Source organism: Corvus cornix, chromosome 6, assembly GCF_000738735.6.
Source record: "Corvus cornix cornix isolate S_Up_H32 chromosome 6, ASM73873v5, whole genome shotgun sequence".
Classification (NCBI taxonomy): domain Eukaryota; kingdom Metazoa; phylum Chordata; class Aves; order Passeriformes; family Corvidae; genus Corvus; species Corvus cornix.
The window spans coordinates 30,597,711-30,741,531 of NC_046336.1; the positions used below are offsets into that span (position 1 = coordinate 30,597,711).

The 143,821-nt window shown below is 41.5% G+C and overlaps 2 protein-coding genes across 4 annotated transcripts; both read left to right on the plus strand.

Moving 5' to 3' along the window:
* The first annotated feature begins 291 nt into the window (after positions 1-291).
* Positions 292-40,389, plus strand: REEP3 (receptor accessory protein 3). Its single transcript, XM_010400761.4, has 8 exons — positions 292-386; positions 19,394-19,466; positions 23,627-23,703; positions 24,185-24,305; positions 25,639-25,752; positions 32,892-33,039; positions 35,481-35,632; positions 36,442-40,389. The coding sequence occupies exons 1-8, from the start codon at positions 355-357 to the stop codon at positions 36,496-36,498; spliced, it is 774 nt and encodes a 257-aa protein (XP_010399063.1). The 5' UTR covers positions 292-354; the 3' UTR covers positions 36,499-40,389.
* A 2,328-nt stretch (positions 40,390-42,717) lies between these two features.
* Positions 42,718-64,793, plus strand: LOC104690235 (solute carrier family 22 member 15-like). 3 transcript variants are annotated; one of them, XM_010400914.4, is made up of 12 exons: positions 42,718-42,826; positions 44,574-44,720; positions 47,102-47,234; positions 47,883-48,047; positions 49,629-49,758; positions 51,454-51,675; positions 52,196-52,336; positions 54,135-54,220; positions 58,289-58,397; positions 62,019-62,091; positions 62,593-62,756; positions 63,741-64,793. In XM_010400914.4, the coding sequence occupies exons 1-12, from the start codon at positions 42,737-42,739 to the stop codon at positions 63,751-63,753; spliced, it is 1,473 nt and encodes a 490-aa protein (XP_010399216.1). In that variant the 5' UTR covers positions 42,718-42,736; the 3' UTR covers positions 63,754-64,793. The 3 variants fall into 3 exon arrangements, with proteins under 3 accessions (XP_010399216.1, XP_019142230.1, XP_019142232.1); XM_019286685.3 differs by having other exon boundaries at positions 62,593-62,751; XM_019286687.1 differs by lacking the exons at positions 58,289-58,397; positions 62,019-62,091; positions 62,593-62,756; positions 63,741-64,793 and adding an exon at positions 57,239-58,265.
* The last annotated feature ends 79,028 nt before the right edge of the window (positions 64,794-143,821 follow it).

Consider the following 143,821-nt stretch of genomic DNA (forward strand, 5'->3'; position numbering starts at 1 on the left):
CTCTCTGCCGGGCGCTGTGCAAAGGCTGTCTCCGTGTGGGGGTCTAGGACCGACGCCACTGTTGCGCAGACAGGTCCTGGGTGAAGAAGCAGGAGGAGACAGTTCCCCCAGGCCTGCCCACGCCGCTCCCCTCACACACGCCGGGGTGCCCGCGCCCCGCCTCGCTCCCCTCGCGCCCCGCCGGGGTCCCCACAGAGCCCCCAGCCCGCTCCCGCCCCGCCGTGCGCGGCCCCTCCCGCGCGGCCCCACGGCGCAGGCGCGCAGCCCCCGAGCCAATGGGGCGGGCGGGGCGGGGCAGGGCCGCGGCCATTGCGGCCCGGCCGGCTGAGGGAAGGCGCCGCTGCCGCCGCCGCGATGGTGTCCTGGATGATCTCCCGAGCGGTCGTGTGAGTGCCGGGCTGGGGCTGCGGGAGGCGGCTTATTTCCCGGGGCGGGGGTGGTCCCGATGAGCGGCGGGAGGGAGGCGGCGCCCCTTTTCTCCTACCTCCAGCCTCCCGAGCTGGGTGTCTTGCGCTCTCCTTGGGGGTCTGCGTGCCTCAGAGAGTCCTTGTGCCCCCAAAAACTCCCCCAAAACCTGCACCGGGCTCGTGTGCCTCCTGCTCTAAGTGCATGTTTCCCGGGGCTGCGGAGCCAGCGAGCTCGGGCTGCTTGTGCCTGTCACGCACAAATTGCAACCGTTGCTTGTAAATTGATCCAAAGTAACCTACAAAATCTGGTAACTTTTCGTTTTTAACTTGTGGCAGACTTGAGGGGACTAGAAGAACGCTTGCTAGTGTGAGATGGGGGTCTGTGCTGAGTATAGTTTGTCAGCTGAAGAGGTAGACTGGCAGTTTTGTTGTGTACTGGGCTTCATAAACTTGAGTTTTTGAAAGCCAAGTAGGCGAACTTTCTCAGGTGAGAAGCATTATGTTACATGCTGTGTAAGTTCTGTTTGAGAAAGAGTAAGCTGCAGTGCAGCCTCTGATCTTTTTCGTGGGCATTGTACTGTTCCTTCCTGAAACTGATGGGTTATTTTGCTCATTTGAATAATATTCCATCATACAGGTTGAGTAATATTTGGGCAGCAGAGTCTTCCTCATGCTCCTTGCTGAGTAGCACTGTGACTCTGGGGCCCTCAGTGCTTATTGGGTCGCTTGAGCTGAGATTTGCTGTGTGTGAGTTTTTGCCAGGCAAATGAAGTGAATCTGCTCACAAAGCAGTCCAACAAACACCCGAATTAGCATAAAGTATGTAGCAGGAGTGTGTGATCCAAAGCAGGGCGTAGTAGGATGTTCCTGTTTTGCTGGTGACAGATATCCCCCTTAAGCTGTCTGGTGTAATTTCATCTGAAAACTTTGTCAGGAAGTTTTCTCATACTGCCACGTACGTTTTCCTGCTGCTGTCCAGTCACCTAGATAAGTAGCAGTCCTTCTCCCCCTCCCTGCCCTCCCTGCCCTCCCTGAGACTTGTCACATAATTGCAACTTGCAAAGTAGAACATCATGTTCCAGAGTTGGCAAAAGAGGACAGAGGTTTGAAGAGAGGCTGTGGGAGGAATTGCTGTTGGTGCATTTTGTCAGTGTGGTCTTCCCATGGGCAACACACGGCGCTAGAGGCAAGAGGCATACGTTTGCTTTCTGTACATCAGATGGAGTTGTTCAACCTGTTTCTGCTTTGTTATGTAAGAGCAGCAACCAAAGAATTCTTATTTTAACTACTTAGACTGTATTGGTTTCAAGGGAAATAGCAGCACCTTAATTTCTGATGACCAAATTCTTGTGAAGTTAGTTGGGTTTTTTCTGCCTGAATTGCTATGGGTTGTATTTGCATAAGAATAAGGTCTTCTATGAGCCTAACCCAAGAGGACAGGGAATGAAGAGAACAGCTACTGTTCTCTACAGATTTATTGCAAAAGGCAATAAAGGATAATGTACTATGTAGTTCTGTGTAGTTTGGTTTCCTGGTTGCCATTGGTCACTCATCTGTGTGCCCTAATTATTTTTGCTAAAAAGGGAGTCCTAAATATTATTTATAAATCCTTTCCACCTTCTTGTGTCCTTGTTTCCTAGCTGTGGGACTTAAAAGTTTGCTAGTGTTCAATTTCCCGGGAAGGTGAAAGTGTTCAATGAGAACTTGGACAGCTTTGAGACTATTGTTTAATTTCACTAATAAAGCAAAATTCATGTGGAAACGGAAGGTGAGAAGTAGCATGGAAGTAGATATGGTGTGACATGAGAGGTCTTAACTTCAATGGCCTTGAGAATGTCCTTCTCGTCCTGTTTTCTCAGAGACCATTGTCTTCCTTTTTTGATCTGTTTTCCTTCCTGGTCTCTTCTCAGATGTACCTATTTCAGTGACTTTGGGTCTCTGGATTGTGTGTTTGGAGTTTGGAAGGTGTATACTCTCTTTCCCTTAGATGCCCTAAGAAACATATTTTTAAACACCGTGTAGCTGTGAAGACCTGGGGCTCTTTCTTATGTAGCATTTTGGTTCTGGTATGGTGACCTCCTGGTGCATATGTCCACAGCAGGCCCCTGCAGCCCTGTTGTGTGTGGGCAGCCATCAAGAACACCTGTCATCTTGACTGGTGATGGGAAGGAGCAGCAGTTTTTCTGTCTATGGCAGGGTTGTCCACTCCTGACTGACCTCCTATGTTTCAGGGCCAAAAGAGCAGAAAAATACTAATTTGTAGGTGTGTCACAGTGCCCTCTGCTGACTTCTGACGTGGTGGACTTGTCCTGACACGTGGGTCCCAAGCAAACTGCCTTCTGATTCAGTTTGAGACTGCGATTTGGGATTCATTAACTCTGCTAAAATAGGTTGGTTAAAGCTTTAAAGAACTAGGGAATGGAGCTAATAGAGAATTTGAATTCTTAATTGCATGTGAATTGTCTTGAGGAGTCATGCACAGGAGGAAATGGGGAGTGGTTCAAATTCACTGTTCCACATAATAATCTTCAGCAAAACTTTGTTTTAATGAAATCTTTTCTCTTTGCTCTATCAATGCTATTATTCTTAAGCGTCTAAACTTGTGAAATACCTTGTACTAAATGCATGTTGTCCTTACGTCAAGAAGCAGAAGACTTGAAGTGCATAATTAAAAACATCTTTTCATTTTCAAGTTCGGTGTCAATTGGGTGCTGTTGTAGTAAGTATAGCTCGTTATTATTTCTAAAATACACTGGCTGTTGCAACAGTTTTTGGAATGTTTACTTCAGGGTTTTTCCTTTTTTTTTTTTTTTTTTTTCTTTTCAGTTACAAAACCAACAAGAAGATAAAACTTTCATTCAGAGTCTCAGAAACTTCTCAGAGTGGTACATATTGTCATTAGTCTTTAATGGTGGAAATAAAATTTTAAATTTGTGACTGCCCATCTTGTTAACTTCAAGTAGAGCTTGTGCCTGACTTAGTCTGCTTGGATTGCTCATTCTTCTCATTTGTAAGGTCTGAGCAATTGTGTACACATCAGTTGCTGAGACAGTATTTAATAGTAAACATGCTGAGTACTTGTCAGTCACAGCCTGGTATGGATGAGATCAGACCATCCTCTTGTGCCAAGCAAAGATGTGAAGCATCCTAAATACAAAGTAGATGGCCATTTTGTTCTTGCAATCTGTTAAAGCAGACTGTCTGCTGTAATCTGTTAACTTTTTTCCCTCCTCACTTAAAAATGAAAGTTCCCCCATCTGTGTTGCTTTGCAACACACTCTCTCCCTTCATGTTTGAGTACATGGTTTGTTTCCAGTTAAGTTGGTCAGCGTCCATGAATGTTGGAAGGGAGAGTTTCAGTGCTCCATGGGAGGATGTATTTTGTCTTGGGTACTAGTAGCTTTCTGTTTGCTTGTATTTATAATGTCTGTCTTCCCCACCCCCATTTTAGAGCCTTGCAAATACTCCTTGATTCTGATATTAGATTATAACTAAATATGTTAAGCTGGACAAAGACTGTCTGGGGACACAGGAGGTGACCTGAAGGTAGGTAGTAGTATTAATCTCTCTCAGCCTTTGCTGCTTTACAAATTGGAGCTGTTTCTTTAACAGTAGTTTCCAAGGCATTATCTTACTCTACTTTTAATGCTTCTGTTGTTGTTTGACATTTCCAGATGTCCAGCTGCCCCTAGAATTACTACATATCTGAGAATGGGTGGCTGAAGCCAGAGCTTCTGTGTTTATTGGATTGTTGTCAGGAATACCCTGGTTTAGCATGTAGGTGATGTTTTATGTAACTGTGTATGCTTTGACTGTAACCTAGATCGTGTCTTGTTTTTGGAATACAATTTTTTAAATTAAAAGCATAAAGTACAAAAATATTTACCCTCTTGTTTGCTAATCAACGTGCTGTCAAACATGTCTTAAAGCACTCACAGCTCCTCAGATGGAATTAAGTAACAATAATACCGTGTGTTGTGTGGAAGGAATAGCTAAAGCTTAATAGCCTAATCTTCAAGTTGGAAGGGCCATTTGTGGGAGAGTTTCTTTGACTGTTTGTAGCCTGCTCTCTGGCAGAATGGTTGCAGCTGAATTTCTGCCGGTATTCTTTCAGTTTAAAGGCCTATAAATTGCTGCCGCACCTGTGGGGAAAAGAGAGTTGCTGTCATTGTGTGAGTGAGATGTGCTGCAATGTCTGTCTCATCACAGGACTGGAATGAATCAGTGACCATGTATCAGTTATCCTTGGCATTTCATGCTATGCTTAAATAGATCTCACTGTCCTTCTGCTGGGAGCGGGGGGGCCATCCTGCCCATCACCCTCTCATCATTCACTTTCCACAGGATCCAAACGTTACTCTGTAACCACTGTGTAAGTCTGGTTGTTTTGTCAACTAGAATGAAAGTCAGCATTGATAGATGTTAATCTTTTGTTAGTTGCAATGAGCTGCACCAGCTCACACTGCTGTTGTGTAGTTGCTAGGTAAGTGCTATGTTGAGAATGAAAGGTTGCAGGACACAACCAGCATTATTTTAGGCTTTAGTGTATGACCACCCTGGTTATAGTGTACTCTGAAACTACATTCTTCGCTTTCACATTGCTGCTTATTCTTTCTTCTTGTGAATCTAGTTCCAGTAATAACAGTGCAGCTGTTCTAATTAAACAAGGTGTCAGATTTTTAAAAGTGTATTCAATTTTATGGGTTGAAATCTGTAAGCATATGCAAGTGTAGGGATTAAGTGTATTGTTCTGTCTGTACGAGAGTTTAAAATCATTTACATAATTGAGCAATGAAATCATCAGAACACTTCTCTCCAATAGCTCAGCTTCTCAGTGAGGCAATCCTAATATGTACAATGAGAAGTTTCTGCTCACTTATATGTGGCTTGTAACACCTCTTGAGTTAGTACAATGCAAAATGACTATCTATGACAGCTTGTAAGAAAGAAGTGTCCCTACTGCCTGCCTGGCACACCTTGCCTTAAGTCAACATTTGCTCTGTAGCTTAGCTGCTCTTTTCTCTCCCATGTTTACAGGATGGTGTAGGTGCAGAGCATGCGTGGTCAGTGTGCCCAGCCTATGGCAGGCGGGTGGACTGAACCTTGTTCAAAACAGATGGAGCACGGCTAGAGGCGTCCTGTGGAGTCTGACGTTCTTACTTAATGATCTTGGCATGTACTGGGTTACAAAACGTGCTGAAACTCACATCTGCGTCCCATGCATTATAGATAAAGAAATACCAAGAACTGCATGATCTGGCACAAAAGGATGTTTCTAATTAAAACAAACAACCTCCACTCTTGTGTGTTCCACAAACCGATGTCTGCTTTGAGCGAACACATTGTAGGCTATTGAGCGTTTCTGCAGCCTGGACGGAACAGCTTGTCTTTCCTGAGTTTGTATGTAGAGACAGCTCCTGATATGCTTGTGTAAGGCTGAGGAAGATCCTGAGCCAAATTTTGATGATAAAAAAAATGTTGCTTTGACTCAATAATTTTAATGTTTGATAAGAATTTATCTTAAAAATGTGTGTAAAAACATGTCTGGCAAAGTCCTCTGTTCCATTGTTCCATGTGTAAAGGAGGTTTCTCTAAGCTTTTTGGTCTTTTTTTATTCTGGTTTTGAAATTCCAAAATTTCAAAGCCTGTGAAAGTACTAGGATTTTACAGAAGAAAATATTATAGCTGCCAACAGTAGGATCCCTCTGTTGTCAATCTCACTTTTTTAAGACCTGCCAGACTAGATTGTAACAATTTACTACAGGACAGATGAGATGAGGTGTGGAGAGTCTAGGTAGGAAAGGTGATTGCAGGTTTTTTGCTGACCAGTATGGCTTCAAGCTTGACTGGCCTCAGTGGTACAGAATAGTCTGACAAGATACTTTTGGACGTGAGGGAAATAAAACACCCCACAGAGGCTATCTCTGCATTGAGCTTTTTGTCAGCCATTGCTGTTACTTTGCTGCTCAGTTTATCACTGGCAAAATAATAGGTGTTACTTCTGTTTCTGTTGTTTCATAGCAGTCTGCAAGAATCAACATGGAGGTGGGTTTAACTAGATGAATGTTTGCCCTGTGTTTATCATCTTTGGAGCATTGCTCATGCATCCCAAAGACAGTTGGAACTTGCATTTGATGTTGAAAACTAGGTGCAATTTATTTCAAAAGCCTGCAACCTGGCTTTAAGTGCAAGGATTTCCCAAGCAGAATTTTTCCTGATGCGAGAAGTCTGACATAATGCTGTACTTCTTTGTGTTAAAGCTGTTGGAACTTGCAGTGCTCAAAGGGGAAAATCAGAAAACAGTTTGTGCTTGTACCTTCCCACCACTGTCTGGTTTTGTTATTTCCTCCCCCCACCCTTCTTCTTTTGTAACTCATTGATCAAAACTGTAGAAAGGGGAGAGTAAGGAAGATGGTCACTAGCTTAAAGATATCCTGATTAGTTTTTACAATACAGTAATGTTACCTTAAACTAATATAAAAAACCCAAAAATTAATTATTTGGCTTTGTGCTGTTATTACTCACTTTCGTCTGCTAATATTTTTTTTCTCCTCTCCCCCATTAGGATTTTGTTCTAGAACACATAATTTCCTTTATGTCTAAAGGCATGTCTAGGATTACTCAGTTGCAGTGTATTTAGTATTAGGCTGCTTTAGAAGCTGACCTATTCAAAATTTTCAGCAGTGAACAGCTTATGGTTCGCTTGGAAGACAATATAATCACAGAAACATAAATGTGTTTTACATGACTGCTTTGGCAGTCATTACTTTGCTGTAGTTGCAATGTAAGCAGTGTTGGTTTTACTATTGTACTTACAGAACTTTGAGGGGTAGTTTTTCTTGCCTGAAAGTTACCCTTGAATGGTTGAGACAAAATGGAATTTACATTTGTATAAAGAGGATAATGTGAATTGGGCAAACTATCTTTCATTTGCATTTGGAAAATAAAATTTCTGAAAAGGCACACATGTTGTTTGTATCTCATGGTTTCTGAGCCCATTTACATAAAACCAGTCAAACATATTTGTGTTAACAGAGTTCTTAAAAAATTCTTTTTGGTTAATCAGCATAGTGTGCTTTATTTGTTTTTGGGAGGGAAACCTACCCCTCTAACTAATTAATTAATGCATGGGTCTCTAAAGAAAAACCCATAAATGATTTGGGTTCAAAAGGGAGGAAATCAGGGTATCTTTTAGCATTCTATTTTTGACAATAAGGTTTATTTACTAATAAAACTGCATGACTAAGGCTGGTAGAGATTCTGCTTGTCAGTCTTGACTCGGTGTCTAGCAGAATCTTCACAGAGTTCCCTAAGTATGAGGCATAATTGAGGAAACACATATACTTGGGAATGACAAGTCCAGATGCTACCTCAACAGCATCTGCCAAATACAAAGTTCACAGAAACCTTTTCCTGTGTACAATGGAGGGTTTTTTTTTTTTTTGAATGCTTTAAGGTGCTTCAGAAGTACATTTCGGGGTTATAAGATTAACAGAATTGTTTGAAAATCATGGACCTTAAGGCAAAAAATTAAAATGTCAGTGACTTTGGATGATTAAAAGCAAAACCACCAGCTGTCTGGAGTAGAGATAAGACATGATTACTTTTACTTCAAGAGTTGGCGTTACATGGTTCCACTTACCACTTTGCTCAGATTGTGGTATTTTTGTAGCATTTTTTTGGGAGAGGCAAGACATTGAGGCTGGTCTGTGATGACACTCTTGGGTTCAAGAATGTGTAATGATCAAGTAGGACCTTTCTGAGCCTTTGGGTTATGAACTTCACTTTTTTCTCTGGAGCCACCCAGACAGATTAATATGCCACACAGTGTGACATATAGAAATGTGGACACTTTTTTTTTTTTTAAATGCAACCCATATGAATGTGTGGTTACATGCAGTGTGGTTTGCCTTATACTAGCAGACAGCTCAAAAATAAAATATGGTTTCCCTTGGAATAAGCAGAAGCAATTTTTAGTTGGGACCGCCCCTATTTTAAGTGTTAGTTTCCTATAGCCAGTTATTTTGATGTTGATTAATACTCCAAAAATACAGAAGATACTCTTAGAGCAGCAAGCAATGACTGTGGATTTTAACCTGTGAAATTTGCTCAAGTCTCTAGTGGACTTGATGTAGGGTGAAAACCAAAGTTGGAAAGGTAAGAATCCAAGTGGAAATCCGTTTTTTGACTATGGCATTTGGAGGTGTTAGAGGGAATGAGCCTAGGCTGTAAGTGATGGCCAAGCCTGGAAGGGGAACTCCAGTGCAGTAGCTAGCTTTGAAGCCACTTGTCAAAGCTGAACAAGATTTGAAGAACACTTGAGAAAAGGCACGACTTCAGAGTCTTGAGAGAATATAAACTGGGTTTCCTCTAGTACTGAAAATAATATTAAAGTACTGGATTCCTGGACCTGCAGTTCAAGCGCTGGGTACATCAGGACACTTTCTCCTTAGGCAGCTGCTGAGACAATAGAGGAAATATGCTTGAACACTTTATTAGAAAGAAGTTCTCCCCATCTCCTGCAGTTGAGACTTGGATGTCTATAGTCTGTGTTTATACATGGGCTTCTCATTGTGACTTCTATAGTTTGATTGAAGGTAATATAACTCAGGGTAAATATGCCCAAATTAACTATAATAAATAAAAAGCTGGCCTTGTATCCTTTCAGACAACCTTTTTTTTTTTTTTCCCCTACAGCAGTGAAAGAGATTACTGCCACTTAAAACACTGAGTTATCTTGCCTTGGGATTTGCATACATTAAATGAGTGAGGCAGTTTTAAACATTAAGTACAGTTGCTGTAATGAGAATGTATCCTGTTGGGCTTTTTTGGCCTTTATTCTAGGGATGTGGTGTTCAGATATTTTTGGCAGAGTTTGTTTCAGTTTTCTATCACCTGCAGACCTTCTGTCACTTAATTAGTATTGCTGCTCTTCAGCTATGCTGCATTGCTGCTTCTGTTCCGATTTTGTACTGGATGAAATATCATCTTTGTATGCAAATCTGATTACCTGGTCATTTCACCAGGACTGTGATCTCTGAGACTTCCAGGAGCTAAAGCTTTAAGACTGTTAAATATGTTTAAAAATGTGCAGGACTTGTCAGTATGGAGATAAGTTTTTGCTTTGTTTTCTTTATGCTAGCTTTGGCTCTCCAAACATCCATTTAACTTTCCTTGTTTCAAAATTTACGGCGGCACAGAGCAGAGAAACCTTTGAGAAACCTGAGAAGGTTTCTTTGAGAAGGCTGCTGACTTGACACAAGTTAGCTGAAGTTACTGTAATGAACAATTTTTCACTATACCAGTTAGATTGCAATGGAAGGTGTTTTAAGGTGTCTTTTGGATTCTTCTTAAGTATCCTAGATATGAAGGACGTCATGTTCTTACACAGAAAGAAAGACTTAAAAATTTGTAGAAGCATCCAACATAATTTCAAAGACACTAGGCACAAAGCTCAGTAAGTAGTATAAATAAGAGAGCTGGTAGTTTTTTACTTTAATTTGTGGAAGCCAAGAAACTAACAAGTGCATATGTAACTTTAAACCTCATAACAAAATGAAACACCTCATTCTAGATCTGTAATGTTCCTGTTAATCTTGTTCAGCACATCATCTGCATTAAATTAGGCACGTCTTTTAGGAGCTCTCAGAAGTATCCTAAATGGAGAGGATCATGTTGCTTGTGAAAACTGCATGTGTAGGTTGTAGTAACTCCAAGAGTAGTAAGTGTAAAGAACTTTCTCCAAAGCAAGGAAGCTCATAAGTGGGTTTCTCTGTCATCTGTCAGTTACCTTTATTATGTAAACTCTTTGTGACAGTTTCTTTGAACACGCATGTAGGTATCAGCTTTCATCTTTAAACTTAAAAAAATTGTGGCCTTAATTGTGTTTTGCTTACCGCTTTATGAAATAAGCTTATTCATGCATATACTAAATGAAAATAGAAGATATCTACTGAAAACCAGGCTTGGTTTGATGTTTTTTTAGAAATGAAAAATAGCAAGTTAGTCAATTTGTTTCTTCTGACATCTTTAATCCAACTGTCAGTCCTTGCAGATCATTAGAAGAAAAGCACAGTTCAGTACAAGGACACATCTTTTTCTTTGAACAGAGTCATGTGCAAGGCTGTCTTAAGAGCTGTCTGAGAAGTACTTGCAGTTGTTCCTAGTTGTTGGCTAGTTCTCAATGTTCAGTTGTGCTCCTGCCTGATACCACAGCTGGCTAATGTGGGGCCACAAGTACTTTGCTTCCAGTGGTAAGCAGTCGTAGCACCAGAGAAATCAGAGATGATTTCAGGTATTTGAAGGAAAATAACTTACTTGAGATTTAAGTAAGTGTGAGCAGCTTTGAAAATGAATACTTCTCCAGCAGGGATGAAAATTTGCTATTAAGTTTGAGGTAGGAGCCAGGGGGAAGATTTAAGTTTTCTAATAAGTGCTGTTCTGCGTTGAAGGCATTCCATGTTTGCTCTTTATCATGCGGAAGTGTTACAGATGATCTGGTTTTGTTTCCTTGGTTTGAGTGCTTGTAAGGTGGGAGCTCACCTGACTGCCCTGCACATGTGGTGAGCTCTGTAAGACTGTAAACAGGAAGGAGTACAGGGATGGGCAGGACGCTATTACAGCAGGAGTCAAACACGTATCGTAAAAGCAAGAGGTGAATAGGTAGTCATGCAGAGAAGTGACTAAGAGTTTTATAACAATTTCTATTTGCCTTCCAGTACTAGCTTTTTGGAATTTTCTGTATAACTGCGTTTGTTGGGCCTTTTGACTATGTTTTGAACAGGATTTGTTGGCTGGTGGGGCTTTTGATTTTTTTGTTTTTGTTTTGTTTTGGTTTTTTTTAATGATATGGTGATGGTTTCTCCAGAATTCTGCCCTTCTGTTAAAGCCCTTATGCCTAGGCTATCCAGCAGCACAAGAAAAATTGCTCAGTTGTGGACACAAGTTTTGGGCACTGTCTCCAGGCACAGGCATAGATTCTTTGAGTTAGAATTATATGCAAATAGCTTTTCCCCAAGTACTTCTGCACTGTACTGGATCTATATGTGAGCAGGAGGTGAGTTGATTCACAGGTTTTGTGTACCAGTAATGCCCTGTCAACTCATGAGAAGAGTGACTGGGAGAAAACTGTGTTAGAGCCCTGATGCAGCTTGACCATGTGGAAGAATTTCCAGGCTGACTCATTAGAGGGTAGCCTGGATTTTGCTTCGGGAGTTGTTTTTTAGCAGTCTCTTTTTCCAGACTGCCACAGGCCCCTGAGAGAGGGCTGGTAGAGCCCGTAAGTACATCAGCACTTGGACATAGATTCCAGTGCAGAATATCCCTTATAGAAGAGAAGTTTTTGTAATTTTTTCTGTTGTGCTCTTTTTAGACTTCTTTCAAGGTTCAGGCAGGGATGTTTCCATATCAAGACAACTTGAAAAGTTATCTGGAAACAGGTTCCCTAATTTGGGGTAGATCAATAATTAGTCCATAAACACAAGTGGATAACAGAGCCTGGAGGTCTGCATTGGAAGAAAGGCTTAATTGTCTCCTATCAGGCTGCTTGCAATTATTATACTTGCAACCCATTAAATAAGTGTTCCTGGCATGGAAAAGTCCCACGCTTTAGAGGAATCAGTGGGGATGTCACTTTTCCTCTTAAAATTCTAAGGTGGTTTCTGACTGTTTAAGTAATTGCATTTTAGTATTGGTTATGCTGTGCTTTGGAAGAATCTGGCAGTTGCTTTGGAGAATTCCAGCTTTCTAAGCTGGAAAGTTAATAGTTGCCTTGCTCTGTTCAAGAATGTGCTTTATTCAGATGTGTCAGTGCTTCTGGGTATATTCTTTAACTGTTAAGACATTTTTTTCCTCTGGCTTTTGGGGATATTCTCGTCATAAGAATGCTATGAAGATTTTAACAGACCTGTTTCTGATTGCATTCCTGCATTTTGGTAACTGTAATCTGCTAAAGGAGTTGCTGAACTTTTAAGTTTGCTACTGTTAGCAGACATATTCTTTTAATAGGATTTACATTATTTTCCCAGTTCCTTGCCCAAGGCAGGGGGGTTGGAAGAAAAAGTAGGATACCATTTCGTGTGGGCTTCAGGAGCTGATCCTCATGCTCCCCTGTCCCTGTAACAGACTAGCATTTTGGTCAAAGTGTAGTTTTTGTGATTACTTGAATATGTAGTCTTTTACTGTAGGTTGTGTGGTTAGTATTGTGTATCTGAATAGCAAAATGGAACTAAATTCTGTCAGGTGCTGGATGGAAGGTCTTTGTTTAGTGTAGTGCTTTTCAAAAACATTCAGGACAAAAATGCTAGGGTGAGCTTTTTTTTGTCTGGACATGTGAAAACACAGCTGGTAGCTGGCTTAGTCTAGAAATTACTACCCAGCTGTAACACTCAGGGGTAGGGGTCAAGCATGACTTGAGGGTCTTGCTTTTTTGGCAGTGTATTGGGTTTGTGTGTCAAGATTTTAGTCTTCTCATTATCCTACTCTGGTTTGATTGGTAATAGATTACCAATCAAATTACCCAAGCCGAGTTGGTAATTGCCCTTGACAGTAAATGGTGAGTGATCTCTGTCCTTATCTCTCTCCACAGCCTTTGAGCTTTTTGTGGTATTTTCTCTCCCCTGCCCAGCTGAGGAGGGGAGTGATAGAGTGGCTTTGGTGGGCACCTGGTGTCCGGCCTGGGTCAACCCACCACATGCAGGGTTTTTGGCTTTTTTCCCCTGAACAGGATTCTTCCAGATATTCCTTATGCCTTATTTTGAGCTTGAGGGTACCACAGAGAGGCACAGCAGCTAGAACTTACTCTGTAACTGTAGCCTTAACACTTGGTAGCCAAAAAAAGAGGAAAAAATCCAAACTGCTGATCTTTGATGGGAGTGGCTTGGAAGTATATGGGCAGTAGATAGTCTAAACAAAAATGCTTCTGCTTTTGCAGTGTGTGCTGACTGAAATCCCATTGTTAAGGCATATGGCTCTATTTGCTTTTTTTACAGCCAGGAACAGCCAGCCAAAGATTCAAGCATTGTTCTTTAGATTTTATTCTGCTATTTAGTTTTCATTAGCAAACTTCCCTTCAAATGAAATCTTGCTTAGGCTAAACTTGCTAACCATATGTGGAATAGTAATTATAGTTCATCTAGAAGCAAAATGGTATTACCACCACCAGACCTAATTTCTGCATAGGTAGTATGGGGTTGCCTACGTTACTTCTGGTATTTCCATGTTGTCTGACCAGCTCTTAGAAAAAACTTGTGTTTGTTTATGACAGGGATGGAAGCTGCTCCTAACATAATTGGGAAAGACTTAGTATTGACAAGGGGATCTGGGTATGGTCAGCAAAGCAAGGCACCATATCAGGCCTTTATATTCAGTTCCATGTTATTGTGGAGGCATGGAGGATTCTTTTATTCTCCAGCCTGCCACTCAAGGGTGTAGGTACATATTCCTACTGCAGATGCACAGAGTGTGTGGCTCTGTATCAGTCTGTGGAGATCCTCAGCCTTTAAATGAGTGGACAAATGGGTGTCATCTCTGTTACAAAGTTTGTTAAGGGAAGGGAATATTTAGTGAATGGCGTTGTCTCCAAAGCATCTCATACTCAAAGAGCTTCCTGGATTGCTTTAACTGTTAGGTAAGGGACACAGAGCATTTCCTTTTTTGCGTTTCAGAGGAACAAAAGAAATAAGCACCGAACACTAGTCCATGCTTTGGGCAATACTTTGGCAATGTGAACAGACTGAACCCTTTAATGCACTGTTGTTAATGTTAATGCCTTAGTGTTTGCGGAGTCTGGATGCAAGTAGTACTTTTGAGTGACAAAGTTGCTTTTATTTGTGTCTTGGTTTCTTTCATTTTTAATATTTTTTTGAAACTGTGGCTTTAGAGTTGCTTACTATCCAGGTCAAATATGCTCAGTGCCAGAGCAATGTGTGTTCAGGTGACTGATCTTTCAGTTATCAGTCAGATGCAAACTCAGTTGCTTTGCTTCATAAATGAGCCTTTCAAACAACTATTCACTTTAAAGCTATTAAAATTGTAAAACCATAGATTATGGGATAATACATGCAGTAGGTTGGGGTTTTTTAAAATACAGCTATATGGATACAGAAATACGTTGTTTTATCCAGATTTAAAGGCTCTTTGATACTTTTTTCTTTGTGTTTTTATTTTAATCTCCTAATATATTTGAGAAACGTTTCTCTTTACATGAGCAAAATGTTTGTAGAGGAGGTGGCTGTACCAAAAATGGAATGCTACAGTGTTGAGTCCAGCTGAAAACCTGAAATAGCTGGGCTAACAACTGGCAGTGAAATTACATTGGTAAGCAGGATTATCCATATATCTACTAGTAATATCAAGTAAATGACTTCACACTTGGCTGAAATCTGTTTCCATCTGTGGGAGCTGCCTTTATTTTTGTCTGCTACACTCGTGCAGTGTGCTGATATCTACTGTGAAATACAAACTACACTTTTAAAAAAACACTCGAGCTTTTAAATTTGAAAAGCTATAGAATAATTGGGAACATCCTTAAAGTAGTTGTACAGTTATTGTAGACATACCAGAGGATGGATGTGCTCATAATGTGTAGCAGTAGGTGTTGCTGACAGCTTTGAGCTTTTTTGAGGTACAGATCCAAAGAGGAAAAGGACTGGAACATGTGGGGCTTTTGTAGCCATCTATCAGGCTCCCTGCTGCTCCTGTTCTAGGTGTTTCTGCCTCAGTCAGCTGCAGTGTTCTCTCTTTTGCCAGTATACTGATCTATCATGCATAGATTGAGGGTAAAAGTGTACTTGCTGGCCTTCAGCTACTCACTGTTGACAAGCTGGCTTTTGTACTGTAAAATTGTCTGGTAGCTTTAACTAAGGTTAGAGGACTTTGCCTGTGTGGAGAAGATAGTGGTGCCAGAGTTGGCAGCAGCATCATGCCACACTTTCAGTGTCAGCTCTGGCTGTAAGGAGATAAAAACTTCACAGTGCTAGTTCCTATTATTACTGACTAAATATGCTGATGTTTTGTTTTAATCCTATCTACCCACTTCTAGTGAACAAGCAAAAGTTTTTCTAACACTTCCATTTTACAGCAGTATTGAACACTAATAACTAATAATATATTGAAGTGTATATAATATAATAATAACAATATTATAGAATAAGATAATAATGATATATTGTGGTGTTAACCACTCTCCACTCTGTAGCTTTAAAGTGTTTTCTAGAAAAATTCTTTAAAAGAAAAAATGGTTACAAAAATAGGTATCTTTCTAACTCCTGATTTGACTAGTATTGAATAACTCAAAGATTTTTCTAAATGAGAAAAACTAGCTACCTTTGTGTTTGTCTTGTGCTAGTGTTCTCATTTAACTTGAGGTCATCTTTAGCTTTATGATTGCCTTACTGTTGCTGTAATAAGCTTTCTGGTTGAAGATTAGTTGTTTCTGAAGAAGTGTTCTCAAAATTCTGTTTTGTCCCAGTTCATGTTTATAGCAGTTTGAGGATGGTTCAGAGGATAAACTGCTGTTTAAATTTTAAAATGTTGGGGTTTTTTTCTTTATAGAAGTGATGCTACTTGACAGTAGAGTGGAAAAGTGTAGCTGAAAAATCTGTAAAGTGAAAGACTCAAACTGTTTTCCCTTTCATATGCTTAATTGCAAGACACTTACATGACCAGACTACTAATAGTTATTTAAATAACTTTGGAGTGGTATTTTTAGAATTAGGGAGAGGTGCATAGATGACCAGTAACTGGTGGCATATAATTTTGCATGTCAGACAGTTGGTGGTGGTTGTGGTGTTCAGGAACCTCTTCTGTATCTTCTCTTTGAACTGATAATTTCCACCCTTATAAAGTCTGTTTTATGGGTTAAAGGATTAACAAGGCTTTTCTTATCTCTGATACTTAATGGTTATAATTTCAGCCAGAACAAGGGAAGGTGAGAGACATTAGAGCTGGTGTGTTACTGAACAGGATTTTCCACAGGGACAAAAATCGAAGAAAGAGCTGTTGTCTATAGAATTTCAACAAAATGAAAGGTCTTTGGTCTCCTATTCCTTCTGTTTCTGGATCTCATGTTATTTGGGTGAAGTGAGATTTTTAGCTTGTGTTGCCGGGCTTTTCTCATAGCTGGGAGTAAAACCATTCAACGAGGCTTTTTTACTGTTGCTTTTCTTGGCCTTAGGATAAAAGGTCAGTGGATTGCAGCAGAGCTGTATCTGGATAGGCTTCTACAGATTAGTATGGTGAGCTGGAATTCAGGTAGTCTAGACTGTCAAAAGGCCTTTCAACATCGGAAGTGTAGGTAAGCTTTGCTCCAGTGGAGCAGCAGCTAGCCTATCCATATTAAAGAGCTCCAAGACCATCTCCTGTTACTTCCAGTGTAGCATGAACTGTGGAATCCTGAACACCTAGATCTAGCTGTGAAAGTGCCACTATGGTGCACCTGTTATGCTTTTCCATATCAATACTGGTTTGAGTGCTCTGCAGTGACCATCTCTTCCCACTCCAGAGGGATCTGATTTTGTGGAGACGTGCTTGAAGTGCCCTTTGGCTCCTCTGTACTATCAGCTGTTAACAACTCTGTTGGATGAGTGAGGGTCCAATGCAGGATTGCACATGAAGCCCAGAAGCTTTGTTCAAATCTTGCCTTGTTTGGTGAAACAGCTATACATGATTAACTAGCTTTGACTCTTAACTTATAATCAAGTAGTAACTTTTTAATTGTTCTGTATTAAAACCCATTATTTATCTTAGAGCTGCCTTTGCTGTTTAAAAAAAAAACAGGCATCAGTGTTTGAGGATTTTCTTTGAGTTTTGTAATTTTTAAATTAAGATGAAATTATGTATAAAAGAGGATGGCAATACAGATGTGAGATTTTCAAATAAATTAACATCTTTCTTGTACTAAGAAGCCCAAAGTTGGGCACAATCAAATATATAAAAGTTCAGCCCAGGCCATCAAGGTGATTACAGCACATGACTTGTGATGAGTGCCTGAATGAACTGGGCTCGTTCAGCCATAGAAGAGAAGACTTTGAGGAGAATTGGTAGCAATCTCATGTAACTTTTTGGTGGTTATGAGAGCCAGACCCCTTCTCTTGTTCTGCTACTCAGTCAAGAGAGATAAGTCATAAACTTTTGGTTCTGACTGAATATAAGTAAACCTTTGCACTAAGAGGTTCATTAATCATTGGAACAGATTGCCCAGAGAGGCTGTGGAATCTCTTTGGAAGCCTCCAGGACCTACCTGACTGGCTGAAACATTAAGAAATCTGGTCCAAATCTGATGTTGACTTTGATTTAAGCAGGAGGTTGGACTAGATGACTTCACAAGACCCTTCCAAACATGAAGGGTTCTGCAATTATGCTTCCATAATTTTATCAACCTCTTTCTGACTTGAAACATTTACAGCTTAACTTTTAGAACCTTTGCCAGTATCCCCCTGCAAGATGCTTCCTTCCAGGGCTAACTGTGGGCACTAAAGGTGGAGAAACGTTCTCTGTATGGTGTCTGATGTTGAAGAAAGTATTTAATTTTTGCTGTTAGAAATTCAATTTTCCCCCCACTTATGTACTGTACGTTAACTGTTGGGGATGACTTTAGTACTCTAAATTGGCTTCCTACCAAGCAGAAGACTTCTGCCCACATACCAGAGTGGTATGGAAGATGGTGTAATTCAACTGATTGAATCCAAACTTACACTGTTGTCTTGTATACTAGGAGAGTTCTGTGGTAGGATCATGCAGTCTTCTGCAGTGGCTGTGTAGGTAGAACTACTTACTTAAAGCTACTTGAGACAACAATAAAACATGAAATTTCAGTTATTTACTCTGGTAAATTCATTTGAATTAAAATCTTATATGCCAAGTCTGTCCCAGGTGGACTTTTTTTAAAAAAAGAAAAAACAAAACCAAAATATATGATGCATCTTCCTTTGCCTAACTATCAGATGTTAAATTACTTACAAGTTCTGAACTTAAAGGATCTCTGGGTATCCCTACAGGTGTAAATTTCTCCCATGTAACCACCTAGAGCAAGTTGTAAGTGATGCTGCAGGTGTGTAGCTGGACTTTTCGCTAATGGTTGCTTTAAGTCAGATGGAACTTAAGGGCAGGCAATTTGACTTTAAGTCAGATGGAACTTTAAGGGCAGGCAAACTTGACTTTACAAAGTGTAACAAGGTGGTGAAATAGAAATATGGAGCTCTTGCATTTATCAAGGAGATGGTAACTACTGCTGTTCCATTTCTCATAAAGGACTGTTCTAGTCTTTGGCCAAGACTCTTACCAGAAAGTGCTGGTTGGAACAAAGTTGAGTAAGAGCAGATCTTTGTTCTGACCGTGCTCTCAGCATGGATTGCTTGGCACGCCCTCACCCTGCTCTTGATGAATTGCACCTTGCTTTTGATGAATTTCAGCAGCAATTGGCTGTCTGAGCAAAAGTGGATTAATTCCCACTTTGCCTCCATTTCTAAATGCTGCTGTTGCAGAGTTCTAGCAAAAGGACATGAAATTTTGTAAGTCACAGTATTGTCTTAAAATTCTTTTGGAAATAATCTTCTGGTAATCTGATAAAAGTAGATGATTGTGATTAACTACTGATAGTTTTAGAGGTTCTTCAACTGTGATAGCACTGCCAGGAAACAAACTTCTGGTGTGGGCAAGGCTGCAGGACTGGTTTTACTTGTAAATGAACCAGAACAACAACTGGTTTTACATTGTCTATTAGAAGCAGCTTTACGAAACAGTTTGTTGTCTTTAGGGCATACACCCTTTTCTGTTCATGTTGTTCTAGTTTTGCCTATCATGAAACTCCCTCCAAGGAACACATAACACTGGTGGGGTTTTTTTGGTTGGTTGGTTTTCTTTTTTTTTAATGCTAGAGAACAGGATTTTTTTATATTAAGTTGGCTGCATTGTTGTAATGAGGTGTTGTCACCGTTTTGTCATATACAATGCAACAGATCCTGAAGGCTTTTTCTGTTTTCCAATAGGCTGGTGTTTGGGATGCTGTATCCTGCGTATTACTCGTACAAAGCTGTGAAGACAAAAAACGTGAAGGAATATGTAAGTCTTATTATTTTAATTGTTTAATTGCATGCCTCTGCTGACATAGATCTGTGACATTTTCATTATACAATAAATCATATGAAAGCTGTCTTACTGCTAGATACAACACTTGTGTGAACTTAGTGGTAATCCTATGATTTTGTTTGGAGGGTTAAGGTATCTCAGACTTTTCATAGTTTTATGCTGAAACATCTTCAACGCACTCTTTTTTTAAAGAGTATTTTTAACATAAACCTTAAAGTCTTGGATCTATTTCAGCAAAGTACAAGAAATAATGCACTTTTGGGCAGCGGATAGAATGAAAGTTTCCTAATTCTGCCAACATCTCAAGTATAAGTACTGACAAACTGATTCTCAGTGACCACTAGAAGAGCAGCAGCAGCAGCTTAATGTCATTGTATGAGCTCAACGGGGGACTCAAAAATCTACCTAAGAAAAGGGTAGTTCTTGTTAATCTATTGTTCCTCAAAAAGGAGAGAAAATGTAACCAGAGAAGGAAAAGATTTGGTTAAGGTGGTGTGGAGAGAGAAGCAGAACAGACAGAAGAGAAAGATGGAGAAAAACACAGCTATAGTTACTGCAGTTTGAGTTAAGCTATTAAATTATTTACTTGTCAGTGTGAGCAATGATGATAATTACAAGAATGTTACCCAGTTGCAGTCACAAGGAGCTTCAGTCACTGAATTACTTCCCTGTTTTAAGAGACAGCCTGACTTGATTTCAGCAACTAACCTGTCCTGAATCTTGTCCTTTACTTGGCTGCCTGACTCAGGGTGGGGTCAGGGCTGTCAGTTACTCTAACTCGGCAGCCATAGCTGTGACCTAAGGCTGCTGTCTGATGTGTGATGTCTCTACTTTGTACGTGGTTGTAGTTGTAGAATGTGGTAGCTGTTGTTTCCTCCTCTTGAATGTCTTAATTCAGTCTGATCACTCTATCAAGGCCCCAAAGTGGACATCATATTTGTACTTCGTCTCATTTCTGTGTACAAGAGCTAAGTTTATGGGAGAAAGAAATAATCAAAACTAAGAGGAGAACTTTCTCTGTCTCATGCTCATATTACTCTGTCAGGAAAGTCTCTAATGCAAGGAGTTTATAATCTGCTTTTCCTCCCTGCTTCTTCAAAAGGGATGCATAAGCTAAGAAGGGGATAGCAGTTTCCAACCAAAATAAAGGAAAGTGCTTTGAGGCTACCATTGCCTCTTGCACTATGTTTTGTAGAAAAAGAGAAGTAATATTTTAGAATGCTGGGATACTTTGGTCACCTCAGGTGTCCAGTTAGCCATGACTTAGCTCTCTTTCTTGGGCATCCTTACACAGGACCCCTGCTAGTAGGGCCTGGAGTTGTGTTTTTCCAGCTCTTTTAGTGTGAACCTGTGGTCTTTGAGCAGTCCCAGAACTGGCAGTCACATCCAAAATATTCATGGGGCCAAGATGAATAAGACCCATCACAGTGACTTTTTCATTAGCAGGGAATGACAGTGAATCATCAGTGAATTACCACTCCATTACTGGTTGCGTTGACTGTCCAGATAGGTCTTAGGGATGATCTATGGCTGTCATTTTCCCAGCTGGGTCCTTTTCTTTCACAGTAAAGGGTTTAGACTTAAATGCAGCTTTCCAAATGGCACAGGTCTGCTGCCAGTCACGTTATGGCCCAAGCACAACTTCCTTTCCAGGGTTTTGTGTGGCTCAGGAGTCATCTGTGTTTGTTGTGGAATTGATAAGAGCTTTGTAACAGTAAAATATTTTACTCAGCCACTGCTTCCACCACTAAAAACCAACCAAACAAAAGAACAGACATCTTGACTTGTTGTGTAGGTCATGATGCAGCAAATTGTTCAAAGATTATTTCTGGGGGAAAAAAAGTGTTGTGCTGATTGTGGTAATTTAAAAGACTTATGGACTTCAATGCTAAAAATTAGAATCTGTGCCTTTGAGGAGATTTATTTGTTCTTGTAATTACCCTGGTTTAATGGAGTTGACTGAGATATTTGAGAAGTTTTTTCACTGTATTGCACCAAAGCACTTGAAATAAGCATCTGAAATGTAGCTTAGAAGCCTGAACAGACCAGCCTTTTCAAATCCTGGCTTCAAAATCCTGACTTGAAAGAATGTGCTTCAGCTAGAGCCAACAAAGATGAGCTTAACACTTGGATGCTAGGAAAAAAAACCCTCAACAAAACAAATCTGTAATCACTCTTCTAACATGAAAAGTAAAACTCAATTGAAGCTTCTATTACTTAAAGTAGATGATGGTGTTCTGAGTAGTGCAAAATCTGACCTTCAATTTTTCATGCCCTTTTTTCTGGTATGAAAACCCTTCTAAGTCACTCAGGTTCATTTGTCAAGGATACTTGTGGTACCTACTGCATTAGCTGTACTAGAATATGATTTGTGTTTTATAGAATCTTTGCCCAGACCTCAGCAGGACTCCTGGTAGCTCTCATGTGCCCTTCTGCAGGACGTTTTTTACTGCTCCTAGCAGCCCAGGAGAACACTTCCACTGCTGTTCTTAACTGGATTAATAGATATTGATTAAAGAAAGAATAGCCTGGATAAATTATATTGGGGGGAAAAAAATACAGTCTTGCATGGCATCTTAAAAATTGCATTGCATTATGCTTAAGTTGATGGGGCAAGGTTGTATTTAATTTTGTTTTCATTCAGGTGTTGACTCTGGTTCATGGAAGGGTCACCAGTCTAAATATCACATGGCCTGTCAGCAATGACTTCAGCTGTTGTGTACGTTTGTCTTAGTTTATTCAACCCTGAGATATCTAAATCCTCTGAGAGACTGAATTGAAGAATGTTATCACATGACTGAGTTTCTTTTCAAACTGAAACACAGAGAAGCATTTAAGATAAATGGGACTCAGGTTCTGACAGAGGAAGTGGTTTTAAACTATAATGCACATCCATGAATTAGGCAGCAGTGTATCATTAGGTTTTGAGTAGTTATTTAAGTCCACTTCAAAAAAAGATTGTTTTAAAAGTGAAGATTAAATCTGAGCCACATCCTCTGTGGGAAGGTGTATATATATATTCTCTCCTTTGACAGAGTACCATGAATTTAGCTCAAACTAGTCTCTAACAATTGTGGTGGTTTTGTTTTATTCTTCGGTGGTTTGGTTTTTTGGGGTTTTGAGTTTTTTGTTTTAAATGATTTTGTGTTGCTGCAGGTTTTGGTTTTTTTTTTTTCCTAGCATAGAGAGCATTGGAATTTAAAGAACATGTGGATGTTCAGTTTGTACAAATAACCAGTGGTGGTTTCCATTTTGGAAATACATTGCATTTGGCAGCTGATATCTTAGGGAAGACAAGTGCATGGAACTATTTCTGTAGTATTTATTCCGAAAGATGTAATCAGCTTGGGCAACAAAATTTGAACAAATGCTGAAGAAAAATGAGTGAGTCCATTGACTGTTATAAAATGAACTATACTATTTTAAGAGCATTGTCTGATTTCATAGCAATGATATATAGGGTAAACCTTAAACAAAAAAAGTATATACCTGTAAACCCTTGAAGCATTAATATGTGAGCTTTTTTATTAACGAGAATTTTGTAGTTCTTGGCATGTAAACAGAAATAAAATCTCCTTGAAAATGCTTTTTTTTGTTGCCTTGCCTCAGTGTTAATACCATACCATTAATCACACACATGGAACTTAATGGCAATGTAAAGCTGAATAACACATACTGTGAAATGAAAGCAAGGGCTGCTTCACTAATGCTGATTTTCAAGTGTGTGGTATGAACATACGGTTGAGTGTGGAAGAGAATGAAATAGCCTTTAGTGTTATGGTGGGAGTTGCTCTGCATACTTAAGATAATCTACCAACTCTTTGCACTGTTTATTTTTCATATCACTAAAGCTTTGTAGATACAGAGTCGAATCTGTGAAACCAGCCTAGGTGAGATTGTGACCCTGGTGACCCAGCCATTTCACTTAGCTTGTTGCAGCTGCCACCAGTTCTACTTATGAACAGAATTCTTTCAGGACCTTCACATCATTTCACCTGAAACCTGGTTTATGAAGACTGAGATACTGTTGAATGTCTTGCTTTGACAACTCTGAATAGTATACACTGTATAGCTTGTATTATGTGTAAAGGTGAAATCAAAACTCTTACTGGAGATGGTGTTTTAATTTTCAGGTTCGCTGGATGATGTATTGGATTGTGTTTGCTCTTTATACAGTTACTGAAACGATAACTGACCTAACAGTCTCTTGGTAAGAGCTTGCTTTTTATGAACTCTAGAGGAAACTATATATGTTTTGATTTTTAATGATTTCTTTTGTATAAGGAAGTTGTGCTTGTTGATAGCCCTTTTTACAGGAAAAGATCTTGGTGCTTGGATGAACAGCGTCTGTTTTCAAGTTTGCTGTACACTGTCACTTGAAATAGGGACTACAACATTTCCAGCTTCACTGTAGAAACTGAGTAGGGGAATGGAACTCTTAAAAGGATGGCCTAGAATTTCTCTGTGCAGGAATGTATAATGAAAAGCAAGTATATTAACTGTTTTCATTTCTTAAATGACAACAGTCCATAAATCCATAATTAATTTAATTTTTGTCTAATGTAACTTCTTGTATATGAATAATCTTACATGCTAATATAATTTTTGAAATGATCTCTTCATAATGATTAGTTACTGTGCATTTTCTTACTGCAATTGTTGATTTTGTGCAACCTTTAACTTGTCTGTAGGTTTCCACTGTACTATGAACTGAAGATAGCTTTTGTTATCTGGCTCCTTTCCCCGTATACTAGAGGGGCAAGCTTAATCTACAGAAAATTCCTCCACCCACTGCTTTCTTCTAAAGAAAGGGTAAGAAATAACTTCTCAGATTTTTAATGCCTAATGTGGAAACACCATATGCTGAAATAAAAGCTGTTGCTAGATATACTATAAAAGCACAGCAGTGTGTTACTGGCTTGCCAGGCAGCATGAATTTGGACTGGCAGAGGCAAGTGCATATGACTGTCCCTGTCTATGCCTCTGTGTAACTTGCCTGAGCAGACGAGGTCCTGCTTCCTATTGACACGAGATCTTGGTGTTCCCTGCTCATCCCTGTTCTTGATGCACTCTGAGGAGCTCAGTTGAGTGGAAGTGATGCAGCTTGACTTTCTGCTGCAAGCACATGTGCAGTACTCTCTGCACAGAAGTATGAACACAGCTTTACTAAAAGCTATCACGTTAACGTTTTTTTCTAGCATAAACTAGTAATAACACTTCTCAGGATGATTGACATCAATGACTCTTTTTTGGTTTGCAAACTGACAAGATAAGAGGAGAGACTTGTTACCGAGTTTCAAGAGTAGACCAGTCTGCAACAGTAAACACCCAAACATAAAAATAGCTAGAGGATGGTTAGCTTTAGTCAAAGTATGACAGGGACACAGTTCTGCTTAGCTCTTTTTCAGCATCCTGTTTGGATGTGTGCAAAGAGCGATTAGGAAAGGTGTGAAGGCAAGCACTGAGAAGCCTCACGCTGCAGAAAATAGCATTCCTAAACGTCAGTGCTAGGCTTGGCCTTTATTGAGCAAAGCAGGTAGCTGACAAGATTGCCACTGATAGAAACAGTCATCTTGACCTTCTGAAGGTTGAGCTATAAACAATTTGCAACTTTGTAAGCTAAAGGGATACTTCCCTGTAGTCTGTGAACTGGTGGGAAGTACTTTGCTGAGTTTGTCTTCAACTCCAGGCATTTACCAGAGCTGGAGATGAATGTCATGACTGTATTGTCCTTGGTACTTAACTGTGTCAAAGCTGTGGCTTCAGAAGTTCTTTGTAAGGCAGCTCTGCCTTTCTAGGGAGCTCACTGACTTCTTCATGTTCATTGATGTTATTTCTAGAAATGCATGTTATTCCTTGAAAAACTTCTGTCCAATAAGTTAAGCTTATTCTCTGTAAGGAATTTGTTGCAATGTTTCTGAGCTGTACAAAAGTGATCTATCTTCTTGTTTGACCACATATAATCCTTTTCTTAAATGAGAGTTGTAATGAACAAAACATCTGTATATAAAAGCAGTAAGTATCCCATTAAATATTTTCTTAAATGTTTCTTCTGTCTTCCTTTATTGATGGAAAAATAATACTGTGGGGCAACACTGCTCTGTTATGAACAGCCTTCTAAACTTTAAATATGTTTTGCTTTTAGGAGATTGATGAGTACATCGTCCAAGCCAAAGAAAGAGGCTATGAGACCATGGTGAATTTTGGAAGGCAAGGGTTGAATTTGGCAGCAACTGCTGCAGTGACAGCAGCTGTAAAGGTAACTTTCTGCTTGCATTAATTGCTTTTGAGCTTGATGTAGAACAGTGTAATTGTACTGAGGATTTAGCATTCTTAAATAAAAAGATAAATTCTGCAAGTGTATTGAAAACCTGGGACACCATTAAAGGCTTGCAGCCCTCTCCTCCTCATACCATGTTGGTTGGTTGAAGATGGCTTGTAGTTATTTCTTGGATGATGGGGATCAGTTTAATTCAGAAGGTACCACATAGTTTTCTGTGCAGGCTTTTGGTAAAAATGACCATTGTTTCTTTTCTGTCTCTGTTGTGCTTTCTTGTTGGTAAACAAACTTTTAAAAGGATTTCTCGCTTTTCTGCTGTTTTTCTCCAATCAACCTGAGGTAATGCCACATATTAATTAAGGCATGAAAGACTACTACCATGGGTAAAAGTTATTTTGACACAATTAACTGGTTTGCAATTTGTTGAATGAATTATTAAATTAATATACTAAGCATAAACCTGCCTATTGGTGTTTAGCATACACTTGCTTTGTCATCTATTTTCCATTAAGCTATGAAGTAATCTGTTGTTTTCCCCAGTTTACCTTCCTACAAAAACTCATCACCTTCAGTTGTATTTCAGAGGGCTCTGGGTCTAGGAAGACAAAATATAAGCTTGTATATAAGATTCTAAGCAATTTGTGCACCACTGAAAGGAATATACTTCAGACAAGGTGTATCCTACCTAACAGTAATTTAAAACCAAAACACAAATAAAAAGTAGGGAGAGAAAAAGGTGTATGTCCAAGTGAAATCCCAGTTTTAAGGCAATCAGGATTAATTTCTTTCTGGGAATAAATGGAACCACTGTGCTCATAGTAACAGCACTGAACACCTGAACACTGTCACTAGATAACAGAAAACAGTGTTGAGATCCTGAGCTGTCAAAGTTGAGTATGTACAGCTGGCATTTAGCTTAAATGTCTGGGCTTCTATATGAGCTTCCTGTGTTGTAAATCAAAGACTTTCCTAAAAACTACATTTTCACATGCTACCTCAAAAAGCTTTCAAAAAGTAGTCATGCATATCTTGTTTGTTCATTTTCCTCTCTTTTTAAAGATACATGTGGGTGGTAGCAGTATAACTTTTTGATTTTAAATATGGTCGTAATGAGCCTAAAATACTGAGAAAGTGATTAAATTTGATCACTGTGGGGTTTTTTTTTTTTGTTATTCAAATTCTTAGTATTGCCTTGAGACATGAAATAATTTAGAATGCAACAGAGTGCACCTCCAAAGGAATAAAAGTATCCAGAGTAAAAATAGGTTATTTAAACAAATCAAACAAACCCAACAAACAAACACCCAAAGTGCTCTACTGGGAAAAAGTTTAAGTGCTAAATGCTAAAATACAAATTCTTTGCATTACAAATTTATTACAATGTGCACCTGTAAGGATACTTGTGCTTTGTGTGTGTTCCTCATGTTTGGCTATGGTTGGATATTTCCTTGTTAATTTTTAGGATGTTACAGAAATATTGTAAAAGAAGTAACACCAATATCTCCTCTTATTTTCTTCTGAAATAATAACTTTTTCTGAAATGTCTGTGTTTAGATTTCATTGCTATTCAGCTGTGACTGGCAAGATGCCTGCTCTATTTGTTAAAACTTGTTAAACATACTCATGAATATTTGTACAGAATTAGTTCAGTGCAGATCAGATGCTTGGGAAAAACAACCACCACAATACCAAAGACCTAGAATAGACGTGATTTTTAAACAGTATGAAAGAGGAGACTCACTGAAAAAAAATCTTTATTTTGGCATGTTAAGCCTCTTGTGCTTGTCATTCCAAAAAGCTGAGCGTGCCTGCTCCATGCAAGCAAATGGACACAATGCATGTGTTCTCGATTTTGTTTCCTGTTTTTCAAGAGCTGACTGCTGCCTCCAGCAGGTGAAAAGATTATCCCTTCAGCAAGAGCTGGTGGAGCATGCTATAGGATTTCGGGAATGGAATTGTAGCAGTGGCATCAGTCTTGATGGGAAAGAGGACACACTTTCATCACTATTCTTTTTTTACCCTTTTTTTAAATAGAGCACACATCCTTATTCTGACATAGCAGATCTCAAATTAGGAGAGGGGGAGAGGCTAAACATGTGTGTGAGATTTGAACCTATGTCAAAAGACACTGAAGTGTCCAAGCAAACTGCTTATGCTGACTTTAGGAGGGTGGTAAAATTGCTTGGAAACTTGCTGAAATATTTTGAAGATCAAATGTGGGAAAGAGTGGTTTTCTCCAAGGGTTGTCAAAGGAATAGGGGATTACCATTAAAAGGCTAGTTGGCTCTGTTAGGGAGGTTGGAGCAGCCAGCCAGGTCAGTCTACTGAAGTTTGACATAGATTTAAACCTGCTCCCCTGTAGTTAAATTGAAATATATTTGGCAGCAGTAGTGGCTTATAGTTTACATTCTCATAATGATATTTTTAGCTGCTACTAGTTAGCCCCTGTTCATTTAAAATGTAGTGTTTCAAAACCTGCTAAATAGCTTACATTAGCAAAATAAATTATGTTAAATTAGCATGTCAGAAAACAAATCCTGATTTCAGGAGGCTTAGAGATGAAAGATAGTCTGTACTGAATTTTTATATACTGAAGGAAATTTTTATTAGTAAAAGAATCAGAAACAAGATGCCTCAATAGCTCAGCAGTTTATGGATTTGGGGAAATTATATCCGCAACACTTCAGTTCCACTGATGCATCTCATACTTTGATGCATCAGCTTTTCAGGTCTTCTGAGATGATGGTTACCTGTATGTTTCAATTTCTGCCAACCCATGAATTCTGATTTCTTGAGCTACTAGTGAAAACTGGTGTCTTTATCATCATGAGCAGGGTGGCTGCTAATTAAGCTGTGAAATACTCTGTCCCTCTTTATGAGGTCGCACAAATAGCGTTAATTTGTAAAGTGGTGGTGATAATACGTTTTGAGGGCTGTGTTTTCTGAATGCCTTCTAGTCATCCTGAATCTGCTGCCTTTTTGTTGGTTATTATTCTCCTGGCCTTGCTCAGACTTCCCCTTCTCCCCACTCAGGGCATGGCAGAGGAAGGAGGTATCTCGCAGCCAGCTGTGGCACACAGCCAGTACCACTGTGGGGAGCAATACTGCTTTCATCCTCCTCCCTGCTGGGACTGCCTGGCATGCTGCAGAGGTCATTCACGGGGCAGCAGTCCCTCTGCAGGTTGAGAGGGAACAGAAGTCACTCCCTGTCAGCTTGGATTGGATCGGGGAGAACAGCTGAGAATGTGGGTGCTGCACGCTGCAGAGTCCATTGAGAACTTGTCCAAGGAAGGCAGGCAGCTCCAGTCAATGATCCTGGCCACTGAGGGGTGCAAGTCCAATTTGAACAACAGAGTCCCTGAGGCAGACAGTGTGGTGTTTGTTTGCAGCAACTTCCCTGGGTTAAGCATATAGACTATAAAAGTACATGCTCAATAACAGAATAGAAAATGTCATTTCATATATGAGGGTCAGCTGATGAGACTGCATACTAATAGCTTACTAGAGGCTGAGTAGTCTTGAAAGGATATCCTTAAATATGCTATATTTATTTAAAAAAATGATTTAGAAACATATTGCAACTTTAATTGGTCTTTTGCATTGGTCACTGCTAATGAATGTGGACTCTGAAAAAGTTTAGTATGTTTTAGGGAATGCTATTGAATAATGAAGCAAAATCATTCTTTAAGACTTGGATTTTGTTTAAGACAACACACAGACTTCACAGCTCATCTCTCTTCAGTGTTTGCTTACATAGAAATTTTAGCGCTGAAGGTCTTGTGTGATTAATTTCTTTTCCCTGGCATTGTAATTGTAAATGTATGTATCTCAATCTTTTGTGCTCTAACTTAGTTACCAGCCTCTGGGCTGGATGCAACCCGATGTATTCCTTCCTTACTGGTAGGAACTGTTGACATAATGGGCCACCAGTGGTGCCTGTGCTACCATCTTCTCCTGAGCAGCATCTTGAGGTGTGTATATCTGGGGAGAGGGGATGGCTGCTGCCATGTCCATGGCATGGGAGTGGAAGCAGGAGATCCCCTTCAGCTCCACCTACAATTTAATTGCTCTGCTTTCAGTTTTTAGGGCAAACATGTTCCTTTCAAGATGTAACTCTCTGACCTTTCAAACAAAATATCAAAGCTCTTAAAGCATTATTATTCTAAATGTGAATGTTACTCTCACATTTCCTGCAGTAGAGGGTATTTAATCTCACATTTCCTGCAGTAGGAAGGAATTTAATATTTTTCAGCCAGACTTTCATCCTGAGCTGATAGTAATCCAGATCCTCACAGAATGCTTTGTTTCAGCAGAAAGCAATTAACTGCTGCTTTTGGGCATGGGGGTGGAAGAATCTTCTTAAGTCTTAAATGCAGTGTGAGTACAGTGATATGCACACCCACACAGAACACCTTGAAATTTGTCCTTCAGTCTATGCAGTGGAGTTGAAGTAGAAATCAATCTTGATTTGGCTAGACTGGATCTTCCTGGGGTGGGATGGAGACTGGGGGCACTGTAGGGAGTACCTGCATAGGATTAGTACCGTGTGTGATGGGGCCTACCCAGCACAGCAGTGGTTGTGCAACCCCCATTCCTACTCTGACTCTCAAGCATGTGTGCTGCATCTTTTAGTTGTGTATATATCCTTTCAAACTTCTCAGTGTTTTCTGTGTGTAACTTGAGTAAAACTTTCCATCTTGGCAAGTAGTTCTGGAATGAAGGGCCCATTGTATAAATCCCTTACGTCCTCCCTGAATGAGGCAGTGCTCCACAGGAGCTCCAGCTCAACCATGCAGTTTGGTTAAGGGCACAATGTTATTTTATGGCACATACTTGACTTTTTTTCCCCTTTGAAAAACAAAATTCTGTATCCAAAAGCTGCCCTGGAAAATAGGGCTGAATGTTTCCAGCTTGGATCTAGTCCTCTATCTACAGTGGAATAAGAAATACAGGCTAGTAATGTGAATTCTTAGTATGTTAGTTGTTATAATCTTAATTGTATTATCCTGTACAATTTCCAAATGTCTTTTTGTAGTATACCACATGATGAATGAGCTCGCTGGGCAACTATTACATAAGTGTGTCTTTCTATACTTCTGCTGCCCAAAACCAGCCTCTGTCACTATTTTAAGCAGACTCTGTTCACACTTGGTGAGTGGAGTTGTGCTGAATTTGTATGCATTCTGCTGAGAACCAGCTAGGTCCATTTTACACGTTCATCGGTGTTCGGTGTCTGAGACTTGAGTCCTGTTCGACCTCTTCAAGCATTGGACACAGACTAATGAACAGTCTTGTATGTTATAGCAGATACTGTAAGCTGTTACTTGTCAAAAGAAGCAGCTCTTTGTCCAGTTCTCTTCTCCATGTCATAGCAGCTGATAAAGTTCTCAGGCATAGCTGGTTCCTGATGCGCTTTACTTGAAATGCTTTTCTGTTCAAGAAGTGGAGTAGTGGAAGGGCAGGACTTTTCCTGCCTTAGGAGGAATCTTAGGAGACCTGCCTTAAATAAACCATTTTGGGGACCAAATTTGACTTCAGGATTTCTATAATCTTTAATACAGGCACTATACAGTGTCCATAATGCATTTTAACTCAAAGGCAAGGTGTACTTAAATTTTGAGAACTGTGAGTTATCCTACAAGTATGTAGGAAGAGATAGAAAAGTTAAGGCATCTACTTCTCTCAGAAGAAACCTTTTCTTTGTTATTGTTTGGTGACAATGTATGAATGGTGGGGTAAAAATGATAATGGGTTTGTCAAGCTTGAGTAACACACTGTCCACTGCCTTTATTTTATATGCTGTACTAATGACTAGTCATTAGAAAATAAGTATCAGGTTTCAGCCACTTTCCCCCGGCTTTTTGGTACCCATGCAGACTTAAGGAGCTTTAATTCCACTGTCTCTTCACTTTACATGGCTATTTTTAACGTGGAATAATTCAGTGTGCTGGTCTACCACATGCAAACAGTTGTTGTCATGAGAGTGGGAACAAATGGCTGTGGCCAGTGGTGCCAGAACTGCCTTCTGCTGCCGTTGCAGAAAAACGTGTATGGAATTGTACCCAGGTTTCTGCTCCTGCTAGCTAGCATACTGCTCAAATGCAGAATTTTACTTAAAAGCTTCATTTGAAATAAAGAAACAAAATTTTTAACACTTCCTTGAAGCGGAATTCATGCACAGGCTTGTCAACCTTTCCTTGAAATGGTTATTTTTTGCCTTATGCCAGAGAGGGAAGAATTAAATGTTATTTTAACATGACTTTGAGTACTTGTTCTCATGTCTTATTCTTTTAGTTGCCTATGCAATAAATTAATCTTTAATGCTTTAATAATAACATTATCTGATGTAAGATGGAAGAACTGCTGGATGACCTTTCTTTCCAACAGGGAAATTTCCATAGGTTCCATATAGAAAAGATGTGAAGACAATTGGAGAAGGAATACTCATGTTCATACGTGACTAACTATTCTCCTGTGTAGCATTAGATTTTGGGTTGGTATTATGTCAGTAAAGCTATACTGGTAAGAGGACCTGCTATCCTGGACTCCAGGCAGGACCTCTTTGGTTTGTGGTTGCAAGTTTCTGTCAACTAGAGTTGCTTTTGTAGTGCTGCCAGTTTCTCAGTTATTTGAGTTAATGTTACAGAGTGCATTTTTAACACTTTTCTCCTTACAGAAATTCACATTTGTGGAGGGTAAAACATAAAAGCAGAAAACTATCTTCAACCATACTCTTTAAAGTGGGAGTGTTACACTCAGTGTCATGCTACCTTGAACTGCCACGTTTGAAGTGAATGGAACATTTCTGATGTGTGTTTCTTTTAAATACTTGCCCTTACCCAAGAAGCCTTTATTTGCTCAGTTTAAAGGAGTGAAATGCATCATTTGTAATTAAGCTGTAGTTTGTGTAACTTTGTCACCTGGGAGCAATCCACAGTTAAGCTTGGGTAAAAGCAGTATCTAAAGCAAATGTAAAGCAGCTGCATGCGTAAATTGAACATGCGTTCAATGTGCTTTGTTGTGCAGCAAGGAAGCATGGGCTTAAACATCTTAACCTAAGCTGAGCAGCAAAGTTAAACCTCTACCTGGTTTTCAAAGATATTGTTGTTGTATTTCAGAGCCAAGGTGCAATAACTGAGAAACTGAGAAGTTTCAGTATGCATGATTTGACCACTATACAAGGAGATGAGCCTGTTGGACAGAGACCTTATCAGACATTGCCAGAAGCTAAAAAGAAAACCAGAGCCTCTGCAAGTGAATCTTCAGGTATGTATCTATTTTTTTTTTTTTTCCCCTAGCTAGAACAATTCACACAAAGCAAAAGTGGAAGAGCAGAGATACACTTACCCCATTTCTAAATGGAAAATGCCTCAAAGAATTCCAGTACACTTAAACAGAGTACATGAGAGCAAAGTAAATTTGGACAGTTAGGAAATCCTTCCTGAATTACTTTCTTCTCACAGCCACTCTGTGTAATCAAACTATACTCATTATTCCTGTCCTTGCCAATTGGCAACAAGAATTTATTACCGAAGTAAAGCTTAATTTGAAGTCAAAAATTGTGTGATTAAGTGGTGTTTCTGTGACAAATGTACAAAAAGTTAAACATGAAAATATATGGAAGCTTGGTAAATAGAAGAGCAAATTACTAGAAATGAATTCACTAGGTCTGTAGTAAGAGATCAAAATGTAAAATTGTATATGGTGATAGGAATAAGAAAGGCATCAAGTTGTCATAATGGACTGATGCCCATCAACACTCAGAAGATGGTGTGTGGTGACCAATATATGATATTGTTCAGAGATATTATTATTTCATTATTATATTACATGTATTGTTATTGTCATCAACACTTCGCTCTTGAGCTTGTGATGCTTGAAGGAAGGTTTTACTGGAAGTCTGGCAACTGCACCTTTTTAAATGGTGAGGCTGTGATGTAAAGGAGCTGATATTTCCCACAAAAGAAGTAGATCTGGGCTATTTCTTTTCACCTAAGCCTTTCATTCCTTCTCATCCCTCCGTTTTTGGGGAGGGGAAGTGCTTGTGGGGTACAAGGAATTCCATGAATTGTGTGGTAGCCCATGGTGTTTCAAGGAATAGATGGCCAGCTGAAGGGCCCTAAGCTGAATTGCACATTTTCCCCAGAAGGTATCCTGTGCAGGGCAGTGTGAACTGGAGCTTCTGGCTGGAGAGAAAGCCAAGAATTCATGAAGAGCTGCACTAGAGATGATGTCACTGCAGCTGTTGTGCTGGGGCTGTTTCTCAGTAAGAGAGCATTACTTATCTATCTGAAATAGCTTGAAAATGCTCTAAATTTAATTCCTAAAAAAATTACTTCATATAAATAATCACCGATTGTGAGATTCAATCTCAAATGTCAAAAAGCTTTCTTACAGCTAGTTGAACTTAATTGTTTCTGCTCCTGGACTCAAATATAGCATATAGCTCTCCTGTTTTCTTTGAATTTTCTTCAACATTAGGAACTTTAAAAAACCCAGAAGTACACATAGATTTAGGAACACTGTGTAGCAATAATCTGTAATGCTTAGCAGGATGTTATTTTTTGTGGTCTGAGCTGGGAGTTCTGTGCAAATTGGTTGAAAAGGCCTAGTTGTAGGACATGGATCATAGGATGATGCTGAGCTGGCAATGTACTTGCTGTGAAAAAGGCAGATAGGATGCTGATGCATCAGGTGTTACAAACAGATAAGGAAGTATTGGTGTCACTACAAACATCCCTAGTCTGAAACTGAGAAACAGATGTGATTGAAATCTTTTGTATTGAAAAAGATGAATTGAAACTGTATTGGAAGCAGAGACGTGTTGCCTCTAAAATGGCAGAAGAGAATGACAGAATGTCTGCCTCAAGTAGCTGTGGAATAGATGATGTGATTCTAATTTCTAGGAAAAAAAATTGAGGAAAAAATTAACTAAGCCTAAATAAAATATTGGCTTAAGATGAAATATACACAGGTCATTAATAAAGTTTGGTTTGGAGTCTAAAAGGTGTTCCTGAGTGTTACAGCCTGTAGGTTCTGGGGTAAAAGGAGAGTTTGGCAGAGGAAGGAACAAGGAACCAGACTGGATTTGGGAGCTTTGTGATAGGTCTGTGATGGGGATTCGGAGCTGCTGGACCCCAAGGAGCTTTTTGGAAGGTGTTTTTAAGCAGTTTGTGCCCTCTAGTGAGAGTCTTGGGTAATAATCTTGGTCCTGGTTTTGCAGGATGTTAACAACCCTTAACAGTACTTCGGTGTGTTACCTGTCTGAAAGGAGCTTTGGTGTTAAATATGCAGGAGAGGGATGAGAGTATGATGAAAGATCCTATGAATCAGAGTCATGGAATGGTTTGGATTGGAAGGGACCTTTAAAGGTTTATCTAAGTGTGACCTCCCTCTCATGTGGATTGTATCCAAAAATCTTAAGTACTTCTGGAGATGACCACTGAGGTTTTTGCAGTTCGGTGTAAAGCAGAAAATGGCAGCATGCTTGTGGTTTCAGTTTTGACAACTGAAGAATCACTGTATTACATACCTGTGGAACCAAGTGGTAGGATTAGAAGTACCAAATTCCTGCCAGAGTAGATGTTTCTGTTTTGAAATGAGTGCATAATTTAAAAGGATGAATCACGTGTGTTAAAGATGAAAATCATGGCTTTCTTAGAAGCATAGAAATTACAGCTACTTCTTTTTATAATTTTTATTTAAAGGTTACAAAACTCCACTGGAAAAAAATCCTGGAGATGACAAAACAGATGAAGAGATGGAGGGGACACATTCAGAGGATGAAATGTTTGCTCAGAGAGGTCTTCGAAGAACTCAGAGTATGAAATCTGTGAAAACTATCAAAGGCCGTAAAGAGGCAAGTATAATCCTGGTTAATTGAGTTTGTTTTTTCAGTGTACACTGGCATTTTTCATAATGCAGAAGTTTATTTTTATTTTTAATCTTGGAGGAGTTGTCAACAATAACTGGGTTTTGTGGAATGCTAAATGGGGAAGGAAGTATATGATAACAATATCTAAGTTTGTCGCTTTTGTAGGTTGGAGTGTTTAGGGGAAATACATGAATGAAAGGAACTAAGCAAGGAACAGGGAGAGGGGATGAAATAGACTCTGTGCTTGTAATGCTAATGCTGGCACCACCAAGCCCAAATTTCAGGAACTGCTCACCTTGAAAGGGATATTGATAGCAATAGTATCTGCATGTTGTGCACACTTAAACGTCTGCTGTTTAAAAAATAAAGAATATTCAGAATTTTTTTGTTCCCACAGGCATATGGCCTGACTCTGTAATATACAAAGAGAAGATCCTAGCTGGGGTTCAATGCACTGTGTATGTGTGTGCATCACAAAATTTAAAGATACTTCAGGATAAATCTCTGTGGTGTCTCATAAAAGTTTTTGGCTCATTCCAGGAAAACAGATGATACCTACTCCTCTTGCCCAGTTCTGTTGAAACTTTATCTTATTGAGTCATAGGTAGATTCTCTTAGTGAAACTGGGGTGTCTAAAACACACTGAAAGACATTTGCTAAATAGGATTAGTGGGGAGGTGTTGTGGTTTGTCTAAAAGTCTGTCCATCAGCTGAGGTTCTACCCACTACAGGAGGTGAATCATATTTTTGCTTGGTGTGACTCAACTCTGTTCTAACTTTATTTTTCCCCTCAGATACGATATGGATCACTGAAATACAGAGTAAAGAAGAGACCTGTTGTATACTTCTAAGTGTACTGCACAATGCCTGCAAGAGAAACTGCTGTACTACAATAACTTGAATTCAAGTGTTAAAGATCTGTGTACAATTCCTAGAATGAGTCTGTATGAATAGATATGGTAGGACTTGGTTTTGTGAGCCTAAGTGATCAGATAAAGTATTACTCTGTTTTTCTATAATTGCTTATTGTTTAGATTTAAATCTGGATAAGTTACAGCATAAATTTCATCACTCCTTAAATGGGAGTTAAATGAGTAACAGGAAACACTCTTTTGCCAGAGGTATTGAACAGACTGAAATAATTGCAACTCCAATTGAATTAGCAGAAGCTGTAAGTATCTAGAGCTTGTGAAAATGGAACCATAGTGTCCCCAAGTTTACATGGAAAAATAGATTTACTTGAAATATTTTTCTGAACTACAATTCCTGAAAAAGGCCTTTGTGTAATTTTTAAATGTACAGTTTAAAGGACAGTGGATGATGGTGGGAAAGAAAAAGGAAAGATGAGGTAGGTAGGATATATCCTTAATGTCATCATCTTGCATCATATTGCCAAGCTTAACAAATTTATGTAATACTAATAGGTGCAAACTGGGGGTACATAGAGCACTTTATGCAAAACTGTATGGTTTTGCACACTTAATGATTTACAACTGCACATGTCATTTTAGTGACTTGATAGGTTAGAGTTACATTTTGAATGCCAGCAATTCTTGTATTTCATGATCTTTTTAAAATTTATCTTGACTGCTTATAAGTACACTTAGGATGCTGTAGATATTTGCTACTAACAATACTATCAGGTGCCTTTCTATGTATTATAGAGCTGTGTGGGTTTTGTCTCTGTGTGTGTGCGCGCGTGTGTTTTTTGGGGGGTTTTTAGCGTTTTTTGTTTGTGAGGTTGTTTCATGGTGTTTGTGTCTGTCTTCCTCCATCTAAAGAGATGTAACATGATTTAAGTCAGATTTTGGTTAAAATTGTGGTAAGTAAAACCTGTAGCAATTCCAGTGATAGGCCTCAGGGATCTGATCAGCCTATGAGCTGTGTGTTAAAGTCATGCTGCCGTAAAGGCATGTTGGATAGGTTAGTCAGGTCCTGGTTTGGTTTTGCTCTACATTGCTTAAAGAACGAATCTATGTGTATATATATGTACTTTAGAACATGTATGAGTGTATATTGCATATCATATGTGGATTCTAAAATGGTCTGCATAGTACTTTCTTTTATTGCTGAAGTTATTACTAAAATATTTGCATATAAATAGCTTCTTCTCAAAGTCTAGTTCATGTAGTCAGTCATTTTATAACCTAGAGTCCCATGGCATATCTGCACAGAGATTAATTTTGAAATGTTTTTCAAGGCAGTGGCTTGTCAAAGTTACTTTTTTAGGTCACCTTTGGTACTATTTTCTGCAGTTCTGAGAATTAGGCTGATTATATTTCTACTGTGGATTCAGGAAGAAGCCACCCACTTTTTGCAGATAGTATTTTATTATTCATCTTTGGGACAGACTGTGTTACTTCCCTTGAAGAGAAAATGGCATCTGTTTCCTCTTATCCTTGGATCTCTGACTTCAGTCCTTAGACCTTCCCCCAGGTATTGAAAGTCATCTGCAAGTTTACTGCAGATTTTAAATGTGTTCCTGAGGCTTGGGCCTGCTGCATTTCTTTTTCTGTTACAGCACTGGTAGGCACTCGATGGTCTGCTGGCATAGACTGGCATTCAGAGCAGTCTTCTGCACACTCAGGCCAGGGTTTGAATTCTGTGGGTACGAGTGCAGCTGGTCTGTGTTGGTGTTGTTCCTCCCTGGCTGTGGGAGGTGTCTGCAAGGCCTTGGCAAAGCTGTGCTCAAATGCAACAGCACTTTCAGCACCTCTGAGGAACCTCAGTGCTTTAGTGAGAAGTCCCAGCAGGCCATGTGTGATTAAAAGGCTAAAGCTTGTAATCCTTTACTCAGAAAGACGGTTGGATACCGGAAGACAGGAAGGCTGCTCTCTCCCAAATGAGTACAGTGGGAAAATCCTGTCCCCTAACCTAAACTGCACCTTGTTATCCAGCTTTTCTAAGGAGCTATGGGCAGGGAGTGATCACAAAGGCAGCCTCCCTGGGGATGTGGGACTGCTGCCCCAGGAATGTTTGTGCTTCTCATCTGTTTCCCTGAGGCTTGTCTGTGTGTTAAGGTATGGAAGACACTAGGGAACGCAAAGCTCTCTTCTATTTGCATCTCACCCTGCTCTGAATAGCAGACTAACCTGGGCTTGGGATGGAATCTCTAACTCTTTACTGTCCAGTTTAACACTCACTGACACATTTTGCTGTAACTAATCGTGCTTGTTTTACCAGCAAGCACGGCAAAAAAATGATCCTCTTGCTCCAAACAGAATCCTGCATGAAGGAGTAGGGTAAGCCCTTTTCTCAGGATTATAGTTCCTGTTACGGGTTCATGTAGATCCTGTTGTGGGGGTTGTGTTTTTAACACATTTCCAAGGCTAGAGATCATTGAAGTATTTTAGGCTCTACCACACTCCTGTCAGGAAGTTGCTCTATGTGTCTCTATGTACCTGAGGCTGTAACTTCTGGCAGACTTCACTTGCTAACTCAGTAGTGATAAAGGCTAAATAAATCTTCCTCTTTCTGGACCTTGCATGGAATTAAGAAAGCTGGCAGTATTATTCATATTCACTACTGTTTGCATATAAATGTACTTTTCTCTCAGATAACTGACATGATCAAACCTTCAATGTTTTCCTAGCTGTTTTCTTCAGTCTAATAGACAACTATAAAAATATTTTGTTGCCAGCTTGATTTTGCTCTTTGAATTCATCCTCAAACTGATTCACTGGATTATCTTTGGTTTTTTTCTTCTTACTGTTCATTGTTAGCTGATGCTTGTCAGGGCACAATGGCATGATTAGCTTTCATCCCAGTGATACGTAGTTCTCTCTCCTTGTTACATTTAGCTTAGTTTGGTTTTGAAACACTACAATCTTTTAAACTTTGGCTACCGGGAATTTTCAAACTTCTCTTGCCTTAGCAACTGCAGAAGTCATCTGTCTAGCTCTTGCCAGGAAACTTCTTGAAAAAAATGTTAAAAATCAATGTTAAACATTCTTTTTGGGTTTGGAATGTAAAATGTAGTTTATGTCAAATTATCTCATCTTCTGAACAAAGTGTTTCCTGAGAATTGACTGACTGCCACCAACAGGACTGCTAATGTAGTTAAACAGGGACTTGGGGGTTAAAAGTGCTTTAAAAGAGAATATGTGTTTCTGTTTAAATCATATCAAGGTTTCAAGACTTTCCAAAATATATATGAACTGACTAAGATTTCTCAGCAAGAGCCTACTGTGCTTGTTAAAATACCCAATTTGAGATGAGGATTAAATTGGTGGCCTCAGCTGCAAATAAGCTTAGGCTGGACTTTGATTACAATGTAATTGCCAATATTGCTAATTCCTTTGGTATGTGAAAGTAACCTCATAATATCCATTTTGCAAACTGTAATGAATTTTAAAATAGAAGATAACTTGGTAAAACAGAATGGTGGAGAAAATGCTGGACACATTTAATTGCTGTTCCTGACAAAAATGTGTTTTATTTTTGGTGTTGATTTTATTAATGGGAAGTTGGTATTTTTAACTATTTTTTCTACAAAAATGTATGTGCAAAGGCAATACTTTAACATTTTTCAAGAACTTGTATTTTTAAATGCTACAAACCAGAGAATACACATTTGGACTGAAGGTAGTAGCTTTAAAAAAAATGTAATATAAGCTTTAATTTTTATATTGTAATAATAACTTGCTGTCAACTTGTTTACATATTTGTAGGATGGAAAGCTTCATTATGCATTGACTTATCTTGATGCTATCTTTAATAAATGCTGCTTTGAGCAGAATGCAGTGGGTATTTTATTATCTGAATTACTATTAACAAACTAGTCACTATGTAATCTGTATTGTTATTTATTATAATGGTTCAAGCATGAAAGCAACCTTTCTGAACTTCAGAGAGTTTTAAGTGTCTCTCCAAAGTTTGACTAAACTAAACTGCCCTTGAGGTTCTGCCGTGAACCTGAATCTGAAGCTGATTTAGGCTGAAATGAAATGTACCCTGCTAAAGGCAACTTGAAAATGCTGTAGTGTCACCTGTCTTGATTAGGTATTTGGTTCAGAGTAAATTAAAATTGAGATGTTTAGTGTCCCAAAAGAGTGTAACTTCCTGGGGAACTGCTGGACAGCAAACTGATTTTGTTTTGTGTTCCCTCGTCAGAGTTTTTCTGGTAATCCAGAGGGGCAATGCATAGGTGAATTTGGCCCTTTCCTTTTTCAAACCTCCCCTCAAGTCAGCTGTTAACACCCCTACCAAAACCCATGCAAAAAACCTCAGTAACCTCATTTTCTGGGCCTTGTCTGTAAGCCTTCCTGACTTACTGCCTCAAAGAAAAGAATTTCTTGATATGGTGAATTGAGGAGAGAGGCTTAAAAGACAGTAGCAATAAATCGTTTCTAAGCATTATGAAAATCCATCCCAGAAGCACAGACTGACTGTTAAGGGACCTTGCAGTGATTCAGTTCCTGATTCAGAACAGTTCATGCAGTACAAGCACCCTGCCAAGAAACTGTGGATGTCAGAAAACAATGCTGCCTTTTTTTCCTTTATTTCTTCAACTGATGTTTAGCAGGTAGCAGGAACGCTCCCAAATGTGGGCTAAAAGCTGTCTTCCTGCTGTTTAACATGATGCTGGTAAGACCCACTCAGGGAATCATCTGATAATTCAAAACTAGTGCTGGTACATACATTTTAGGTTAAAATGTTAGAAGAGTCAGCAGCAGCAATGGTGACAGGGTTTTTGGTTTGGGTTTGATTTTTGTTTGAGTTCTGAAGCACTGTGTATTTTCCTCACTAACATGGGAAAACAGATGGTGGAATATGAGGGGAAATCTAATAGGTGTTGTAAAATCAGTAGACTTCCAAAATTATTTTCCTCCTTTCTGTAGATGTATTCAGGAACAGAAAGGGAGCCTGTCTTACATCTGCTGCCTTTGCCAAGGTTCAGCAACAGATTGCCCTGTTTGAATTAGGATAGGAATCATGAAAGCAGCTGGATCAGCCTACAAATTCAAAATGTAGGATTTCACTGCTCTCTGCTAAATGTACAGTGACTATGTGGATGAGGAAGCTTAGAAATTTAGAAAGTTTGTTTTTTCCAGGCTGTCACAGTTCCAAGGTAAGCAGCACTTTGACCCTCACTTAGCTCTTCCTGTGCACCACACTACATGGTGTGGCACTCACTGCTTCCTCGGGGAGCTGTGCTGCCCCAGCCAATATTTCTACTAATTTTAGTTCTTCTAGACTAAGAATACTGAGGGGAGGTCATCCTACCTTACTGCCTCAAATGAAAGAATTCCTTGATATGGTTGAGGAGAAAGACTTAAAAAGAAAAACCCCAAAACAAACCTAAACCCCTGTATAAAGTTAGTGTAATTGTAAACAAATATAATGTTAGGAAAAATACAACCCTAACCATGTGTGCTAGAGTCTTGAAGGCACTTGTACCAAAGGTCACTCACTGCTTTTGTCAAATTTCTTTGTGTCAGGTTTAATTAATGAGAGTTAAGTCTCTCTTCTTGCTAACTTGAAGGGAGTTTCCCCTGCTGTTCATAGGATGTGGAGCTTTTAGGTGTTACTCTGCAAGCCCCCTGGGTGAAGAGAGAATTTGTAGTAGTTCAAACTGATCATTGAACTGGCAGGACAATTTCCTGGCCTTTGGAGAAGGCTACCAAACAAAATCAACCTTTGGTAGAAGCCTGCAATTATCTAGTCTAGATTAAATCTTGATGAAAAACGCTGCTTCTCTTAAAATCGAGGTCATGAAAGAAGGGAAGCTGCTCCCTTGTTCAAACCACTGTGGAACATCTGCCAAGCTCTTCTGCTCTTCTCTGGGGTGTCTCTCGCAGCTCCCCTGTGCGTGCCTTTTTGCTGGAGAGATGTGGCCATATCCCCGTGCATCCTGTTGGACCAACCTCCTCTCTTGGCAGCCCTTTCTCCCTGCAGCAGCGGCGAGGCTTTTCCCACCGCCTGATGCTGATGCGCCTCACGCCGCTCCCCTCGCACCGCGGCTGCCCGGGCTCGCTTGATTTACAGTAAGGAAGCGGGTGCTCCGGGCCGTGGGTGAGGGCTTTCCCGGCGGGGCGGGGCGACAGGGGCGCGGCTCGGCTCTGCTCCGGGCGGGCCCTGGCGCGGGGGATGGAGCTGGAGCTGGAGGAGGCCTTCGTGGCGGCGGGGCCGTTCGGCGCTGGTCAGCGGCGCCTCACGGCGCTGCTGGTGCTGCTGCAGGTGAGGCGGGGCCGCCGGGCTCCTCACGGCCGCTCCGGCCGCCCGCTTCCGCGTTCTGGGCGTCTGGGGAGCTGGAGCTGCGCGCTCCCTCTGGTTTCTCCTTCCGCAGCCCGCGCAGCGTCCCGGAGGGCGCAGGCAGAGCGGGACGGCGGTGCCGCTCCCGGGCACAGGCTGCTGCTGGCGCGGCCGCCCGGCCCCGCTCTGCTGAGGGGCTCCACGCTCGCTTCCCGCCCGCTCCTGCGCACCCCCGCCCCGCCGGCGGCTGCTGGTGGCTCGGGCATTCCGCTGGGAAAGGGGGTCACGCAGGAGCCCGAGGTCCTCTGTCCCCTCCGTTCCTTCGGCTCAGAGGACTTTCCCCCTGCTGGTCCCAGCCGTGGGCTGCTCCGCTGGCTCCTGCGGGGGCTGGTACAGGAGCCCTCCCCTCGCATTACCGTGGCGGCAAACATCCTCTTGGAGCCCCGCTTGGATTCATGGGCGTTCCAAAACGGATTTAGTTCTTTTCCAAGTTGCCTGTCAAACCTCTTGCTTACCTCAGTGCTGTCTTACATGCTTAACTTGTCAAAGTTTGTGATCTGTTTTTCCTATTCCTATGCACGTCTTTTTATCGACTTCATTTTTCTGAAGAGTGACTTTTAAACTTCTGCTGACTGGAGGGAAATGGAGTCTAACCCTACCAAATGTTTTCTTTGGTTTTTTTTGGGTTTTTTTTTCCTGTTTTTTTTTTAAATTTTTTTTTCTTCTTAATCTCTTGTGAAAGTGTTATGTAGGATGCTCTCTTTAAATAGTGTCCATACCCCGGCATGCAAACATTTATGTTTCACTCTCTTTGTTTTCTTATATCAGGTTTCCTCCTATTAGTGTAGTTCTACATTGAATTAAACACTGTTGGGAGGGAAATTGGGCTGGTTGCAGGTTTTGGTTTGTAACTTGTTTCTGCAAGAGTGTCCATGGTAAGCACCGGATTAAATGGTACATTGAAACAACATCCAGCCAAAGCACCAGCCAAAGACTTGTGGCCTAATGAAGAGAGCCATTCTAGAGGCAAAGCTTCCATCGGTGGTAACCTCCTAAAAATCACTGATGTGTGGATAGGCTTAAGGATAATATTATTTTAGGTTAGAAAAATAAAGTAGCATGCAAGGCCTGGGAGATATGTAGAACATCTTGAGGCCCATCTCAATAAATCAATATTCTCATACGGGTTTCTTTATGAAACTATTTTTTATTCCTGCACATTCTAGTTTTGCTGATGATCAGGTTAGGAATTCAGTTCCTGAAATGGAAAGAACTAGCGAAGACTTAAAAAAAAAATCTTGGATAACTTTTTTTTTTTTTTTACTTGTTACTGCAGGTTTTATTCTTTAGAATGTAGTAAGTAAAACATCTATTACATAAAAAGTTTTAGTCTTAGATCACACCTATGAAACCATAATGAAGTTTTTAATTCTTTCCCTTCCTATGTCTGGCTACAAAACTGCAAGAACAAACTGAACAACTCTACAACAGGAAGGAGGGTATCAAGATGCAACTTTCCTTGGAAGTGCAGCAGCCTCTCTGGAGTGGTACTTGCTGCTCCCAACAGCCTCCATGGCCACATCTGGGGATTTAAACACAGTAGACTGACTGTGTTTTCTCTGGGATGCTGGGTAAAGGGAATTTGCTAACTGTTGGTTTAATGAAAAGCTTGCAGTATTCCAGTAGGTCTCTTGGGATTGTTCAGGGTAAACAATCATGTTTTATTTTTAAGGTATACGTGGCTTGTCAGTCGATGCTTATTGTGCTTGTGGGAGCTGTGCCTGAGTATCACAGAGACCAAGAAGGAATTCTGGTGAGCAGAGCTGAGCTTGCCAAGCATATCCATTTTGCCAGGAATTTCACATCCATCGTAACTGAGGCAAGTACTTCTCTCATTTGTAATAATTTCTCCTCCTCTTGGGATTTATGTCAGTAGTGCACGACATGGTGCTTGGGAAAGCCAAGCAGAGCTTAGTGTAATCTTCTGCTCATGGCACTAAAAATTTTTAGAATCCACCTATCTGGCTCTTTCATTTTATCATTTTAAAATCTGAGAGTACGTGACTGAATAAATCTAATGCTTATTAATTTAGATTAAACTTTCTGTATATTATTTATTTTGTTTTCAGTTTTACTTTCATCTGTTTTAGAAAGTCATTAAGGAAGAATGATCATTTAATTAGCAGTTTATAACTCTAGAATTTAGAATGAGCTCCTCTTAATGTCTGCTTTGTACTGAGAAAAGCCTCAATCTGTCATGTGTGCACAATCTGCTGTGGATGTAAGCTTTGCCATGAGCTGCATTAGTTACTCACAGAAGATGCATATTAAAGACTATAACCATTAAAATGGAACTCATGCACCAGTCTGGATATTTCTGTGAAAGTGGGAGATGGAACAGATTGGAGTTTGCCAAGTGGGACAGAAGCTTGACCCTTCACCTTCATGCCTTATGGATTCCAGGCAAGAGGCTGTGCTTGCTTTTTCCTGGTCCCTGGGCTATAATTGCTCAGGCAAGCAGGAGTGACCTCAGCATCACTGCCAGTGTCAGAAAAAAGGCTGTGTGGGTGGCTTGGCTGGTAGTGTGAACTGCAGGAGTTCTGCTGATGGAATTCTTGGAGCAGTTGTCAGTAAACTCCTGTAAGACAGGTTAGCACTTGGTGTGTGGCTAATGTCAAATTTTGCTTCCTTCCCGTTATTCCAAGTGGGCCTGTATAGTGTTTATCTTGGAAAAATGTAGTGACTAGACATAAGAAGGAATTATGCAACATTGGATCGTATCCTCTGTCAGAAACAGAAATTTCTGATTAGCCTGTTTCCTTCAGGTTCAGACTCTCAGCAGGATGCCTAACATAGGGTAGTGCTTAATTTATAATCAGAAGTCATAAGATTTTAACTAATACTGTGGTTTTTTAATAAAAATAAATTTATGTTCCTATGCATTTTTTAAACTTTATTTTAAGATTTCTGAAGACTGTATTGTTAATAGTTTTTTTTTTTTAATGAAGCCTTTAGATGCTGACCAGCATTTCTCTGCTAGCAGTCTAGTAACTAAATCAGACAAACCAGACTGCCTTGTGCATGTAAAGAGCTCAGAGGATGCCTGTTTTGGTGAGAGCAAAACTGGCAACATTTTTGTTGGTAAGCTACAGTTAATTTTGAAGAATATTTAACAACCTCTATTTGTGAAAATAAAGTAGATAGATGCATTCTTTTAAAAGTTATATTCTTCACAGATCATTATATCAGACTTGTTAAAATATACACTTTGATCCACCGAACAGCACAAGTAACAGTTTGCAAAAGCAGTCTTTTCTCTTGTTCTACCCTGCAAGAGCTGTTTCTGTAAAGTTTATTTCCTTTATTTTGTTGATGGAGATTAAACTTCATGGAGCTTAAATATTCTCAGTCCTGTTCTGGTTTTGCAGGGGCAGTGCTCTCAAAAAAACTCCAGAATGGCTTCAAGAACTAATCATTGTACAGGCTGTCCGCATGCCTCGCCCCATTGGGAAATAGTATTTTCAGTCCACTCTCAGTTACTTCACTGTGATGATTTGTGATTGTCCTGCCTCAGTTTAGATTTTGGATGAGGTAGAAAGTATATTTTTTAAAGAAACCCATAATTTATTTGTAACTTTTGTTTGATAACAAATGCACATGCGCAATAAAATACCGAAATACCAACGAGTAGACCATAACTAGTTCTGAGCATTTTTATGAAACAGGGACACTTTTCTGTAATCCCTTTCTGGTTCTCTTCAAGAGTGCATCGTGTGTGTGGTGAGGAAAGGCACCAGGGATCCCTCATTGTTCAGGAAGCACAGCATTAACTCTCTAAGTACTGCAGTAGTGAATGTGCATTATACTTCTTAACAATGAAATTTTAATACCTGTTCATTGAAGTAGCTGTGCTGGTTTAGTGCTGAGATGGCTAAGCTGTTCACAGGTCAGACTTTCCTTGTTTTAATAACCTAAGATAAGCTGCCTTGCCAAAGCTTGGGAACTGGGGTGCAGCTAATGATGCTTACCAAGTGGAATGATTTTAATTTATTACAATGCAATTTCCAGGAGGAGAGATATTAGAATCTGTTAGAGAGGAAAGAATATGACTATTGTTGGCTTACCTATCAAACTTTGAATAAAACTTTAATGGAATATAAAACAAGAAGTGGGAAATGATGAGAAGAATTTTGATAGTTTTAAATTATTTTTTGAGGAAGGGCATACTTTTAATAAGGATTTGTATTTTTTTTTTTATAGTGGTACCTAATTGAACAAGAAGCCTACAAAGTAAGCCTTGCATCATCCCTGTTTTTTGCTGGATTGCTCATTGGAAATATCACATTTGGCCCTTTGTCAGATAAACTGGGCAGGAAACCAGTGTATATCTCAGGTAAGATGGTTAAAAGGTTTTTCTTAAGTGTTCTACATGGAAAACATCTCTTTCTTTCCTGCCCCTGGGCCACCCTACTGAAAGGCTGCTCATGGGTCCCTTGCTCTGTCAATGACGTGTTATAAGCGTTTCACTTGGAGTGGAGCAGCACTGAAACCGATTCTTGTCAGTGTGCTGAGCAGCACAGAGGTCATGAAGTATCAGTGGGAGGTGAAAAAACCTGGTTTTGCCATGGCTGTCTCTGTTGGAGCACAGTATTCCACATGTTGCCTAACTATATTGTTCCCAATAAAAAATAATCTGCTTTTTTTTCAAGGGGGTGGGGGAGACTGACTTTTCTAAGCATCTTCAGGGTGGGTTACTCAAGTCCTGGTGTTTTGTTTTCCAGCTGCGTTTGCAGCCAAAGGGTCTTCTTGTTAAATGAGAAAATTTTCTCAAGGAAATGCCATCTTTGGCATTGCAGACCTCAGGCATTGTGACTTGAAAATGATTGTAATTTTCATGTGGTGTGATTTCAGAAAGCCAGAGATGAGAGATGAGTACTCCAGACTAATCATTACAGTCACTAACTGGCTGTGGTCTCTTCCCTTCTTTTGAGTTCAAGCTGTGTAGCAGAAGTACTAACTACATTTTATTCTGTCTCTGCAGGTCTATTTTTTGATGTCGTTTTTGGGTACGTCACAGCCTTAGCTCCGAACTATGACGTATTTGCAGTTTCACGGTTTTTTGTTGGAATTGTGAATGGTGGAATGGCTCTTGTGTCTTTTGTCCTAACACAAGAATATGTAGGAAAATCATTTTGGTCATTTACAGGTGGGATTTGGGATATATTTAATCATTGTTACTATGACACATATTGTTCTGTCAGTACCTTTGTATGTTTTTACCAAGTCAAGTCAGTTGTAGTATAAGTCAGATGAGTGTGATGTGATTCTTCCAAGTTCTGATTTCTGTGGGAAAGGTGCCTGAATAAGGAAGATGGGACTGAGTTTATTTGATAAATAGCAAAACCAAGGTTTTCAAATTGATACATTAATTCCTAACATTTCTAAATTTGTACACTGCATTACGTTAAAAAAAAAGTTTCAGCAGATCCTGCCTAATTCATCTGTATGGTACCTTGGGAAGGTACTCTGGGAACTTTCTCTGAACCACAGAATGAGTTAGTGCCTGAACTGTGTTTTTTCCACTGCTGAATGTGCTGACTCTCCAGTATTTTTAAATGTCCTTCTTTCATATACAACTGCCAAGACCTAAATAAGTTTAACACTTGCATATCAGACAGTTGCAAAGCTGGAGTAGCCCAGGCTGCAACTACTTTCCAGCTTCTAGAACACGGAGAAAACCATGCTCCAAATGCTAACTTGCTGCAGCTGGAGGTATATTTCTCTCCCTCATTTATTCAGTTGCTTCATTCTACTGTTTTTCGTATTTTTTTTCTCTGGAGTCCTGGGGATGTATGAGACAGTTGTGGTTTAGTTAGAACCTTCCACTCTTTTTTTTTTTTAAGTACTGAATTTTCCTTTTCTCCTGAGTTCACTTTTCTGACTTACGCCTTCTCTCTCTCCCACCCTTCCTTGCCCTGTTGTCTCTGCTCTTCCCTGCCTTTTCCCTGCAGGGCCAGCCTCCTGATGGATGGAAGAGACAGGCCATTTCCTACTTCCTAGAGCTCGTTGCTCTAGGTGCTCTATTCTAATTCTGCTCAGCGCTGAGAAGGAGGGGCTGAAGGAGAGGGAGCTGCTGGATGCAGCTCAGCTGTGCTGGGGCAGCTGTCCTGGGTGTTGGTGTGAGCTGGCCCTTGTGGGCCACAGCTGAGAGTGTCTGGGTTCCTGCAGGATCTCCTGTGCTAGGCTGCAGGAGGTTTGTTGCTAGGCTTTTGGAGTTCCAGTTGACCCCATATTCTAAACATTTTTATTTATGCTTGTTCATCGGACATCTGCTGTAGTAAACCTCTGGCTTGGCAGCTGGTTTTGTACTGAGCTCCGTCCTTGTACTTTTAGAACTTAGTTTCAATTTCTGCTCCAGCCTGCCATTTCTATTCAAGATTGCCCTAACAGACCTAAATAAAGCACTCATTCTCAATGTGTCCCCTTCCTGCCCTCAGGTTTTCTCTCTGCAGGTTTCTGTTATTTTCTTCCTCTCTTCCGTGTCCTACTCTTTATTTTTCGAAGGGGGGAAAAACCCCAACCCTCCCACACACTACACAAAGCTGTTCTTCATTGGGATTGCAAAATAGACTTAAGCCAGCTGGTTCACAAGTGCTATAAACATAGCTCATAAAATTGCTATTTTATTTAGGTGTATCATGGGCTAGGAATTTTGGGCTTCTGCTTAAGAAATGTTTTTCTTTTGCCAGTGGTTTCTGTAGTGACTGGTTTGCTCTTGTATTTTCAGGGTCCTTAACTAATTTGACGTTTGCAGTTGGCATTGCTGTTTATGCTTGGCTGGGTTACTGTGTCAGAGAATGGCGCTACCTTGCCTTCGTGGCGAATACTCCAGGAGTCTTCTTCCTCCTCCTTTCTTTGTAAGTGGTTCACATGCATTATAATGATCAGAAAAAAGATGCAGTAATGAAGTTACTTTTTCTTGTCATCGTTTGAGTGAGTGGCAAAAATGAGGATAACATTTTTCTTCGTGGGTTTGTGAACCAAGCAAGGTTAAAATTATATTGTGTGGGAAGAAGGGGTGTTAAATGAAGCAGAAACTCAGGGTTACCCAAAATACAAGTTTGTTTTTCTGAATGCTGTTACAGCTGTGGTGGCCAGCACTGCAAAGAGCAGCTGTGTGCCAGCTGTCCAAGAAAACTCGATTACAAATCTGCTTGGGGAAGGGAAGGAAGGCCTGCCAGAGGCTGCAAGCTGGAGCATCTGCCAGGAGCACTGCCTCTTGCCAAGGCAGGGCTTCAGCACTTGAGAAGTTTTGGAAGTTGTCCTAGAGGGATTTTAGAGTTTCTTTCCATGAGATGCATGCAAAGGGAAATAAGTGGGAGCACTTGGAATTACCTTTTTAGCATGTTCTGCTATGTATCTGCTTGCTTCTGAGGTTCCCTGTGCCTGTTCCTGGTGCTGGGTGCTCCTGTTTAGAATTCCTACACTGGCACTATCATAATAATGATTTTAAACTGCATCAGTATGTAAAGAATTAAGTGCTAGCTTTGGCTGGCCTGTGTTCTTAGAGAACGTTCTTCTAACATAAAAAGTTGCACACCTTGTACATTCCTAATCACTAGTTAAAACTGTAGAAGAAATTAAAGAATTAGCATAGTAGGTTGCCTGCACATTAATGCAAGGAATGTCTGGCATACAGCACAGATTGAAAAAGACTCCTCTGATTTCATTTTGTTAGATAGATCTTCTCTTGAAAGAAGTTCTGTTGAAGACTACACTAAAAAACCCACCTCTCTTCCTGTAGTCAAAGAATACAAAGCCTGAGGGCATCATAAAGAAGTTCTGCATGATATATTTTCCTCTATGGCATTCTGTTTGTGATGAAGTAGAATTACTTCCCCAAATACTAAAAATACTGGGATCCTTTAAAGTAATGGAAGTTAAGTTTGGTTATAGAATGTATATCTCTGTTAAGAGTGCCAGAGAAAATAAATGTTCAGTTCAAAATATTCCATTCTTTATTTTATGGCTCATATAAAAGCTGCAACAGGGAAAAAAAAAGTAGGAATCATGAAGTTGTGGTAAGCAGGGATATTCTGATTATATGTGGGAATAAGAGGTTTAAAACCTACATCAGCAGCAATGAGCTGGTACTGGAGCCTGACAGTTAATTCCCCAGGAAGGTTTCCTTCCTTTTCTTTCCACTCTTACTCAGAGCCCTTCCCATAATGGGAAGCTTGAAATAAACTTTATGAGAATGAAGTTTTGTCCAGGCTGCTCAGATAATAGAGGTTTGAGATGCTTCCTGGGCCATGGTAGTGTAGTGTTGCCTAAGAAGTAGTTCAGCACAAGTCAAGGTTTCGGTGTCAGCTCTTTTAACATCACTGAGTGCATTGTCAAGCATCTCCCAATGATCCATCTGTAAGGTTAACTGTTAGCACCAGGCTACTTGGAACTGAATATGCAGAGCGGTGCAAATAGAATGTTTTCCTCTGAATTTCATACTGGTACTTTCTTTTCAAGTGTTGATCTGCAAAATGGAAAGCTTGACTTCAGTGCTGTGTTCATATGAATGAACTTTACGTTGTTGATTTTCTGTGCTGTCCTGTTAGCATGCTCCCAGAATCACCACGATGGCTGTACTCCCAAGGGAAAATGGCAGAAGCTGAAGATGTGCTGCAGTACATTGCCCTTGGTAATGGAAAAGAGAGATTAAATCTGAAATTGAAGCCAAATGCAGTAACTTTGAGAAATGGTGAATCAACAGCTGGTATCCTGACCTTGGTGAGACACCCGGTGCTTCGGTGGCGAACCCTCATTCTGATGTACCTCTGGTAGGTAATAACACAATGCCAAGGTGCTGGGAATCAGACAGCAGGAAGCAAACAAAATCTTCATCCTTTTCTCTTAAAAATGATGTCCTAAGAAAGTAAATCATAAATTTCGCAGTTGATGGCAGGCAACAATCATCTGAAATGATGTCTTGAAAGGTTGGTGTTTTGTTATTGTTGCTGGTGGTGTTTTATTTTCAGTGTGTTGCTCAGAAACTGCTTCAAAACCTACCAAGAAATAATCTGGTGAGAGCATAATATTTATGCAGACTGAAATGAGAAGCCGAAGCAGAAATAACTGACAGGATGTGTGTTGGAACCAGTCTTGGGAAGAAAAGGCCTGCCTGGATAGCAACCATAGAGATCTGAAATAAGAAGCAGCCCAAAATTACATTACATAGACTCAGTGGAGGAAAATTGTGAGCAAGATAAAATACAGATTGCATAATTTTATATTAGGTGCTGTCTTGAAAAGTGATACAACAAGACCAGTTAATAATACAACTTTTCTGGTTATTTTTAGGTATGTCTGTAGTTTTGTGTACTATGGACTAACTTTAAATGCTGGTGAATTAAGAGGAAATCTGTATTTAAACGTGGCTCTTTCTGGTCTTGTGGAAGTTCCAGCATTTCCCCTCTGCATGTTTTTTATTGAGAAATCCTGGTAAGAAAAGTTTATTTCCCAGTTCTCTTCACACATTTGTAGATACCATAGAAAAATATTAACGTTTTTCTCAGTAAGATATTTCACTATTTTTCTGAACAGTGTTGGTTCTTTGGGGATTTACTCCACTGTGGGGGTTTCTGCACTTGATAAAGAAAAGAGAGCCTGGTTTTCTGCCTCTTCACTTTTTTTAGTTCTGTTCGTATCTTGCATTACTCCAGAGATAAGCTTTTCAATGATTAATGTTATTTAAAAAGTTGGGTCTTTATGGAAAAAAGGAATAGCTTAGTTATTCAAGTATCTATGGGTTATAATATATCTCTTACATATTTTATTCAGAATAACTTGGGTTTTTAGTGCCTACCAACTGCAGTTGAAAGCAGTTTTCAGAATTGTTCATTTTTACTTTTCAAAGAGATCCTTGAAGTGAGAACTGCTGAATTTTCATGAAGGTGTGGATGAGCCATGTCCATGTATTCTCATACTTTTCAGTGTGTTTGGAAGCCATCCTTTTTATGTAGGTTCTATTTTCCAAAGGCCAAACAGTCCAGCAGCGGAGGGCTCCTCAGGGTTTCATGTAACCTTCGCATTCAGTATCTTTGTTATGATACTTTGGTCTCACTGAGGTCAGTGGCAAAAATCCTCTTTTCTTCAGCCTGGAGAGGATGCCACCTTTGGGGAATTTTGGGCAGTAAAAAGCTGCCAGCTCAGTTAAACTGCAAAGCAAAACAAGCAGCCCACCTTCACCTCAAGCCCACAAAGCCTAAGTCACACATCTATTTCTTTAAACTGCAAACTGCACAAGTCCTTTATTTTTTTTCCCTTTTTTTTTTTCTTTTTCTTCATTGTAATTTGTCAAAGTAATTGTAATTTTCAAGCTTTTGGTTTCCTGAAGTATAGATAGGTGTAGTTTTAGATGCTTTAATAAAGAAGAGAATGTGACAAACCACTGCTCTGTTTTCATTCAGTTTTAGTGAGCAATATCCTTAAAGTATTACTTGCTTGTTGCAAAAATATATTTTATATTTTTAAAACCAAGCATTGTACATTTGTTACAGATAAACTGTGGTTCTACTAGTATTTCTATAGTTAGAAATAGCTGTGAAAGTTCATAAAGTAACAAGGACGTGTAATATTTCTACATGCCTGCAAACTGTTGCTAAGAATATCTTTACTTGTGGGTCTTTGCAAATAATTATGAAATATTTAAATATGGCAGATGTGGAGATGGGCTGATGATTTTCTGTCCTGTCATCTTCTCTTTTATTTTAAAACACCAGGCAGTAAAAATGGCCCTTAGTGATTTCTGTGTGTATATTGTTAGACACAAAAGCATACAAAACAGTTTTACAGTGGGTTACAACTGTTTATGTTTATGCAAAGTTGTAAAGGAGAAATACTTAAGAAGTATTTGAATTACATTTTCTTGAACATTATTAATTTGATCTTCGTGTGTATGCACTGTAATACCCTTTTGGAGACAAGGCCCATTGCCTTGCTTAGTACAGAGAGGAAAAAGTCTTGAGTTCTTGTTGCCAAAGTAGATGGAATCTTCTCAAGGCTACAAATTCCATAGCTTAAAAATGAAAACTTGACTAGAAAAAGGAAAGCTGTTTTGGGAGGATTTCAGTGCACAGAACTAGAGAAGCAAGATTTGAAGTACTTACCAAGATACAATAGATTTATAACTGTTCCTTATGCTGCTGTGTACTTTAGTACTTTGATATTTTACAGACAAGTTGAAAGACACCCAAAGGACTTTGTTTACATCTTTACCTTGGTGCTCTTTTCCTTCTAGGTCTGGCAGACGTAAAACCATGACGTGTTTCCTGATATTTGCAGGATTTGCCTGTATATTCACCATGTTTTTACCAACAAGTGCTGGTAAGTGTGTGCTGCTGCAAAGCCAGAAGTTTCCAAATTTGGTTAAAAGCTGACAAAACAACTTAATGGATATTTTGTGACTGAGTATTATGAGGGCCTGAAGACCTATCAATTTATACTCCTCTCCTGCTTTCAGGGCTGGTCAGGGAGCCAGGGTCATGTCTGTAGTCCTTTTACCTTCCTGCAGGCATAATTTGAACCTGTTAATTGACTAAGTTTGTCTGACTGTAAGCCTTGGCTCTTTGAAGGTCACGTTCTGTCTCAGGCACTGACACTGCGCTCATCACTTTCAAGCAGTTAACCTTATAAGCTCTGGATTTTATCGCCAGACTGCCATGCAGTGTAACATTAGTTTGACTGGATCTTGACAGTGTGAGATGCCAAGCTTAATTTTTCATTCTTTTTGGTGGCATGTGGTAGGTATAGAAATAGAAATCTGAGGTTTTATGGAATTGGAAGCGTAACTCATCATTAAAAAGCCCCAAGCCACTACAAAGCATAAAAAATAATTTTGTACTTGAGAATAAAAAATGAAAGTCAGAATTGCAGTATGGAACCCATAGAGATGCCAGAAGCTTGCTGTCTATGTCAGTCTCAACTGGGTGTTGCTGTTTATGCAGTTGTGAGGACAGTTCATAGTAACAGTGGAGTATCATCAAGTATTTTTCTCTTTTCAAAAGATATGTTCTTTTCTGGCATTGTTGGTGACATTAACAAAATTTTGGGGCTTATATTTTCACTTTCATTTCCATTTCAAGTTCAGTTTTTCTGTATTACTATTTATTTTTGCTACTGAAAACTTACAGCACTAACAAATAGTGTGAGGCTGCTCTCTGCTTTTGTTTTTCATAACGTCACTTCATTAGAAATGCTTCAGCCTTAGCAGTGTTTTGACTGAGGAGCACCAGCAATGTGATTACAAGGTAGTCTTCCATAGGCTGTATTTGTTCTTAACAGATATAAATGCTGTCTGGCATCAGTTCCAATTGATCTCAGAAGTCCCAGGAAGAAAAACAGACAGAGATAAAATGTCCCATAATCTAATTTGCCATCTTGTCTTAATTCAAGTTCTCAGACGTTTTGTTGCTCCTTTTATTGAGGCAGATTCTTTATTCCAACAGATTTCCTCTTTATGCTTCTTATAAATTTTAAAACAAAATGATAGAAAAGCAGTAGGGACTAATTAGGATAGGGTAATGTTCCCGAAGAGTTGCTAATTTACAGGAAGTCTTCTGCCTTTTCCAGTTGACTTGACTTTAATCCCATTAAAACATCTGACTTTGCACTGTAGAGAGGGTAAAGCTGGCTCTTGGCCCGGAGTGATCCTTGTCAGTTCAGTAGAAATAAATTCGATTCCAAGCTGATGGAAACGAGTCACGTTGGATGAAATGAGGATTGTTGCAGCTCCAGTCTGACCTTCCTATTAGTATTATGTTTGTCTAAGTCTCTGTTCTTCTGAATGACTGGTAAGATCCTTGATTTTATTACAAGGGATTTAAGATTTTAGTGAGATGTTGGGCACTTGCCTCTTGTCTGTAACCTTTGCTTGATTTCTACATAACTCTGCTAACTTGTGAATGAGAATCTGATCTGAGTAATTTCCCCTGTGGAATAAGCCAAGAACATTTTTGTTATTAGAGTTGTGTACTGAATTTAAGACTAAAATTCTCTCAATGGTTAGGTAAAAACTGATATATCCCTCAGCTTCCTCTTTCCTTATCACTCAAACTCAGCAATTAGTTTGTGTATCAGACTGGAAGATGGTGAGGGAGAATGGAGCTGTAATACTATTTTCTTCCAAAAGCTGCTAGAAAGCACAAAGATATCTGCATTTTGTGTTTGCTTTATACTATAGTAAGAAAAGGAGACTACTAGTCTAGAGGTAACTGGATTTTATCTTTCATTTAGATTTATCTGCTTGTGCTGAACACATAATACCTTTTTGTGGCTTTTATTGATCTGCTTTTCACTGAAAAAGGAAAGAGAATTTGCAGTTATTTAAATCAATTTTACCTCAGCTTTTGTTAATGTTGGTTATTTTGTGTTGAGAACTAACCTTTTATGGTGGATACTTTTTCTGAAGTAAGTTTATAAACTCCTGGTTTCAAAAGTACTGCTTAAGTGAACTTTTACCATGAAGATGACTGGCAGAGGGTGACTCTACATAATGGCACTGCAAATGAGACTATTAATGGCAATGACAGCATCAAAACTTAATCTCACAGAGAAACTCCTCTTCTAGAAGGTCTTAGACATCAGCACCGCTTGTTACCATTTTCTTCCAGTTTACTTCTCTAAATTCCAAAGATCTACTAATGGAAGGTCATCCCTTATCAATAAAACTGAAGTACATGGATTTAGAGAGAACTTAGAACCTTACTTTTACCCATGTTTGGATCAGTTGCCCTGACTGGGCTGTTTCAGGCAGCCTTGTGTGTGTGCAGCTGCCACTGCACATTCGGTGGAAAGGTGTGAGAGCAGCTGTAATATCAGAGTTCCAGGGGGTGCAGGGACATGCTTGGCCAGACCAAGGGAATGACGGATACATGTCCACCAGAATCCCATAGGAGAATGTGCATTCCTGCTTTTAATGCTGTTACATTTTTTAAATGGAAAGAAAATCATGGGCTGTTCTGCAGGAATTGCTAAAAGTATGTTCCAAGACTGTGAGAAAAACATAAGGACTATGTCTGGGGTTATTTTCACTGTATGTCAGCTTCCGTGGGTATTGCCAGTGTGCTTCTCATCCCACGATAATTCCCCACATGGCCAGCCTTCAGAATCCCCTAAGGGAGGGAACCTGGAGAACAGTGCACTTAAAATTCATTCCTAAGAATCTGAGTCCTAATTTCTCTGTCTAGACAGCTTCTTTCTTCTGTTTTGATAGTAAAACCAAAACTTCCAATGCTGTATTGCTAATATGTGGATTTGCAGTGTTCAGTTTTAATTCTTCCTGGGAGAACATGTTTGAAACTTACAAATCACAAGTACCTTCACTGCCTTATATTTGCTTAACAGAAGGCAAGGGATGTCCCAGCTTTCTGACAACACCCAGCAGGGCTCTGGAGGACCAGGTTCACATCTTTCCATCTGGCAACTCTATGGAATATTGGAGTTCTTCCTGAGCAAAAGGAGAACTTGGATGAAAATGCTGCACATCTCTTTTGCATGAATTACAGAAATAACTGCAAAAATGCACCACGCTTAGAGAAACTAAATCAAGTTTCTGGATTTCAGTTTACATACAAATGAATTTCTTCATCAATTGAAACAGAATTTGACTTGAGCAGATGAATTGTACTGAGAATATTCAAGGGCAAAACTAAAAGAAAAGCAATTGAGACGCAATCAGAGTTTCCCATTACTTAATGAATATCATTTGATGCCAACAGAAGCATGATGAACTCAATGCTTAGGAGGAGAACCTGAAATATGGCTAATCAGAGCATTCAGGGTTTTTTTCCATGCTGAAAAAGTATTAAATTATCTTCTTGTTAAAACAGATGGTGCAAACATAACCATAACCAAAATCACATTAATTAAAGACTTTAAAACATGCACACTTCAGTTCAGCTGACTGAACTCTGTTAGTAAACTGGGCTGCACTAGCATTTGTTCTTTCCAGTTACAGAGCTGTTGCAATTCTAAGTCCTAAGAGGATGTCCTTGGGGAGCAAGTAAACTCTTGGAGTGAACAGTGCGTGTTATGGGTTGACTCCAATAAATGGGCCAGAGAGGGTACAGTGTCTGTGCTCATCAAAAGACGTGGTTACCCGGTGAGATGTTCTGATTGCACAGCTGGAAGTGGCAGCCCTTCTGTTTCAGCCTGTGACAGTTTTGTATTTCACAAAAAAATTGGGTTGGTTTTCTTAGTCCTATATACAATTTTAACCATCTGTTCTTAAGCTAGTTTGGTTGGGAAGAACTGAGACAGTGCTTTTGTTGAAAAATGTATGGATCAAACGTTGGATATGTGTGATAATCTCCTAAAGAAGCCTGGATGTTTGTGTAAAAAAGAGTAATAAAAGAGACTGTTCATGCCTACAGCTTGTTTTTTCTTTCCTGAAAGGTCTCCTCCTTGGTCCCACTTTGTTAGCTCTGTGTGGAAAAATGATGGTCAGTGCTGCTTTCAACATCCTGTACATTTATACATCTGAGCTGTACCCAACACTGCTGAGGTAATTTAACAGAGCTTCTGGGTAAATAAAATCTGTTTTCATGCTCAGCACTACTGATTGCTGGTATGCTTTAGTATTTATCTGTAATTATTTTTGCCTGAAATAACAGTATGAATCCTTCCTGTAATGAAGCAGCTTGCCAGGGCTCAAAGGAGTTTTTCCTAGCAGTCACACCTTTTGCACCTGTGCACCTTCCCAGGCCGTTTGGGACAACTTGTTCTAGGTCTGAATCCAGAATAGAAGCATGAAAACCACCCTTCTTGTGCTGCAGTGGTAGGTGCTGGGTTTCTCACTTCTGTTGGTTTTTGGGAGTAAAATTACAGGGTGCAAACCCAAACGTAGCGATGTGATGAATTGTGTGCTAACCTAATCATAAATGGAGAGTATTTGCAGAAAGGACTATTTATACAAGTCCTTATGTATACTTACATCTCCTAGATGATTGTTTGTTAGCCCACTGGAAAACAAGTGCTTTTCTGTATCTTTGTTATTAAATATTCATAATGCAACTAATTTAATAGTATCTCTATGACAGTAATTTGCTCTATACCATTTAATTAATGAAGAACTGGGCTAAAAATTTATTTTTCATAGTTCTTACCAACTCTCTGTGAGTTTATTCTGTTATCCCAAGAAAAAGCCGAGATAGGAAAATATAATACACAGTCTTGTTCTTCTCACCCTTATCTTGATTCCATATGATTTTCCAAATGGTACTCCAAGTACATGTTCAGAATTTGAGTCATACTGCAGAACTTTGTTAAGAATAGCAATTTTAAATCTACTGCAAAATCTGGGCCCAGTTTAGAGAGTGCAGGGAAAGCTGAAAGCTGATGAGGAAGGTGTCCCAATGTGGACTGTAGCACCACAGAGGGAGGGAGGTACGTTGGTGACATAAATCCAGGTCATTGAGGGCTTTGGGGAAAAGTTTAAAAAGGGGAAACAAAAAAATCCTCCAACAAACAAACCCCTAAAAAAAAAAAGTGTGTGACTCCTTGGCACAGGTTTAGGTTGAACATGCAAGTCCCAAGCATGCTAACTGAAATAGGGTGTGGGGGCTTGTTTGCATTCTCCCCATCCAAACTTTTGTATCCTTTAAAACCTCATTGTTTTCCTTTTTGTTTTTGTTAGTTTAAGTGCCTGTGTTTGATTTGTTTTGTTCTGTTTGTTTTGTTTTTCCTGTCCCCTTTGCTTTTCTGGAGTTAATAATCAAGAAAATTAAATCTGAAAATGTTTTAGTTTATTGGTTTCTGCTTTTTTTGCTCTGTTTCCATGTTACACTATCTTCTTAAGTCCTATTGATGTTTGGTGCCAAGGATGTCACAGCTCATACCTAGCAAGAATTACAGCACTGTTTCGGTGTGTTTGAAACTAAGCATTTGTAATTAGGAATAAAAATCAAGTAAAGTACTGCTTCACTTGAGAATCTGAAGTAATATTCTGGCAAAAAAAGTACTTTGCATGTCAAATTCACAGACCACCAGTGGAGAACATGCAAGAATAAAGACAGTTTAAAAAATCAGCAACTTTTATTAGATAAGTCATGTTTAATAACGTGGCAAACTGTTATGTTAAACCATGGGAAAATTCCTGCCGTGTGACAATTTATACATTTAACAATGTTTAATACCTCTCTGGTACTTTTAATTGCACATACTATAGTTTCTGCAAGGGAAGTGGTGATGGGTGTTAAATTTAAAGCAAAGCAATAGCACCATCTGGTGGTGTCTGCAAAGCTTTGTAGTGCTCGTGGCATCCTTGCTCATGTCATGGGATGAAGCGTGTACGTTGAAAGGCAGAGGAGGTAGGATCACTATTTTTTTCCTTTTTTTCCCCCTCAGTTAGATGTTTTGCAGAAAAAATAAGTTTTCAGTCCTACTGCTCCTTATTTAAACCTAATTATTGCTTGAGGCATGAAGACTGTTAGGCACATATTTTAAGTTAGCTGGTTCATGCAGCAATGACAAATACATCTCGTGCTAGAAACAGGGCAGTGCTGTAGGTTAGGGAGTGTTTGTGCTTCGGGCTTTTTTCCTTTTTGATGTGTCATTAAAATACCTATGGGGGAAAAGAAGGTTAAAAATAGAAAACTTCAGCGCTGCTGCATTTTGGACAAAGAGTAAGGTTATCTTTGGGGACAGAATGTAATCATGGCTCTAGTAATACAGCTATAAGAATGAACTGGTTTTTTTTTTAATGAGAAAATGATTGCAAAATTACGATGCCCTTGTATTTGATGGATGAAATCAGAGTGGGGCCACTGGACTGCCTAGGATAGCTTTTTTGCTTATTTTCAGCAATTACTAAGCTATTTGTGTGGTTTTCCTCTTGGATACCACTTTATTCTGTATAACCCAAACTCTGCTGAATTCTGAATTAAAACTATCATATGGTCTTCTAACAACTGCTTTCATTTTGCACTGGAATTGAAATGACGCAATTTGCATTCAGGACTACCTTTTGCCCTGTTACCTCTCACCAGGAAACAAAGCCAGCAAACTTCTGGGTATGGACAGACTTGGGGGCTGTGGGAAAGATGCTTCCAAAGGAATGGTTCACCGACAGACTAGTGTGTCTCATTCAAGGATTTTGTTGATGGGGAAGTGCTTGGCCTTGTCTTGTGGGGTTTGGGTCAATGTTGCCTCAATGTGAAGAAGCGCCAAAGTCACTGGCTTCTCATCAGCTCCCTCCATCATCTTGTTTCCCTTCACCTGTGCAAAGGGCCATTAGGAAGGGATGTGCAGGTGGCTGATACTGGGACACTGGTGACCCATGTCACTGCTCTGCTTCTTTAACCCTGTCACTGTGACAAAAGGGTGAGCAGGAGCAGCTCAGCTCTGCAGTGAGACTGAGGATGAGGAGTGAGAGGAAGCAACCAAGAGACGTAGAGAGAACAGCCACCTTGAGCTTGTTCTTGCCATCTCACTAATGATGGTACCAATGGCCGTCTCTGAAGGGGCTGTTACATACTCTATGTAGGAGTGATACAGAGGTGGAAGATGTTTGCATTTGATCAGGAAATAAAAGACTCGAAGGACTTTTTAACTTTCTTTAGAGAGGATCCTGCTATTCTAAGCCATGCTTTGATATCACAGTCTAGATGAGATTCTTTTGAACTTATCTGAAAATGGAGGGGAGCCCAGAATTCAGCAGCTCCTGTAGTGACACATCTGGCCAGATGTTTTCAAGCTTCACACTGGCAAATAGTGATTTTCTGTTTGGAGGTAAGCACTGACTTTTCAGTTGTGCACCCTGAGGCTGCTTCAGTCTGAGCTGCAGATAGCATCTCTCTGAAGATCCTGTCACATTTTGAAATCATTCCCCATTCAGCACAGGGATGTCCAGTTGAATTGCCCTATATGGCATCTTGGAAAACCTCTTTGTTCAAACTTCTGTGAAGGGTGGTTTTGTGAGGGTTTGAAAGGCTGTGATTTTACCTTATCTGCAGCCAGTTCAGGAAAACTTTTGGAGTAACTGCTGGAGGTCTTAAAACTTCATTTCAATTAAAGACTACTGATAATTTATATTTTTAAGTTGGCTCTGACAGTGCCACCACATGTTCATGCATGACTCAGTTGTGTATTCTGAAAGTACAAATCTTTCATCCTTTGTTCAAAACAGAAATGCTGGCTTGGGTGTGTGCTCCATGTCTTGCAGATTTGGGGGCATTCTGGCTCCGTTTGTGCCATCTATGGTAAGATTATTGAGTTTTTTATTTAACTCAGATTCCCATAATTTCTCTCAAAAGCACTTTGTTGATTTTGGTACAATGTATGCCTATATTCCTTAAAAAAAAAAAGTTGGTTTTATGAAAAGTTAAATAATGTTCACTCAATTTCAAGAATTAATGAATAAGACTCTTAAAAATACCTAGTATTTTATTGGTTTTTGAAATAGAAGTCTAATATTCTGTGTTGTGTAACTATTTCATGTGTTAGTGAAATGATTGCTGTATAATGCATTTGGTACTGCTAAGGCTCAGTATCTGAATTCTCTTAGACATGTAAAAAAAAGCTGTCATACGAAGGTGTTTCTGTGAAATGCTATTTTTTGGGTTTCTTTGCTCTACTAGTATATGGAAAACTGCACAAACTGCTGGAGTGACAAGTTGTAGTATTTTGGTTTTGACTACAGTTGATGTATTTTAAGAGCAGGAAAAAATGCTGTGCTTTTTACTATGTATTTTGAATTCTAGAAATCTCTTAGTCCTTCTGTACCGTTTGTGGTGTTTGGAATCAGTGGACTGTCAGCAGGATTCCTGACTCTCCTCCTGCCAGAAACACTAAATAAGCCAATTGCTGAGAGCATTGAAGACCTGCAGAGTCACAGATACCAAATGCTCCAAAATGAAGAGGCAGAGTAATTTTTTTTTTGTTTACTGTACCTTTGCATTATTCTCCCCTGTGTTGTATGCAAGCCACAACTGACTGTGTCTTGATTAGACTGTGCATTAGTGAACATGCGCAGGAAGGCTCTAAAGCCATCTTTCTGCTGTGTTTAATGGAGATAAGATTTATTCCTTGGCTCTTAAGGATGAAAAAGCTAATAACCTGTAGCAATCACCTATAGGCATTAAATGACATGTAAATAAATACTATTCTGTTTCCTTAAGAAAAAGTCTAAAATAATCAAGGACAATACATCCAGCAACATTCCTGTGTTTTTTCAGTAAAACATTTAAGCATATTTATCGTATATTGGATTGTGCCTTTTTGTAATGTTTATAGTAGAACATAATCTACTATTAATATATTGGAAGAAGTGTTTTATCCTTCATCAGTCTTCTGGGTCAAAGCCATTTAAAGTGTTTTCCTGTTGTTGATATGCACTAAATTAAACTTCTGAAGTGGGAAATGAAATTTTTGTTTGATTCAACAGGTAATAGAACAGGAAAAGTAAAGCATATCCTGTAAGTTTGGGAATGGTTTCTCAGAAGAATTAGTTTTAAAAGGAAGGAGCAGGGAGAGGATTTCTCTAAGAAAGGAATTGTTAGCTTAGAATTAAGCAGGCTTAGTGTAGAAATAAAAGAATATGTGGTTTTCTTATGTTTTTTCTTGATATGCTATCTTGTTAATTATCTGGTAATTATTGTACTTAATCAGTTTAATGATACTACACAAACTATTTTGTTCTCTTTTTATGCCTAATACAGCGTAATGCTGCATTCAGCTTTCCAGAAATGGAAGAAAACCCCCGAGCTTCTTCAAATACCATTTCACTTCTAATTTCTTTTAAAAATCAATGAATTCGGCTTTTCGCATTTAATATTAGGCTATAAAATAGGACAAGAAAAATACGAGATGCAAAACATTTTTCAGTAATTATTTCTCTTCTGTCTGACAGGCAAACCTGTTAGAAGACAACACTTGAATGTGAGGCCCGTCTGGAAATGAAGCCTGCATTGAGAATCTGAAGGGCAGAGTCTTGCCCCAGATATCTGACAGGAAACATTTGAGGACTCATGTATAATGCTGTTTGTAGCATGCTCAACAGTTTTCATGTGGAGGCAAATGGAGAAGATGGAATAAGTTGATCAAAGCATGTGAGAAAAGAGCCGACAAATCTGTGCATTAATTTAATGACTTAACAAAAGCATACTTCAGAGGTTTGGACTTCTCTACAGCTTCTTGAAGTGAAGTATTAATTTATTTTACGAAATGTAATTGCTAGCTTCAGATGAAGCTATAATGTAATTGAAGTGATGTGTATAATTTAAAATTTAGATGCCTTATATATTCTGTTAAGCTGGAATTGTGAAAAGGAGCAGCATCCAGTATATGCTGATTTTCTCTACAGGATTTTGCCTCGAAATTACAGTACATGCCTCATGCTGTGAAGAGACCAAAGATTTCTAGGGGTTGTTGACCTTACTATGTTTAGCATAAGAAACCTGAACAGGAGATAAATAATACTATATTGGAAAAACTGCCAGGACTTGAAGAGGTACATTTAAAGGAGACGATGAGTAACCTTTTAGAGAAAGGTTGTTAAGTTCTAGATGTACATGTGGAATGAGAAAGAATTGAACATGAATTATATATTGTATAATATAAGTAGTGGTGTATAATCCAATATATGTCACATAATCAATTAGAAATTCTTCCTGCGAGGGGAACAGTGATTGGCTAACAGTTAATGTATTTATGTTGGAGTTGATACACCAGAAATATTACAGGTTTTTTGATAGCAAACACAATTTTGTTATAAAAAAATAAATTTTAACATCTGTATTATGAATACTGCTTTTCCCAGGATGTTTACACACCTTTTTTTTGAAGAATACATGTATTGTTTTGATTTTGGCCCTTTAATGTACTGATGGGAAAAGGTTACTGCAAGATATCTGTATTTTGAGACGTTCCATAGTTAAAGAATAGTTCTGCAATTGAGCAAGGACCTGTGGAAGTGTGTGTGCATTTTTATACACAGCTTGCTCTGCCTGGCTGCCTCACCAAACCCTGTGCTGTGCCCATGTGTGCTCCACCAGGAGCCTGATCAGGACCCCAAGAAGTGATGATCAGTTGGTGATCAGAACAATGTTTAGGTAATGCTGACATACAGGTGGATGGCACATGCATTTCCTTAACCTCTGGCGATAGAGCTGGATGACAAACACCCAATAGAATGTGCTGCAAACTTTTATCTTCTGATAATTTATTTATACAATGAGGATTAGATTTGAGTTTGGGATTTTTTTTTCCTGACTAATATTAATGCCTTCTATTGCATTAACATTTATAACCATAGTAACTATTGTACCTCTTCAAAGGTATAATTGGGTCAGCAGGGATATGGTAAAGACCAAGTTTTGTTACTGTAGACTTCAATTTTTTTATTATAGGAAATAAAGTTTAATAAGAAATAGAATGATATAAAGTTGTATTCCCAAAGCAGAGACAAGACTCTGGAATAGAAGGATCGTAAAGGTACCATTATGTGGTGGGAGTGTATTTCTCCGTCCTGCACTGCAGCAGTTCATTTTCCCTCTTCCTTTCATTCAACATTATGTGAAAAATGGGAAACAAAGATAATTTGCATTTTGAACATGCTTACTTCTGCTTTATTTGACCTGGAATTAATGAATTCTTTGCCTGGGGTGACTTTGTGAATTTGGTAGACTGATGACCAGAAAGCTGTGTGTCTCGAAAGAAGTTAATTATCTTTCCAGCAGCCCTGGCATGACTCATGGTACCTGGAGCTCTTTGTATGAGCCTAGGCCAGTGTGGAAGCTGGTTTGGTACTTTGTCTCCAAGATACAAAAAACAAAATACAGACGGAAACATAAACTTCCATTTTTTGCATCTTAAGATTTCTATTCAATTTAACACCTTATTTACCATTTTACTTTAGATATCCTTGCTGCCTTTTGGTATTGCTGTATAAAATGATACTATTTGGGGGAAAAAATTGTATTTTTCCTGTTTGGAAATAAGGAAATTATTTGCAGCTTTGTTAGAAATATTTTCAGTTGGACTAATGTCATCAGTGCATTGAATCTTAAAAGGTCCCAAAGTGAAAAAACAACTGTGTGTCATTCATAACTGGCTGTGTCATAGAAAAGGCAGCATTTTTGGTCAAGTAGCAGTATTTTAGGGTATGTATCTTCCCTTAAAGTTATGACTATGTAGAATTGGAAGTTCTTAATGTAGAGCCACTTCTTCCCTGTGTTTAATAAGACAAAGCATTTGGTGGAGGGGGGGAATGCCCTAATAAATTCTTTACTCAGTGTGGGACCATTATCTATTGCTTTCCTTTTCCTCTGTAAAAAACCAAAGGGAGCTGAATAAATTCATGTGGCTTAATTATACACATTAGGTCATAGTCTCTAGCCTTAAGTATCACTTCTGGCTCTTTCCCCGTGCTTTATTTGTGTGTAGAAACTTGATTGTAATGTTGCATCTGCCCTGTTCATCTGTTTCTGTGTTAGAACAATGTCTTCAGTGTTTTAGCACTTGGTTGTGAAATTGCCTTTCTTTCCTGATCTGTTTTTAAACTGATTTGAAGTCTTTATTTCAGCATTTGAGAAAATTCTGCTGCTTTCTGGATTTTATGTTTCAGCTGCAAATCTAAAGTTATTTAAAAAAAAAAAAAAGCTGGCTGTACTTAAATACATCTGTGGTGCTCACAGATTGTCCAGAAAGGAAGTCTGAACTGATTCCAGCTTTTTCACTTTGTGTTTCATCTCTAATACTGCTGTGTCTTTCCCTAAGGTGTGCTGGGGATTTTTTTCTGACTTGGGTGCTGAGCAGAGGTGAAGCTTGAACATTCATTTATGCCACCTACTTTTTAATGCCATTTGCCTGTCATTAGGCTGTATTTATCCTTTAACTCTTGATTAGGTTTGCTTAAGCTCCAGTTTTCATTGCTCCTGCAGTTCATGGCATATTTTGTGTTTAGTCTCACAGTCTGTCATTCCACAGCCCTCCTGATGGCTGACTCAGCATGGAGAACCAACAGGGGTTCAGCTGAATCTACCGTGTCCCAGCTAGCAAATATCCTCTGCTTTCTTTTGTCATCAGCCAGTGATACACGTCCCCACACCTTGTTAAAAAACAGGCCAGGTATAAAGGCAGAGCTGGAGTTCCTTTTTCTGGAAAGCAAACTTTGCCCAATATTCATGTCAAGTTCATCTCACTGCTCTTTTTCATTATCCCATCTGATGTTTCATCAAAGCTGTTTCTTCCTTTGTTGGAGCACTTTTTTATTGCTTGAAGTGAAGGCTGTGGATTCATATTCAGCATTTATCCTTTTAAATCTGAGTGAAGTACAAATAATCCTTTGCTCTGTTGTCTAATGCTCTTGCAGCTAAGCAGTATAGAAAGGAGGAGGCAAACTTTTCACACTACCATCTGTAACCAGCTAGTTCTGCCATTCAGTTTTTAGTTTGCTTGGGGCAAATAACTGTCATGTATTACAGCATGCAAGAGATGTAATTTTTTCATGCAATGAGTTACCAGCAGTTCACTGGAAAGGTTATCTTTTGTTGTATCACTTGCTACAGGAGATGTAGAATTTCCTAGAGATGATTTTGGGAGATGCAATCCTTTCATTAGGGTTAAATCTGTGAAAATAGTGGGCAGATGTACTGCTACAGGCCAACTATATGTAAATCTGGGATGATCGTGTACTAGCACTCTTGCTTTGCACCAAGACTAGTAGATCACAGTAGCTGCAGATGTTTGTGAGGGAAAAAGAATGTGTTTGAAGAGTAGTGGAGATTTGGGAAGCAAGCAGTTTCCAATTCCTGCATACTTGTGTTATGACCCTGAATTATGCCAGGCTCCTTTTAACTCTTGATACTGAACTATGACAGTCCTTTCTATACTTGGTACACCCTGAGTAGTCTACTGGTTTAGGAAACTAGGTGGTATTTGGATGAATAAACCCGAAGACAAAGAAGTTGCAGCAATTTTGACAGCTTTAGAAAGCACAGTATGGCTCTGCCTGGTCCAGTTTGATGGTGGGTTCCTACAGTGTCCACAAAGACTCTTGAAAGTGTGTAGCTGATGGTTTTTCATCTTGGAAAGGAGTGTGTGAAACAATGCTTAGGCATAGAGTAACAACCTTGTCATGCTAGTAACAGGAAGGCTGAATAGGCTGACTGACTCCAAGTTTGAACGTCGTCAGCAACTTCACACACTTGGGCTGGTAATTCCTCTACTGGTGTTTTCCTGAAGGAAGCAGGACTGCCAACATTATGTTGTAAGGCTCTGGGAAAAACTGGTGAGTATGCAGCTTTTTAAACTTAAGAGGACTCTGCATCTGCAATAGCTCGTGTCTTGTTTGTTACAGCCTCGCTCACATAATTTTCTACCTCCCTGCACCTTTTTTCACTATTATCCCATCCATAGTGATACAGGGCCTGACTGAATTCTCATTCCTGCATACCAGTGTGTGAAGGAAAAGAAAGGGACTACAGTTTCTGTTTCTAGCTCACCTGAGGAAACTAGAATCTATGCACACAAAATGAAGCTGCTCCGTATATATCCAGGTTGTAAGAAATTGCTCTTATTTTTCACCATCCTGTATCTCACTATTGGTAAGGTTAGTAAGTGTTGGTGTCAATATTCAGTGAGAGCTAGCTCTGAATGTTGCTGCAAGGAGCCATGCAGCAGTGATGTTACACTCAGCTCCCTCTCCCAGCCTTCTGCTGCAGCTCCAGAGTTGTGTCATCTGTTTCAAACCATTTAAAAAAATCCTTACAATAGTATATATATTACTGTTTGTACAGATGCCTAGTCCTTTTCTAAGGCTGCCTGATCCCATAATTTCAAGGCTATGGTATGACAGTTCAGCAGTCTGTCATTGCATTGTGTTCTTTTCCTTTTATCATTTTAGATTTGCTGCCTCTTGGTTCCACAGCAGATGTCAATGATGGGGAATAATGACAGTGAATAGGAGCGCTTGACCTACAGATACACCTTGCAGTTTAATGCTATGTATTTTGTATTGTCTGGTTTCTCATTTTCTGAAAATGTACCAGTTATTTACCTTGGAAAAGTGGTCACTTTTCTAAGGCCTCTCACTGTTATATCTGTCTGTGTGCCTTGATATGGGTAAGCAAATGGCTCAAAAGTGCTTTTGTGAAGATTCCCTCAGCGTGTGCCCACTTTTCACTTGTGCTGATAAACCAGCAGCCATGGCCTCTGTGTGGGGCTGGAGTGAGGGGATGAGCCTTTCTCCCTGCTCCTCACCTGGAGATAACTTGGTACATTAGACCTGGTAGTTCTTAAAAATAAAGCCAACACCCCCCCCCCCCCCGTCCCGAGAACCCCAACAAAGCCAAAAGCACCCAAGTGCAGGTAAAAATTGGGTTTGGAAATAAAAAAAGGGAAAAAAAAATGACTATGACTTACGCAACAGTTAGTAATCTGTGTTGAAGAATGTATCAGAAAACAGTAATATTGGCAGCAGGAGGGCTCCTGCACTTACGGTCTTAACAAATTGCTATGGATCTGATTTGGCTATTTATTATCTCTAATCCTAGTGGTCTACCAGGAAGGAAGGAAAATAATTACTAATGACATATTTTAGTTAAAGTTAATTTATTGGTGGTGAGACTGTGTGTTCCAGGTGTTCATCAGTTTAGCAAGACATTTAACTATCAAATGTTCCAATTACAATGTGGTTAATTAAACATGATTAAGCTGTTGAGTTTACAAACATGCAACTAATTATATATAATTACACTCATAGTAGCTTTATGGTATGCAGCATGCAAGATAGATGTGATATTTAATATGTTTTGTAAGATTTTGTAAATCTGCTCTTAGTAAGAAACTGCCATATCCTAATACACTAATACATAAATATTGACAGCTTGCTCTGTTTTTAAGCTAACAGTCTTAAGTCTTGTGTGGATTGGCAAAAGCTGTTGGCTCTTTGCTACTTAAATTCTTCTGGTTTTTGATGCTGTGTGATCAGTATTTGTTGGGAGCTGCAGGTGGTTGGATCGCCCTTAGGAGCAGCTCCGCAGAAGTTTGGTGAGGGGAAGGAGTGTGTCCTGGAGCATCGGGAGTCTCTCGGCACGGTTTGCAAGTGTGGGCTTTCATGGTGGGTTTGCTGCGTTTCCCTAAGAGGGAGAGCCGGCCGTGCAGTGGTAACTGGAGACGTTCAGCCATAGCCAGGGGCAGGGTATGGGGAGAGACCTCTTACCCTTGAAGCCAGTGCTCTGAAGCAAAGTGGAATCGCTGAACTGAATAACGGAGGTGAATGAGGTGCAATAGGTCCCTCCACTTTTCCATCTGTCACAAAGGGCGGGAAGAGCTGTCCCGGCCTGGGCCCTCGGCGCGCCCCGGGGGCCGTCAGCCCTCAAGAAGGTGCTGCCGGGGGCCGGCGGCCCACAGGACGGCAGACGACGGCCCCCGCAAGATGGCGGCCGGGGCCCCCACAAGATGGCGCCGGGGGCAAGTGTGTCCTTCCTGGTTTGGCTCCATCCCTGTGTGTCTCAGCACTCAGGAGAATGTCACACTTGCTGCCTAGAAGATGTTTTACAAGTGTCATTGCCTACACAGATGAAAATAATGAAGCATCTTTAGTCCTTCTTTCTCTGGCATTCAGTTTCACAATCATCCAGTTGGAAATACTGCAATAGTATCAGTCAACAGCTAAAAATGCATCGTAATAATGGGCAACTCAGGTAAGAAATCATGTCGTTTCCTTCTTAGTAATAAGCAAGCGTTAGTTTAATCATTAGTAATGAAATGAATATCAGTAAATATGTTTATATAATTTTTAATGGTGCTTTTAAAATTTCTAGTTTATGCTGATAAAGGTGTTTTCTCTTGTTCTTTTTGCGTGGTGAAGTATCTGTTGGAAAGGGAGAACAGTTCCTTCTCTAATGGAAGTTGATACAGACATCTAGAGCTAGAAAGCACTATTAAATAGCAATACTACAACGGATTTATAACTATTATGGATTTTCCTAAACCAGGAGTGCACCGTGTGAAGTGAGCTGGTTTTAATTGTTTTATCCTGCACTGAAGTGGAATTTTGCACTGAGTTTTCCTGTCCTGATAAGGACAATCAACATGGGCTGTCAAGTACAGGCCTGAGGAGCAGTGTGGCTGTGCCGGGTGAGTGCCAGCCTGTCAAGATCTCTTGTTTGGGGAGAAAAGGCCTTTCATCCCATTGTTGTGGAGAATCCAGAGCTGGCCCTTGGGTGGAGCAGGCTCGGCTCTTGCCCCTGGCCGTGCTGGGCTCCTGTTCTTTGTTCCTAGTAATTGGTAGAGAAATAATTTCTCTTCTGAAGGTCTACAAATGGCATTAAAAAGTTTAATATTTTTTTTACTTTGTCTTTTTGTGAACACTAAATTATGATGAAATAAAAGAGAATGAAAAGAAAGTTTTATCTGTGCTTTTCAGACAGTTTTTATACTTGCCTCTAACTGGAAGGTTAAAAGAGCAAAATAATATTGACTAAGTGTCTGATCTTTACTTGAGGGCTCTTGAAAGTTAATCAATCAACTTGTGCCCTAAACAGTGTTAGCTTTTTGGTTCAGAGGGGCTGGGGAAAAGTTCGCCTGGCTTTTCTGGCTTTTAAGAAAATGGCAGGGCTAGAAGCAAACTATGATGAGCTTGTTTGCCTGTGCCTCGATGGGATTAAGATGGGGGGGCTGTACTTTGACTGGGATGGTGTTTTCCTTGTATTTAATTGACCATTGCAGGTTGTGAACAGCCCATTAGCTAATGTATTTGTGTCTTTAGGCTACTGCTGAGTGGCTGATAGTCTCTTCGTCTTGCATTTGTTACAGAAAAGCTTAAGGTAATTTGAGTGAGTTTGGGAAAAGCACAGCAGAAAGGCAGAAAGGTGGGTTTTCTAGTTGTGCTTATTAATATGGAAGTATAAGTTGAAGGTTTTGTTCAAGAGCATTAAAATGCATAGACTTCTAATGGAATTGCAAGAGAAATAATTTCTAATCCCTATTACTCAAGTATTCTATCACTGAAACTTTGTTCTTGAAAAATGAACAGGAATGTTAAAGACCTTCTGCCCTCTAGACCTCCTCCGGTGCTGTAGCTTACCTCTGGACACATCAAAGCAGGCCTAGGCAGGGAGAAGGGTGACCTCTGGCTTTGGGACAGCTGTGGGGAGATCTGGCTAGCTTTGAGAAAAGAGCCTGGTGATTTCTGCTTCTCTGTCAGTAATGTGGATGAGGGCTTCTCCCCAGACCGAGTGTGAGCCATGACCCTTTATATTGCCTCACTGAGATGTAAGGATGGCTGTTTGCATTCAGGTGCTTTATTAGTTGTAGATGTTAACAACATTAAGGTTTTCCATTTCTTTTGATACACGTGCATTGATGTGTGTATTGTAGCAGGATTAGATGGTTTTCATTTAGAGGGTTTTTCTCTGCTAAAAAGCCCACAAACACACTCCCCAGACAGCCACAATTTTTCTCCATGAATTTTTAAAATCCATCCAAGGAGCCTGTTTATCTAGTCTGGAATAAATTGCTCCAAATGGAAGGGATCTTCATGTCTGGCCTCTGCATTCTGCCTGAGCTGCTGGTCCCATCCTGTTGGGATGGCAGCCCAGCTGTGCTGGCAGCAGTGCCTCACCTCACCTCTGCTACAGAGGGGTTGTGGCTGCCACCTTCACAAGCAGGCCACAGTTATTTGGGGTTATAATTAATAAATCTTCCAAAATGTGGGTTTGTTCTGCTTTCCACTATACTCTAATTTCATTAAAGGTAGTGGAATGTGAAAGGGTGGTGTGATGGAATGGGGAGAAAAAGGAAGGTTTCAAAATAGGCTTGACCTTTGAGCCCCGGTTTACTGCTTTTTACCTGCTCTTGCCTCACTGTGGTTTCCTCCCTGTTCCAGGTTCGTGGCTTTGCCTGTTGGATGATGTATGTGACAGCTGGACTGGTGTTTTTAATGTTGCTTGTTTAGAGTGTGCAGTCCCCTTTCCCTCCCTCCTCCCAGGGAAATTGCCGTCTGGTTTTATCCAGCTTTGGTTTTGAGATGTGGATGCTGGTGCTCACTGCTGCCTTGTGGGTGAGATCTTTGCCTTCGGGTTTCTGGGACTAGCTTAGTGGTGGAGCAAGCTAAAGGTTATGTTTGCCCAAAGCCTCCTAAAACAGTGGAGGGAAAGGAAAAAGAAAGTACAGCAAAATGCATGAACCTTGAAGAAACTCCAATGAAGCCACTTAATGACCGAGGAAAGGGCTGAGTAAAAGATGAAAGAAAATTATTTGAGAACACCAAGTAAATGGCTGTAAAATGGGTGTTTATGCATGAGCAGATTGGTGAAGACTTGCTCTCTGCTTCCAGTATGTGGTTAATAAAAAAAACCTTGAGAAGGTTTTTGTTTTGTTGTGATTATAACCAGATTTGTTTGAGCAGAGAGAGAAGAAATGGAAAGAAAAATAGATAAAATAAAAGCACCTGACTGTAGCAGGCAGTGAAGATGAGCAGGAGTGGGTTGATGGCAGTTTAGCCTCATCCTCTTCTGCACCAAGCCAGAGGGTGGTTTTGCCCTTGATGTCCCAAAGGGGATTGTGTCACCCATCCACATGAGTGGTGCTTTTTCATAACTACTCTGAAAATAACAGTATGTGATCACAGGCCCAAGAGAGCATCTGGAGACTGCACACATGTGCTTTAGTCCTTATTTTGCTTTTGGGAGGCATGAGGTGCCAGGGGCAGCTGCAGGGCTGAGAGGAGAGGCTGGGGTGCTCCAGGCTGGGCATGGCCAGTTCCAGCAGCCCTGTGGCTGGAACCTCACCCAGCCCCTCAGCCCTGCCTGAGGCACCTTGGGGGCACGGAGGTGAGAGGGAGGGAGCACTGCCAGGAGCCAGAAGAGGCACAGGAGCTGGGAGTGAAGGAGACAGGATGAGTTGGGGAAAAGGGGATAAAGGAGAGTAAGTTATTTTTGTTTCTTGCCATCCAAATCTACTTTAATTGGTAAGAAACAATGTGAGTTTTCCCCAAGTTGTATCTGTTGTGCCTGAGATGGCAATTGTTAGGGGATCTCCTGGTCTGTATTAGTGTTTGTATCTTCACCCATCATTTTTTTCACCATGTTTTCTCCCCTGCTTTGCTGAGGAGGTTGAGTTAGAGAGTGGCCGGGCAGGCATTTGGCAGCCACAGAGAAATACTAAATTGATCTCTAAAACATACCTGTGGGGGGGGATTTAGAAGTAGTAGTTCTGGTACTGACCACTGCTGGGATCTCTTGATCTCTCCAGCATGCAGGTCACAAGGAGCTGCCCTGAGGCACTTGTTCTCCAGGTGTGTTAGGAAGAACAATGGAAATTGTACTACACAGCAGCCCATATATGCAATTAGATATTAACTTGTCTGCCCTGAAGCAATGAGTGGATCGCTTACATATATATTAATGTGTACTTCCTACAAAGTATTTTTCCTTTTTAATTTTTAAAAATTTATGTGTTTGCAACAGGTAGTTTTGGGCCAACATTTTGCTGCCTCTGGAAGAGGAGAACCACAAGCAACATGGTGCAGCTCTCAGGGGTGCAGCAGAAGAGATGACAGCCCTGCCAAAATTCATGCCAGATTGGTAAGGCCAGAGAAAGAAGTCGAGAAGCACATAGATACTATTAGCCATCAGGGTTTGCATATTGGAATATGCACACTTCACTCACACAAGGGACAGCAAACGTGACAAAGCCAGAGCTTTAACCTGGCAGGTCTCTCTAGGCCGCATACTCACTGAGTTTGGTGGTATTTTAATAGGTCTTGGGTGTGTGAGTGAGAACAGGATGTGACCTGCTTTTAAGCAAACACAAAGCAGTTAAATATTAATTGTGGAAAGGGCGATCCTTACTGTTGCCTGGTTTGAGATGTTTGGTACCCAGGGGTGTGCAGCAGCTTCTGCTTGGAAATGGAAACACTAAATCAGGGAGCGCATTTTGTGGGAACTGCAGGTGGCAGTAGGGGCTAAGTTTTACAGAAATGATGTTTTAAACTGCTGTTCTCCACAGTAACTTGGCATATGGCAAAAATTGGCATCTCTGCAAGAGCCTTCTCTTAAAGCCAACACTCTATGTTTTTAAGGACTTGTCAGTCCCTTTCAGGTGCAATGTTTTCAATAAGCATCGTGACACTTCCCGCTCTCTTTGGAATGTCCTGCATTGCTCCTCCCTGGTGGAGGGAGGGGGTTTTAGTGTTTATTCCACAGCATTTGCTGTGCTCTATAAATGTTCATTGAACTATGCTTTGATGTACGGTGGTCCAGCTGAGTAAGTAACTTACGTGGTATATTACTTACATTTACCACAATCAAAACTGTGTGTATTTGAATTTAAGAAGTGGGTCAATTGCTCTGAGTTAACCATAGCACTTTGAAGTCCTATGTGTTACACAGAAAGACCTTGAACAAATCTGAGTGAACTTAAATATAGGGCATTTTAGCAGTCTCAGTTTGGTTTCTAGTCACTGAGAAGACTTTAATTCAATGATTAGCAAAGAAAAAATGAACAGGCTGTTGTCCCCTGTGTTCTATGTATTTTTGGCTTTCGAGTTAGTTACCTGTCATCAAGTGCTTTCTCCTTTAGGATATGCATTTATTTGTCTGGTTCAGTTAGAATAAAGACTGTATTTAGGTTTATTGCACATCATGGGGAACTTGAGAGAGACAAAGCACTGAAATAAAAGTGGGCTTGTGTGGTTCAGACAACTCATTGTATAAACAGACACATGCCAGTGTGCTCTGTGTGTGCTGGGATCAACTGGCAGGGTATGTTATGTGCAAGAGTGTATTTTAAATTAGGTTATTCTGGTTTATGATTAATCTGGGAAAACTTTCCCAAACACCTAAGGTTGCTATTTCTAAGCGCTGAGGTGAGGTTTTGTACAGACAAATCAGTGTTTAGAAAGTACTGATTGCTGCTAGTGATAAAGTTGTACCATAATAAGTGAAAATCCCAGAGAGAATCATGCTGATGAGGCAGGGTCAGTTCAAAACTTGCAGTAAATGTTCTTGGTAGCATGTTTTCCAATTAAAAAGCAGTAGTAAAGTACTTACATGTGTTGCTGGGAATTAAATACTTCTCTAGAGCTAATTGCTTTTGTTGGTAGTTTTTCAGATGTACACTAGAAAGATAACAGATAGTTTGGACTGTGAAGGACTCATCTGTGTTTTGAGAGCCTTCCCTGGCACAAAGCACTCTGATGTTGTTTTCTTCCCTTGTGCTTCATCCTTGGTGCTGAGTGCTGATTACAAGCCATATATCTGCACATACCACTCCTGGTCAGAGCAGGAGTGTCAAGGAATGTCTGTACGGCAGCCAGCGCTGTTGGAGAGCACATCCCAGCCTCCCAATGGGAAATACCTGCATACACTGTGATGTACAACTGTATTACCTATTAAAAAGTGATTATTTAGGGCATGTAGAAAAGAGAGCACCTTATAAATTAAGCAAAGAACAAGATGCATTTTAATAACTGTTTCTGTTTAATGGGAACTCTTGGAGTGTGCCTATAGTGTTTTACTGTCAGTATGCCGCTGTTGGGGAGGAGACTGGCGAGGGGGCTCAGAAGGGAAAAAAGGTGTTCTGTGCACATATTCAATCACAGTTTAAAGAGAATTAACTCAAGCTGCAGTCATGAGCCCTTCCTATTCCCTTTTCACAAACATTTGTCCGAACTTATTTGGCTGAATAGCTCCTGAGAGCAAATGCCAAGGTTGTTTTGCCTGCCCTGAGTGCCAAACTTGACTTGTGTGCAAGAATGTGCCCATACTTGTCAAATCCAGGGAGACCTAGAGTGCCCTGTGATTTACCTTGACAATTTTAATCAAAGCCACACAGCTCGAATGATGAATGTTTGATCTTCAGAGCTTATAATAAACACAGAGAAGAAGCACCCCAGAAGCTATTTTAGTGAATAAATTTAAATAATGCATTAATTTTAGAAAATAATTGTGTAAGAGTAAATGGCTAAGTTAATCAAAGTATTAATTTGTTTGGCTCTTAGGGATATGTAAAAACTTAAATAATGTGTAAATAATACATTTGGCATGTGCAAACCTACCACAAAATATGAGTTTGATATAGCGCACACACACTGAAGAGAGACTAAGCAAATATGTTTTAATGATGCTTGATGGGGGGCCAGTAATCATCAGGTTTGGGAATGGTATAGGAAATTGCACCATTTCAGTTTCAGTGCATCAGTTAATGCGTATTTCCCCCAAGACCAAGCACTTGGTGTTGACTCAAAGTCGACACCACGCATGGAGATGTGCTGGCAACACACAGCCTTCTGGTGAAACTTCTTGCCTGTAATAAGTTACATGCGAGGTGTATCTTTGTTTATAAAGCATCCCAACTGTGCAACTTAGCTAGAAAAGAGAGAAAAGGGAGAGGTGCCACTGGCATGTGAAATGCCCCTGCAGTGGGTGCCAGAGGTGATGGGAGGTGGGTGAGGCAGCAGATCACTGTTTGCCCTTCTGCTGCCTCTGGGCTCAGCACTGGCAAGCAGGACCCATGCCCCGCAGGCAGGTGGGGATGGAGCTTTCCAGAGGCTCCCTGGTGAGCTGGGGAAAATGGTCTAGGAAGTTATGAACTGAAGTTAAGGTGGCTCTGTAGCAAATGTGTGTGTGTTGGCAGAGGTTGAGGGCTGGCACCAAACTCTCGTGGCCTTTGCTGTAGTTTGGCAAGCCCTCAGAGCCCATCAGGATGTGCAGGGTCACTGCAGCTGTACTGAGCAAACAGAATGGTGGTGTCATGCCTACACACACGACAGCACAAAAAGTGGGTATTTAAAGTTGATGTGCCTCTGGTCCTACTGTGCCTGCTTTGTGTACATGATATATTCATGGGGAGAAGTACTGTGTTCTTTCCTAGACTGACAGGAGATTTTAATTTCTTACAAAGTACCAGTCTTGATCTGATTTAGTTATTTCTGTCCTGGCATGTGGCAGTGGTGTGGTATATTAACAGTCTCACAGCAGTCTTAAGTAGGCTCAATGAAATTAATGTGTGTATTAGTCAAATACTGTCTGACAATTTTCTTAGGCTGTACTCTGACAGGAGTTGTGGTTGGGAAATTATGGTTTTCTTTTGTTATTTCAGTTAATATTGATGTGTAGGGCAATATATATGGTAGTTATTTTTTAGAGTAGATTCTTTATCCTGACTCAGTCAGGGACTGGAGTCTGGTATTTGTATTAAATATTGTATCAAGTGATTTGCAGTAGCTGTGGGGTTTAGTGGGATGAGAGCTATTTGTTTTTACTCAGAAACCTGTGGTTCCTTTTGTTAGGGCTTTGGATTACTTTTATGCTCCATTCTCACAGGAGAAATGCAAATGCTGTTGTAAAACTGTATTTTGATTACAAAGATACCAAAAGACCATTACAGAAGAAGTTACGTTTGCCTGCTTTTTGCCAGGTTTATTTTGAAGTGTAGAAATTATGTTCCATTGCCCTTCTGCTGAGGAAATAGCACACAGAAGCTTGGATGAGAAATGCAGCTATGCAGCCACTGTTGGCTGGGCTTTAGTGGTCTGGTCCTGTAGGAGATAACACAGAGACACCCCAGGGTGAGCAGGACCTAATGGACGTTTTGGGTGGGATGTGGAAAAAACAGACTCTGCATGTGCTGAATGTGAAGAAGCTGGCGCGTGGTTTTTGAACCTGGACTGGCTGAGATGCTGGGCAGCTCACTCAGCTGAAGGGGGCTGTGTCTGAGCAGGTGAGGAGGGAGGTGGCTGAGATGCTTGCTTAGGGCTGCTTTTCCCATAAGCAGGAGCCAGCAGGCTCCAAACTGGAATTCCCTATGGCTTCCCCTTTATTTTCGTGGTGGCTCTGACTTCTTGCCCAGCCCCACTGTGATGCTGGGGAAAACTCCCTTGGCCTCACCATGCTCCCTGCACACATAACCTTCTGTTCCTCCTTGGTTTATTTATCATCACTCATTAAAGTAAATTTATGGATTTAATGCTGTACCCCCCTGCGAGGTGGTGACCCTGTCCTTGGGCAAGGCTGTGTTCCCTGGTCCACATGACACTGTCTGGATGTGATGCTGGTTACTTCCCTGGCTTGCCTGGCTTTCTTCACCCGTTGAAGTTTCTGAAATATGCATCTTTTGGATTTCACTGTCACCCAGGTAATCTGATCAATATAACAGATGGCTGCCAAAATTCACGTGGGCCCATGGAGCTGACACAGGAGGTATATTACATTATGGACTGACATGTTGCACCTTAGGTTATTTCCTTATTTATGCAGAACAGCTATTTTATTCTGTCCTGTATCTCCTGAGGAAGAACAAGGAGAAGTAATCAGAGCATTTTGTGGAGGAAAAAAGGACCTCTTTAGCTTATTGAAAGACATACGAACTCCATTTCATCTTGGCTTATAAATAATCGTTAGAAAAGTTCTGTAGTTCTGCTTTTCTTTTCATCTAGTGCATTAGGAAGAGAAAGCAGTGCATTTAATGTTATATACTTAAATGTGCTGGCATTTATCTATTTAGCCATGTTTACTAGAGTAATTACAAGTCAGATTAGGCGTGATGCTTGCTGACCTTTAAAAAAGGGCCCAAAACAAAAGGCAAAACAACATTTACAAATGTTATGCTGAACAAACTCTCAGCTACTTGCCATGATCTCAGAATTTGTTCATATAAGGAAAGTAGAAGACTTGATGAAGACAAAAGGTATTCTGGTATGTCCCAGTAAAATTTCCAGCTAAAGTGACTTGGAAAGAAAAAAACCCAATGCAATTTTCTTCTGTGATAGCTAGGGGAAAAAAGCAATCCTTCAATTACAATTTTGAAAATACAGAATAATCAGTGCTTGCAGCAAAATTAGGATTCCTCTGGTATTTTTCAATTGTGGCTTAACTGTTAAACCCTGATTAATTTAAATACAAGTTTGTTATTTAAATGTGAAAATAACTTTCAGTAGCACAAGATAGAAATTGGAACTCAAAATATTAATATTGGCTATTTATCTACTGTTTGTCTCCCATGGAAGCAATTAATTTGAGCACTTGGATATTTTCATGCATTGTATGGGATGGTTTTATACAATTTACATAGAGAAATTGTTTATTTCTGCGTTACACCTGATACACTGAAGAAATTTCCCCATAGTTACATTGCAGCCATTGCCTGTTGAAGTTCTACGGAAACCCTGCACTCCTGCCTTGCCTAGTGGCTGCCCCAACCCCTTCCTGGCATGAGGAAAAATTCTCTTCCCATCACAGAGAGCTGCAGCTAGGGGCCCCTTCAGTCCCAGTTTGGGGCAGCTTGTGCCTATGGATGAGTGTGAAACCTGTGCAATTTGGGTAGCTGGAGAAATCTCTGCTGCTTTTAATTTGGGCTGAGGCCAGGGACTGCTGCAGTGGGGTGGCAGTGCTCCTCTGAGGATGGATATTGGCACACTTTGGCAGCTTTGGGATAACTCTATTTCGGGATAGAAAAATTTGCCCAGGTGTCAGTATTGCCACAAGTGATCCCCTGCATCTGTCCTTGTCAGCTGATTTGGTTATGGAGATTTGCTTGGTTTTGTCTCCCCTGGTCATCCATATGTATGAGAGAGAGATCTTACTAATTTTCCTCCATCAAAGGCAGTGTCTTCTCAGCATGGATCCTGTGCATCTGTGTTCCCTTTGAAATGCTTTAATAGCATGGACACAAAAGCAAACATTTTGGCTGGGCAACAGAACTATCATACAGGTTTTAACCTTAATATTACTTTTAGACTGTCTTTGCCACACCATCTGTAGTGGGCTGGAATTTCTTCTTCCTTTTACCAGAAACACTGGAACTGCTCTGTCACTGGTGTCATTTCTCTCCCAAAGGACAAACTAAGGCTGATTTGGATGAAGGTCAGCTTCTGTCCCTCCCCTGCCTATGCAAAAACTTCATATGCTCACCCTGGTATTTTACAGACTCTTGTCTGTGACCAGTTGCTTTTCCATGGTGCTGTCAGATATATTCTGAGACCACTGCCTGTTTTGCTTTCCCAGAGGACTCCCCCTGACGTTCCCATTAGCCAGGGAAGGACAGTGTGCTGTGGGACAGCATGCTGACCAGCAGCAGCCCAATATCTGGGTTACAGGTCTCAGGGTATCTTCTCTTTTGTCCAGCAGGGTCCTCTTGTTTCTCAAAAATACTTCATAATAAAAAGTTACTTTGGATTGTTTGGGCATTACACTTTTTGAATAACTGTTTGAGAAAAAAGTGGATTCATTGATGCCTGTTGGTTGTAGCTTGCAATACATTTTGAAAAATAGCTCTTTCTTGGCATTTATATTTTGTTGCTTATTCTGGGTGTGCTGTTTTCTCCAAACACCCACAGCTGAAGATTATGGGCATTGCAGTAGCAAAGCCTAGCAATTACATCCCCTTTCCTGTGCTAGCCCGGAAGCTAATTGCCTTGTCCCTTTGCTTCTCTTCTTTGTTCCCTGATAAAAAGGAAAATGCCTCTGGCCTGTCACCTTGGCTTTACATTTTAAAAATTCTGCATGCTTTTTTAAAGATGGACAGAATTTTCCATAGGGGACTGGCACCACATCATGTCTGCAGGACCTCTGTCCTGAGGCAGATGCTGGATTAATGTCTTTCACACAAATTTAGGGGCACATGCAGAGAGGGAGAGCAGATCAATGTTTAATTATGCAAATAGTCTTCTAGGCTTTAATATTAAACTGGCATAAACCTGTCATAACAGCTATGCTGGGGACAGGCCGTGAGTGAGCTGCTGTGCCTGGGTGCTGCATTAGTGGAGGGGACACAGTGGATGTGGGTGCAGGGGGTCAGGATCTGGCTGGCAGCTCCTGGCATTGCTGGAGAGCTGCCAGAGGGCTGAGCTGCCCCCAGCTCTCACTCACAAAGGTGGAGATGATGGTTCTGTGTGAAAACTCAGTATATGGTCTGGCTATAGTATAGCTTTGTACTGTGTTATTTAAAGCTCTCTGGGTGTTGGTTCAGGCTGTGCATGGTTCACCTGATGCGGATGTATGAAGACACTTGTCTCTTGTGCTCTCCTGGCAGCTGTGGCTGCCATGACTTGCGTGATGAGGGCTGTGAAGGGAGAGTTGCTGCACTCTGACAAGCCCATGCTTGGTCAGCCTTTTGTCATGAGGGGCTCGTTTAATTGTGCTGGACTTGATGAGCCTGTGTGGGAATCCCACTATGAAATTTCCTCTTGGTGAGTGCTTTGCCAGGAGGGTGGGAGTAAGCTCCCTTCCTTGTGGGGCTTCCCTGCAGTTTGTGAGCACTGTCCATGGAGGAACTAAGCTTTCTGGAGGATGCAGATATGAATGCACAAGTGTTACGATGATGCAAAAAACTGCACCCAGTTGCCAAACTTGACATGCTTTAAAACGTTGTTTCTCTTAACTCTTTAATATGGTGCCTTTTTTGTTTTTATTCAAACCTTCATGGCACCATTCGTACTTCTGCTCATTTTATCCCTGTGTTTCGGCATCCCTGTGTCTCACCAAATTGCTGCTGAGCCCCAGGAACTGCATTACAAAGAAATTTTAAGGAAGCACATGTATATATTTTTCTATTTAATCTCTCCTTTTTTCCATTAGGGAGTCCCCACAGGCTTTGGTGCTTTTGCCCAGTGCAGTGGCAAGGCACACAGTTAATATGGCTGATGTGTTTCTCTTGAAAAGGGTGGTGTTGAAGCTGTGTGGGTCTCCCTTTCCTGTGCTGATTTGTGGGACCTTTTCTGCTGTTGTTGTTTTCACTGTTTCATTTTTATAGCCTGCTGGATCCTCATGTGGGTGAGCGGAATTGCTCATCCATGAGATCCTCTGGGGCACATGGTAGAGAGGGTGCATTTCTGATACCGCATTTGCCCGGTGGTTGTGTTCATCATGACTCTTGCCTTACATGACTCTTACTTTGCATTGTTAAGATAGTGGAGGAGGAAGAGGAATATTGCCTGCTGCTGTGTTAGATTAGGTAATGATTTTCTAGCTCTTACAAGCTGTATCAGGTTTGTTTCAGTGCCCACACAGTGCCTTGATTCACTATCAAAAGAAAGTCTTGAATTATGCAAAGAGTAAGGTATGAGCGGCAGAGCTACTGCTGAGCCTGGTTTTACATTGCCTCTTTTGAATATTCATTATAATCAAAGATCACAACTTGGTTTTCTGGAGTTAAAATATTTTTTGGTAGCTTAGACAATTCCAACCTGCACAATATGTATTGATACAAATATCCAATAGCTCTGTTACTCTAAAGCAATGGGTTTTTAGGCAGTGGGCAGAGGAAATGAAAACACAGGTCATGTGGTATTTTGGGTACAAAACCAGGCATTTCAAAATGTTCATTCTTGTTCTTTGCCAATTCTTAATTCAGAAGTCTTTGCTATTAATGCAGTTCAAAGCCAGAAGATGAGCAAAGGCATTCTTACACACGAACTGAGATAACGGAGCTTAATTGCCATCCACCACGTTTCTGAGGTACCCATCTGAGGTATTTATTATTAGAAGAGCTGTCATAAGGTGCATCGTAGAAAATGAGAATAGTTGTCAGTGCAGGTTTGTAGAACTGTCTCATGCTTAAACACTTGCTGGGGAGGGGGAGGCTGCTTGTGTAATGAAAACAGAGACGATGTGTCTGGTTGTGAAGGGGGATGGTTAGAAATGAAGTAGAGCCAGGATTTGGCTCTTTGCTTTTATACTAAGGCACCTGCTTTTCCTTTGGGTCTGCATATTTCATTAGGAGGGTTTTGTGGTAGGGAGAGAAGGTAATTGAAAACATTTTGGGCTGTGACAATGAGCTCTTCCCTCTAACAGAATCATGTTTTGTTGTTTTCACTCTCAGCTTGCTGACAAGATGATAAAAGCATGATGTGTGTGTGCACCTTGGTAAATAGTGCCTTACTTCCAAAGATAGGTGGACCATTTAAACAATGCTCTGCTTGAGTAGGAGGGGACAGAGCAGTGAGGCTTTAACATGCTGAAACAGGGAGAGAGGGATTAACCTTTAACCAGGGAGTGGTTCAGGGGGTAGGCAGGGTATGAAAGCTGGATTTCTGGGCGTCCTATTCTGTTTGGCCTCAGGTGTGGGACAGTCTCAGAGACTTTTGAACCTGCCGGTGAAATCCCTGCTGAAACACTGCTCCTGACTGGGGTGCCAACCCTAGGGAGCAGCTGCTTGAAGGAGGCTCTGAGGATGGGAGGGAATGTTAATTTAGGGGATTTTAATCTTTCAGGTGGTTTTGTGCTAAGTATTGGTATCCCAGTGAAGTATAAAAAGGCAGCATTGGTGGTTGGTTTCCTTGCTGCTGTTGAAGGAGGGTGAGATCTAAGGAAGGATTAGGGATTACGTTTCTTTCTGATGCTTGGTGGTAGCTGAAAGCTTAGACTGCAACTCCATCACATCAGCAGATGGACATACATGAAGGTGAGGAAGAATATAGATGTTAGCAGAGCAAGCATATGGAGAAAGCAGAGAGGCCAGAAAGAGGGGAGGGATTAACAGATGGGAGGTAGAAAAATAGTGAGCGAGGTGGAAGGGGACAAAAAGCCTTTCTGCCACACACATCCCTTTTTCCATTCCCGGGAGAGGCTGTTCCCCAGCGAGGAGCTCGGGTACCTGCAGATGGCAGCTGCGACACAGGAGATGGAGTTCCCCAGGTCTCAGGCAGCAAAATAAAGACCAATATGAATTCACAGGGAAAAAACAGCCACATTTCTCAGTCAGCAGTCTGTGTCTGTGCTGCTGAGTCCCTGCTGCAAAAGGGCTTCCAGAGAGCAGACATGATTGTTAGACCAGAGGCTGTGTGGCTGTGATGCCTCTGTCAGGGCCAGGAAGGAACCGCCACTACATCCTCATAATCTGAGAAAGCAGAGGAGGAGTATCAGGCACTGCTTCCCAGCTGGCTGATGGCTGTAGCATGGAGAACGAGTTAGAAAACTACAGATGCTTAGAGGAAAGACTTTGCAGGGTTTCACTGTTCAAACCTGAACCTTCAGCTGGTCACAGGGTGTGGCATAGCCCTATTGTTGATGGTAACTCTGGGCCCAGGCAATGAAACATCCATGGTTGCTTGGAAAAAGCCCTTAGGGAAAAAAGAGGTTAAAAACTTGAATACGACAGCAGCAAGAGCTGTTAATTGAAAAATCACGAAATGGTGTTATGAATGAGCAAAGCATGACCTGGCAAATCGTTCCTCTCATCCCAACGCATCCCTCTTTTCCTCTTTACTGCTCTGATTTTATGTTCTGTTTAGGATCATGCAGACAACAGGCAGTCAGACAAGGTTTTGCAGGGAATATTAGGAATAAATGTTGTATTTAGGGGTTTGTGCTGTTTATTGGGTTTTTGGTAGCATAACAGAACAATGCTTTTTTTTTCAAAACCACCTCAATCCTTGTTGCTCTTACTGTGGATCACAGAGGATAAAAGTAAAGTGATCTGATAGCTGCATGTTATATATGATGCATTTGAATACATTTAAACACATACTGATACTGCAAACTGGCGATAAGAAAGCTAGGAAATGCTAAAAGTAGGCTGTTTGGGGAAATGCTTTTGATTTTGCAGACTGTTCCCAGCTAAAGCAAGGTACCTAGTCAGCCATCTGAAATTGTCAGATTCTGTGATTGGCTGGTGCTTCGGTCTAAGCAGCCCAGACTGTGTGAGGCTGCTCATCATGATGTTGTGTGTGATATGTGTGCTCAGCACTGCTGTCACAGGAAGGTTTTGAGTAACTCATGAGGTATCTGCACCAACCATAAACTCTGTCTATCCAGATTAGGTTTGAACTCAAGTGCACCTTTTAGGCCACTTTAAGGCCACTTCATGGCCTAGATGGGAGCATAAGTGAATCTCTGACAGATGATCCGATGCCTGTGCCCTCTCTATGTTAGGGCTGAATGCTCCTAAACTCTGCTGCTGTATTTGGTTGTTCACATACCTTTATTTAGAGCACAGGTAAGGGCACACACTGTTCTCCAGTCATTCCTTCTGTTTCAAAGAGCAATAAATCAGGCAACTGTTGGTTTTATAACTTGTAATGATTAGAAAAATCATGTGCATTTCTGTGTCCTGAGGAAGTTAACAGTAAAAGTTTCTCTGGTGCTTCCTGGTTTGAGAGTGAGCTTGGGCAGACCTGTGGTAAGCTGCCTTATGTGTTCCTCTATGGCTCTTAGAGTGAATGTCAGAGAGCAGCAGAGCTCAGCTTTGCTACTTGAAAGCTTTAAGTGTCTTACAATAACCTCAATTTACAGCTATTTGGAAAGGATGCAGCAGAGCAGAGCAAGTTGGGGAACCCCTGCTGGAGACAGAAATTTGACTTCAAGTAGCAGGCACAAGCTCTTGCTGTGGTTGCTGGCAAGGAGCTCACAGCTGCTATTATTTGATGGCTGAAAGCATCTTACAGCTGTTTAAACTTACAGCAGTTCGAGAAGAAAGCAGCAGAGTGGAACACATTGTTTGTACGGGTGGTATGAGCCCATGTGAACCTGGGCTGTGTGCCCCTGAGGGGTTTGTCATCTCTAGGGCCGCCCACCAGCAGCTGGGCTCATCCCAGCAGTCCTGAGCTGCAGGATTGGAGTTTGTGCAGTGAACAACGTGATCATAAAAACAACAGCTTTAAGCAGAGGGCATTAGCATTTGGTAAATGAGGAAGCAGAAACCCAACCACAAATGCTTTTCCCCAGAGTAAAGACATGCCAAGGAACCGTTCTTCCCTGAAATATCAGCCCTGAGGAGCTCTTACCTCGGGCTGAAGATGTAGCTGTCAAGTTAAATGAGTGTGACTTGATCTGAGACAGTCTCTTTGCTGCAGGTGTGTGGGCAAGTCCCTTAGGAGTCAGGGCATATCCATTGGGCACAACAGGTAGCAGCCAGTAAGTATCAAGTGGTGCCTAGAATGAGCTTAGCTAGCGCGTTTTGGAAGCAAAAGCATGCTGTAAGAACAGATCTTAACTGAGATTTTAATTCCCTGGACTGATTGGCTTTAAAGGAAAGACCTGGGGATTGTTTTTTGTTGGGAACACAGTTCTCTGCCAGCACACTGAGCAAAATGCAGTGTGTTAGCATTTCCTCGTGTTCTTTATACTGGTCTGGTGCTTCAGAATGAAATTCTGTTCTGTACAGTACTTTGGCCTTAAACCTTTGCAAACATACAGCAGTTCTTGGAAAAGAACCACAAACAAGAAAAAACTACATACTAATGCATAGTTTTTCCAATATACTTTCAGAACTGGCAAGCATGTATTGCCAGTGTTTCCAAGCTTTTTATGGATCTGAGGTTCCAGAGATATATCTAGTTTTAAATGAGGCTGAGATTGTCTTTTATACATGTGGCCTAAGAAACCTGAATTTAAAGCAAGTACAGGACTGCAGCACCGCAGTGAATTCATGAAACCTGGAAACATCTCCAGGGAGCATCATTCTCCCACCACTCTCCTGTAAAACAGACTCCTGTGATTATGAGAGAAGGGTGAAAGCTACTGTAGCAGCCTTGGTGCATTCTCTCTGTGGAAAGGGAGTTCAGGCTGCTGGGAAAAGTTTATTTAAGGGCTCTCCTGTGCTTACTGGTTTTGCTGATTCTTATGACTTCAGTGGCATTGTGGCATTTAGTACCAATACCACAGCTCCTGGGGAAATCTGACAAATCTGAGGATGTCAGAGTATGAACATCTCTTAGGCTTGTGATCCCATGGTAAAGGGGAAAATGAGGAAAGAGACACAATTATAAGAAAGCAACATTTAGAGGGAGGAAAAAAGAATGCATTTCCCAAAATTCATTTTTGAGGTTTAAGGACTTAGTAAGGACGTTGTTTTGATGGCACACTTGCTTGTAAGTCCAAAATCATATTTCTTTGTTTTCATCGAGATTTCAACTTGGGTGCAGTTAGTGATATGCTCTAAACTGTAAATTGATCCTGTCATCTGGTTCATTATTCTCTCTTTTGTCTCTGCTACTGAACTGATTTTCTTTTCTCAAATGTGGTATAAAATTTGAATGTACTTCCTGGAGTTGAAAGATTTAGCAGTGCTTTGTGGAGTGCTGTTCAGTCAATGTGTGCATGGCACAGAGGTATTAAAGGGTAGAAGTTCTTTTAGAGGTGCTGAGTGCTATGGTCCTGTTGAAAGATTAGTGAGAAATTCAGCCACACGTTTGTCAGAATCCATAAAACTTGCCAAGATTGTGAGTATGTGATGTCTGGCCTTTAATATTGACTAGGTACAGTGCAAATACAGGTAGGTATAAGAACTGGAAACAAGAGGTTAGGTATAAAAAACTGCACAAAGCCAGAATTCAAGATGATGGAAGAAGGAAAAAAGCGTCCTCCCAAAAATACCTCTCAAATTATTCACTGATAGAAAAACAGCTTCCAGGAGAGATTGTTTTCCCAGATGCAACTGGGAGAAGAAACCAAATTACAACCAAAATCATACACATATTATGGGCTTATGATAATGTATGAAGTATAAAATATCCAAGGAGTCGGAAGTGGTGCTTGTTTCCTGCAGATTGTGGATTGTCTCTTTTCTCAAGTTACTGCATGTTTACCTGCCAAGTACTAACAGCACTTAAGTATATTTGCTGTGTTTAAATTAAGTATTTGAATTGGAGGTAAAGGCTCAGGATTATGAAGATTTCACTGCCAACAAACTGCCTAGGTGCTGAAAGAGCCCACTGCTTGCTGGTCCTAGGGTGCTGGTAAAGCTGCTTTCTGGTTATCAGATATGATCCAGACTCTGAGATGTTTCCTGACTCTTGATTGCCTTGTCATTGTGCTGGATATCGGTAGCAGGCAGGGAAGGGGTTTCTTGTGTCTCTGTCTGAGATGGTAAGTTGTGACTTGTGCTCTGTGCAGGTGGGTAGATGGGAGCTTTCCCTTTACAGATATCTGTGATTTCCAGTGAATAGTATCTCCACAGCCTTGTTTTAGGTAGGTCTGGCTTGTTTTTTCAAGGGAGCAAAAAAGGCTTTCCTGCTGGGAGAGTGATAACACTGCTGCACTGTCTGATGTCCCAAAGTCAGTGAATGTACTTCATAGTGACTGAAGGACCCCTGGTGGCTTGGAGGTGTGCTGCTTTCTGCCCCTTCTGCCACTCCTCTGAAGAGCCGATGGAAGAAAGGCCTTTGAGAAGGGTGTTTGGACCTGCTGCAGTGCAGTAATGGATTGCTGAGAAGCAGCGGTACCAGGGAGCGTGAATGCAATTTTCTCCTGCATGATTTGGCTGAAGATCAGCAATGTGCTTCTGTGAATAGGAACATCGTTGATTATAATGGCATGACTGTTGGTGCCATATTAACATATTACAGTTGCGTCTTGCAGTTTTGGTAACTCAGATCTATCTTTTCCTGTTAACTTAAAGTTTAAACTCTGAGAAGACTGTAGAAATTTAAAAATCTCCCCCTGCAACCTTTGTAGACCTTGAGCTGTGAGCCAGACTTGATAGATAAGCAAAGCAAATGCATATTTGCTCTTTTTTTATCCAGCTGGAAGAGCTCAATACAGCTTTAAATGCTGTCGCATCTCATTTGTAGTTGAATATAAGTTGATGGTGATAGATTAGGTGTCAGGTAGCTTGTGAGGACAACTACCTGGCAATGACATATTATTAACAGTAGCTTAAATGATTGCACTTGTTCCGGAACAGAAGGTGGAGTTCTTTCTATTTTTAACTTGCATTTCTGAGCTATCTAATTGGAACTTAGTACTGGGAGGCCGTAAAATAAATACAAGTTTTCTTTATCATGAGGGTATGATGGTTGTGGGGTATTTTTAGATGATACAGTCAAATCAGAGGAGTTGAAAGCTCACCCCTCACCTAGTTGTTTGTGTTTTAAAATATTTTTTTTAGTATTTTAAAAATTTCTTTTGGAAGGGCTGAAGATTAAAATAGCTCTGTACATACTATGCACCCATTTTCTGTGGCTGGTGGTACTGACATCAATATTTAGGCCATTTTCTAGACTGTTTCCTTCAAGCAAGACTGGCTGAAATTACTTTAAAACATCTTTTTCCCCAGCACTCCAGAGGGAGCACCATGGCATTTGGGGACACGCTGGCCCCTGGTCCTGAGGATGGCATGTGCTCATGTGTTTATCTGGGGTGTTCCTGCAAATCCTGGGACAGGGCTGCAGCCAGGGCCACAGGCTGTGAGCCGTGTTGGCTGAAGATTTCCTGGGACCACAGCACCCATGAGATCAGGAGTAGAGGTACAGGGAGGAGAAGCACTTAGCAGTATTTAGCAGGGGCTCTCACCAAACTAGGTTGGGCCCTGGCTTCCCCAGTAACTTGAGGGGGATCTGCTTCCTTGGATGTCTCTGGTGTTTGTCTCATCAGGGGATTGTCAGCAGGCCCCACCTGGAGCAGGTTATGGGAAATAAGAGCTCGTAATGATCAAACTACTACAGGATGCTGTGAGACTTTTACAGTATTGCTCATGCTGCAAGAATCCACGGGTCAGGGAGGAAAATGGGAACTTCAGTTAGTAACTGAGAAAGGGAATTACTGTCATTTAGTGCCTGACTGTCCTGTTAAAGGCTGAATGTGAGAATATTTGTTCACTGTTTGTTGAGGGGTTTTTTTCCCCTCTTTTTCTTTTGTTTTGCTTTTCTTCGGTTTTTTTTTTTTTAGAGTAGTTTAGGAGAACTGACTATGGGAGGCTGAGAAAATCTGGTGACTCAAGGGATCTTTTTCCAGTTGTTTATGCTGTAAAGTTTTGGGGGTTTTTGTTTGCTTCCTCCCAACCCCACTCCACACCTCTGGGAGCCATTATGTTTTATGAGGATTATTGCTTTGGAAAACAGCAGGTGGTCCTGTGGCACTTGCTGCCAGCCAGCCCTGCAAGAGCTGGGGAGCCTGGCTGGGAGGAGGCCAAGGTAGGGTGTGGAGAGGTACTGTGGAAATCCAGATGGGCAGTTCGGGTACATGGGAGGGATCAGGGGTGCAGTTTAAAGGATCCTCAGAGGGATGAGCTTGACTGATGACTCTTCCCTCCCACCCCACTACTGTGAAGGACATCTGTACTCGGGGCTTGTAGCAAGTGACAGTCATTGTCTTGTGTATGCTGACCCCTTTTACACACACCCCTGCACAATTAACTTTGCATAGTTTTGAACCCCATCCCTGCCTTCAGGGGAACCCCAAATAGTATTGTGGGTTTGGGTTATTTTTCTTCCCTGTATGTGTGGGGCCAACTGTGGCAGCATGATGTCCTTCCAGTGTCTCTTGGCAGGGAGAGCTGGACTTGTCCGCTGTTGGCTGGCCATTCCTCTGCTGCCAAATGACTCCCTAGAGCTGCAGCAAGAAATGTGGTGTCATGTTAGGGAGAAATGGTACAGCTACAGCTGCCTGTCTCCCTCCTAGAAGCAAAAGAAGAGAATGAGAAAAGTGAGGGATAACCATGGTCTGGTTTGCAGTTTTGTCAGGGGCTTTAAATTACCTGGTATAAAAGTTATGATGAGGTAATGTTAATTGTACCTGACAATGGTGTCTTTTAAAATCACAATAGAAGGGTTTTTTTCTTCAGAATTTCTCAGGAAGTTTTTTTTGATGTTAGGCGCTCAAGTGCAGAATGAACTGAACACTGCTGCAGTGTCCTGATGATGGGACTTGTCCAAGCACTCAGCTTTAGAAGTAGTCTGTGGAAAGATGGCCATGTCCTGGGCACCAGATTTAAAAATACCAAGACCCTGAGATTTAAGGGGCAAGTCCTTCCTCCCCAGGGCAATAATTCTACATGGCACTTGGAGTCGTGCTCAAGATGTTGAATCTCTTTCTTTTTAAGTTTGCAAGATGGAAGAAATGTTTGAAAATAAACACAGAAGAACATCTGGTTTGCAGGATACTTGTTATGGGTAAAAAGTTATCAAAAGTAGCTTGGTGATGCCTTTTTATTTTGCTGTTGCTGTTTGTCAGAGGAACCAATTTGTAGGATTTTCTTAAAAATGCTTTCATGTACAAAACTGAAGTCTTATAAATCAAAATTCAAATGGGACAATATTAAAGATGGAAATTTTTATTTACTGGCATAACAAGTTTGGAACAATGTCATCCAATTTAGGGATTGGCAGAGAAGAGTGAAGTATCACTGGAGTAAGGGTGCTACTTATTTCCAGTAAACATTTTGTTAGAACAATGTTCATTTTAATCTTACTTTTCTTACTGTAGTTTTGTACAGACATTCATCTGCTTCTTGCAAGTGTTTAATATTCACATACTGGAAGAATAATTTACGTAGGTAATAGATGCAGAGTGTAACCCTTAAATCTTGTTCTTAACGATACAAACTATTGGATGGCAACAGTTGCAAATATATGCCTGGCTTTGCAGGATGCCAACTCATTGCTTGGGACAGAGAGCTCACCTTAGGTGACAGTAAACATTTTATATTTAAATATTAATTCCTGAGCCAGATGAACAAAAAGAGCTGCGGCATTTAATTTTATTTCTTTTTGTTTCATGGAGAGGCCGTATGCAGACTGACGGCAGTCCTGGAGAGAGATCCAGCCTTGCTGGAGTGGGATCCACATGCAGATTTTAATCAGGAATGACAGCTCCAAAGCAGCACTGTGGGCAGTACCTTTGAGACCTGTACCCTTACTGCCGCTCACACTGGCATGGAGGAGGAGGTGAGCAGGATGCCGAGCAGTAACTGAATGATAATGTGTGAAATTTGTGGAAGAAGTGCAAGCATTTGTTTCTAAAAGTTATTTCTGCCTATGTTTTAATTAATTCCTGTCTTTTCTGCTTCTTCTGTGTGGTTCTGTTGTCAGAAGGATAAGCTGTGAAGTGGGTTGAATGAGAAGGCTCTTCTGTGAGGAGGAAAATCTGGAAGTATGTACCCTATTTTGTAGTTAAATGGATTATACCTGTCAAAACGTGCTGTAGCTAGATGATGAGTAAGGCTGGGTCACAAACTGGAGAAACTGTGAGCGGTTTAGGAAATGTGGAGGGTTTTTTGTTTGTTTGTGGTGTGGCTGTTTAAGTGCTTCTGGAGAGCTGGATAGCTCCGAGAGTAATGTCAGGTTTTTTTGGGGTCGAAAAGAAACACTGAGTTGCTGCAGAAGGGGTGCCTGGGGTTTGCTGTGTCTGAAACAGCTTGTGTGTGCCCTGTGAGGTGTAGTGTTGTAGGCACTGGAGTGGGGAAACCCCCAGAGGTGCAGTGTTGTGCATTTATTTCTGTTGGGGTTTCAGTTTAGTCTTAGTTTTTTTTCTGTTAAAGGAATTTTCTCCCATATGCATGTTGCTAGGGGACAAATAGCTGTACTTAAGAAAGACAAAAAGGGGGGTGGGGCGGGCCTGGCTACTCCTTTGTCTACACCTGGGTGTGGGGTCAGTTCGCTCTGAGCGTCCGGAGAGAGAAGCTGCAGAGAAAGGAGCTGCTGCTTCTTTCTTTTTGGCCGTTCTTTCTTCCTGCTGGAAACAACGCCGGGACCCCAAAAGCCGCTTTCCCTGCCCTGCTGGAGACCGGGCTGTGGCTGCCCTGCCCCGCTGCTGCTTCGAGCTTTCGCTGTGCTGTAGCCCTGCTCGCCCTGCCTGCCTGGGCCTCCGTGGGGTTCTCCCATCTGGATACATCTCGCCTGCCACCCGGGATTTGCGTTCGTCCCTGCCGCTCCACCCTGCCGTTCCAGCCTGCTGTTCCCGAGAGTCCGGGATCGGCTGCCCAGCGGTTTGTGAAGCCTTTGTTCCATCCCTTCCCGGGATCCCAGGGCACTGGTGCCGCGGGTTTCCCGAGCTCGCTCCGGAGCGCCCCCTGCAGCCGCGGGGGAACCATCGCACCTGCCCTGCTCACCGGGAGCCGCCAGCGCCCCTGCCGGCTGCGAGCGGAACTGCACCCGAGGGGAAAGGGCCCGACAGCCGAGAAGGCTGGCACTGGGTTTGTGCTTCTGTTTGCTGTTACTGCCATAGATATTGCTGTTCGTTTGACTGGTTATACACATATAGATATATAATAGTAAAGAACTGTTATTCCTATTTCCCACATCTTCGCCTAAAGGCCCTTGATTTCAAAATATAATAACTTAGAGGGAAAAGGGGTTATATTTGCCACTTCAAGGGGGGGGCTTCTGCCTTCCTTAGCAGACACCTGTCTTTCAAAACCGAGACAATTTCTCTAATTGGATTTTCGTGTGAGTGAAATTTGTTAATACTTTATCACAAACTTTACTGGCTTGCTGTAGAAATCTTCTCCAAAAGAGTTAACAGCCATTTCTAAATGAGATCTTCCAGACCAGAAGCATCCTGACCAGTTGAGATGACCTAGGAAGTGGTCGTAGCCTCATCTGGAGTTACCACTGCAATCACAATAATCGGCTTATTAACAAATTCTCCAGCTCCCTGAATTGCTGACCTCACTCCTAAGCTTTCTGTAAGTGGAACTTTTGAGTCCCTGGTGTAAGAAAAGTCTCAACAGCTTTTAGTTATCTTTCAAGCAACTTCTATCAAAATTTCTGACTAAACTTCACAGCTTCCAGCTGCCTTCTTGGCACTAGCTTTAGGGAGCTGGGCCAGAACTAATGCCAGCCCCATCGGGTCTGCACCTGCCCTCGGGCTGTGATGGTTGCTGTGATGCTGATGGTGCTTCTGGTGCAGAAAAGGAGCCTCCTTACAAACCAAAAATAAGAGTCAGCTGGCGTGCTCAGCTGCTGCTGCTGTGAATAAGTTCAAGTTTTCTGAATGCTGGCCCTGAAGTGGCAGCCTTTCCACTGCCACAGGAACATGAAGGTCAATAGTAAAGACTAACAGGAGTGCATAATAAAGATTTCATCCTTGTGAAGCCCCCAAACACCAACCCATGTGAGGACTACCTCTAGCCTGAAGTTACTGAAGAAAGAAAATGTGTCAGTTGGCATTTAGAGGGTAACAATTTCTGATACGTATTGATTGCATGAGCTAAAACCAAGAAGTACTGAATGCTTATCTTGGAAGTACAGCAGAAAATTAAAGGGGATTTGGAGAACGTCTGTTGGAAGAAGAAAGTTCAGTTTTATCTATGCAATTTTCTGAAAAGAAATACACCCACACTCCATAATCCTTGATCTTTTATGCTCTTTTTCATTTCCACAAGTTGTGAAAACTGGAGAACAAAAACTAGTTTGTTATCCTTGTTTAGCCAAAAGGACTTCCTAGAGTAAAAAAAGGTTAAGAAATGTCTATTGTGCAAGACTGGTAGGTCTTCTTCCAGACTAGGACAGGGTTTATAAGGCATAGCATAGGCCTGGCCATTTCACCCTTGCCGGGTTGAACAGAGGGCTGGGTTTTACCTGAACTCAAAGCTGAATTAGGAGAACTGGATTTGTCTCTACCAGGAAGCACAGTTTGTAGTTGTCTCAATAGATACAGGGTGAAATGGCGAATGGGGGATGGAAAGCACAGGCAGTGATTTGTGCTAATGTTATGTGGAAGGAAGAAGAAAAGCTGAAAGACAATTAGATAATAGAAATACCCAGTCATGATCTTCCTGTTAGCAGGAGGGTAAACTGCAGCTCCTCAGACCAAACATAAATGTCAGAAGCCCATGGGAGAGATGAGATTGCCCAAAGGTTAGGTACAAAAACAAAGCTTCAGTGTGTTGCAATAAGTGGTCCTCACACGGAATGCTAAAACATTTCCCTTCTGTCAGTTTAGTGCTAAACAGAAACTGTAAAACCAAGTGATAAAGTGAATCAGATGGAGCAATGTATGTTCGTCTGCTTATTGCTGACAACTGGCCCTGGTGAAGGCTGAAATGGTTTGATGGGTATCAGCAGGCTGCTGCATTCCTGCAGTATTTGCTGTTAATGAGACTATTGGATTGTTGTGTGATGTATTAAAAAAGCTAATACTGTATCTACAATACCAAGGTACCAGAGGTGTGGATAGATAAGATCAGAGTGAAGGTATGAGGCTCGTATATGGAGATGTATATTTTCAGAGATTTTGTTACTCTGCTGCTTGCAGAGAAGAGAGATGATTTATTACAGAGTCCAAAAATGCCATTAGTATGCTACATTTGAAATGCATACCCTAATCTTATTTACCATTGTCCTGTGCGAGGAATTTTAATTATTCTTCAAGGTTTAAAGGAAAAATACAGCTGGAAAAAAAAAAGGATGATGCTACAGTAAACTGGCTTTCTCAGACATAAGCTTCAGCAGTAACAAAAGGGAGAATGTGCGAGCAGCATTCATTTTTTACTACAGTACCTTGTGGAAGTGGTATACAAGAACCATTAATATTTTATTACAGAGATCTGTAACTGTGTTTGCAGTTGACTGATCTGACTGTATGATAAGAGTTAACTTGACAAAAGGGCATTTCTCAAGTACTGTCCTGGCTTTTTTCTTTCTTTGTTTTCATGGCCAGTTGTTAAGGTCTATCCACCCAGCCACTCTGTTGTTATGAAGGGTTTTCCTTTTCACACCACGAGTTTCTGTGTACACATTGCATGTGGTGAGGTGCCTGGAACAGAAGGAAACCTCCAGCCAGGCACAGGTGACCTTCTACTCTGCTCCACCACTGGCGCCCCTCTCAGAAGCGATGACATTTGATGCAGTACTCTTACTTACTCTTACTCTGGGGGAGCCTGGGGACAGAGATGCTCTGCTGTGGGACACCCTTGGGCTCTGATCTGGTTCTATGATCCTGCAGATCACAGGTGGGTTTCTGTGTTTGCTTTTTTTGTTTGTTTTTTATTCCAAATTTATATGATCTTAGGATAGATAAATAGGTAAATTTATCTGAGTAGCCATGTTCAAGTCAGTGGGAAGCAAAAAGAACCCTCTTGGTGAGATCGGAGCTGATACGTGCTGGGAGCAGCCATGGCAGTGTAATTACATAATTTTATTGTTAACTGAGTGCACCATATATGCTTTCTCATTTTTATTATGTTAATAATTTTCAGTGTTTTGAGCTGTCTTCTATGTAGTCTGGTTGCAGAAATTTCCCCAAACAAGCCTTTCATAATTTTCACTGCTGCCTTCTTGAATCTCTGTATAGGAAGAATCACGTTACCACATGGCTTTTTTTTTTTAGTGTTCAAATCCAAGCCCTTGGGATACACTTGATTTCCCTGACACTCTATCTCTGCTTTTCCAAGAGTGAGAGTACTAGATGGCTCATTTGAAAAACAGCAGCTGACAAGTGTGCTTAGTTTCATGTTAAACTATCGTTCCTCATTTATTTGAGTCTGTCAAAGATGCATTTGATATGAAAGACCTAATTCTGGTACAATCCTGTCCTTGTAAGGTTTAGTCTTGTGCTGACACAGAGAGTTAGTCACATACATAAAAAGTTACTCTGATAATAATAGAAGAAAATTACTTTGAAAGAAGTGCCGCATGTCCGTGCTTAGAAATACTTACTTGTATTAAATTGAGTCCAATTGTTGTAAGCTTCAAATGCCAAAAAAACCCTCCTTGATACCAGTAGCTAGATGAATTCCTTCTAACTGGTTCAGCTGAAGGGAGAGGAGGCCCCTTGCATGAATGCAGGTGTCAGCAGGTCTCAGATTTGCCTTAAAATCCATTTCCTTTTCTGTAGGCTCACACAGGAGAGAGGAGGTAGGATTGCTGAGAACAGACAGCAGCAACCCATGGTACGCACTGGGACTTGTAAAGCGATTTAGGCCCAAATGTACAAAGAATTTCAATGGCAGTGACACACAAATAGATGCATTTGGGCTACAGTAGCCTCATGCCTCATTTTTCCATCACTGCTATGAGGGAGGTGGTAGTTCCTTACCTGTATTTCCATCCTTTGTGGGTGTAGGGTGGTTACATGGGCTTACATGGGCTTAAAGCCATGGTGTGTGCAGTACTCTGATTTAATTTCTTTTTTTGCATGCTGCAGTGATATACTGTGCGAGTGAGTTACCAAAATAACCTGAAGCCCACCCACAAATCCAGATGAGAATGGATTGTTTTCATCAATTCTCTCTCTTTTTTTTTTTTTTTTTTTCCCATCCCACTAAGTCTGCTCCTCCACAGTTTAGTGAAGCAAGGATGTACCTTCCTCCCCTGGCATAATGCAGCATGGCTCAGGAATATAGAACCAATTTTTCTGTGTGACACTATGAAAACTCGATAGAACTACAAAAATAGATAGTTTTTTTTTCCATGCAAGTGTCTGTCATGCTCTTCTCTGGATAAATATCTGGATAAATACACACAACTCACATAAATGACCATCAACATAAAGTGAAAGTGAGAGTTGGTTCCTTTAGGCATGGGTTTATTAATTTTTAACTTGGTACTGGTGCATCAAATTGCATGCGATTTAAGGGTTGATAAGTTATTTGTATTTTTCCTTTAGACTGTAAATGGAACAGTTTTTAGACACTACTATGTCCTTTAAAAAACAATTTTTTCTGAATTTTGTGCCTTTGAAGCATGCCAGAAAATTTCCCCTCAAAACAGACACCTTGTAATTCTTGCTTGCAGAAATGGAATGACATATTGGGAAGCTATAATAACAAGTACCAACACACGAGGCAGGACTTAATATTTTTCTAGTCTCTCCTCACCTACCAGTGATGTTATCAACCCTTCCCCTTGGGAGCACAATTCATGGCGCATTCTTTTTTAGGGCTGCCATAGACAAAGATATTGTGTCACCTGATGGAGGGGCTTCAGAACTTCTCCAAATCCCAGGACTGTCCAGGCATAGGTTTTGTTCTGTTACCTCCCTTTCTCGTCAGCCACGCTCAACCTGTGTTGTACTTGTGCAAAAATTACATCTAGTTTGCAAAAATACTGGCTGCTACAGAATAGCCCTAGTTAGTAAGCAGAACCACCAGACCAGAGAGAACTGGAATTTTTCCCTGTCTTCTCTGTAGTGTTGATAAGTTATCGATTCCAATTCCAGCTGTATGAGGTGATTTTCTGTGGATGTTTTTCATGCATCAGTCTGAGCTCAGGTCCTGAGGCGAATAATTTCCTGCTTTGCTGTCCATCAGAGTCAGTAGCCATAAAGGTACAGTTTCTGGGGCAGCTGCTCGGAGGGACCATGGTGGTAGGCGTAGGGAGGGCTGTGCTGTATGCCCCAGGGTGTTTTCTTCCCTCTGCTCCTATGGTTACAGCTGCAGAGGCTGTTCCTACTGCTGCCTGCAAATGCCATCCAACCTTCTCTGCAGGATGTCTGCAAATAGTTTGGGTTTGAGTCTTTTTAAACGATCCTTTGTCTTGCCCAGTATGTAATTTCCTTTATTGGCAGGCTACCATATTCCCCTGTACTTCTCCTAGTGTGGTGACTTCTCAGTATTTGACCCAGAGCATGAATATTTATGCATCTCTTGACATCTCCTGTTCAAATTCGATGAAGCCGAGCTTGCTGCTCATCGCCAGAGCAGCACAGGAAGACACTTGCCATAGAAAGCCCTTGTGGTATGGTGCAAAGCTGGCGGAGCTGAGTGTCCTTTCCTGCTTGCCAGTGCTGCTGGCATTGCAAAAGGGCAAGTGCCATTTGTGGTCCCACATGTAGTGTTGCCAGGTAAAAGCCCTTTTGCCTTTTTGCAATTGTGGAAAGACCTGGATTCAGAAGGTCTCCACACGTGGCAGCATGGGCATGTGAAGGCAGAATAGACCTTTCTGTATCCTCTGAAAGATGCAACAACAAAACATCCTAAGCAGCAGAGATCCACTTTTGTATCACCTGTTTGGAAAGCTCTTACCTGCAAAGGTCATAATGATAATGCCCACTCCACTGTGAGTCCTCTGTGGTGTATAGATAACATCTGGGAGGTATTGCTGCAATGACTATGAAAGTGCAGCTTAGTCCTTGGCCTCTCTGCTGAGCTGCTGAATTTTTAGTTCCACAGCAATAGTATAAAGGGTGGGCTTGTGCCATTGACAGTGACAGTGATTTCTTGTACCCTGGGTTCAATAAAAACCTCACACTTCTTTCACTGACATGGTTAATATTTTCTCAATCCATGTCAACATGCTTGTGTTCAGAATCTGACTCCTCTGAATTAGAAACTGGATGATTTCAGCAGCAAATTTGGCTAGGCAGCCATTCAGTTGACCTAAACCATTTTTAACATGGTGATTTAGAGGCAAGAGGCAACTTCTGTGTACTTTGCTGTATCCTGAATCATCTGTGCTTGCTCTCCTCATAGTTGCACCGTGTCATTTTAGTAGAAGTACTATAGCTGAAGCATTTACACTCAGCTCCAAAAGCCCTTTGAATATTCTTGTAAGAAAAGAGTTCTTTATAGGAAGATAGAGTACAAATTATTACCAGTCTGGAGCTGACATGGAGATTTGGCACTCCATCTGGAGTGCTTTCTTTCAAGAGGGATTTCTATAAATTCTGCCCTGTTCCTGATGAACAGGCAGTCTCTGTTGTCAGTCTCAAATCATAGGCTTGTCAGGCGTGATAAAGGCAAAGGAATACATACAGTGTGCGTTGGCTGATTGCACATTGTCTGGAGCTGTATAATTTTCCTACACTGTTATTGCTTTCAAGTGATTTATTTGTGCAATTTCTTGGGGAAAGTCATCTGCAGGTTTCAAAATGCATAGTGTTATGATCTTAGGGATTTATTCTCACTGTGTAAATGGAGACTCTCAGTGTCATCTGTGAAACTACTCTAAGATAGTATGGAAAACTAATCAGGCCCACTTTTAGAACATGGACCTCAGCAGAATGACTGCAGGTTTATATTAACATGCCTGACGTATAAAATGTGACTGGAGAGCAGTTGATAGTCTATCTAAGAAGAAGCACGGCTTTTGGATAAAAATTATTGAACATAAGGGGCAATGAACACAAGGTTTTAGAGGTGTAGTGTGTAGAATTTCCCATCTCTCTTGAAAATAAATGTCTTGTTTTCGTGATAAGTACTGTCTTTTTCATCCTCTACAGGAAATACTTCAATTCTCATGGAAATAAATAGGGAAAGTAATCATAGTTTCTTACTCATTTTTGCCCTCGGAGGAAGGAGTCCAACTTTTCTTTGAAGACTATTCATACTGTAATTGAACCAGGGTAATTACTATGCAAACAATACCTGCTTTTCTCATAGCTTCAGGAAATTTATGATCTCATTATTTGTTTGCTTGTTTGTTTCCCACTGCCTGCAAATCACTGGCTAGATAAAGATTAGCCTGGTGAACCCACTGATAGTTTGGTCAATACGTTTCATATGCAGAGTGGTGAGGTCCTGGCTGTAGGAAAGGCTGGGCAGTTTAAGATGCCAGCTTGTTGTTCTCTGATAATTTATTATTCCTTGGCTGTGAGAAATAAGCACCTTTCTGGCTGATGTGGAGGAACAGGCCATGTGGCTCAAGCTCTCTTCAGTTGCCTGGAAGAAACCATAAGGAATTTGCTGTGTTAATCTGTTTTTTCTTTATGCAAAAATTTCACAGACTGCTGTTGAAATCTTTCCTTTGTGACTTGTCCAGCTTCTTTGTATTGGTCAAACACCCTGATCTCAATAGCCTTCTCCCTGGGCTGTGGGATGGAAGCATTTCTACTTGTAAAAACAAGAATGCTTAGTAGGGAAAAAATTTCCTTTCTTTTGCAGGGCACGTGTAGAGGAAAAGACAGTGAAATTACTGGAGTAACATGGGTGCATTAGAAAAACTTAATTATTTTCTATTTTAGTGCTTGGAAATATGGTGCTGTGATACAAGGAAATAACTCTTGTAGTTTTACAAATTAGTGGTTGGAGTTTTGTTTATCTCTAGACCAGCCTCAAGCTCTGCCCTACCTGCCTACAAGGCTGTTGTGGGGAGCGGCTCCTGTCTCCATCCCAGCTCCTTTTGAGGGATAAACTCCACATCAAACATGCTGGAGCTGTGGCAGATGACCTTCCCTCACCGCTGGCTTTCTTTTAAGATGGACAACATTGCTGGAGTGGTTTTTTTTCCAGCTGACACAGCATGTTTTATTTACTGCAGGAAGCAGAAATATCTGTGTCACTTGGTCTGACTACCTTAAATCATGTACCCCCTACTTTTGTTTTATTGGCTTGTTGGTCATGAAAGTGCAACCTCCTACTGTTTTGTCTTTGTTGCTTTATAAATTACTGAGTATTGCCACGTTTCATCAATTCAGAGCCAGACTGTAGTAGAGGTTGTAGCAAGCAGGTGTTCTGCACTTCTATATTCTTTACTTTCAACTTAGATATTGTATTTTCTGCTGATTGTAAAAAATGACAGGGATTCTTTGGATGCTGAATACGTGACTGTTTTGATCCAGCTAGGGAATTCAAAAGGAAATATTCTATTTATGAAGGAATAAATGCCAAAGTAGCAGTACTGGAGCCCCAGTTTGGGGTCATGGTAAAACTGCAGAACCAGAGTCCCCAAGAGAGCTCTGACACTTACTGTTAAGAACCTGAAGCTAAAAGTCTAAATAATTAACATTTAGGTTTACTTAATATTTCTCTTTATCAGATCTGATACTATCTTTTTCAGTCTTCCATATTTGTGAAATGCTATACAGGAATGAGGTGAGCAAAAGAAGTAGCTTTGGAAAAACAGAAGGTGTGAATATCGTTTAGTTTTGCATTACTATCTGCACAGGACCTTTCTGCTCCTTAGCATCTCCACAGGTACCTTCTCAGCTGAGACCCTCTCATTAGCCCCCAGGAAAGGATGAGGCCTTGAACTCCAGTGTCCAGAGCAACCCGAAGTCTTTCAAATAACGGGGAAAATGCATTGTTCTCCCTAAGTATCTGTTTAGTGTTGAGTATGGGCTTGTGAGCTCAGCTTGATTATGAGGTGTCCTTCATCTCTCTACCTCTGTCTGTTCTCTATCTCTGTCTGTTTTCTCCACCTAATACCCCCTCAGTTTCCCCAAGGTGAGAAAATGTCTTCCCTTACACATTCCCAAGTGTGCTGATGCCCAGCTCGCCTTGTCTGTAGTGAACCAATATTTGTGAGAGAAAAAACATGTGCCATCCTCTATCAGGTGTATGCTAGAGAGAGAGAGAGAAAAGAGCAGTATCTCCCTATCTGTATTACTCTGTATTAACTGAAACCACAGCCTTCTTGACCAGTTCCAGTCCCACCTCAAATAAGGAATGGACATCTTATAAACTTGTACTAGTTTGAAAAACAAACCAGTGGGAGGCACCAAGTCAGAATAACAATTTAATGGAAATTAAAGAAAAGGGGAAAAAAGGTAAAAGAAAAAAAACCACCGTCAAATTGACAGAGTCAAGGTACAACCTGACACCCTGTTAGCAGGGTGGTGGTAGCAGTCTGGTAGAATGGTGGCTGCAGTCCTCTGAAGCAGTGATCCTGTAGTAAAACAGTCTGCTCTTCTTCAGGAAGTCCAGTGGTGGCTGTGTAGCTCCTGTCCCTCTGGAAATCCAGTGGGAAGCCAGTGTCTCTGGTGTTCAGCCTCAGATATATCCACGATGGGATGCTTGGTTCCTCCCTCTGGGTGGAGCATCTCACAATGGGGTAATGAGTCATGAGGCCAAGTGTTGATTAGGCTCATTACAGAAGATAGTCCAGAGGGAGTTATCTCTGAGTCAGGCGGCAGGACAGTGATGGGCAATTAACAGAAAGATAGTCTGGGGGGAGGAGGCAAGGAAACACTGCCCCACCTGATTTCAACGGCTGATGGGGATGGTAATAGAATACACTGCAACCCAGGACATTATCCACCCCTTATTCTATTACCATCTACATTATCCCAAATCAATACCTTCTTAAACTCTAAAACACACATACATATATATATATATACACAGTGAAATCTACACACCGTTCTCACCTAAGATTAGGTCTCCTTGTGGTACACAATGGGTTTTCCCCATCTTTCTGCATTACCCACCAAGTGCAACCAGGTCCTTGAGCAAAAGACAATCCCACGGATGGGTTTGCCTTTGCCTGAGGTGGGATTAATCCAAACAGTCTTTCCTAAAATACCTCTCAGGTGTACCACAGGGACTCTATCTCCATCCACCTGTGTGCAAGGGTTCAGACTCGGCAGGACCAGCTCGATTGATGGACCCTCGGGTATTGACTATCCAGGTGGCCTTTGCTAAGTTCACTTCCCAATTTTTGAAGGTCCCCCCACCAAGTGCCTTTAGGGTAGTTTTAAGTAGTCCATTGCAGCGTTCAACTTTTCCAGCAGCTGGGTGCATGATAAGGAATATGATATATCCATTCGAACCGTGTTCTCTGGCCCAGTGTTGATGAGGCTGTTCCTTAATATGAGTCCCGTTGTCTGACTCGATCCTATCAGGGGTGCATGTCTCACCACAGGACTTGCTTTTCCAGGCCCAGGATGGTGTTCCGGGCTGTAGCATGAGGCACAGGGTAGGTCTCCAGCCATCCAGTGGTGCTCAACCATGGTCAACACGTAGTGCTTGCCTTGGCGGGTTTGGGGAAGGGTGATGTAGTCAACTTGCCAGGCTTCAACCATACCTGTACTTTGACCATCGTCCACCATACCACAGAGGCTTCACCCGCTTGGCCTGTTTGATTGCAGCACAGGTCTCACAAACTGTGGATGACCTGTGAGATGCTGTCCATGGAAAAGGTCCACCCCCTCGGTCACGGGCCCATCGGTATGTTGGCATCTCTCCCTGATGACCGGAGGCATCATGGGCCCAACGAGCTAGGAATAATTCTCTCCTTGTGCTGTCAGTCCAGATCCACCGTGATACTTTCACCTTGGCAGCTCGGTTCCACCTGCTCGTTGTTGGCGATGTTCTTCATTAGCCCGACTCTTGGGTATGTGCGCATCCACGTGTCGAACCTTCACGGTCAGCCTCTCTACTCGGGCGGCGATGTCCTGCCAAATCTCAGCGGCCCAGATGGGCTTCCCTCTGCGCTGCCAGTTGGCCTTTCTCCAGCGATCCATCCATCCCCACAGGCATTAGCTACCATCCATGAGTCGGTGTAGAGATAGAGCCTCGGCCACTTCTCTCGTTCAGCAATATCCAAAGCCAGCTGGACCGGCTTTAAAGCTCTGCAAACCTGACTCGATCCACCTTGTCCCTCGGTAGCTTGTGCAACCGTCGTGTGGGGCTCCATACTGCAAGCTTTCCACTTTCGATTAGGCCTACAATTCGGCAGGAACCATCAGTGAAGAGGGCATAACGTCTTTCAGTCTCCGGTAGCTCCTTATATGGTGGGGCTTTCTCAGCACAGTCACTTGCTCTTCCTCTTCTTCAGAAGATAATCCAAAAGTCTCACCTTCAGGCCAGTTTGTTATAATTTCTAGATCCCAGGGCGATTCGGGTTCCAATACGGGCCACGCTGTGTGATGAGGGCGCTCCCACTTGCTCCATGTGGTGTCGGTGCATGATGCGTGGAAGGAACCTTTCCCTTGAACACCAACCCAGCACCGGTAGTCGGGGTGCCAGAAGCAACTGTGCTTCAGTGCCAATTACCTCTGAGGCAGCCTGGACTCCTTCATAGGCTGCAAGATTTCCTTCTCTGTGGGAGTGTAGTTGGCTTCAGACCCTCTGTAGGCTTCGGCTCCAGAATCCCAGTGGTCGGCACGAGTCTCACCAGGCACCTTCTGCCAGAGGCTCCAGGACAGACCATTGTTCCCCGGCTGCAGAGTAGAGCACATTCTTCACCTCTGGTCCTGTCCTGACTGGGCCAAGGGCTACCGCATGAGCGATTTCCTGCTTGATCTGGGCGAAGGCTTGCTTGCTGTTCAGGGCCCCAGTGGAAATCATTCTTCTTGCGGGTAACCAGGTAGAGAGGGCTCACGATCTGGCTGTACTCGGGAATGTGCATTCTCTAGAAACCTATGGCGCCTAGGAAAGCTTGTGTTTCCTTCTTGTTGGTCGGTGGAGACGTCGCAGTGATCTTATTGATGACCTCGGTGGGAATCTGACATCGTCCATCTTGCCACTTTACTCCCAGGAACTGGATCTCTTGGGCAGGTCCCTTGACTTTGCTCCTTTTGATGGCAAAGCCAGCTTCCAAGGAGAATCTGGATGATTTCTCTCCTTTCTCAAACACTTCCTTTGCTGTGTTTCCCCACACAATGATGTCATCGATGTATTGCAGATGTTCCTGGAGGGCCTCACCCTTTTTCCAATGCAGTCTGGATCAGTCCCGTGGCAAATGGTGGGACTGTGCTTCCACCCTGGGGCAGTCGGTTCCAGGTGTAATTGCACACCCTTCCAGGTAAAAGCAAACTGGGGCCTGCATTCTGCTGCCAAAGGAATGGAGAAGAAGGCATTGCAATGTCAATAGTGGCGTACCACTTCGCTGCTTTGGACTCCAGCTCGTACTGAAGTTCCAACATGTCCGGCACAGCGGCGCTCAATGGTGGCGAGACCTCATTCAGGCCACGGTAGTCCAACGTCAGCCTCCCATTCTCCACTGGACTACGCACTGGCCATATAGGGCTGTTGAAAGAGTGAATGGGCCTTGCTGACCCACCCTTGGCTCTCCAGTTTGCGAATCACCTCATGGATGGGAACCACAGAGTCTCTGTCGGTGCGGTATTGCCGGCGGTGCACTGTTGCTGTGGCGATTGGCACCTGTTGTTCTGCAACTCTTAGCAGTCCCACGGCAGAGGGGTCATCTGAGAGGCCAGGCAATGTACTCAGTTGTCTGATATCTTCTGTCTCCACAGCAGCTATCCCAAAAGCCCAACGATGTCCTTTTGGGTCCTTGAAATATCCATTTCTGAGATAGTCTATGCCGAGAATGCACGGGGCCTCCGGGCCAGTCACGATGGGGTGTTTCTGCCACTCGTTCCCAGTTAAACTCACTTCAGCTTCCAGTACAGTCAGACTGCTGGGATCCTCCTGTCACCCCAGAAATAGAAATGGGTTCTGCTCCCACATACCTTGATGGCATCAGAGTACATTGAGCACCGGTGTCAACCAAAGCCGTGTATCTTTGTGGGTCAGATGTGCCAGGCCATCGGACCCACACAGTCCAAAAGACCCGATTCTCCCTTTCCTCTACCTGGCTAGAGGCAGGGCCCCTCTATTCCTGGTCATGTTGCATGTTGCTCCCTTCCGGTGAATACGTTCCTGAGGTCCCTTCAAGAGGATCGGTCATATTATCATTCCGGTACCGTCTGGAGTTCTGTGTGCGGGAGACCGGAGCAATGTTGACTCTAGATGCACTTCTTGTGGTAGTTGTCCCTCTTTTTAGTTCACGTACCCGAGCTGCTAAGGAGGAGGTGGGTTTTCCATCCCACTTACTCATGTCTTCTCCATGTTCCTGAAGGAAAAACCAGAGGTTACCTCGTGGGTGTATCCTCTCTCCCTGGTTGGGGGTCGCCGGCTCCTAATGGCAGAGACTCTTGTTGGTTCTGGTGGGATGTGGTAAATCTCTTCCTTAAGTTCCTTTTTCATTTCTGATGGCCTTCTTCAATCAAGCTCCGGACTTGCTCAGCCAAAAGACTTGTTTCCACGGATGAGACATGGGTGCGAAACGGGGCTGTGACGGTGTCCTCGTAAATCCTCAGTTTGTTCACCAAGACGCCCACCCTGTCCTCGCCTTCCCTCCATTGCAGCGTTGCCAGGTAACGGGAGTATATCTCTGGTCCAAGGCGTGCGAACCTCAACCACATCTGTGACGTGCACTGGAACACCAATCTGGGGCTTCTTAGGAATCTCTCGTCTTCTGAGAATGATCTCCAGCACAGCCAATTCCCTCAGGTACCGGATACCTTGTTCCATTGTGCTCCATTTTCCTTGGTGCACCTGGAGGTCTTCTTTACAAAGGTACCTGTCCCTTACACTTGCAAGCAGTCGCCGCCAGAGGCTGAGGGTTTCTTGGGTTCTCCGATCCCCTGGTCAATGACCACATCCGGGACAGAGATCCCAGTTGCCTGGCCTCACTTCCGTCCAGAATGGTGTCATTGGCTGCAGCGTCCCAGATGCGGAGCAGCAGGTCAGGATAGACTCGTTCGTCTGGCGGGTGAATTCCCTCCGCAGGTCTCGCAGCTCACCCAGGGATAGCGACCGAGTGATGATCTCTGGCTCTGCCTCTTCTGCTGGGTGCGAAGGTCCTGCTGCATCCTCGTCAGTCACTATGCGGACTGATTTGCTTTTTGATTTCTTCTTCTGCACGGGGGGCAACTGCAATCGGTTTAGGCTGTTCTGGTTCAGTGATGGTTTGCATGGGGACGCTGACAGTGCTTTTGGTTCCTTTCTCCTCTGTGTCAGTCTGCGTGGACAGCTGTTGCTTGCGTCTGGTTCTTTCTCCTCTGTGTCAGTCTGCGTGGACATGGACGCTGTTGCTTGCGTCTGGTTCTTTCTCCTCTGTGTCAGTCTGCGTGGACATGGACGCTGTTGCTTGCGTCTGGGTTCTTTCTCCTCTGTGTCAGTCTGCGTGGACATGGACGCTGTTCTTGCGTCTGGGTTCTTTCTCCTCTGTGTCAGTCTGCGTGGACATGGACGCTGTTGCTTGCGTCTGGTTCTTTCTCCTCTGTGTCAGTCTGCGTAGACATGGACGCTGTTGCTTGCATCTGGGTTCTTTCTCCTCTGTGTCAGTCTGCGTAGACATGGACGCTGTTGCTTTGCTTGGTTCCTTTCTCCTCTGTGTCAGTCTGCGTGGACATGGACGCTGTTGCTTGTCTGGTTCTTTCTCCTCTGTGTCAGTCTGCGTGGACATGGACGCTGTTGCTTGCGTCTGGTTCCTTTCTCCTCTGTGTCAGTCTGCGTGGACATGGACGCTGTTGCTTTGCGTCTGGTTCTTTCTCCTCTGTGTCAGTCTGCGTGGACATGGACGCTGTTGCCTTTGCGTCTGGTTCCTTTCTCCTCTGTGTCAGTCTGCGTGGACATGGACGCTGTTGCTTGCGTCTGGGTTCCTTTCTCCTCTGTGTCAGTCTGCGTGGACATGGACGCTGTTGCTTGCGTCTGGTTCCTTTCTCCTCTGTGTCAGTCTGCGTGGACATGGACGCTGTTGCTTGCGTCTGGTTCTTTCTCCTCTGTGTCAGTCTGCGTGGACATGGACGCTGTTGCCTTGCGTCTGGGTCCTTTCTCCTCTGTGTCAGTCTGCGTGGACATGGACGCTGTTGCCTTGCGTCTGGGTCCTTTCTCCTCTGTGTCAGTCTGCGTGGACATGGACGCTGTTGCTTGCGTCTGGGTCTTTCTCCTCTGTGTCAGTCTGCGTGGACATGGACGCTGTTGCCTTGCGTCTGGGTTCTTTCTCCTCTGTGTCAGTCTGCGTGGACATGGACGCTGTTGCCTTGCGTCTGGGTTCTTTCTCCTCTGTGTCAGTCTGCGTGGACATGGACGCTGTTGCCTTGCGTCTGGGTTCTTTCTCCTCTGTGTCAGTCTGCGTGGACATGGACGCTGTTGCCTTGCGTCTGGGTTCTTTCTCCTCTGTGTCAGTCTGCGTGGACATGGACGCTGTTGCCTTGCGTCTGGGTTCTTTCTCTCTGTGTCAGTCTGCGTGGACATGGACGCTGTTGCTTGCGTCTGGGTTCTTTTCTCTGTGTCAGTCTGCGTGGACATGGACGCTGTTGCCTTGCGTCTGGGTTCTTTCTCCTCTGTGTCAGTCTGCGTGGACATGGACGCTGTTGCCTTGCGTCTGGGTTCTTTTCCTCTGTGTCAGTCTGCGTGGACATGGACGCTGTTGCCTTGCGTCTGGTTCTTTCTCCTCTGTGTCAGTCTGCGTGGACATGGACGCTGTTGCTTGCGTCTGGGTTCTTTCTCCTCTGTGTCAGTCTGCGTGGACATGGAGCTGTTGCCTTGCGTCTGGGTTCTTTCTCCTCTGTGTCAGTCTGCGTGGACATGGACGCTGTTGCCTTGCGTCTGGGTTCTTTCTCCTCTGTGTCAGTCTGCGTGGACATGGACGCTGTTGCTTGCGTCTGGGTTCTTTCTCCTCTGTGTCAGTCTGCGTGGACATGGACGCTGTTGCCTTGCGTCTGGGTTCTTCTCCTCTGTGTCAGTCTGCGTGGACATGGACGCTGTTGCCTTGCGTCTGGGTTCTTTTCCTCTGTGTCAGTCTGCGTGGACATGGACGCTGTTGCCTTGCGTCTGGGTTCTTTCTCCTCTGTGTCAGTCTGCGTGGACATGGACGCTGTTGCCTTGCGTCTGGGTTCTTTCTCCTCTGTGTCAGTCTGCGTGGACATGGACGCTGTTGCCTTGCGTCTGGGTTCTTTCTCCTCTGTGTCAGTCTGGTGGACATGGACGCTGTTGCTTGCGTCTGGGTTCTTTCTCCTCTGTGTCAGTCTGCGTGGACATGGACGCTGTTGCCTTGCGTCTGGGTTCTTTCTCCTCTGTGTCAGTCTGCGTGGACATGGACGCTGTTGCCTCTGCGTGGGTTCTTTCTCCTCTGTGTCAGTCTGCGTGGACATGGACGCTGTTGCCTTGCGTCTGGGTTCTTTTCCTCTGTGTCAGTCTGCGTGGACATGGACGCTGTTGCCTTGCGTCTGGGTTCTTTCTCCTCTGTGTCAGTCTGCGTGGACATGGACGCTGTTGCCTTGCTTGGGTTCTTTCTCCTCTGTGTCAGTCTGCGTGGACATGGACGCTGTTGCCTTGCGTCTGGGTTCTTTCTCCTCTGTGTCAGTCTGCGTGGACATGGACGCTGTTGCCCTTGCGTCTGGGTTCTTTCTCCTCTGTGTCAGTCTGCGTGGACATGGACGCTGTTGCCTTGCGTCTGGGTTCTTTCTCCTCTGTGTCAGTCTGCGTGGACATGGACGCTGTTGCCTTGCGTCTGGGTTCTTTCTCCTCTGTGTCAGTCTGCGTGGACATGGACGCTGTTGCTTGCGTCTGGGTTCTTTCTCCTCTGTGTCAGTCTGCGTGGACATGGACGCTGTTGCCTTGCGTCTGGGTTCTTTCCTCTGTGTCAGTCTGCGTGGACATGGACGCTGTTGCCTTGCGTCTGGGTTCTTTCTCCTCTGTGTCAGTCTGCGTGGACATGGACGCTGTTGCTTGCGTCTGGGTTCTTTCTCCTCTGTGTCAGTCTGCGTGGACATGGACGCTGTTGCCTTGCGTCTGGGTTCTTTCTCCTCTGTGTCAGTCTGCGTGGACATGGACGCTGTTGCTTGCGTCTGGGTTCTTTCTCCTCTGTGTCAGTCTGCGTGGACATGGACGCTGTTGCCTTGCGTCTGGGTTCTTTTCCTCTGTGTCAGTCTGCGTGGACATGGACGCTGTTGCCTTGCGTCTGGGTTCTTTCTCCTCTGTGTCAGTCTGCGTGGACATGGACGCTGTTGCTTGCGTCTGGGTTCTTTCTCCTCTGTGTCAGTCTGCGTGGACATGGACGCTGTTGCCTTGCGTCTGGGTTCTTTCTCCTCTGTGTCAGTCTGCGTGGACATGGACGCTGTTGCCTTGCGTCTGGGTTCTTTCTCCTCTGTGTCAGTCTGCGTGGACATGGACGCTGTTGCCTTGCGTCTGGGTTTTTCTCCTCTGTGTCAGTCTGCGTGGACATGGCGCTGTTGCTTGCGTCTGGGTTCTTTTTCCTCTGTGTCAGTCTGCGTGGACATGGACGCTGTTGCCTTGCGTCTGTGGTTCTTTCTCCTCTGTGTCAGTCTGCGTGGACATGGACGCTGTTGCCTTGCGTCTGGGTTCTTTCTCCTCTGTGTCAGTCTGCGTGGACATGGACGCTGTTGCTTGCGTCTGGGTTCTTTCTCCTCTGTGTCAGTCTGCGTGGACATGGACGCTGTTGCCTTGCGTCTGGGTTCTTTCTCCTCTGTGTCAGTCTGCGTGGACATGGACGCTGTTGCTTTGCGTTTGGTTTCTTTCTCCTCTGTGTCAGTCTGCGTGGACATGGACGCTGTTGCCTTGCGTCTGGGTTCTTTCTCCTCTGTGTCAGTCTGCGTGGACATGGACGCTGTTGCCTTGCGTCTGGGTTCTTTCTCCTCTGTGTCAGTCTGCGTGGACATGGACGCTGTTGCCTTGCGTCTGGGTCCTTTCTCCTCTGTGTCAGTCTGCGTGGACATGGACGCTGTTGCCTTGCGTCTGGGTCCTTTCTCCTCTGTGTCAGTCTGCGTGGACATGGACGCTGTTGCTTTGCATTTGGTTCCTTTCTCCTCTGTGTCAGTCTGCGTAGGCATGGTGTTTGTTGCTCTGCTCTTTTTCCCTCCCTCATCCTGAGGATGCTGTGCCATAGCTCTGTTTCTAAGCATGGTGTACATGGTGCAGGCTGTACAGAGAAGACAAAGCAGAACTGACAGCAAGTTTATGCCGTCTTTGACATCCAGAGGGAATTCAATATTTTCAAAAACTGCTGTGCCTGGCCTGAAAGGCTGGAAGAAACCACTCTCTACTCCTCCCACCAGGGGCTGGGTGCGATTGTTGAGGAGATCCCAGACATAGGAGCCCAGACTAGGACAGCCAAACAAAACTGAGTATATACTCCGAATGGTATTCATCGCCTCACAGGTTATTATGCTGTAGGCATAATAAACCATTAAAGCAATTCTCATACCATTCCCTGGTTTTAACAGGAGTAATACTACAGGCAGGTAGTTCCCCATGTGAGGAAAAATATAGAGAGCAAGATACAGTACCCACGTAGACAAGCTGAGCACCATGGTGAATAGGTTTCCGTTAACACAAAATTGTAATTCTGACTTTCTCTCAGATCTGCCCCACGTTGGGCGCCAAATTATGTACTAGTTTGAAAAACAAACCAGTGGGAGGCACCAAGTCAGAATAACAATTTAATGGAAATTAAAGAAAAGGGGAAAAAAGGTAAAAGAAAAAAACACTGTCAAACTGACAGAGTCAAGGTACAACCTGACACCCTGTTAGGCAGGGTGGTGGTAGCAGTCTGGTAGAATGGTGGCTGCAGTCCTCTGAAGCAGTGATCCTGTAGTAAAACAGTCTGCTCTTCCTCAGGAAGTCCAGTGGTGGCTGTGTAGCTCCTGTCCTCTGGAAATCCAGTGGGAAGCCGGTGTCTCTGGTGTTCAGCCTCAGATTATATCCACGATGGGATGCTTGGTTCCTCCCTCTGGGTGGAGCATCTCACAATGGGGTAATGAGTCATGAGGCCAAGTGTTGATTAGGCTCATTAACAGAAGATAGTCCAGAGGGAGTTATCTCTGAGTCAGGCGGCAGGACAATGATGGGCAATTAACAGAAAGATAGTCTGGGGGGAGGAGGCAAGGAAACACTGCCCCACCTGATTTCAACGGCTGATGGGGATGGTAATAGAATACACTGCAACCCAGGACAAAACTGCATCAAATTTATTTGCTGGTGACTTGGTCTCTCCCCGGGGACCTGGTTTGGTCCTTCCTGGCAACAGACAGGAAGCAGCAGAAAACAGCATTTTCCTTGACTGAGTTTCTAAGTTTCAGTCTACCTGCACTGTCAGAAACATCCATCCTCTTTACTTGAGAAACTTTAAGCTTGTTTTTTCAGTGACTAGAAAACCCACTTTAGCATGTTTTATATGCTTCCCAGTCTCTCAGGTTCCTCCATTAGCAATTCCTTCCCTACCCATTTTCTTAACAAGTATAATTTTGCAGGCTTTGTCACAGAAAATACAGTCTCACTAGTATCTGCTATACCTTAAAATAAACCAGCCAGCCTTTGGTCCATTTCCCTCCCTCCATCCTGTCGTCTTTCATTCTAAAGCTTAATCAACTGCTTTCTGGTGTCTTAATGTAGATTCTTTCCAGTTCATCCTTACTTATGAACTGAAATACCTTCAGCAATGACAGCCCTTTGCTGGAGATTTAACTGCATTTACATTTTTTCCTGTGGTGTGCCATCTCTGGAAATCTCATACATGAACCTAGATTCAGGGTACTTTGCACACTTAGTAGAAGCAAGCTAAGATTGTAGCATTTTGGACAACTGTGGAAATTCAATTAACAAAATTCAGTCTTTTGCCATTTCCTTCCTTTCTCTCCCATTTTTTTTCTTTTCTAGGCACTGAAGACAAGACCGCCCAGTGTCTTTGTCATGGCCCAGCCTACAAATGTGAGTGTTTCAGTGTATCTCTCATTCTCACTTCCTAATTCCAGGACAGCCATACTTTGCTGTTACTTTCTGTGTAGCAGCATTTTTGTGTCTGCGCAATTAAAGTTCTGTCTCAGGTTTCATCACCTCTTGTTTGGAATTACATAAGGGGACACTCACACTCCTCCTATTTGTTTAAATGCTGCTACTGATATTAATTTCTTGCCTTCTTAATTTAAGCACTTCATCACTCTTTTTACATGTCTTCACTGACATTTTCTTCCCCTCTATCCACAGTCATTCTTCATTTTTAAGACCCTTCCAGGCCTGCCCAATGAGGCTATGAAGCTGGTGCCAGTCTTTCCCACCCTCCTACTTCACCTTTTCTTATGTTTCTTGCCCGGGGTGGGCAAAGTTCCTTGTGACCCCAGCAGGGAGGCTCCACTGGGTGCCTCCTAGGCTAGCTTTGAAATTCCCCCCAGTGGTAATGCCTGTGTGTCACCTTGGCCTGGCTTGTGTCTTTGCTGATGTCTTCTAGGAAGTGGCATTTGAGGGGACAGAGCTTGCCTGGCTTTTATCACCCAAAAATGAGGCCTTGGTAGCAGTGTACTGCTGTGATATGGACAATGCAGCTTACTTGGGAAGATTATGGGTTATCTGTGACGCCTAAGCTCCTCCTATACAAGTTGTTTAGGCTGAAAGTATCTATATTTTATACATGTAGTTCTATAAATCAAATTGTTTTCACAGATCACCCTTTTCTTTTATTGCTTTTTGTTATTTGGGGGCATATGGTAGCTTTCTGTAAAATGTCGCCTTAATTGCCTTCTGCATATACCCTATAAATCCCAACAAATGCTTTCAAAAGTGAAAACAAAGGCATATTTTTCTTCTATCAGAGCTTGCTCAACAAACTGCCTGTACCTTTTCCATAGGGCCTTGCAAAATGGTGTTATGTGGAGAGGAATAATGCTATTTAATTTATGAACCATTAATATTTATTGCACATGCAATCACTGGCATTTCATGTGAGAGAGCTGGGCAGCAGTTCTTAAAATTGGAAAGAGGTTATATATTTTCCTGGGCTACACAGATAATTCGTATGGGTTAATTTTTGATGCATTTATTTCTTTGTGTTGACAGATTTCCCAACAGTGGCCAATGCAGTTGGTTTTTTAAGCTTATTTGCTAGCTCATAATGAATTGCTCAATAATTACTAAAAATAATTCAACTCCTTTATTATTAGGGTTCTGTAAGTGTGTTGAAAAAGACTTGCTTATATTGCTACACAATTAAGGAGTCGAATCACAGAATGAGCTGAGTTGGAAGAAACCTCCAGGGATCACCAAGTCCAACTCCTGGCCCAGCATAGCATCCAGTCTTATTTCTGAATCGGGATGTCCTTCTTTCCCACACAGATCAGGCCTGGGGGGTCCTTACAGTGTGTTTTGCATGAGGGCACCCAGAGACCCCCATGTATGATGCTGCTGCCCCAAACCACGCACCTGATTCCATAGTGTGAGGAATTGGTTTTGAAAAACTTGCACTAAGGCTTAGCTTTATAGTGAATCCCCCTGCAAACTCAGTGTGGAATACCGGCCCAAAAGAGGGCTCTGGTGCCACAGGATTGTCTTTTCAAAAAATAGGATTAATTTTGGGGCATAAATTAGGTAGATCTGCAGGTATTTGTGGAGTAGGTTGCCTGAAATTACGTGACAATGTTTTAAAATTCAGGTTATGTTGGTTTCTACTGACACATGACTGCTCTTCTCAGGTCCTGAGGGGGGTTAATATTATTTTCTTGAATCGGGTTCTGGTTGCAATGTAAGTTTTATTTCCCTAAGTGTTTTATGTGACTGTCTTTAGAATTATCTGCTTCAAAGAAGGTTCCAGCCAGGAGATTAGTTTGGGAGATGCTCACAGAAACATGAGAGTATGACTGATAGCCATCAACATAGGACAGGTGGGAATTCCAAACAGTTTTGATTAATGTTTGGGGGTTTGTCTGGTTGGATTTTTTTTAAAGATAGTGATACTTGCATCAGTGACAGACTAGAGTCTGTGACTGTATCACTGAAGAGATTGATAGAGGAATATTATTTCTAACATACTGGTAGAAATACAAATTTGATTCCCATGCAAATTGGAAACCTTGAAAGCAGCAGTATTGAAGCCTATTAAGAGACTCAGTTAGCAGTGCACTAGTCAGAACTGAAGTGCTGCAGTGATACAAATCTGGCTAATACCGATGTAAGAACACAGAGATAATGGAAGCTTTCACTACGTACCTGTGTTATACAAAGGGATTAATTGTGATTTTATCTAGGGTATTATTTTGACGAATTATTCCCAGGAAGACATTCACAGAACAAGAGGGACTTCTAGATTGGTGAAGCACAACAATCCTATTAGCCGGTTTGAGAAGATCTGATGTAGCTTTGTCTTCTAAATGCAGTCATTGGAGTCTAGGAGGGTGGAAATGTTTGCTCAGGCTGTGTCCAGGCAGCAAGCGTCCTGTTGGGAAGAGGGCAGGCTCCCCAAAGGACTGTCCCTACAGTTCTCTGATTCCTCAGTGCCTTTGTCCCATTAGTTCAGTCCTTGTACATTTGGAAACCACATGCAAATGTCTAAATGTCTGTAGGGTAAACACAAGCAAGGGAGCAGATTTAATTACTTTGTGGACTCCAAACACATGATCTTGCAAAAACCCCTCCTAAATGCATTGCGACTTCTGCCTGAATAAGGGCAGCCAGAAAGTGTCACTTGCAGTTTTTCTTACAGCACACTGGAACTGGAAAAGATTCAGAGAAAGCCTGGAATTGCTAGCAATAGTAAACTCCCAGCACATATGGCAGACCGGGGTCCCTCACTCGCATTTTGAAGTTTTGCTAAAATGGCAGTAGTTACCAACTCTGGCATAGTGTTCACAACAGAAGTCAGAGCTTTTAAATAGAAAATTAAGAAAAAATTAGAAAAGTCATCTTTTAATTACTGCAAGACATGTCAGTTCTTTTGTGGAGCTGGAAGAGATTTGCTAGTTAAGTTTGACTAGGGAGAGCAGGGGAAGCAATGCAGTATAGTCATTGACAGCTTCCACACTGACATTTAACAAGCTGGTTTTTCTGATGTGGAGAAGCAGCGGCAGCATTTTATTTGTTTCCATAAGGGTGCATCAGAAGCACAAAGCTGTGCTTTTGAGTTATGAGGAGAGATGAACATTAATAAACAGGCAGGTCAAGAAACACCACAATACAAAGGATTTTGTTATTCCTTCAACATTTGTCACCAGATGCTATCCCTCCAATATATCTTGCTTTGAGAAATAGTTTTTAAGTCTTGCTTAGATCTGGCAGCAGTAAAAGTCCCTTGTGAACTCTGAAAAGGCAATCTCAATCCAGCTGCTGGTGTTTAGAGCTACACAAGATGAAGTGTTGTAAATGACAGAATCTATCTCCTAATAGATTTGACAAATGCCGGAGCTCTACCTGTAAGGGTGAGAGCTTTTTTATTGACTTGCCAAAAGCAATGGCTTCCGTGAATTACACAACTGAAATAAACAGTAAAAACATGCAGTGATGCAAGTTGCTGAGTAATCATGAATCCTTCCAGCGAGCAGCAAATACCTTTTTGCTAACTAAATGCTATATGTTCAAGAGCAAACCATAGAGAAGGCACAATAAACTTCAAAGTAAATCTGCCTCCTGGGTGTTCAGTGCTAGGCTGCAGTTGCTGTGGGACTTCAGATAGATTGCCTGGCTCCTTGGTTTCTCATCTAAAGCAGAGAGTTCATAAGATCCTTCAGATCACTGGATGAGGGATTATTACTTGCATTGGGATATTTTTAGTAACTTGCCAATTATTGCAGTCTTGATAAGGTGATCTCTCTTGCTTGCTAAAAAAGTTTGTCCAATTTTTTTCACAAAGCCTAAATAGAAGACAGGTGCTCATCATCCAGCACTAGTATTTTTGCAGTAGTAAATGTGTATATATACAATTTTACTTTCCCAAAATAAACAGCCCTTTTAATTAGAATTTTAACGACAGTGTTAATCAGGTAACACTGATGCCGTGAAGATTTTTTGCCTTTTCTTTTATACCTGTTATACCTTTTATACAACTTCTGTATTCTTAGTGCTTTTTGCCTACATTCTTAGACTTGCTTGTCAAGCTAAGAGACTAAACATTTTAGAAGCTTCATAGCTAGAGATCAGTGTGCCCCAGATCCCAAGGTCCTCTCCAGAATACATTCTGTAAACTAAGATAGAACCATCCAGGGGAAGGTTCCTTGGGGAGGGGGGGCTCACTTGAGCCTCTCATTGGGGAATCTTTGATAGATATGCTAATTAGTAAAACCTATAATGTTATACCTGATCTTTTGGGGTGGGCATTTTGGCAGGGTGCATCTCGATGCATATGACCTGGACGTGTGCACCTAAGGATCCTTAAAATAAATACGAAGGTAAAATCCCTTTTCCCCTTCTAACCGTGTATGACTCTTGATTTTAAGACCGGGAAAAGGCATCAATACCATTTACCACTGTAGTCATTAGCAGGTCACTTTCTTGGGGAAAAATCCTCACTGGGTTTATCAATGTGAGCTCTGCTGACAACAGGGATTTTTCTGACACCAGCTGAATTTCACCAGGAAGACTTGATCCCGGAGAGGAATATTGCAGGGCCGTAGTGCACAGTGCCAGTCCTGTACAGGTTGCATTGCTCAGAGATGGTGGGGTGAGAGTGACCTTGATTGAGGCTGGGATCCTCTGCACCTGCTGTGAGTGTGGGGCCCCAGCTGCACTGCCATGTACCACAAACCCTGAGCTGGATGCAGCAAGTGAACTTCAGCAGCGGTGGTGTGACAGCAAAGCCTCCAGCCAAGGAATGTGCAAACTCAAACATTAATCTTTCAGGGCACACTCTGGTAACCAAGCAGAGAAATCCCCGTTTGTCTAGCAAGTTAAGTCCACTTGGAATAACTAAAATCTTCACTTAAACCTTAATAACACAATCCATAGTATTTTTTGGAAAAGCCATTTGCTCCCATATACGCCTTTCTAGCTAGAGTTGGAGCACTGAAAAGATGAAATCTCATCGTTCTTCAAATCTCTAGATATACTGTCTGCAATACATGGATGTTAAGTCATTGTACTGAAAACAACACAACAAACACAAACTGCAGTCTCTCTTTTCAGCAGAAATCCAGGGATGCTTATTGGACAAAATGATCTGAATTACTGATCACTGATGGGCACGTTTAACTCCAGCCAAAGCCCAAACTGCCTATTGCATTTCCTCCACAAAGCAATGTATAGTCTTAGTAATGAGTCTTTGCCTTTACACAGTGCAGTTTGCTTGAGGTTTTTTTGCACTAACAGCTTCGGTGTAAAATGTGAGCTACACGAGTTTAAGTCTTTGTTTCCTTTAAGCCTTTTGCTCTCAATTCCCCCTGCCTCTTTAAAAAATTCCCTTTATTCTTTCTCCTTGCTGGTTTAGGATTTTGCAGTAGTAGAAAAGATTTTGTTGTAGTGATTGTGAGGAGTATTTTCCATACAGGTAAATAGTTCCCATACAGGTATCTCTGAACATAGTGGCACTATACAAGTGGCACTTTCTTTTATGTGTGACCTAGATGTGTTCTGGTCTCTCTACTCACAAACTAGCTGGTTTGGGAATCTGCGGAAGCAAGCCGGAGGAAATAGATAGTGTGGTAAATTTAGCAGAGGAGGAAGCTTTGGGGTAAAATGCTATAGCTTGCTCTGGTCTGGAGAGAAAGGGCGAAAAAAAGAATTGTCATGGCTCAGCATGGGAGGAGAAGTGTGGAGAGCAAGCATCTGAATTTCAGTCCTACCTGCAGAGGCCGTGCTGCTTCATAGCAGTCTTGTGCTCTGTCTTCTCTTTCTTGCAATCCCTGTAATCTGGGGTTGTGCACACACAAAGAAAAAGGTGGGAGGGAGGGCACGGGATGTGCACTGTTCTTCCTGTGGTTCTTATAAGGCAATAAATAAAAAGTGAAAAGCATGATTTATTCTGCTGTACTATAGACATGTGTGACCACAGACTTGAAAAAGACATTAAATTTGTAAAGTCAAGCGCTGAGAACTTGTGCAAACTTTGATGCAGTGCTCTGTGCCTGTGCTTAGGAAATGGCCTTCAACTACACAACTGCAAACTGGAGAGAAGCATCAGAGTGGGAAGAATGAATAAGGGATATGAATTGCAAGCTGTTTCTTGGGGCAGATAGTGAAAAAATTAAAGTTGAAGAACGAAGGTGCAGTCCAAAAGAAGGAGGCAATGGCATGCTGAGTGGATCTGTGATCTGGGTTGTGTATGGCTGGAGATTGCAGGGCACAGAACGATGCCTTCCCCATGAAGGCTCACCCGGACGGTGCTACGGACTGTGGGGTCTAATTTGCAGAAGTGCTGACTTGCAGCTGCACATCAAGTAGATGTGCTTTGAACTGATAACCACAATGTTGCATTAGCTGGTTCAAAAATTCAGGCATGAGGTGTCTCCTTTGGGCACAGAAAATTCCTTTGTAATATTGGCATTATTTTCTCTTTGCCTGTAATCTTGCCTAGAAGTGTCTGTGTAGGGGGGGGGGGGGAGTCCCCTCACCTCAGACAAATGGCATTTATTTTGTAATGCCTCTAATGTTTATGAAGTCCTAATATTATCCTGTCAGATAATATAAAAAGCCCTAACGAAATAAGTAATTCTGTTGTCAGAGAAAACTTTGAACAGTGTGCAGTAAATATCTCAGTGAGCTAGGGATATACTGTAAGTGGGAATACAAACAAAATCTGGGCTGAGGTGGACTTTGCGCAGATGTTAAAACACAAGGCTGTTAAGTTGTTTGGGTTTAATCAAACAAAGCAAAAGTGGACTACTGTGGAGTAAGAGGGAGGTGAGCAGTATGGTACTTGATCTGTGGTCCCAGGCCAGATGAGTCCTTCACCTAAAGCAAGGTTTCATTTCATTTAAGAGGATAATTTTGAAGGGGTTGAAAAGGCCAAGTGAGCTGTGGAAATGAACACATGGAAATGTGAATACCAGACCAGATTCAGAATGATCAAACTTGATCAGGTGCTGTATGACTGCAAAAGAGTCAAGAAACTATTGGAAAACGGGGAGAGGGGGAGAAGAATGTAGCCAGCAGAAGCACAAGTGTAGGAACATGTTGGGAGAGTGAGCTGGTGGTAGGCACAATCAGCACTTAGGCATCAAGAGCAGTGGTGAGACCATGGAATTAATTGCTGCAGCAATTTCCTGTGTCTGTGCTCTTGGTGCAGACTCAAGAAGGCAAACTGGTGCTTTGCTGATCCTCTGTGGAGGGGACAGCATTTGCTTCTGGCTCTTATCTACAGAATTGTCTATTCCTCTCTGCTAGGCATTTTCACTCACTATTGACTGTTGGCAATGCTTACATGAACCCACACACTGTCCTTTTAAAATAAGAAGAACATGAGAGTTTTATAATTTAAAAGTGTGTATTTCAGTTTTGTTGCTTGCTTGCTTTGCGTCACAGGAGGATTAACTGGAGCATTTGGCTTAACTTCTGTATGCTGTGCACTCACGTGTATCCTTCCACCATGTCCCCTCCAATTCATATTCTTCCTAAAATAAGCAGTCCCAGTTGTTCCTGTTTTCTGGCAATTTCACTGGATGAGCCATGGTCCTTTGTGAAACTCTTGGGGTCACTCGGATTAATAGTATTTTTATTTATATGCAGATTGCTTTCTGAGACTTTTGTTGTGTTTATCTTTGTTGTAGAAAAGGGCTTATTAATAGGGCGAATTTCACAAAGTTATTACCTAAATATTTCAGGTGGAAAAATAGAGAAATCTGGAGAAATTCCAGGAGCAGTTAGCCCAGCTTTGGCCCCAGGAAGGGTTGTGGGACAAATTACTAAATTGTCAATTTATCAAATGCTGAAGATGATGAAGTGGTTAAAAAATCCCTATAGGTTTGTGAAAAACAAGTAATTTAAAACTAATCCAGTTTCTTTCTTGGGCAGGATAATAGATGCAGTACTTGGGGGGATATGTAATTTGACTTCTATTAAGCTTTTGACTTTTTTCTCATGGTATCTTTATATACTACACAGGTAATTATGTCCAGCCTGAAAACACCGCATGCAGTGGAGTGGAAACCACTCAAAACTTGTATTTCACTGCCAGAGTAAGAGGGCATTTAAAGTGGGGCTGAACCAGCTGGTTTCTATTCACTATTTTCATTAAGGACTCAGGTAATGGAATGGGGGTTAAATTGGTCAAATGCACAGAGGATGTCACACTGTTAAGCTGTAAGGATGACAGAAGACAAAACTAGAATGCAAGAGGACCTTGTTAATTTGACAAAAAAAGGCTAAATCAACAAGACCAGGTTCAGCTTTTCAAAGTCCCATATGTAAGGAAGATAAGGGGCAAGCTGGGGTGGAAAATGGAGTAACTGCCCAGGAGTGTGAATGGCAGGGAAAGATACTGGAGTGGACAACAGCAGAATATAGGTCAACAAATGGTGTTTTTGCAAAAAATACATATTTCCTTGTTTAATAAGGATGTGGATAAATTTGAGATAGCTCAAGGAAGAGTTTAGAAAGCATAGAATTAAAGTTGAAAGAAGTGGTTATGTTTTAATATAAAGAACATAAACAGGATAACAGTGTCATGGTTTGCAACAAGTTTTATACAGAGATTGTTGAGCTTTCATACTTGAGACAAAACAGTAAGACATCAGTTCCATGTGGGAGAAAGAAACTCAGATTGGAGTTTAGTGATGATGTAAAATGGATGAGTTCTGGACACCTCTGGAGGTGCTGAGGAGAAGAGTGGCCAGATACTTCTTAGGAATGAGAACTGAGATGTACCCAACCCCTCTGTTGTACACAGGACTGAAAAGTAAGGTGTCTTCAGTACCAATTTGACCCCACTTTTCTATGACTGTTCTTATCCTCAAGTAAATTAGTATTTTCTTTATCTTTTGAATAAAAGGTAAAGAAAAGGTAAGTGTAAAAAGGTAAAACTGAAATTCCTGTCTGATTATAACTCTGTGTTACATTCATGTTCTTGTCTCTGTCAAAAGCAGGTATCAGTGTCTGCATTCGTGTCTTCCTTTCCAGAATGGTTATTCTTGTGGTGTTCTGATAGTCTTTTCTATATTCTGTCTGAAATCTTGCTCACTTGAGGTCTTTCATCTGTGGGATGGCTGTTCCTGCTGGAACACTGAAAATGTGCTCCAGGAGACAATTTGAACTGTTTGATCTCATATAATACCTGTTAAAATTTTAAACTTACAAGCTAGGCCAAACCAACTGGTGTAAAATATAGGCATGGGAGATGCACTGTAGAGCAAGTGACAGCCCCATCAGACTTCACCCAAAATGAAAGGATGTGCAAGGCTTTAGTCATGCCCTGAAAATGATGCTATGATGATTTTTTGTCTTTTCTTTTATATACCTTTTATATACCCTTTATATAGCTTTTATGTATCCTCAGTGCTTTTAGCATGCATGCTTGTAGTTCCTTAAATCCGATAACTTAGCATAGTCCCAATATTCTGTAAAGCCAGGAAACCAAACATCCTGGAGGCCTCGCAGTTGGAGGCCAGAAAGCCCTACTCTATCCAGAGAAACCAAGGTCTTGTCTAGAAGACATCCTGTAAACTAAGATAGGCCTGTCCAGGAGGAAATTCCTCGGGACGGGAGGATATCACGCTAATCGTTCAAGCCTCTCGTTGGGGAGTTTTCGATAGATACGCTAATTCGCAAGGTCTATAAATTGTATATGCGATTTATCGTGTGGGTGCTTTTCGGTGCATTCCACCTTAGTGAAGTGGTGCACCTTAAGGATCCTTGTTAAATACTGAGATAAAAACCCCTTTTTCCCTTAACCGTGTCTGACTCTTAATTTTAAGACCAGGGAAAGGCAACAAAAAGAGCTGTTGTTTTCATGTTAGCAAGTTTGAGGGGAAGGGACGGTTTGGGCTGAATTAATGTGTGAGAAAAGCAAGGTACATCATGGATCTGGAGTATGATAGGGAGCAAAAACTAGAGGGACAAGTTGTTGGGTTTGTGCCACTGAAGAAAAATTCTGTGCTGTTTGTGGGCTGGGCAAGGCTGTGAGTAATGACAGGCTATAGTGTTGGATCCTGTGGTCGTGGAAACAGAACTTCATGCATCCTGTTAAGTAAACATACCTTCTACTGAAAATTACTTGGATCCATCATGATATCCTTCCTCCTCGTTAAAACAACTGTCAGGATCCTGAATTTTGGTAAATTGAGAAAAGAATTAATGTGTGTTACAAAACCTCAGTTTAAAAGGAGTAGGGTTCAGAGAAATGAAATTTAGTTATCTTCATACCTCCCTCATGGAGATGACAGATAGTGCCTCTTTCTTGAACGGCATGCTCCAAACAAATACGCAATCCACTGTCCTTTTCTTACTCCATTTTCTGTGCTTTTACACAAGTAAGGCAGAGGAGAGATGCAAATTTTTGATGCAAGATCTAAATCCTACTTCTGTTTCACCTCTGCTCCCAACTAACCAAGAACTAGAAAACGGAAATTCTTTCAGTCCTGTAGAGGACTGCAGTGGAGGAGCACAAAGCTCAGACAATACAAAATTCTTTAAATCTTGGACATCCATTGGAAGCCATTTGCTTTCAAAGAGTTTTTGTTTGTTTGTTTGTTTTTTTTCTTTTTCTCCTAATGGAAAGAAAAATGCTCTCATAATGGAAGAAGCAGAAAGATTTCTCTCTTTGATATCACAGTTATATTTTTGGTATGGTTTTTTAGAGCTTCAGTTCTACTGCTCAGTCTTTTACAACCACTGTCTTATAGGCAGATCAGCTTGTAACATGAGCCACCACCTTTTCTTCTGCCATGAACTATAATGCTGTTGTTCAGTGAGCAGTCAGATGTTGATGGATTTTCTAACTCTGGATGTGTCTTGTTTTATACTTTACATGACGAAATGACGGCTGGTAGGTGTTTTGAGAAAGTGATTTTAAAATTGCTGTTCAAAGGACTCTGTGCCACAGGTAATCTGAGCATCTCCTGAGCAAGGGGTAAAATGTTTTTGTTTGTAGCAAGGGGTAAAAGGAATCAAATATGTTTTTTATGATAGTAGAACAGGTTCTGACACTGGTAAAGTGATTGTTCTGCTCTTTCAGATATGGCATAGGGAATAAAATGAAGAAAAAATGACCTTTTGCCAATGATAATGCATTCATGGGTCTGTTTGCACAGCTCAATATGAAATGCCTTTATGAAATTCTATTGTATGAGTGACACATGTCAGATGAAGCTCTTAAGGGATATCTGGCATCATACACACAACAATTACATGTTTGATTGCACAGAATATGGTATCAAACGATGCCAGCAGCTCCTGTTAATGTCAAAAGTTAAAATCAAGCCCCATTCTCAAGCATATTTTACATACTTTCTAAAGCTGTCATTCTGTGATACTCTTTGGTTCCTCTTCTCTCTAACATAAATTTTTCTTCCAGCTTCATTCTTTGGATGTGTATTTTCAAGTTGTACAGTCAATGTACTATTAAGTTTTAAAGTTCTGTATATGCGTCCCATGCCACCAGTAAAATCTCAGGCTGACCAAGAGTCACATTCAGAGCTGACTTCTGGGTTTCTGCTACAGCTGTCAATCACAGACAGTACCTGAGGCAGCAGGTACTGGGATTATTTACATTCATGTTCTCGTCTATGCCAAAAGCAGGTATCAGCCCCTGCATTCGTGTCATCTGTCAGCAGCTTCTCTGTGATGAAATGTTTTACTTTTCAGCACAGAATCTCTAAAGTTACTTAAAAATACTGGAAGGGCCAGACTGATTTACTGCTAAGTCATATAACGACAACTATTGGTATGTGAGAAATGATCGTGAAACTAGAATCAAATCAAAGAACATTCTTCTAAAATACAGTCGGGACTTACTGTTTATTGATATTTGGGGGAAAGATGTGTGCATGCAGATGCACATCCATATGTCAAGATAAACCCCTTTATAGAGTTGCTTGTATTTGTTTTCTGTTTTGTGTCATGGCATCTGCTAATTAATTGCATTTTACACAACTGCAGAACATTTGTCATGTCTCAGTGTGTGTGAAATACAACTGATCTCCACCAAGCAAGAAGGAGATAGAGCACTATGCTGGTTTGAGGAGCTCTGTCAAGCCCTTGGGCTGGAAAAATCTGGAAAAGACAGAATATCCAGATTTGAGAAAACAGATCCAACAATGTGGATCTGTGGAATTTGCTCTTGCTGATTTTAACATCAATATTTGGTATCAGGGTCTAGCTAGTGATGGTTTCTTTCTTCTTTCCAATGGTTGGAGAATTTCATGTTTCACAGCCTTGAAACAAAGCATTTTAAAATCGACTCTGTTATCCCAAAAGAGGTTTTTTTGGATCTCTCTGATGGTTGCTTTTTCCAACAGTGAAGTTTCTGTTCAGTTGTTACCCATGGCAAGCACCCAGACAACCTGTCTCCTGTCCTTTTTGTTTTGTAGCAGTCTGACAGCAGTATCTGCTTCCAAGACTTCAGTTAGATTGACATTCATGAGCAGAAGGTATTCATTTCACCTTCACAGTGCCCTCCCCAAAATCAGCATGATGTTGTGCCATATACATAATTTATCACTTATCCCATGACAGTAAAACTGCACAAGGATGTCTCCAACGTTATCCAGGGTGACAAGAGAATGAATTTTTTCTGTGTCACTGTTTCCATCACACTGCTTATCACAATGAAAACACTTTTTTACGTCCGTAAAAATCACCCGACCTGTTTGATAACCTTTGTCAGAACATTAACCAAATACCAAACTAAAGCATATTTTAAGGCCCACTTTTCTGCCATGGCTCATCTCAACTTGCTAACAACTTCAGTGTAACAAATGGCTGACAAGCACGTAGACAAAGGTGTAGAGATGGCATTGCTCACTGAGAGCACGTTGATTTTTAAAAGCTAAACAGGGAAGTGTTGTCTTTGTGCATGTTAATTCATCCATTAGCACCTCTGCTGTGAGTGACAACAGGGTTGAATACAGTCTTTATTTTTAGTATCCAGAACCCGAGTGTGAGAAGCTGGACACAATCCTATTTCCCCTGAGGCAAGAGGGAAAATGTTTCATTGAATACTTGGGGGTGGTCTTCTCCCAAAAGCAAAAACAGGTGAGCCTGTACACTTGAACATTCTCCTGATACATGCCGTGATTTTGGCACCCTTCTCTCCTTTCTGCTGCACCACAGCACCTGTGTAGGGCTTTGCAATTCAGTTTTTCAGAGAAACAGAGATCAGCAAAGCAAGTTTGGTGGTCAGGGGTAATTTGTTTAAGTAAAACATTTATAACAGTTCTGGAAGAGATAGGGATGTAAACAGCACATGCTTCCCTAATCAGAGCTCACAAACCAGTTCCTGTTACCCAGGAAACTACTTTATCACAATAATTACTTAATTATTTCTAGATAGGAGTATGAAACTCCTGAGCTCAGCTTCCGTCCTTTCAAAGGGCGGTCATATGAAAAGGGAAAAAAAAAAGTATTAAGGTTTTCTTTAAAGATTAAAAATACATGTCTTTTAAGCACAACTTTTGAATAAGTTGGGTTTTTTTAGCAGATAACAAGCACCTTGAAAAGAGTTCAATCTGAAATAGCTGCTTTTGATTTTTCTAGTAAATGAGATAGGAGAAAATACATAATTTTTTTATAAAATATTTTTTATTTCAGTTCTGCAGTAGTTTTGTAAACATAACCATATGTTTAGATAAAGCAAAATTTGAAGTATGTTTCTGAAATTTTTGATAATCCTTTTGATCTTTATTTCTACATTCTCTTTTTCCTCTAGTCTTTTTTCTATGAGTGAAATGGCTTGACAAACTCATGTATTCTTTTGTATGACTGAAATACATAGTTCTAATTGAAGGAAAGTGAACAGGTTTTTTTTTCCCCTGCATGATAGAATATAACATTGCTTTTCAATGACAGCTGTTGGAAATTTTAAAAACTATTTCCTCTTGACAGTGTCTCCCATTTAGATGCCTATTAGATTTCTTTATTATTATGTCACAATGGAAATTGCTATGTTTCACTGTAAGAGAATGAAAACCCAATGTTATTTTTGTAACTGGCAAAGGTGATCACTTTTAAGTAAGTTCAAGTGAGCTGCTCAGAGGTAAGAAATTTGTACTTAACTGAAGTAATTGAAAAAAATGATACTGAAATGATTATTGAGAGTGCTTTGTTTGGATTTAGTCAATCACTGTCAGCCAATTGGCAGACAGGGTTTTGAAAACTGAACTACCTTGAATAATTGTAGTATGATTTTGTAAACCATGGTTGCAGCACCAATCACAGTGTAGCAAATTAAACCACTGGGAAAGTAAATATATAGTTATGCCTCAGTAGCTGCGAAGTGCCTGTGTGCTCTCACTGAGACAGTCCTTTTTAAGAGCAACAACCTACATATTTTGGAGTTTGTGTAGCTTGCCTGTATTTTCTGATGGAGAGGAGAAAATGTCCCTGAGGTCACTTTCATTTTGTTGCATTAAGGTAAAGACCTGTGAAAATGGATTAAGAATGAGACTTAAATTTCAAAAGCATTACTGTAAAGTGTATTGGATGTGAAAATGGCTTTTTGTTCATATTCTAGTTATTGTGCCCATTAGATACTATATTGGTTAAAAAAAAGCACCCATCAGTGAGTTGTGGTGGATACATGAATTACTTCTCCCTGTCTTTCCTATTGCATTATGCATCGTTCTGCTTGGAGCACAGCATTAGCATTATTTTCTTGAGAATAACGTTTTCTTCAATTCTATGACATTTTAATCAAGAATTGGAAAAAAATTATTTATACTTATGCTGAAAAATATAGGTTTATTCCTTCATATTAACTTTTGTAACCTAATGTAAGTATAAATACTTTTTACAAAATTCACCACCAGCAACATCAAATGCACACAAAGCCAAAGTGAAGATTTAAGGGGAGGATTTTCAGTGGCATATTTCAGTAAGCATTTCCTTTGCTTTTTGGAAATCTCTTCTGCCTAATTGGGGTAGAATTACCCATTTTAAGTCAGTGTTATTATATTGAGTAGAGCACTCTGAACGTTAATAGCTGAATGCTGGCAAACTGGGGAACCAAAGTGATTCTGATTTTTTTTTTGCAGATGTATCCAACACTCATGACTACATTTTGGCTACTTTGTAAGCATAATTTATGAGCTGTTTGCTGTGGTGTACAGTGATGTCTGAGGTGCTCGTGCTGTGCTTGCAGCAGTACGGGGACCAATTTGAGTGCAGGGGGCCAGCGAGGTGTCCTATCCCGGGAACCAGGGCTGTCTGGGGACACTGCCTGGGAGGGGTTATTGCTAGCTGGAGAAAGAAGCTTGTGGGGGGAGGAGGCACTTCCTGGGGATGAGGAGGGTTTGTAATAGGGGATTTCCTTGGCAACAGGCTCTGGAGAGCTGCCAAAGTAAAGAGGGAGGTGGAGTGACAGAAAAGGCCTGGGACAGGCAGCATGAGGAACAGATGAAAGCTGTCCCAAGGGTTGTAGCAGTGTCTTGGAGAAGCATGTGGCCTTGGACTGCTGACTTGACACCATACTCGGGGCATGCAGAAGGCTGGGAGAGGGGCTTGAGGCCTGGGTAGATACGCAGAGTTGCCAAAGGTGTGAAAGTGTAAGTGGTGAAGCCTCAGAAGCCAGCTGTGCTCACACCAGACGACTGAGGGTTGCTGTGATGCCCATGACTTTCTGAGAACTGATTCCTGGGGTGGAGAATCTCTTAAAAGCATGCTCAAGTGGAAAGTTTGAGTTGTACTTGGGGAAAATAATTGCCCCTTGGCTCAAAACTTAAACGTAAATGGTAAATCGGCACTGTGCTTCACTTGGGCCTAGGTGGCAGGCATCAGATGGAGCTGCTCTTTTAACAGCAGTAGGAATTGTATTCACATGAAAGATCATTTTTTTCTCTGTTATTAATTATTTAATAAGGACTGATGGAATGAACAAAAAATACTGAGTGCCTTTAAGTACAGAACTTAGTGATTTCTCTGGCAATGCTTTAATATTTGATGCAGAGATTGTTTTTATGAGCAAACATATGGTCACAGCAGGTATTAACTAAAACGGCCTGAGAACGGAATGTGATTTCCCCTTCCCCCCCACCAATCCTCCAGCCCAGCGGATGTGCCGCCCATGGTGAGTTCTGCTGAGCGGTGTGAGAATATGCAGCACGAGCTCCCCTTCTCCTTTCAGGTGTGTGTTGCGCTTCTCCATGATTGCTCTGGCAATGGGCTTAGCCTCTGGGAGCAGCGTGTGCCTCCACAATTTACTTCTCCATTTCCGATTTCACACTGCAAGTTTCCCGGGTGCAGTTCCTGGACAGGGGTGATTTGCCACAAGCTTGCTGGTGATGGATGCCTCAGGTGGTCATGAGGAAGGCGAGGGAATGTGCTGTGCCCCTAGCTGGAAACATGATGGAGAGCCAGTCCATGAGGAACCCTGTCACCCTTTTGCCCCGAATAAACCCCAGCACACAAAGCAACTGTGGAGAGGCCACACAGGGCAGTGAGCCCAGAGCTGGCCTGGGCGTCGTGGCCCTGCAGCGAGGGAGAGATGGCAGCTCTCTGGGTCCCGCTGCCCCAGTGCAGGACTCCAAGTCCTGCTTTAGGGGTGCGAAAGCAAAATTTGTCTCTTTTGGGCTGGCTGCTCTCTGTGTCCCCTGCAGCCTTATGCACTGCAAGGCCCATAGGCAAAGACAGGTGTGCACACAGCCGCCATTTGGCTGAGGCAGTCATTTGCTGGTGGTGCCCCTCATGTGGCAGCTGTTTGCCCGAGGCAGCCATTTGCTTGCAGAGCCCCGTGTGGGGTGGCCATTGACCAGAGGCAGATGTCTGCTGGGGCTCCCCGCACATGGTGGCCATTTGCCCCAAGCAGCCATTTCCTCAAGGCTCCTCGTGTGGTGGCCATGAGGTGGCTGTTTGCCTGAGGTGCCTCATGTACAGCAGCCATTTGCTGGAGGTAGCTGAGGTACTGGTTTCATCCCTGAGGGGACAGTGTGGCCTGCAAGCTGTGACCTGGACATAGTGAGAGGGAAACAGTGCTGCTAACATCTGAGAGCAGGAATTGGTGACAGCCAAGAGACGACAGGGACAGCAAGGGGCAGCTCTGTGCTGCTCTCTGATCCATCATATATGCAAGCAGAAGGCAGCCCTTGAGGAGCGGCCATAGGGAAGCACTGACCTGGAGTGACTGATCTTGGGAAACCATGAAGCTTCGTAGGGGTGCTATGTTGGTGGCTCTGCTTCTTGTACCTTGAGGTCTATCCCTTCCAAAAGCTCAACATTAGGTTGTTCCAGTTCCACCATAAATAGTAGTCACAGCTACTGAAAGCTGTAAGGGAGATTAGTACTCTGAAGCCTTGTTCTGTTTTTCTAACAGGCTCAGGCTTAATTTCACAAGTTAGAATCAAAAGGATTCCCAGAGGATCAGCTCATAATAGTAAAATAATGACATAATTTACGAAGGAATGGAAAGTAAAGCCATTAAGAATAAAATATACCAAATTAAACACAACTTTAGAAAAAACACTGAACTATGCTTTGGAAATACTGCTTTTTACAAATACATCTTGTGATTCTTGATCTAAGAGCATAAAGAGGCACTTCATTGAATGGCAATGCTGTATCATTTGTCCATGTTTTAATATAAATTTTAATTACACGCACAAAAAGTTGTAAACAAAAAAGCTGTGCATCCTTATTTTTTAAGAGCTCTGATCTAGCAGTGTGAAAACCCTTTGAATGTGCAAGGAGGAAGAAATCACTGAGAAGAGCAGAGAGAATAAAGTATGATGCTTCAGTAAGTAAGACTGCAGAGAGAGGAAAAGGCACAAGTCCAGAAGCCTGCTGGAAGTCAGGAAGAAGATGGGAATGGATAACGGCGTAAGAAGAGACACAGTGAGCAGAAAAGAAATAAGTAAAGAAAATGTCTGGTGAGGAATGGTGGTGGGTGTAGCGTTGTCATGGGCGAGCTACACTCTCTTGTGGTGTGTGGGAGGTGAAAATGGGTCTCTTGAATACTCCCAAAAAGCCAAGTGCCAGGTCAACCACAGTGCCTTCACTTCTTCTGCTTGGCACCGTATTTACAATTGATTTCTTGTAGGGTTTGTCCTCTTGTGACTGGCCTAGTCTGGATTTGCTTGTATGTGGGACTGCCCTTGAAGGCTTTTCCCAAACAGGTGCAAAACATAATGGTGCCTGGTTTCTTGCTGATTCTGCCTCACAGGTATTGAAAGTACTGCTTTTACAGGCTGTGTGCTAAAGGAACTCTTACTCCTCTGAGCATCATGAAACAATAACCCATCTGTTTGGACAATGTAACATTCTTTTCCTTGCCTGGAATAAAGTTTAGTTTGTAAACATCTGTGAAATCTGAGAGCTCTTGAAGTGCAAGCGCTGCCTCACTACCATTTCCAAGAGGAAGAGATGGCAAGACTCTCAGTGGGATGGGGGAAGATGGTGCCCTGCTGCTCCCTGGGGAATACTTTAGTGTTCTCTGCTGGCAGTGCACAGTCACTTGCTCTGGGTGGCACCTGCTTCTTCCATCTCCCCTGGAGAAGTCTGAAATGCAGTCACTGCATGCAGAATCTCAATAAATAACGTGAGGTGAAAACCAGGCAGGACATCAACTCATCTTTGCTCTGAGACACATGGTCTTGTGTAATACCTGCGGACTTTCATCTGAAGTTGGGTGAGATTTTCAGGAAAAGCTCCCTAGTCAGGTACTGATTCTTTGTGTCAAAGTAACTTTCCTCTCTCGATCTACCTAACCTGGTGGATGCCTCCAGGAGGGAAAAGAAATCCTTTTAAATCATGATAGCCACAATCATACAATTGAACTTTTTTTTATACAGTAGTTGTTGCAAATGCTGTGTTGAAAAGAGGCATTTCTTTCCCTACAATAAGCTCTCAAGTCAAGTTCTGTCATCCAGGTTCTTACCAGTATTAGTTCTGGCTTATTGATGTGCATTTGTGGGGAAAAACCAAGGCAGAACAATAAGAATTCTGTGATGATTGACTGCATTGAGACAGCTTTGGTCTTGGCTATCATAAAAGGGAATGTTCAGAGTGGGAAAATGCAGAACTGTGCATTTGTTTATGATTAAAGAAAATGGAGTGTAGGGAGACCCCTTTGCAATATAAGTCTGAGTATATTGTAATAAATAATATGATTATTATTTTTCTTCTAGACTTCACCTGTTATACACAATTTCAATTTTTAATTTTAGACTTTGTCTTTGATGCTCAGTTTGAAGAAGCTTAATGTGAATTTACGGTCTCAGAATAGCAGATGGCTATTCCGATCTAGCTGTGGATTGGTGGTTTGGAGAGCATTGAGAAACTGTGATAGTGGAATTCAGGAGAGAGAGCAAAGATTTTTACTTAGGTCAAACCCCAATTTTGCGTGGCAGTTTTTCTAACTGCCCGCAGGATCAATTGCAGAGATTACATAAATAAGGAAGTTCATGTTGCTGGCTGTAAACTGCTGAAATTGCCTCTCATGTCAAGGTCCATAGATCAATTTTCCAACCTCTTGGGAATACAGGGTGTGGTTTCACCTTCATCATTAACAGAAAGGGATACAGTCATTTGAAGGTATTAGGAGCAGGGAACATGCTGTTTCTTTTCTTATTTCAGCAGTTTATCATTTTTACTATTAAAAGCTTGATCTAATTTCAATTTGCCTCACTTTGGGGCTTTTTTTTTTGTCATTGGGTCTTGTTAGACTTACTCTGCAGGATTTAAAAGCCATGATTGCAGGTATTTTCTCCTTAAAAGAAGTGTTATCAAGGCAGCTTTTTTAGTTTCTATTCTTTGTCTCTTGATTTGATTCAAAAACCTATTCTGTGCATCTTTCTCAATTTTTCAGTGTCCTTAAAAACTTCAGAAGTCTTATGTGCAGTATTTTATTATGGGTCTCAACAGTGCTTCAGAGGTGAGCAGAATCACTTCCTGATCCCTTGCTGCTTCTCAGTTGTGCAGCCAAGGATCACACTGGAACTTGGCACTGATTTTAGAGCTGCTGCTGTGCAGGGCAGGGGCCCCCACTCTGTAGGTGTGGATGACAATCTTTATTCACAGCTTTATAACTTTGCATCGGGGTGCATTACAACTTTTGGGGGTTTTATGTGTAAGTTCAGTTTAACAAGCATCTGGGTCCATTCTGATTGAATACCCTCTCCTCTTTGTTGTTTATGGTTCTTACTGTGTTTGCTTTTAGTTGTATTTGCAGGGATGTAGTATTTACCTCCCAGCTGTAAGTACTGTATCATCAATGGGACAGACTTCTGTTGTCATGATGATGTCTAACAAATGTTTTTAGTATTTCTTTTGTTCTTATTTTCAACACTTAGGTAATTTAGTCAGTTTTTAATCCATTCAATTAAATCCCTAGTTTAGGGCCTTAAAAACCTTACAAAAGTCTGAGCGTTTCTGCTCATGTCTTTATCAGCTAAACTTGTAATCCCATCAAAGAACGAAGTATCTTTAGCTCTGCAGGAACTGCTCCTGGAAAATAGGCTACAGAGAGATTTTGAACAGCTGTTTTGCTTGAGAATTAAAACATTGTGGAATTTATTGTAAGTAAAAGAGGCTTTAAACATTTTCAGTCCTTTAGTGTTTTCAGATATCTGTGCAGGTTAATGTTGGCATCCTTTCTAAGTGTGCATGTAGTTTCTGGAAATTTGCATGATGTTTTGGCCAACTTCACACATATGGGCTTTTGCTCAAATTTTTATTCAAACCTTTTGTTTAAGAGTGCATTTTGGCACCAGCTTGACCTGTTTTCATTAAATTAATTTCCCCCACCCCCAGGCAAAAATGCGACAAGTCTGCATTTTTAACAAAATGAACACCATTTGACTGCATTGCTGGTTCATTCCTCATGATGCTGAAAAATCAGAATGTATAGTGAATTTGTTTTTCTATGTAACTATTTTTTTTTACCCATTAAGCACCTGAAGGCTCAAACTGACCTGAATTTGCATTTTACTTTCTTGTGTTTTTTTTTAGTCCTGTAAGTATATTTTTACAGGTATTGAAACAAATGGAAAGCCTCTTCAGTTAACAGTTAACTAGCGGTTTGTTATAAGTCCACATGTATAAAAATCCCCCAAACAACCCAAAAAGGCCCCCTTCCTTCATTCTGCAACACAAAGGGATTTGTGTTGGAGGCTGATAGCACGGTCATAAGCTCGCTTTTCTCTTGCATGCATCTTTATTTGATGTTAAGGCAAAGTAACATGAGTTCTTTCTAAATCTCACTACCTCAGCAATTAGTGGAGACCTAAGGCTTCAGGAGAAAACTGTGTATGAAAAGTGACTATGTACAGACAATCCAAGGGCAATGTCAGAGTAGTAATGACTTTGTTTCTTCCTTTGCCCATTTTTGTTCATGTGATTTATTGACAGTGATTTGTTTATGAGCTGTGGCTTTTTCCTTGCTTGCATTTGGCTTGTTTGTCTCTGTGCACTGGTAAGTAGCTAGAGTGCTGCCATTGGTAGTTCTGTTGCCTATGGAATACTTTCTTCTGAGATGAAAGTGTGCTTCAGCTGTGTATCTGTCAAACAACCATCTGATCCATCCTCGTTGTGCAGAGGAAAACATCTATTTCCATTTCTTTTTACATGGATGACTTCTATGGAAATTAGGTGTTTCATGGGTGCGCTACAGCTTCAGCATCACTACAGCATGAAACAAAGTGAAAGTGGGAAAAGGAATTAGTATGTGAGTTGATACTATCTCATGTTTAGAAATGGAATAATTTTTACTCCTTCTTTATAAAAGTCTTCTGCTAGAAAACTAAAATCATAGTGGGATTGTGCCCTAATTCTATCAGTGGCAAAAAGTTTTCAGCTTTTAATACTAGAAATCAGGTCAAGATATGTGCACTTCCAAGCCCTATAAAAGCCTCTTTCTCCTTTATCATGAAGTCTCTAACTGTGATACATAAGAGCAAATATTTAGCCTTAAATTTAACTATATGCCTTTTGCATTTATCAGAAATGAATGAGAGAAGAGTAAGACATTCAGGTAAACACTAGCACTTTGGCATAAAATCAGACACAGAAGATTTAAGCATAATCCTTGATTCTGCAGAGCTCAAACTGCTATAATAGCTAACCAGCACAGCACTTAAGCACATACGTACCCCTAAGCATTTACCTAGTTCTGCAGGGTTCTGTGAGGAATACTCATGAATTTAAAGACCAAGAAATGACAGAAATGCTTTTTTAATGCAAGGATGGAATGCTTGTAACTTTGCAGTATCAAGCCTTTTCCTGTATTTTTCTTAAATTAATTTTAAATTTAGCTATTATGATGTAGACTTTGCTCTGTCTCATGGGATTCTGTTTTTATGTATGTGTTTCATTGGATTAAAAACAAAAAAGATGATGGTTTTCTCTCTAAAGAAAAAGTAATGTTTCCCCCATGTATTGCTACACTGACTTTCCAGGCGGAGAGGAACACCAAGGGAATTGTTAGTGTGCATGTTAACTCTAAAACCTGCTTGCATCCACAGAATTTTTTAATGCATTTTAGTATAATCCAGCTGTGCACCTTTTGACAGCACTGCAGGTACAGTTGTGTCTCAGTGATTACCTGACATGGCTTCTGCTGGCCAGCCAAGCTCCCTCAGAGCCCTGTTGGCTCGACACTGCTGCATACATATCCCCTGAGATAAAACTGAGGCCTGAGGAGTGTAAGCTGGCCAGAAGCTGTGTATCATTACCTCAAGGAGGTGTGTCTTTCTGTAGTGATTTCTTTTTCACCCTGCACTGGTGCAGTGCAAAGAGGCGTGTTGCAAACTGGGAGAAGGAAGAGCTGGCCTTCCCATTATGCAGCATGAGATGTGGAAAAAGTAGCCCAAGGCTACGAATAATGCCACTGTAGTTGAGTCACAAGTGGCCATCATGGCTGCAGTCTTGACTGTTGTGTTGGAGGCTCTGTGCCTCTTCTGTCACACAGCTGGAAGGAGTCTAACTGAAACCACTTTAATGCCCAGGTCTGCATCTTCCTCAGCTCTAATGAGACCCTGCAATTAGCTGCTGCTTTGTGGAGCTCTTCTGGGTCACACTATGGAAAAGTTGCGCTTGACAAGGATAAGTGATGTAGAAATGGCTCTTAGTCTAAAGAATGGCACAGAAGGCAAATGTTTAGCACAAAATAATAATAAAATTCAAAATTTCTATGTTGGAATTTGTAAAATAATGCAATAATGTGCAAAATACTGCACTTCCTTTTAATCCCTATGGCTTTTCCCAAAAAGATTTACTTATTGACAGCTTTATAGTTATTAGTGGGCAACCAAAAATCAGAGACTGGGCAGATGTGAGAATATACGGTCCTAAACGCTTGCTATTGAAAACTATGTGAAAAATATCTTGGATGGAGGAGACTCAGAATAGGTATGGAAGGAAATTCACTATTTTCGTGGGTTTAGAGTCCACTGCTGACTATGAAGATGGTCTGACCCTCCTGTATAGGAGAAAGTTTCACGAAGGATGTCTGGACTTCAGGCAGCTCTCTTGAAAGCTGTTTATTGCATAGGCGAAGTTACAGCAGCTCAGGGAGTGGGTATCCAGAGCCAGCCCTACAGCTGCCAGCTCCAGCTGTAGGCATACCTGAAGCTGCTTTCTGTTCAAGTTACAAAGCATTATTTACTTTTCTTTGCAGAGTATCTTAATACATAACAACCAGTAAGCACCATACACAATACCTTCACATTTGCCTATAGCCTATCATAACTACTACCATCACCATATTATAGTCATTATTATCCAATCACAAGAGTAAGTAAGTTACAATTTAAGCTTACAGTGGAAAATTCTTAGACCTTTCTTCTTCTTGCTACATCAACATTTCTTGTTTGCCTGCCATATCTCTCTTTTTGGTAAAGACATGTTTTCTATTTACTTATGCTCTTCTTGAGACTTATTTACTTGGTGAAAAACATGTCTTTGTTTGTAGTCACATACCTTTGTCCTAATCATAAAAATCTCCTTCCAACTCATCTCCAACCTTTGCCTTCTCAGTTACTCAGCGATCAGTGTTTCAGCAAAACATCTTTTATTCTATATCAAAACTTGCTTTTATTTCTACCTCATCCCCAGCTTCTACATTCACAGACCTTTCTGCCAAGCCTACATACCTGTGAAACTTTCTTACCAAACTTTCATCCTCCCCAACACTCCTGCTTTCAGTCCTGTTTAGTAACAAATAAGCAAGAAGAAAAGTTGGTAACATAAAACAAATATCTATGTTGTTAGTGGGCCCATGGAGTTTGAGAAATGTTCTCAGGAAGTGAAGCAATAAAAGATTTCAAGGTGTAAACCAAGGAATTGCTGTGGGATTTGTGGAATGGGCTTCAGACTGTTTGCCTATGTATGCTCTATCTGTATTATCAGAGATTACAGAGATTATGACAGTGTTTTATAATGCTGATTGTTATCAGTGTAAAAGAGACCCATAAGCCTAGGTGATCCTTGTATTGCTTTTTGTAAGGGGTTCCGGAAGGCTTGGGAAACGTTATAGGCTGAAATTTGGAAAATGTTTTGAGTCAAAAGTTCAAAGGCTTGTTTTGACCCCTGTAATAAATACATTATTTTAGGTAAGATTAACTAAGGTGGAGAAAAAGGAGCAAAGAGACCAGAACACACTGTGAGTTACATTCTATTGGTGCTTGTTCAGTGTTAACTACTGCAGCCAAATCAGCCTAAGACCACTGGACCTAGCAAAGGAATACAGACCCCCATGGATTCAGGCTTGTACTTGGAAATGGAGAACTTACTCTTTAGGATCAGTTGTTTTTCCTTTCAACTTTTTAAAATTCAAGATGTTTTATGATTATATGACATGAATATTTTAAAGCAATCCTAAGAAGCACAAAGTCACGACTCATGTCCCAGCATGTGCTTAACTTGGCATATGGTTTATGTTTCCTTGAGGTTTCTTTATTAGCTCATGAAAAAAAGTAGTGGTACTTCTGTGCATGTACAATTCAGAAGGTTTAAATTCTGTGTTTTTTGAAGGTACAGTATAGACCAGTGTGTTCAGTAGACTCATCTTATGTAGTTGATAAACCTGCTTTTTTTGGGCAGGTTGTTTTTTTGGGTTTGTTGGTTTGGTTTGTTTTTTTTGCTTTGTTCTTCAACAAGTCAGTGAAAATTGAAATAGGCTGGTAGTAAGCCAAGCAATAAAACATACATGGACATTTATTGATAGCAGTGCCCCTTCTCTGCTCGGTCACAAAGATAATAGAAATGCTCACGACATAACCTGAAAATTTTTTCCTGACCCTTTGCCATTTAGGAATTTCCCAGCCTTGTAGTAGATGTTCATTTGTCTTTCCCACTTCTCTGTAGGTTTTATATTACTATTTTTTTCTTTATTTTTTGTAAATAACATAGTACCTTTTATGTGTATAATGGAGATTTTTGACAGTTTCATATATATTGAAATCTTTCATGAGGAAATGATTTCATATGATGGGGTTTATGTTGTTAGGATCAAAATCGAGCATATACTTTTGATCTATTTTGTAAGCAGCACCATGAAAAGAATTCACCCAAAATGTCAAAACCCAATGTTGTAAGCGCTATATTTTCTTACTTCTTTCATTTTCATCACAGATTTTTCACTGGAAGGGAGAGCTAAAGAATTCTATAACTTACAGCATCTTTGCGGTGGGTGACATTTAGCTCTGTCTGAAGGAGTTGTGAGGTACCAAACAGGGAGAATAAAGGAAGCCCCAGGCGGGTGAAGGTGGTTTTGCACTGAACTGTGCCAGGGTGGGCTGACTTCACAGCTCTGGTGGTCTGGGTTGTGCAGAGAGAGCATCGTGAGCACTGTCTGCAAGGTCAGGCTGACCTTTCTGGAGCCACGTGTAGCTTATGAGTCTTGCTGCTCTTCAGGCAAGCTTAGAGCATAGTGTCAAAAAAGCTGTATTTTTTTCTGCAAGCTACTATCACAAATGCTTTCACTTTGGGCTCTTACTTTCTGCTGTATTGCCTGCAATCTGGAAAGGATCCAGATGGAAAGATCTTCCCTGAAGATGTCCAGGGTAGTAAAATGAACCACTCTAGTGGGAAAAAAAAAGTTTGATTTTTACCTCTCTGGTTTTACTGCTTCCTGGGTTTGGAGTCTGCAGAAGGTCTACCATGTCTGACTGTTTGGCTCTTTGTTTTGTATCACTTGAATAAATGAAAGTTCTTGTTATATTTCACATAGCAACCCTGAAAGGATCAGGAAAAAGTGACCAATCTTACAAAGTAAATGACAGAAAAAATTTTATGAAAAATCAGGCTCTGTTTTCTTTTTCTTTCAGTTTTTTCCAGTGGTCTTCAGGAAGTGAAGCAGCTGCTGAGGAGGATTGGCCAGTGAAACAAGGGTTGTTTTTTTTTTTGGTTGGGTGTCCCCCTGCCTCTGCAAGTGTATGTGTTACTTCTCCACTTCAGGTCTTTCAGCTTCATTTTAGCCATGGGCAGTGCTTGTTATTTTTACCACTTAGCTGATCTATTTCAGTTGAAAAAAAAAATGTGAAGAGCTTATTTAGTCCTTTCCAGGGAGCTGCTGGTTAAGGAGGAGAATCATTTATTGCTATTGCTGGAGCATAGAGTAAAGGAGAATTACGCTGGGATTTGTGCATAATTAGAGATCTGTGAAGGGACAGAGCCTTGAGGAAGCTGGGTAGGTCATGCCTTGTTGACGTAATGGAGAGAGCTAGCTCTGCCCTTTTGCTTGAGACTGACTAACAGCAGGATAGCTGAAGCATGTTCTTAGTGTCAGCATGAAAAAAATGCTCCAGTGAAATAGAATTGGAACAGGGACAAATGGGCTGACAGCAGTGGGCAAATCTGCTGTGGCTTTTAAGATGTTCATAGAAGACTTGAAAGGGTTGATTGTAAATGCAATGTTAGGGATTTAAATTGTGATGTGCCTCCCACTCCCCAGCTTGCCAGCTCTGGTTCTGCAGCCTGGCACCGCTGCTGAGCCCTGGACTGGGAGCAATGTCCCCCTCTGCCATCTGGGGCTGGGGGCTAACAGAGGGGAGCAGGCTGGTGGAGCAAACAGGAATGGAGCACTGGATAGCAGTGATTCAGCAAAGGGACATATGCCCCCGGTAGTGCTTATATGCATCATCAAGGTTCTTGTAACAGAGGTGAGCTCAAAACTGGGTCAGCTCCCTCTGCTGACTCTGTCTTTTAAATCGTATTCACAATCTCTAGTTCTTGCCACTGTTTGACTGGCCAAAACGTAGTTACTAGAGGTCAAGAATTTTAATCAGGAGAAAGAACTGGTTATTTTAGAATCATTTGTAAGACAAATTCTGCCATTTTAACAGGCGGAAGAATTCTGTGGCTCTGAGAACTGGTAAACAGCTTCTTTAGAAGCTTGGTAAGGCTTGGAGAATTGGGAGGTGCAAGATAGAGAAAGAAAAGAAAGGAGCATCCAGCACCAGAGATACAGGGGAGAATTACAACATACTAGTCCTCTGACAGTCTGATGTGTGAATGTAACCTGATTTTTTGTCCTTAGAATAAAAATGAATTTGGTGCTTGTTATTTTGATATGAAAAATGAGTAAGCTTAAAGAAAGAGGAAAATCTCTCTCGTTTCTCACTTTTCCTCATAAAATACTGATACATCAGTATTGATCTCATTATGCTTTTGGCTTTTTCTTGGGGCTCTTTGCTTTATATACTATAACTTAAGAAATAGCTCACTTGCCATGTGTAATATATAGTAAAATGTGATGCTGTGAAAACACTTAGATCTTGAATTTTACTGTAATACATTAACAATTTAGAAGTTATGCAGTGAAAAACAGTGGGTGGGTTGGGTTTAGAGATCTTACCAAAGAATTCTGAACTATCATGTTGGTTTTTTGTGCTAGGGAACTTGGTTGAAGGTGAAGTATACCCTTTCTTTCTCAGTGACAAAGATTTGGGGTTCTGCCTCTAAAAGTCAATCTAAATCGTAGGATGTGACCCAAAAACTTGTCACTTGCTTGTAATGGTGAAAGAATTCCATTTCACGTTGTCGACTTTTCATTACTCCCTGTGTCACAAAAATTGTTCACTTCAAATCTCCTGTGTTCCTGAGTTGAATTAAATCGGCTGGCTTCTGGTTTGATGTAGTATTTGCTCTTTGGTTGCTGTTGTTGTCTTTTATCCTCTGAAGGAAGTTAAAGTGGAAATACAAGTGAATGTGCTTTTCAGTAATGAGAGGGAGGAAAGCGTACTTCATACGAGAACAAAAAGCAATTGCAGGAAAGAGCAATTTCTCCCCATTTGAAGAAAGAAACCTCAAAGAAATAAATGTTTTCATGAAAAAGAGAATAATCTGTAATCTTAGTCTTTCATCTTCCACTGCAGAGCTTTCATCAGTAGCATTCCCATCCTATCTTATTTTCTAAGCAAGAATTAACATATAATAAATTAATAACAATATTATATGTTAAAGTGAGTTGTTGTGTCAGCCACTCAGGTATGAACACTGCCTGGCTTTGAGGAGAATGTTGTTCAGTTGCTTCTCTTGGAAGATTGATGGCCAAAGCAGCAATCTGTTGGTCAGCATGTTCACGGTGTCTCACCAGGACAGTCTCACAGCCTTCACTAAGGCTGACAAATAGATCTTGACATATTGAGAGATGGTTCAAATGCAACGACAGCTGGGAAATAATAAGAATTTTAGAGAACATGACCTATGAAGGATGAACGAATGGGGTTGGTTTCTGCTAAAGAGAAGGGGATGAAGGGGATTGAGGGAGCAGCTTATGGATACTTAAGTGGTTGTTGGAGACAGAATAGTAATTGCTGTGCTACTGCTAGGCTGAGGAGCAAGGCACTGGACTTGTGGTGCTACTCAGTTTGTTTCAGTTAGGAAATAGCAAAATGCCCCCATTTCAGTGGTAGATTTAAAAGGGTGTAAGGTTACCTGCGGAAGTTGTATGAGCCTTTAGGGATTTTAGGAGCATGGCAGATGAACATCTGGTGATGTCAACTTATTTGATACTGAATCAATGATGGAGTCTCCATAAGTCATTCACAGTACACCTTTGTATCATTCAGATTTTATGTAAAACAAAAATGGTGGAAAAATACAAATTGTATAAAAACCAATTGTGACTCTTGTGAGGACTGTGATTTAATGCCCTCCTGCTCCCCCTCCATTGTATGAGTGCCCATGCCTATCTTTAATGGGAACCTTTCTGCTGATACTGTGGAAATCCAACTCAATGCAGCTTAGTGCGTTCTGTTTCCCCCTTCCTTTTGCACTTCATATGCTTAGGCAGGAGAGTTCTTTAAATACAGAGATTTTGAGTATTTCAAGCCTCACGTGTTCCCTATTCAAAGTTATGAAGGAAGAAAAGAAGACCTTATTGCAGGCACGACACACAAAATTTACCATGCTTTGGCTGACAAAGCATGACATGCAAAAACTGCCTTTTATTCTCATCTTCCAGAATTTTTTTGCCTCTTAGTGGTTCAGTGACTAGCTGTGGAAAGTAATGAAAGTATTTTTTTTTCTGATAAAAAAATCAGGACGCTTTCACCAAGCTTTACCTGAAGGCTTGTGGAAAGCTACGGTCTAAGGGGGTAGCTGAGACTAACAAACAAGTGCGTAAAGATGTAAAGAGTTTCCTGCTTGTCTGAGAAATCAGACTTCTCTGATTTAAATATTTAAGTCCACCTTTACTCTCATGACCTTGATCTTAAATTTGTCCTTTGAGTCTTTAGAACATTCTCCCATTTCCCTGAAAGACAGATCCTATCTTACGAGATTTCCATACATAACTTCAAGCAATTTACATAGAAATGTCAAGGTGAAGCTTGCAATGGCTTTACCTTAGGGGCTCACATATGGTAAACAAAATACAATAGGAGTTGGGTAGTAAAATATGAGCGTTCATGAGCTCAAATAAGCATTTTCTATCTCCCTAGTAAAAAGCTTTGTTTAAATTAATAATTTTATTGATCATTACCTGGCATAAAATGACAGCTGTAGAATGTGCTGAGAATTGAAGATAACTTAGTTGGCCTGTTGTAAAGCAAATTAATATTGACAGTATGTCTATTTTTCCATGTAATTAAGCAGTAATAATCAAAGCTCAATGCTTTCCTTGGAGATTAATGATGACTTTCAAAA

Coding starts and splice junctions, on each gene's coding strand:
- REEP3 (XM_010400761.4), top strand. CDS start 355: ATGGTGTCCTGGATGATCTCCCGAGCGGTCGT. Junction 387..19,393: donor ATGATCTCCCGAGCGGTCGT/GTGAGTGCCGGG, acceptor GTTTTCCAATAG/GCTGGTGTTTGGGATGCTGT. Junction 23,704..24,184: donor ACTGACCTAACAGTCTCTTG/GTAAGAGCTTGC, acceptor ACTTGTCTGTAG/GTTTCCACTGTACTATGAAC.
- LOC104690235 (XM_019286685.3), top strand. CDS start 42,737: ATGGAGCTGGAGCTGGAGGAGGCCTTCGTGGCGGCGGGGCCGTTCGGC. Junction 42,827..44,573: donor CGCTGCTGGTGCTGCTGCAG/GTGAGGCGGGGC, acceptor TTTATTTTTAAG/GTATACGTGGCTTGTCAGTC. Junction 58,398..62,018: donor CTGTACCCAACACTGCTGAG/GTAATTTAACAG, acceptor TGTTCAAAACAG/AAATGCTGGCTTGGGTGTGT.